The 144,179-nt window shown below is 39.0% G+C and overlaps 1 protein-coding gene across 1 annotated transcript; it reads right to left on the bottom strand.

The window, feature by feature from the left end:
- Positions 1-58,419: 58,419 nt before the first annotated feature.
- Positions 58,420-95,777, bottom strand: sema3d (sema domain, immunoglobulin domain (Ig), short basic domain, secreted, (semaphorin) 3D). Its single transcript, XM_063004279.1, has 17 exons — positions 95,583-95,777; positions 91,312-91,472; positions 87,151-87,213; positions 86,859-86,978; positions 86,013-86,112; positions 83,932-84,060; positions 78,254-78,396; positions 75,754-75,868; positions 74,731-74,800; positions 74,211-74,355; positions 71,633-71,855; positions 70,015-70,103; positions 69,861-69,902; positions 68,570-68,727; positions 66,646-66,710; positions 66,268-66,404; positions 58,420-60,668 (listed from the first exon to the last, which is right to left on the bottom strand). The coding sequence occupies exons 1-17, from the start codon at positions 95,695-95,697 to the stop codon at positions 60,267-60,269; spliced, it is 2,277 nt and encodes a 758-aa protein (XP_062860349.1). The 5' UTR covers positions 95,698-95,777; the 3' UTR covers positions 58,420-60,266.
- Positions 95,778-144,179: the final 48,402 nt, after the last annotated feature.

Below are 144,179 nucleotides of genomic sequence, written 5' to 3'. Positions count from 1 at the left end.
TCAAAACCTTAAACATACACTTTATTCTCCTTCGAATTAAAGTATAAAGAACAGTCGTGGGCAGCAGGGTGGCTCGGTGGGAAGCACTGTCACCTCACAGCAAGAAGGTCCTGGGTTTGATCCCCAGGCAGGGCAGTCCGGGCCCTTTCTGTGTGGTTTGCATGTTCTCCCCATGTCTGTGTGGGTTTACTCCGGGAGCTTCGTTTTCCTCCCACAGCCCAAAAACATGCAGTAATATTAATTGTAAACACTGAATTGTCCTATTGCCTCATGTGTATGTGTCTGCCCTGTGATGGACTGGTGCCCCATCCAGGGTGTTACTGTGTGCCTTGCACCCATTGAAAAGCTAAGATAGGCTCCAGCACCCCAATTATTAATAAGCAACATGTACATGAAACAGTTCCATGGCCAGAAAGAAGGAAAGCACAAACTGTCACCTTATACTAAAAGGTCAGATGTAATTTTAGAACCACTAAAACCAGGTCTCTCATGGATTTGAAGCGGGTGAAACACAGGTGACACCTTTCACAGTCACGAGAGCTTTACCTTACCACGGAAATGGGCTGCCATAAAAAACACCTGCACCAAAATCCACCCCTAGTAGCTTAAAGTCTGATACCGATCAAATAAACAAACAAAAAAGTCATTCAGGTTAAAAAAGTTTAGTGGCAACAATGACCAGAACTCAGTTTGGAGGAGAAATGTGTGTGTGTGTCCTATGATGGAATTTCAACCTGTCCGGGGTGTTTCCTGCCACAATAAATCAGCCCCACCACGATCCTGACCACAATAAAAAGGTTCTAAAACAGACTGAATGAATGAAAGTGTAACCCTTGATAGTATGTGCATATTAATCTAAGTTGAATGTTATCTTTTTTAGTAAATATTTTTTATTATATGGAGTTATCAGAGGTCCACTCAACTATTCTGTTGGATATGGAAATATATACGATTGTGGCGATGTACATTTAAAAAAGAAGAAATTAATGCTGGAAAAGCAATCCAAATCCTATTTTCTTCTTATAGAGTAGCCCAGTCGATTTCTTAACATCTAAAATATCTTGTCATTATTAAACCTTTAGGTTCTGGTCAGGTTCAGGTTTTGTAGGATTAATATCAAATCTGATGTTTAATGCCATATAAAAAGGTAATTGGTTTGAAACTAAATCGTATTAATATGCAGCCATGTACAAATTATAGACTACTACAAGTGGACTAAAATCATTTAAATTAAGAAATAAGTCTTTCTCTTTTCTCCTCTGCTGACCTGCTGTCCTATCCACAGAACCATGATATTTTATTTCACTTTTACAGCTCTGTAAAACTGAATATTGCCTTTAAAACCCACATGATTTAAATTCTCAATAGGCACATAAAGCTAGATAATGAAATTCTGATTTCTCATTGGGTATCTACTAATAAATATGCATCTCACGTTCTCTCTTTCATATCAATTAGATATACTTAGACAAATATGCTATTTAAAATATGCATATAAGGTGTGAAATGTGAATGAACTAGTATCTCTAAAGACCACTGAGGGCAAAAGGAACCCACTCAGCATTTAGTTAGCCAATTTTATAGAATGCCAACCATCTAATCCAACCCACACAAATACACCCTCTGTACATAAACCTCTGAACAAAAAAAAAACTCTCATAATGAGCCATATGCCCATTCCTGCTCATTTCCTTTCCACTGGTCTTGCTGCCCCTACTCCTTTATTTCACTAAACAGTCAGATTTAAGTCATTCATTCATTCTGCTAAATGATTATAAAAAGTGGATTGTAAAAGTTCTGAAGCCCTCCAATATCATGAGGAAAATAAGAACGTAAATGAGCATAGTGAGGTCATGCATTCAATTAAAGCTGGCTCGTATATCATACCAAATGCAAGCAAAGGTGGGTCATGGCTTATTACTTTGTGCCAAAATTTGCAACACAATCTCAACACAATTCTCAAGACAGGATTGTAAATATTTCAGGTCTCGTACCATTCACCATACATAATGTTGTAAAAGAAAAGATTTAAGGAAGGGCGGAAACCACTACGAAAGGTGCATGACCTTTAAGCTCTCAAATGGCACCACATGAGAGTAATTTGAAAAACGGTTGTCACTTGACACAGTCAACCGCTGCAATAAGAACAGAAATGCAATCTAAAACCCTATTATACATTCATTCTGTACAGAAATAATTCATAGTTCTCTAAGCTCATATAAGATAAACCAAAAGACAGTGGAAATGTGCTGTGCTCGAAATGAGTCCTCATTTCAGCCCAATTAAAAAAGTTCAAATAATAAGAAATGTTGTGTAATAGTGGTCATTTCTAGCAATTTCTACACATTTCAGAACTTTTTTTCCTATCTCTACCAGCTGTCACTGCTTTACTAAAACTGGCACATCAGATTCCTCATGCCCATGGATATTGAATTTCTTTGTGATGTAAACATGTAATTTTCTTGACATGAATCTAACATTTATTTCTCACCCTGATAGATCCCAGCTGTAAAAGCTTCAGCTAGCAATAATTCCGAAAAGGAAAATGGTGTGGACTTAACAGAGATAAGATTAGTACCTTTCCTGTGTTGGACAGTAACCTTTACCACATCCTTTAGAGCTTGCCAAGAAAACCAAAGCAACTACTGAAACAGGATTTATCTGTTCTTACTGTAGGGCCTCATTTAAATAATAAGTTCAAATTTACATCAGATATAAGCAGACACTACAAGCAAAGACAGTGTTCAACCACTTTAATAATAAAATATGGCCAAAAGTATGTGGACACCTCTTCTACTTATTTAATTCAGTTCAGTTTCAGTGGTTCACATTGTTAGCAAGTTTATAAAGAATATAATCTTTGTAGTGACAGATTGAGGAAGGCCATTTCCTGACCAGCATGACTGTGTTTGAGTGTGGATGAATTTTGACCCTAACCCCAGTAAACGCCTTCAGGATGAGTTGGACTGTAGATTGTAAGCCAGGCCTTTTCTTCCAACATGCCTGACCTCACAAATGTTTTTGACCTCATGGGCAGACACCAAAAAACTTTGTTGAACTAAAAACCAATATGCAGCATTAACAAACATACATTGTTTACTGTGACTTATTTTCTTTTGTGTAATAAAAACAGATGATAAAATGAAGTGAAATTAAATTAAATATGAATAAATTACTTATGAGCTCCTCAACAAAAATAATGCAGGTTCCACTCATCCCACAGTTCAAGTGGCAACTGGATTCATAGTGCAAGTTAAATATTTAAGTCATTTATTCAGGAACCCACCATTTGACCTCCACCACATGTGCAGTATAAACAGCTTCTTGAAATTTAGTAAGAAATCTTGCTGCAATTATTTTCAGGCAATTTTATTTTAGTTACATAAATATTGAGACCACATGCCTAATATGCTCAACCTGCTTAGACATCTGAAGGATTTCTGTGGTATCTGGTACCAGCAGGTTCTTTAAATTCTGTACATTGTGTGATGGAATGTCCTTCAGACCTGACTATGTCCTACAGTTAGGGTTACAAAATAAGTATTACCATGAACATTATAGAAGGTGGTCCTAATGTTTTGGCTCATCTGTGTACATACATATGTATCAGCTGGAAGTAATTTTTCCAAATTGCTTTGGTATTTTATGACAGCTTATCGGGTGCTTCCATCCATCACAGTAATAGGTGTTACCCAAATCACATACACACATTTACATTTTTATAGTATCTAACTAAATAATAATAATACATTACTCTATCTGCAGTTATACTGAGTTACTCTACTTGTAAAAAGGAAATAAAATAAATAAGCTTTTTGATTCTTAATTAACCATTTTAGCAAATGTACTTAATTTCCCCTGGTCACTGGTGCTGGAGCCTATCCCAGCTTTTCAATGGGCACAAAGCATACAGTAACACTCTGGATGGGGCTCCAGTCCATTGCAGGGCAGACACACACCCATTCACACACACCCATTCACCTATAGGGCAATTCAGTGTCTCCAATTAACCTGACTGCATGTTTTTGAACTGTGGGAGGAAATCGGAGCTCCCGGAGGAAACCCACGCAGACATGGGGAGAACATGCAAACTCCGCACAGAAAGGACCCGGACCGCCCCGCCTGGGGATCGAACCCAGGACCTGCTTGCTGTGAGGCGACAGTGTTTTTATTTTATCATAACACATTTAAGTCTTATAAATATGCAATATAGAGAGAAAAACAATAAGGGGACTTTCCAACCTTTCAAAGCTATTTATCTGAACATTTACTGCAATATACAGACACATGAAAATAATTAGCCATCAGGATATTTGAGAAGAAAATTGGGCATAATCATGCAGTATAAATTGCTAATGACCATGAGAGAAGCTATTTAATTATCATATAAATGAAGAAGTTATGGTTGAACTGCTTTAGCTCTGAATCATGTAGAAATTGTCTGATTATACTATTATGTCACAAGTGCATTCGGTCTATACATAATACATAATTGTTTTCTGACCTACAAAAAGTCATATAAAGTCTAACTTTACACCAGAAAATGCATTTAAACTTTGCAAGCTAAATTAAGTAATAAAATGTAATGAATATTTTAGGCTTTCTATACTAAAGAAATGTATGTCGATGGTATAAAGGAGAAAGTTCCAGATCTTTTTTGTTCCAGTAAATGACAAGTATTAAACCACTTCTTTTTTCTTTAATATACTGGCAGAGCATAAATACACTATTAATTTAGACACACATAATCACCTTTAACTTTGTGTTTTAAACATAATAATATGTTTAAAAAGCCAAAATGTTTGGAAAGGATTCACATATTTTGAAAATGTTAAAATGTATAAAGGTTACACACAAAATAAACTGTCATTGGCTGAGAAGATTTAATGCATGAAGTAGCAAACATAATGGTTTCCTTAAGTTTTCAGGAACAAAATTTGAACAATAATGAAGGGAGAAGTTACCCTGCTATGAAAGTTAAAGAAAAGCTGGCAGTCATCCCACAACAGTACACTCCTACACAGCACACAAGACTACCTTTAAAAAAATAAGTAAACTGTGCTGTGAAACCTGTGGGTATAAAATGTACAGTCAACATTATAATAAAGGCTAACACTACATGTCCTTGAAGCTGTATTTAAAGATAAACAATAACTGACCTATGTTAGACCCCTGTGGGACACCGTACCGCACTATGTTCTAACAGAGTCTAAGTTTAAGAATCTGCAAAAGTTAGACACAAGTACATTTACCATTTACACAAGTAAAACGTTGGCTAAAATGACTGTATTTTCTGTCTGTTATGCAGTTACACCACTGACCTCTGAAATCCATCAAACATTCTTTATTTATCCAGGACTACCTTACGTCAAAACAAACAGTAATATGTCTGCTCTGCCTGTCAGAAAAGTCTCTCTCAGACTTTATGAAGGTTCTCAGAACTGATGCTGAGAGCCAAGTAAAAAACAAAGAGTGGATTCAGTGGGCTTTAAAAGTATTAAAATCTGTGACTTTTTACACACGTAATTATATTGTGGATTTTATTTTTTATAGATTAGCCTTTTTACCCAATAATCTACAACTGTCACTCCATGTCAAAGGGAAAACATGTTTTTCAAATAATAAATAAAAATTACTTAAATTAAATGACGTTGCCTAAAGCATTAAAGCAAAGTAGAAATGAAAGAGTAAAACCTATTTGTTTTTAATAATAACATGTTTTTATATACTGTGTTAATTTGTGAGTTTGTTAGGCATAATGGTAAGAACCACACTGGTAGTAACACCAGTGCCTTAGTTCCTGGATTTATATTTCAGGCTGGGCTATACAGATGGCATATAGTAAATCATGAACCCAGCCATTGGGGGAACATACTGTATATCAGTGCACTCTTAGTACTGGTCCCAGTCTGGAAATATGTAAGGGTTGCATCAATAAGGGCATCTGGGATAAAAACTGTGCCAAATATGCGGTTGAATGACCCGCTGTTGTAACCCCTACTGGGACCAGCCTAAATAAATCATCATCATCGAACTGTAAGTAAAGGTAAGCACAATATTTATTGTTAAATCCAGTGCTTACATGGTCCGTTATGGCTTTATTCATACTGTGTCTACACACAATGAAAGATTTCATCCCACTTTTGCCCTTGCAGTCCTGCATATCACATATCACAAATTTATTTACATCTGTACATCTATATAATTGGTGACTCTAACATTCTGTATTCATGTTTACATTAACGGCATTTATCAGACCCCTTTATCTAAAGCGACTTACAATACAGTTACAGTATACAGTCTGAGCGACTGAGGGTTAAGGGCCTTGCTCAAGGGCCCAACAGCAGCAACCTGGCAGTGGTGGGGCTTGGGGCCTTCCGGTTACTAGTCCGGTACCTTAACCACTAGGCTACGGCATGCCCTGTCATGTTATAGTGATTTATTCCTGAGAACTATGGTAAAGCCAAGTATAACTTCCTCTAGCACAAATGTAATAATGATTTGATATGATTATGGGATTAAAACACATTTAAATAGCATAAAGCATTTGTCAGCACATCTTTCCAGTCCACAAGCTCCGACTGGCTGGCGGTTCCATGGGCCAAACACTATTAGAGAGGGTGGAAAATGTTTTACGAGTTATATTTAATTATTAGTGTTGGCCAGTTTTGTAGGAGTCTGTTTTGCTCAAAACTTTCCAAATCCTGTTTTGTCAGGACCCATAAAAGTCCTTAAAGATAAATACTAATTAAAAAAAACAGATTACATATATAATTTTTTAAACCAAAAAACCAAGACCTTGAGGGTAAAAGTAAAAAAGTAAGAAAGCGTCAAGGACTGACTGGAATGACTGAACGTTACCCACTGGCCAGCATGTAAGGTTACACCTCCAAAAGTAGACATAAAAATAAACTTTACCAAAGCTAAAAAAAAAAAAAAGCCAGCTCCTCTACCACCCCACTTTTTACTTAACTAGGAAGAAATCTGTGTATTTCAAACACCCTTCTCATAAAGTTTTGTTCAACATTTAGAAGCTGACATTGCTCAGTGCTGAATCAGTGAATCTGTACTTTGAATCTGTATTCTACCTGAAATTGCTGAACTCTTTTGGAAGTCAGTTTAAATGAGTAATTTGTGAGGGGGTTCTTCTTTAATAAATCCCACAAGTGACTCTTTGTCCACTTTGCTGAATAGAAACACATTGGTAAATCATGCTGACGCAAAAAAACAAAACAAAATTCAAAGTAGGAATGCTGACTAAAGGCAAATGAGACATGATTACCATTTGGCAAAAACTAAGGGTGAGATGGGCATCACATTAAAATCTTATTAAGCTGCATGAAGTATGATTGTGTGGAAGTCTTTGATCAGTGTAATATGGATGACTACGGGAATGTGCCAATTTGGATGTGAATACAAACATATGACCCCCAGCTGAAGAGTGGAATTATTTCAAAAAATTTCTGAAAAATCATCTTAGTTCAGTGCTTGTTTCACATCCCATTAGAAAACCGTTATATAGACAGTATAGCCTGGAAATATGTAAGGGTTGCATCAGGAAGGGCATCTGGCTTAAAAACTGTACCAAATATGCGCTGAATGATCCGCTGTTGTGACCCTGTATAGGCATTAAATATTTACAGTTCAAACTGACTTTTAGAAGCATTTAAAAAATATATTAGGAATTGAGATTGTCATAATCATATGTTGATTAGAAAGGTGCATTGCATCAATCAAACATAATAAGAGGCAAAAGTGTCAACTATGCAGCCTATTGTTTCAATCAAAGGCTGAATAAAAACCTGAAGCATGTGTATTTTTTGGGCTGGAATCAATAAAACACAATAGTCTTGCTCAATGCTCCCATAGGTGTAACATCCTGAAGATGAATAACAGTTCAAACAGCAGACAATGAGTCCCGTATCAGAGACGGAACAGGAGGAAAGTGTTAATGGTGGAGGCAGTGTCACCCAAGCTGTCCTAGTCTATTAAAATCCTACAGGTTAGATGATCAATGTGTCTCTGATATAGTTTTATTATCTTTAAATAGAGTGAGTCTGTATGGGTCAGTGACACGACATTTCCACTTACCACTTTATCCTGGCCAGGGCACCATGGGTTTGAAGCCACAAGGCAGAAACACAAGGCAGGATCATAGCCAGTCCATCACAGGTTGACATACTCATACATTCACTCACACATTCACTCACACACACATTTACTAAGTAAAACTTACTGACATTTTTGGGAAGTATAAAGAAAGACAATTTTCTGAAGTAAAACACACTTATACACCAAAAGAGCAAATCTCTCCAGAGATAATAACTCTAAATTAAATTCAGGCCCTCAGAACCTAGGCTGTGGAGTGCCCACTTTTACAGCTGCACCATCATGCCACCCAATTTATATGACAAACCATAGTTTCATTCTACAATACCTTGAACATAATAGACCTGCTTGTACAATTAATATATGCGGACATATTCATCAGTCCTGTGTCATTAGCACTAACACTTAAGAAGTCAGTATGAATGAATGTAGGGCAAAACCAGAATATAATAATCCTTCTAGGCTTATGTAATGAAAACGCTTGGATACTGTAATAAAAGTAATTGAAAGAAGGATCATGGTGTGTTCGGTGAGCCAGTAGTGAGTTACAGATATGTACAGCTGGGTACTCAGCACATTTCTCAAAACAAAACCTTTCAGCAACAGATCCAACCACTGTTACTTTACCATCAACCACTGACAACACAAGTCACAGGGTATTTTAAAAGAGAGAGAGAGAGAGATGTTTGGGGTGGAGGTGCACCACTGGCCTCTCCATTTCAATTTGAAAATTTTCTTGGTTCCTTTCAGAGAGCGAAAACAGTCAAAGAATGTCTTACAGCTGCTTTTCATTCCCTGACCAGTCCAAATCATATGCTATATTACACACATATACACGCCGTCTGTACTGCTGAATGTTAACGATTGCTAAAATGTACTAATCTGTTGGTGTCTGTTTTCAAGTGTAATTTGGTTGCATTCTGCACAAAAAGCCTCGTGTGTTATTTATGAAACTGAAGTACAGGCTTAAAGGCTTGTGACGTGGGCAGAGAAAATTGTACAGAAAATGGAAAAGTCCATAAAAATGAAGCTTTGCAGTGGCTGGTTCTGCACTTAGTTTTTACTTATTTTTTCATCTCCAAAAATGTATAGATTAGCTATTTAGAAAAAAAGAAATATTTAATATTTGACTTAATGAACTTTATACACTGACCAGCCATAACATTACAACCACCTCCTTGTTTCTACACTTACTGTCCATTTTATCAGCTCCACTTACCATATAGAAGCACTTTGTACTTCTACAATTACTGACTGTAGTCCATCTGTTTCTCTGCATGCTTTGTTAGCCCCCTTTCATGTTGTTCTTCAATGGTCAGGACCCCCACAGGACCACTACAGAGCAGGTATTATTTAGGTGGTGGATGATTCTCAGCACTGCAGTGACACTGACATGGTGGTGGTGTGTTAGTGTGTGTTGTGCTGGTATGAGTGGATAAGACACAGCAGCTCTGCTGGAGTTTTTAAACACCTCACTGCCACTGCTGGACTGAGAATAGTCCACCAACCAAAAATATATCCAGCCAACAGCGCCCTGTGACCACTGATGAAGGTCTACAAGATGACCAACTCAAACAGCAGCAATAGATGAGCGATCGTCTCTGACTTTACATCTACAAGGTGGACCAACTAGGTAGGAGTGTCTAATAGAGTGGACAGTGAGTGGACACGGTATTTAAAAACTCCAGCAGCACTGCTGTGTCTGATCCACTCATACCAGCACAACACAGACTAACACACCACCACCATGTCAGTGTCACTGCAGTGCTGAGAATGATCCACCACCTAAATAATACCTGCTCTGTAGTGGTCCTGTGGGGGTCCTGACCATTGAAGAACAGCATGAAAGGGGGCTAACAAAGTATGTAAAGAAACAGTGCTTCTATATGGTAAGTGGAGCTGATAAAATGGACAGTGAGTGTAGAAACAAGGAGGTGGCTTTAATTTTATGGCTGATCAGCATATATATACTTTATATATGAAATACAATCCCTGTCTTAGTTCTCCTAATATAGACATCCTGTTGCTTTCAACACTTCAGTACCTCCTTTACCTCAAGGCAGACAGGCCAAACAGACAACACCAATTTACTACTAATTAGACCAGAGGAAATTGCACCTTGTTTTAATTTACTGCTTGACAGCAGCAGATATTCGACTCTACATGCCTTTGTGCCCTGCCTGTCCAGGTGTTGGCTCATGAACAGACAGATAGAAAGAGGCACTTTTTTTAAATCATTGTAAATACATTCAGGTAAAAATAGCAGCATCTGATCTCAAATAAAATAGGTAATGAAAATAGGTTCAGCTTTGCCAATAGACTTTGTGATCATGTGATGATTTCAGCTATAACAGCCACTCTTCCAATATGTATGTAGGAATTTGTGTCCTTTCAGTCAAAAGTGCATTTGTATAGCTGGGCAGTGATGTGGTGTTCAATAAAGTTTCAATTGATGTTCCAGTTCCTTCCAAAGCTGTTCAGGGTTCAGTGCAGATTACTTTAAACCGAGCTTTCCATCATGTCTTTACAGACCTTGTATTGTGCACAGGCATAGTCATGCTGGAAAGTTACAAAGAACCTCTTGGAAGAGTTTAAAAGTGATTAATAATTAAGCATTAATTTTATTGTATATTAAAATTTTAATTGTAGTTATGGGTGCCCGGGTGATGCAGCAGTAAAACTCCAGATATCTGCTGTACTGGGCTTGCTTACATTACCACTGCACCTTGGAACTGTAACCACTGTAAGCAACCCTTACCAGAATATAGGATATTATGCTTTAACTTAAACTGACACACATTTTTAGTATTTGCCCCCTTGACCTTGCTAATCTCACAGTCATGATCCCACTTGTCTTATTGTTTCCGCCTGAAAACCTCTTTCCATGTAACACCAACCAAATATTAGGAAAGATTTACCGACTCCACTGTTGTAAAGGCTCTGGAATTTGGCCTAAACAAAACAATAACATTGAGAGAATGGAGGTGTGATCAGTTCTGACACATGGCTCCAGAGCGCATAACTATCCTGGCTCATGCCTGACTGCCGAAAGCCCTCTTACCCACAGACGAGAGGGTGCAAACCGACACACACTCACACATCTCTCTGATTACAGACTTGATAAGTAGAAACACTTTCTCCATGGATAGAGGCGCAGTGAAAAGGAATGCAGTGAGAGAATGCGACAGCTTCCGCTGGCCTGTCCCATCAGGGCTGGGCGACCCACTCTCCCACACTGAGCTGTCTCTCCGATGCCCAACTAGACTCTCATGCCACATTACGTAGATAAAGGTTTGTGTTGCCAGCTTGAACCTCAGTGCCAGGTCGAGAAAAGACTTATTCACTGCGTGAGAGAAAACCTCTTCAACCAAAATGTCAATCGTCTATGTTCATGGGCTCAGTGCAGGCTTTGCTTAATTATAATGTATCACACATTTTCTCTGGGACAGCTCTAGGACCAGACTGACACAGTATGTATTAATGAACATATACTCAATTATCATCAATATACTCTTAACAGTAAAGGTGAAAGACTGATACCCTCAAAAGCCATGTTGGTTCCCTATTTTGATGCCATAATGAACTTAAATAAATGTTTATGATGGAAAGTTTAATTTTAAGGAACTTTGGTTCTTTTTATGGTGTATATTTTATTGCCAACTTCATTACAGTAGAGAACAGTATCGTATGCAAGATAAATTGATACAAGATAAATTGTACGATGGTCTTTTACTTTGGTTGGGTGTACTTATTATGGTATTTTATGTTTGTGCTATTTCAACATTTATTTATTTTTTAATCTTCTAGATAACCTTGATTGCTTTGTTTTTATGTTACGTGAAGCATCAAAAAGCATTTGGGTTTTTTCCTCTTTTATTTTATTATTGTTTTATTTAATTTTATCTTATTTTTTATTTATTATTTTGGTGGAGGATGATGAGTGTGCTTAGGTACAACATTTTACATATTTGTACTTGACAAACTTTCGCTAAAATTAAAAGATTGCAGAGGGGGTTGCCATTGTCATTTTATCTCAAATTTAGATAGACAGATAGACAGACAGGCGGACGGACGGACGGACGGACGGACGGACGGACGGACGGACAGACAGACAGACAGACAGACAGACAGACAGACAGACAGACAGACAGACAGACAGACAGACAGATATATACAGTAGATAGATAGATAGATAGATAGATAGATAGATAGATAGATAGATAGATAGATAGATAGATAGATAGATAGATAGATAGATAGATAGATAGATAGATAGATAGATAGATAGATAGATAGATCCAGAAGGAGCTACTGGAGAGGCTGCCACTCGAGATGGCACCTAGACTATGTCTTTGGGCTTTGTGTGGACCACTCCAGTGGTCTGAACAGATTTCTGACCTCAATACCAGTGAACACCTTTAGGATAAATTGGACTGTCCATCAGTGCCTGATGGATTCACTGTAACCCAGACCTAGATAATGTGGTCACTAAATAAACATATGTATTGAATGAATGTCTAACACATTTACCAGTTCGTATCATGCATATGCACATGAGAGTACTTCAGTTTCAAGAAAAAAAAAAGTTTGAGGCCCCTTGGGGTGGGAGTCCCATGGGCACTAGCTCAATCAGGCTAGTTCAAGAGCCATGCTTGCCCCTCCGCTTAAAAAAAAAGGTCTGTTGGCGCATCATGTGAATGCTGGCAGCAGACTAACTAAGTGTTTGTGTGTGTATAGATGGACTGAAGAGGGACTCTCTTCTCAGTGAGGCACTACAGACTGGCAGATATCCCAAAATACAAAGCATTCTCAACACCCAAAAGCTTTAACCTTAACTGGCTTGAGTATATAGAGGGGCACACACTTGCTATAGAGATATGGTGGCTATTGTATTCTAGTTCATTTAAAGTGACCCCTTCCAGTAATCTTATGTATAAAATGAATGGGCAGTTTGTTCTATAAATCCTATAGCACTGCCACATTATCTACTCACATTAGGATATCCTAAAAGTACAACATGCATGTATACTTACACTATGTATATGTCCACGTACCTGAACCTCTAATTTCAGAAATCTAGCCTAACTAATGTCACTGTTTCTTACACCACAAGATACTAGACAATAGGATTAAACATGAAGGAAACGCTAATCAAGAGAATATCAATTCTAGATTTATAAAGGCAGATTGGTGAGTCCAAATCTTTTGGAATAATGTTCTTTGGACAGAAACATTTAAAACATTTTTAACAACATGGGTTCACTGTGTCTCTAAAAAGCAGATACAGCATTTCATAGTAACAGCATGATAGTGGTAGTTGTAACTGTTACTTCAGAACGCAGATGCCTTGCTTTTATTAAAGGAACTATACACCGATCAGCCATAACATTAAAACCACCTCATTGTTTCAACACTCACTGTCCATTTTATCAGCTCCACTTACCATGCAGGAGCACTTTGTAGTTCTACAGTTACTGAGTGTAGTCCATCTGTTTCTCTGCATGCTTTGTTAGCCCCATTTCATGCTGTTCTGCAATAGTCAGGACTCTCCCAGGACCACCACAGGTGGTGGATGATTCTCAGCACTGCAGTGACACTGACATGGTGGTGGTGTGTTAGTGTGTGTTGTGCTGGTATGAGTGGATCAGACACAGTAGCACTGTGTTTTTAAACACCTCACTGTCACTGCTGGACTGAGAATAGTCCACCAACCAAAAATATCCATCCAACAGTGCCCCGTGGGCAGCGACCTTGATCCACCACCTAAATAATACCTACTCTGTGGTGGTCCTGTGGTGAGTCCTGACCATTGAAGAACAGGGTAAAAGGGGGCTAACAAAGCATGTAGAGAAACAGATGGACTACAGTCAGTAATTGTAGAACTACAAAGTGCTTCTATATGGTAAGTGGAGCTGATTAAATGGACAGTGAGTGTGGAAAAAAGGAGGTGGTTTTAATGTTATGGTGTATTTTAGAAGCTCTTTCAATATTGTTTAGGGGAAATGTAAGTTTATCTGTCCAGAACCTAAAACTGACAAACATTCATCAGAAAAACATGTAAATGGATAAAAATAAACAAATATAAAAAGCTTATGTGACAAGAAAAGAAATAAGCAGTTATTGGTAAAATAAAACTAGCACTGTGTTATGATTTCTTTAAACTAGAGTGGGCTAAAATCCTCTTACAGCCACATGATAAACTAATATTAAATGACAGAAAGCATTTAGTTGCTGCTGAAGTTGCTGCAAACAGTTAATAATTTAAATGAGGGTTTGGATGTTGAACAACTTTCTCCTAAATTAAATAATGTTACTCAGAATGTTTTCTGCAGTTTGTGTGTAATGTGTGTGATGTTGCAATATTGCATTTCACTACAGTATAATGAAAAAGTTAAGGTAAGCGGTCCTTTTTGTCTGATTACCAAAAGGAAAATGTGCTCGGCTGTGGTGCTAAATAATGGATTAGTGAGATTGAGTTCCATTTGTAACCCAGTTTGTGTTTTGTACTATTCCTGTTTGCTCCAGGCTGACAAATTTCACAGAAAGCAAAGTGTCTTTGCCTGGGGAGAAATGGGTCACACTGTTCCTACATTGCCCTAAAATCTCAGGCTGTAGAGAGTATGAATAAAATAAAGTGAACATGAACATTACTGAGGATTTAATTAATGCAGAGGGACCAAATCGTTGTTTCAAAGGAAATAAACGTTCTTGAATGACTCAGTCGAAAACTTTTTACTCATAAACGTTTTATAGCTGTGTTCTGTGTTTAATAATGCAGAGTTTTGTGCTTGTGCTAATAAAAAAGTCTTCTATTTATTCTTTATTTTTCATCACCACATACATCAATATATGAAATGTGGGGGAACTTTCCTATTTAAAAAATATGATGACTTGTTCATTTGGATAATGTATTTTATATATCTGCGCAGAATCAAAATGATTTACAGTAATTTAATTTCTTATACATCAAAGAAACAGATAAGTCGTGTTCCTGCTGCTCAAGTTTCCATCCCTGGTGGGTCTGACAAGACAAAAGAAAATAGTGACAGAATTGTTCTTGACGACGCTTTTCTAACAGGGATGTTGCACAAGTGGATAGTTCTTATCTTAATTAAACCTTACATTCATTACAGTTATCTTAATTAGTCGCTTCAACATTCAGCACATTTACATAATGAAGTGTTCTGAATGAGGCTGCTTAATTAAGACGTCCGTCTATTGTTTCTACGTTTCAGATGTAAAAACAGCTGCAGTGTGATTATGCAAGCTGTCAGAAATAATTGGGCTTCATAAGTACCTTTATAAATTAAAAATATATTATTTTTATAACAATATATGAGGAAATAAAATCTATCCGTCCATCCTTCTATCTATCTATCTATCTATCTATCTATCTATCTATCTATCTATCTATCTATCTATCTATCTATCTATCTATCTAACTATCTATCTATCTATCTATCTATCTATCTATCTATCTATCCATCCATCCATCCATCCATCCATCCATCCATCCATCCATCCATCCATCCATCCATCCATCCATCCATCTATCTGTGTATAATGCAGCATAAAACGTCTTAAGAAACAGCACAATCACAAACCCCTCTTACACAAATAAAGTCGACATGACCTCAAAAACAAGCATTTATACGGGTTAACTCCTCGTGGTTGGCTGATTCTAATTATATAGATTAACATTTGGGTCAAATTTGTTAGCAAAGAGCAAAAGTCGCATGTGTGTATTTAGAACAGAAAAATCTAAGAATAACAAAAGCAAAATGAAAAAGTAATGGAGAGTGACATACAGGCTTATTTAGAAATGTCACCCTTAGGCTTTGAAGCTTTCATGTCTAAAATTAAAATCATTTGCCTCTATTGAAAGCATTCTTTTGTTTTCTTCTGTTTTGTTTTCTTTAAAAAAAAGCTTTGCGTGCTTGCGCACTTATGCGTTTCCTCTATAATTACAGTTGGATGTTAGGTGCTTCTTTCTTTTTGACGCTGAGGCAGCAGACGTTGTTCACCTTGTTACGTCCAATATTTTATTTAGTATGTTTGGAAGTGTAACATCACAATATTTTTATACTTCAAGGCTTGATCTAGGTAACTGCTGAGATAGACATGTGTTTTACCTCACAAAAGAACCAGTACAACAAACTGTTACAAGCCAGTCACAATGGGAATCGGTAGCTGCAATAACATGTCTAGGTCAGCTGGAAAGTGCAGTGAAGGAAAGCTGGGTCATTCAGGGTGAGAGCAAACACATCTTTCCAGCCCTTCTCCAGAGTCTCAGCCCCTGACCCTGCTTTAGAAGCCACTCAACCCAGTCTGACCCCGTCTAGCACTGCTTGAATCAGTGGGGAGATGAGTTTCTCAGTGCCGGAACCAGCCCTTTTTATGCATTGAGTCAAAGGATCATCTGATACTAACGCTCAGTTTGCAAACAAAGCAGCAATAGCAATGATAGAACAGATGTGCTTCAGCCGTCTCAATCTGCATACAAAACTGATGGGGTACACTAAGAGAATAGTGGAGTTTGGGTAAAAAGGAAGCTTAGTAACTGAAGAGTTTGGTTTCAAAATGTATGTTTTATTTTATGTATTTTCTTCTTTTAAACAGATGTGCAATATTATATTTAATAACTATAAATGCACTATATGCATTTAAAAACTGCATATTATTCTTTAAAGCACTTTATAACCGTATTCATTTTTTGAATCGTAAATAGTGAATTAGTCAATATATTATTCATTTAAAACACTAAGTCTTTGTCCCATCTGACTACAAAACTATTCATAATAAAGTTTGCCCATGTGATAAATAATAAAAAAATCTGCCTGGGTGCCATCTAGTGGTCACAATTGGCAGTGCCTGCAGGGAGGGTTAACCGGAATATGTGGGCAGGGTCTTCAAACGCTGTGTAAGGACTCTGATTGGCGGATAGAGGCACCTGTGCAGAGTGCATGGGTGGAAAAGGGTTCCGGTAAGGGTTGTGCACAGGTCGAAGGAGGCGTGAGCAGCAATATACCCACATCAACTGCGAATATCAGGTAATTGAACCCGGGACCTTCTTGCTGTGAGGTGCCACCCACTTGATTTGTTCTATTCTGACAAACTTTGGGTTTTCTTTTCATGCTTTGCAAATAGATTTTAGTTTTATTGTAATTTATGCACATATTTAGATTAATTTACAAATATCTCAGGGCTTAAAAATTTAAGTGTCCTATAAAAATATTTTTCTTAAATGTTTACTGACCCCCTAATTACCTGGCACTGACACTTCTGTCACAAGGCACTCATCACCCCATTACAATGAATGTGTTTTACATATAATAAGCATAACTCTGGCTGTCATTAGAGGTCAGTGTCTGTTACCAATGATTAATTGCAGATTAATTGCAAGCAGCAAAAAAATGTGATCAAGTTTAAATGATCTGTTAATAAGACATGGACATGGACATCACATTTATCAAACAGGGCAGTTTACATGCTAAAATGTTCACTCTTGCTTAAAACTATTGAGTCACTTACACCTATTTATTCTAATAGTGAGGATTACATGTGGAGAGAATCTGTGCTATCAGGTTGCGGAGCATTCCAGCAGTGAGGTCAGTGAGGTGATTAAGTGCAGTAAGCTGTAGCAGCAGTGAAGTTTGCAGCGTTTGAAACGGAAGTCATTTGTTCGGCCGGATTGGTATATAGGTAGAAGTGAAACCTAAGACAGGACTTTCTCTTAAGATGACCTTGCTGATAAAAGTAGATTTAAGGGTTTTCTCAAAGAAACTCAAAGAAATGTGCTTAAAATGACATACATCAGAGCATATAAGTAGAGGAAACATGTGCCATGAGGTGACCGGTTACAGAAACTCTGGGGTTCAGAGCTGCAGTGTTATTGTTAGAAAGAAAACTCTAATTTCTCAAAGACCTTTAAAAACACTGAACAACTGTCTTAGCCACAGAAGTGGGTAGTTTTAAACATACATTTACTTTGTTAGATTAAATTAAGTAACTTGGATTAGGTTTAACTGAGGACTCTGTTCTAATATTTTGGTTGAATTTAGAACTATGTTTCTTTTACCTCCTTACATTCCCATGTGTTCTTCTCATATGTTTCAGGGGTATTTTATATCTGAAACCATGTTCTATGGGGCACATTGTGTCCACAAAGGCATTATGCTGTAAGGGCCATATGAAGAACTGCCAACATAAGTTATACAGGTATGCATGTACTCCAAACCTCTAAGGGGTCCAGGGTTTTGCTAAGTAGAGCCTCTAGGGCACAAAAACCTCAATATTTTAAGTTTAAGTTTATATATATGGGTCACTTATCCTGCTCCTTATAGCTTATAATATGCAAAAATGTATTTAAGAAGATCATTGACTGACTGACTGACTGACTGACTGACTGGGGTTTTTGGCCAGTGATCACATATTTGTGACCCCATCAGAACCTCTTCACTATATTATTTAGGGTATAACTATGAATCTGTGCATTTTTACAGAAAAAGTGAGTTGTTAGAACCACTACTACTCAAATCATATATATTTATGCACTGATCAGCCATAACATTAAGACCACCTCCTTGTTTCTACACTCACTGTTCATTTTATCAGCTCCACTTACCATATAGAAGCACTTTGTAGTTCTACGATTACTGACTGTAGTCCATCTGTTTCTCTGCATGCTTTTTAAGACCCCTTTCATGCTGTTTTTCAATGGTCAGAACCCCCACAAGGCCCCAAAACAGAGCGGGTATTATTTAGGTGGTGGATCATTCTCAGCACTGCAGTGACACTGACATGGTGGTGGTGTGTTAGTGTGTGTTGTGCTTGTATGAGTGGATCAGACACAGCAATGCTGATGGAGTTTTTAAATACCATGTCCACTCACTGTCCACTCTATTAGACACTCTTACCTAGTTGATCCACCTTGTAGATGTAAAGTCAGAGATGATCGCTCATCTATTGCTGCTGTTGGAGTTGATCATCTTCTAGACCATCAGTGGTCGCAGGACGCTGCCCATGGGGCTGGATATTTTCGGTTGGTAGTCCACTTATACCAGCACAACACACACTAACACACCACCACCATGTCAGTATCACTGCAGTGCTGAGAATGATCCACCACCTAAATAATACCTGCTCTGTAGTGGTCCTGTGGGGGTCCTGACCATCGAAAAACAGCATGAAAGGGGGCTAACAAAGCATGTAGACAAACAGATGGACTACAGTCAGTAATTGTAGAACTACAAAGTGCTTCTATATTGTAAGTGAAGCTGATAAAATGGACAGTGAGTGTAGAAACAAGGAGGTGGTTTTAATGTTATGGCTGGTCAGTGTATATATAACAGTGCTTTTACTTATAATAAATGTTTTCTATTCTTTCCAGTTTTGCTTGTCTTTAATGGTAAGAAATTAAGTTGTTTAAAGAACAAAATAAAATAACATTGTTATCTTTAAAATGATACAATTATTTTAGGAGTTTTAGCTTAGTGGTTCTAGTCTGGTGCTGTTAGAAAGTTTTGGTGCATTAGCCTCACTGAATATACCTTTGTAATCAAAAATAAGGCATGACGGTACGGCAGAGACCACAGCAGCTGCCTGTAAAATGTCTGCCCACTTACAAAAACAAATGATTGAAATATCTGGCTGTCAGCAAGCATTTCAAAGCAATTTTCCTTCCTGACAGAACCCACATTAGCCATTAACGTCTTGCTGAAGTCACAGAATACAGAGGCAAGGGGGGAACTGGTAGCACATTTCTGCTATAATCCAGTGCACTTTTCCTGTCAAGCTTTAATTACCCATGTGCCCAACTACCATGTGCCATTTAAAAAAAGTGGAAACAGTTACCTGAAATCGTTTAAGTGAGTCCATGCGTGCAAAACCCATAAATAATATTAATAAACCTTCCTCCACTTTTATATAGCGTTCTTATCATACTGGATGTGGTGGTGCAAATTGAATTTTAATAAATCTGGAATGAAATCAGTTATGCATAAAAACTAAATTTGTGTCTGAGGAAAGTTTACAGCAGCGTTTTGATTTCTGGATACTATACAACAGCTTTTATGATCAGCTTTTACTGGTTATTTTACATTTCTGTATTATGAGCATTGTAAGTTACTGTTCTGGTTTCTGGTTTTAGGTTAGAAGAAAGGGCTGCTCTGTGTTGAAACAGTCGTTTGTCAGGCCATCCGAGTTCTCTGTTTACGTTAAGATAAAGGAGACACCCAAAGAACTGAGTGAAAGTGTTGATAGAGATCTGTCAGTCAGTCTGAGTCATGACTTTTATACTAGGTAGGACCATATCTAACAAATTCAAGTCACAGACAAAAACGGTGGCCAAAAATCTTTGCTACCCATTGACTTAAGTTACTTAATACAAGCCTTAATTTACTACTGATTTATAGAACTTACAGTATAAATCAATTATAATAGCAGATCCCACCTGAGATTAACTGACAGATTAAATTAATTACAAATCATATATTTATTTTTATTTAACCTTGCTTAACCATATAATCACAACACCATTATAATACCAAATAACACACATAACTGTCAGTGAAGTATCCTGTTTACTTCAACTTTAACCAGCCCAGAGAATGATGGAGTGTTTGCCAGCCGTGGGCTCATGCCAGTGTGCTGGAGTGGGAAAAGTCTCTTGAGAGTAGCTCAGATAGATTTGCCTAACAAATGCCTACTTAAACACTGGAATCCTTTCCAAGCTTAAGTGGAAACTAAAAGTGGCATGTGAGTCTATCTGACTCTTTACACTGAAACAAATGACCAATTCATGATTTATTGCCTTCAGAAAGGAAGTAAACTGCACCGTTTATGAGACACCTCCTTAAAGGATTTACTAAATATAGACGATGTGAATTTTGTTATTAATTTGCCTTAAAACAACATTATTTATATAACGTGACACTAATCCAACCACAGCACCCTGCCTTATTTAATGTTATACCAAGTTTTTAAAGCATTAGTGTTGATCCAAAATTTACAACATATTACATTCTTTCACTGTTGCCACGTTATTCTCAAGTATCCAAATTTAAAGAAGCCAAACTTATCCAGTTTAGCCAAAAATATTGCTCTTGTTTTATTGTTCAAGGAAAAGAAAAGCTATAAATACTGTATACTTAACCAAGCTCAACTTGGTAACTTGTAAATTAGTTTTATTCCAACAGTTTTTTTTTTTATTAAAAAGTTTATTTTATTTATTATGTTAGTGTGGTTTTGTAAGTTTGCATTAAAAACATTTAATTTCTTGACATGCATTTATGAGCCTTGTTTAGTTTTTTATAAGTCTACATTAAAAGCCACACTACATAAACAAAATTTTAACATAAACACACAATGAAGTGTGTTTAATGTTGCAGAAATGCTCTTGTCCGTCTTATTTTCTGTTCATTTCAGTTAGGCTGTAAGGCTGTATGCTGAATTTATTTATTGACTTTTATTTAAGATCAGTGTGACCAGGCGCTCAGGTGGCGCAGTGATAAATTGCACTAGCACACCAGCGCTGGAATCCGGGGTTTGAATACCCAGCAGTGCTGAGGCGGCACAATAGACTGGTGTTCTGTCTGGGGTGTGAAAACCAGACCCACGGCAACCCAGACCAAAATAAAAGAGTACTAAAACATGACAATGAAATGAAATTAAAACATTTTCAAGAAGTTTTACTTTAATAACTTGGAATCCCCAGCAAACATTCCCAACATTTATCATCATGTGACTTGTTATTTACTAGAATGTTGTATGGTAAAGCGTTTCTGTAGTAAATTCTCTTAAAATGTATCTATGTTAATCAAAATTAACATCACATTTTAATTACATTACTTATTAATGTAAATAATTTTAATGGTATGTATTTGTTATACTCTTATATATACAGTACCATCACGTTTAAAAAATAGGTACCAAAGTCTTTGTGATGTCTTTGAAGCTGGACCAGTGAACTCCCCTGGTAGCAGTCAGACAGCACTGCAATGGGAGCTAGAAAGCTGCGGAAAGGACATTTGTCAACATTAAGCCGTCAGAAAGCAAGGTCGCCTTTGCTTCTGCCCATGAATGAGCCCCTGTCTTTCACTGTTAATCAGACAGAAATGCACCGAGGGGCTGGTGAGGAAGATTGAAACCATACTGTATCTCATGCACCCATGCACACACATCAGCGTCTGAACAGCTGGGACATATCCATTTCTGCCTAATGAGCCAGATTTTACCCAGCATCAGCCCAACAGACATTGGCAGACGTGAGTGAGTGTGTTCCCTCCTAAATAGTCCCACCGGAATAAGATGATCAGATAGAAAGATCTTACTGCTGTCAGCAGAGACAGATTTATTTTATGTAATTACTGTTGCGTTACATCATTAGGTAAAAATGTATGCTGAGGACACTGGGTGCATTTATATCATTAGTATATGATGTCAAATAAAAAAAGAAAAACAGTCAGTTACTCAGAGTTGCTCATTTATTAATATGTACCCTACAGGATGTACTGTAGAAAGCATATTCCATCTCATCATTCAACATCATTTCAAGAGACATAGTTGGTTTCCTAGATTATAAGAGATTTCCAGATGGAAGATTTGGAGTTCAAAAAGGATTCAGTAAGTTCTGTTTTAGTTCTGTTTGCATACTGATGGTTGTTAATGAGGAGGTATAAGCATTTTTAGTTTATGGGCCATGCTCAGCTCAAACTGGTTATGATGGTAATTCTGCTAGAATACCAGATTGTCAGCCAGCATATATACTTTTTTTTAGAATTGTTTAGCTGCTCTGTCATTGATGGGCAACTGAGCTTTTTTGCTGGCCATTAATTTAATAGTTTTGCTAGGTAGTTGAGCTTACACTGGACAACCTAGCTGATGGTTTAGCTGGTCTATATGGTGGTTATTCTAGCAATTATTTGCTGGATAATATATGACTTCACCTGGTCTACCTGGTTTACCTGGTCTTTGGTTTAGCTTGTGGCTTCGGTGTTTTAGCTAATCAAATACTTTTTGTTAAAAGTACATAGATCAAAATGTTGTTGTTGCTTTAAAGACTTTAATGTAGGTCTATGGTAAAAGAGGACTGTTATCATCATTATGGATTTGACACTGTTTCACCCATAATGCTATCTGCCTGGCAAGAAACTGGCCAACCCACAACCATGAGATATAATGGAAAAAAAAAAACACAATCCAGCTTAAATACAAGAACAGAAGTACCAAAGTATCCAGGACAATAAATAATGCAATAAAAAAATAAAAATAATAATGCAGAAAAACACAGCCATTATTTTTCATTGTGTGTACTTACAGCTGGCGTTCACATGTGGACAGGCTCGTCCTGGTGAGTAAAAAGATGCAGCAGTTTGTATTCCAATGAAAACAATTCAAATGTGCAGGTTTATGTTGCAGCCATATTTACTGTTTTACTAATGAAATTACAGGAGTCTATTTATTACAGCTAGGCTCAGAAACAAAGACAGACACACCCACCAGCACCACAAAGCAAGAGGGATCCTCCTGGTAACCACACTAATTTGAGCACAGACTGTAGGTCTCAGGGGCCGGTGGTGCTCCTGCTCCACCTGGGTACAGACTGACGTCACTGATATTCTTCCAACTGAGATTAATACTGTGTCATTAACGTGTGTCTGTAGGAGACTGCAAAGTGTCATGGGGTGTTTAGTATTTTTAGATTTGCTAATAAATTCAGCTTGTGTCCAGAAAATAAATGGGAAGAATTCTGGTGTTTGGTGACTAAAAGATGACTAAAAGAATGTAAACATATGACCATGAGCTTGTCGGACATCTAGTTCCAAAACTATGGTCATTATTATGAAGTTGCTCCTATAACTCATCTTGGAAGTCTTCTAACCAGATTTTGGAGTGTGTCTGTTAGATGTTGTGCCAGCTCAAGCAAAAAAGAACATCTGTACTGTCAGGTAAAGGTGTTGGATGAGAAGGTCTGGATTGCAATTGGCTCGCTGTGTGTATGGTTGAAGCTTAACTCAGTAGAACCAAAGGCTCAGGATCATGGTTTGGTTCTCACCTGAGGCCACTTTCTGTGTGGATAATAGTTTGCATGTTCTCTTTATGTTGGTAAAACATACTGATGGTTGGCTATGAGTAAATAGGACCATGCAAATGCTGGCCAAAAATAACTTACTTGCCTACTGCTTACTTAGATTTGTACTTATTTAGGTTACTGCTTTCTAACTGAGTCATTTATTTTACCTAATCAGAACAGAATTACCTTTATATCATTCAAACATGAATTCTATGTTTTCTCTTTATATTGTAACGTTAGCAAGATAACTGTGTGTCTGTATGTGTGTGTGTGTGCGTGTTGGGGGGGGGGGGGGGGGTATGGTGTTAGACCACATGTGTTTCTTGTAACGTCGCTTCAGGTTGAGAGAGAAAGTTAGCAGGCGTGTGATGAGAGCCAGACTTTGTCACACGGACAAATTTTTGAGTTCCTGAAATGCTGAGAAACAATCGCAATTTGCATGAAAGCCAGACTATTGGGAGCAGATGGTTTACACTTTAAACCCTAAAAATGTTCATTTATGTATATTTATATATAGTAATTGCATGTACCTCACATGATAATTAGCTTATAATAGCATTGTGGCATTATGAAAACACCCAGATCTCATTTATCTTTAAGAAAAACAAAAGTAAGAAAAATATCCACTTATCTTCATATCTTAAAAATAAAGGCAAACAGAAAATCTGTGCACACCTCACTAGTTACACAACGTGATGGATTGGGTTTGCTTAGGTAGACAAACATTATAATTCATGAAGTTGGAAGAGCTTGGGGTAACATATTAGCTGATGAATTTGGCTTTAATTATATATAAAATATTATAAAACATATTACCACTATAAAGGTGTACACATGATTTTACAGTCATAGTTTTTCCACTAGCAGAAATATCTATCTATCTATCTATCTATCTATCTATCTATCTATCTATCTATCTATCTATCTATCTATCTATCTATCTATCTATCTATCTATCATCTGTCTGTCTGTCTGTCTGTCTGTCTGTCTGTCTATCTACTACGATACACCATATGGCCACATATGGAGGTCACCCCTTGTCAGCTCTCTATAGCACAATTCTTTTTTATTCCCAAAAATACTTTCAGCACCAGCACAGGCTCCGAAACGTCTGTTTATATTCAAGTAAAAGAAATTAAATACAGTTTTAACAAAACCATTTTCTGTGTAGAAGCAATGAAGCAGCATCATTAAATCTTCATAAAGTACATTAACCCTGGGAATGATACTGGCAAGCAGATTTAGTGCAGTTAACAAGACTGACATTCATTGCTGCAGTTAAAACTTTTAAATGAGCTTTTCACTCTTCACTTGTAAAATATGTAGTTAGAATACACACATGAACGCACATGACCTTGTTATACAAGATACCTAATTACAGAAGTAAAAGAAAAACCTGTAGGAAAAGAATCTGATGATTAAAAATATATATATTTTCACCCAACCATCTTTCACCGTAATTTCATTATTATAAATTAGCTTTGCAATGTGACTCTGAATCATCTTTATCTTCAGTTTAGCAATCTCTGTGGTACACTTTAACCTTGATAAACAAGTAAATAATGTGGTATAATGCGAGCTTGTTTGGTAGTGCAGTAGTTGGTGCACAGTAACATGAATCCTTGGAAACTAAGTTCAAATCTGCTTCATATCAGTGATGGGAAGGTTTGAGTGTTTTATCTGTGTCAAGATTGATTGTCTACTGCTAATGGTTCTTCAGTGTAAGGAAGTGATTAGGTGATTAGGTGAATGTGTGTGGCATCAGACCCACAGTGACCCTGAGCAAGATAAAGCTGTTAGGGAAAATGACTAAATAAAATACTTTGAATGTGAGCAATTGTACTTTCAATAGTGGAACAGAACTGCTAATGCTTAAGAGCATCAGAGAGATCAGTAACAAAGAGGGAAAAAAGTCAGATAATGATAATAAGGGAATTTATTTATTGGTTTATTAATTAATTAATTTTTGTATAATTAATTATTTTATTACCTATAATACCTTCAGCTGCATCATAATAGAGATTTAGAACCTAATTGGAAAGACTAGGTATAAGGCAGGACATCTTCAACAAAGCCAAATCCATTAGTTCATCATTTGCACATTTGCTTTTTGTAACAAGCCCACCTGCCATGGAGATTGGTGAGGTGGCTCCGATACAGAATCATGTCCTTTTGCCTTGCCAAATATAGCCAGCAGAGGAAACATGGGTGTGCAGATGTGTAACCCCTCAATAAGCATTAATTTGCTCCAGGTGGAAGTGGTTCTTCCTCACAGATGAGCTGGCAACCTGCTTTCTCTGAAACTGCGATGCTGGGCTCGATCCAGTCCAGTTTTCTGCTGGGATGCAGGGCTAGCACACTTACACATGACTGCCCAAGAGGCGACATGATGGCACTTTTTTGGAGCAAGCCTCACGTTTGGACCCATACTGGATGTGGGCTGCACTATTGTGGGGGGTGCTGCATTGCTGCATTACTCTTTTTCCAAGAACTTGGTTGTCGCTGGAGTTTTGAGCAGCTTGCCTCATGACATCCAGTTCTCAGTTCTTCACTGTTCATTTTCTATCTAGCTGCAGATCTGTTTGTGTCTGTCATTGGTTACCTTGTTTCTATTTTTAGCCACTTTATTGTTCTACCTTGATTAAGCATCCTGAAAATTGGGTTCATTAGTGACGAGGCACGACCCGTCCTGTTACCCTCACCAATGACCTGTGTGGACAGTCCTAGTTTTTGAAGATTAAACAAAAGTACCCAAATAAAATGTATATGGATACAGGGAGAACATACAAAACTACACAGGCTGTGATAAGATGGTTTTAAAAATCATTGGTTTAAAAGTTCACTGACCTTATAACATCATAATATGAGTAAGTGGCTCCATTTTTCAACCACGTTGGCTTTTTCTCCTAAATTTTTGTTTTTATAGAAACAATCATCGTCATCAAACGTAGTGCAACAGCTCTGGCTTCCTTATTCCTTCCCTGTCCATGTGTGAGTCATTACTGCAGAAACGTATAAAAGAAATAAACATGTCCTAACGCAGCCCATCCAGACCAGTCACTACGTTTATTATTTCAGGAAGTTGGCCAATCACTGATGAGAAATCAGAGCTTTTCAGAGCACCACTGTCCCCTAAAACAGGTATAATGGGAAGCTTTGTCACGTGTGCATGTGCTAGTTTTACTATACAGATAAATTCTTCATAACCTGTTTATGAGCAGATGATTAAACAAAACTGCCATTCATATCCTTCCACCTACATGCCCACAGTGGCTCTTAAAAATGCTTGAATGTATCAACAGTGCTGTTCCTACAGCTGGAAGCGCAATTAAGCATGCTCACTTAAAGTGATGCTAGTCAATCCTGTAAATCTGATAGTCAGAAAATACCATTAGTGATCTCCTCTAAAAGCATTTAGCTGGCTAGTGACATTACCAGCCATTTCTAAATACCTAAGAGATAGTATGTTCTAGAGCCTTATTGTTCTCAGTTTATATACAGCTTTTAGAACAGTCAAAAATACACACAAATACTGTTAATAGTTAATATTACTGCTGTAATTTTCAGTTTAGCTATATCTAGCAGCATAGTGGTAGACATTTTAGAATCTGCTAAAAACAGAAGTACAATGCTTGCCCAAAATTTACATTTACAGCACTTATCAGACACGTATCCAAAGCGACTTACAGTACTGTGACAGTATACTGTCTAAGCAACTAAGGGTTAAAGACCTTGCTCAAGGGCCCAACAGTGGCAACCTGGAAGTGGTGGGGCTTGTACCAGTGACCTTCTGATTACTAGTCTTGTACTCTAACCACTAGGCTACAACTGCCCACAAAATAAGCATGCTAATTTCACACAGAGCTCAAAGTTTTGTTGAACCAAAAGCTATAGTTAAGGACCAACCATTGCCGAATTTAACATGTAGATGCTGCTTTTATTATTTGATTTGCATGTATGTAACACATCTATAACTGCATATGAGCCGGAGCTCTGGTAGGTTTTGTTAAGTTGAATATATTCCCGGTTTGGGTTTCCTCTAGGCAGGTGTGCAGTAAAGAGGAAGGCGATGCCCTGAGTGGAAATGGGAACCTCAAAAGTAAAATAATCTAGAGAAATGGTAGGAATGGAAGGTCAGTTACTTATTTTTAGAAGGCCTGACTTTCCAGAGGCTTTGGTTTTCTCACAAATCCCTAAAACTGTAAGTGGCATTCAATCCAGGGTTTATTCCTGCCTAGTGTCCCTGGATGTGCTTCAGATTCTAGGTATAATCGAGTATGAAGGAATGACTGTGTGATGCGATGAACTGGCACCCTCTCCAGTATGTCGTCCCACCCTGTTCCCCTATACAGGATTCAGATTACAAGTGTGAGTAAATGTGATCAACTAGGGGCTTTGAAGGGTGTGTTTCTGCTCTATGAAAAATAATCATCACAGGATATCCTACAAGCACAAAGGACTAAATGACACAGAGAACGTAGCTTGAGTCACTCACACTTCACTACTTCACCTTTATCCAAAACAGTCCCCACACAAGGACATTACGCTGTTCCTCCCGCTGAGCCACATGCCAGCTACATCAGCATTTCAGATAACCCAACACACACTGAGCAGAAACTAACTGCACTGCACATTTACTTGGAAAAAAGCTTTACAATGACACCACCATGCTGATAAGAACAGTTTCAGTCTCATGAGGAGGTCTTTCAGCAGGAAATGGTGTCATAGGATAAGGGGAAGGGCAGGAAATATTGGGTTGGAAGTTCTGTGGAAAGTCAGAAGAACTGTGGTGCTTTGTCAACAGTAAAACAGACGGATGTAAATGGTTAGGTGTGGTGGGTCATTGATGCATCCTTATCATCGTGCGTATGTGTAAATGTGATGTCAGATTGCACGACACACCGTGTTAAGCCAGTAAAAAGCTTAGCCAGCAAAATGGAAGGAAATCTAGTGTCAGTGTAAATTTATCTGCCCCATTAGTACAAACCTGCCTAATAAAGAGAAAGTTTAATAAGGCCAATTTGCAAATCTCCAAGACTTAAAAAGTAGGACAAAGTTTAATTTAAAAGGGCAGGCTGAACACCAAAACAAGGTGTTTGGGCATTATACACCGATCAGGCATAGCATTATGACCACCTCCTTGTTTCTACACTTACTGTTCATTTTATCAGCTCCACTTACCATATAGAAGCACTTTGTAGTTCTACAATTACTGACTGTAGACCATCTGTTTCTCTGCATGTTTTGTTAACCCCCTTTCATGCTGTTCTTCAATGGTCAGGACCCCCACAAGACCACTACTGGCTGGGTATTATTTGGGTGGTGGATCATTCTCAGCACTGCAGTGACACTGACATGGTGGTGGTGTGTTAGTGTGTGTTGTGCTGGTATGAGTGGATCAGACACCTCACTGTTACTGCTGGACTGAGAATAGTCCACCAACCAAAAATATCCAGCCAACAGCGCCCAGTGGGAAGTGTCCTGTGACCACTGATGAAGGTCTAGAAGATGACCGACTCAAACAGCAGCAATAGATGAGCGATCGTCTCTGACTTTACATCTACAAGGTGGACCAACTAGGTAGGAGTGTCTAATAGAGTGGACAATGAGTGGACACAGTATTTAAAAACTACAGCAGCGCTGCTGTGGATTTAGCTGATTTGATGACATTTCTCTGGATTCTAATCATGTATGTTGTGTGTTAGATGATTTTGCAGAAATGGACCTGACTGACCATTCTCTCACACAGTTTGGCAAAATGTGTTGAGTCATGAAAGACTGAACCACCGGTGGATCCTCCTTTTATACCCAGTGAATATCTCATCTGTTACTAATTCACCTGCTTTTTGTGGAATGTTTAAAAACAGTATAACCTGAACAGCCTTTAAACTTTTCACTATTATTTTGTTTTTGTCCCAGCTTTATGTGTGTGTGTGTGTGTGTGTGTGTGTGTGTGTGTGTGTGCTGCATACATCAATTCAATACTGTTTATATTTACACAATACAATCAAGTTGGTCATCAAGATTTAAAAAGTCTGTAATATTTTACAAAATGTCCTAACTTTACCGTAAATGGATGTCTGTTTTTTATTTGCTTTACTTCAAATATCTATAATAAAACCCATATTAGTTACATGAAAAGGTTATCACACAATATTTTAACAGTTGTGTACATTTAGTGGTACTATATACAATTATGTATTTTTGTATGATTTCTAATTAAATCTTTATAAACTAGTAAATGAACTAATATTATGTGTAAATATGTGTAAATTGAAGTGTGAAAGTGTGGATCTGTAAAGGTATTTGAAAATTGAGAAACCACATGGAGGGAGGTGAAGATGAATGAAGAGGGCTGGGGTGGTGGCAAGTGGTCGAGTAAAAGGTTAATGCAGTGTCCAGATGAAGTTGGCTCTCTGGGAAACACACATGCACACATTTTGAACAATAGAAATAACTCCATCATACCATTAAAAAGGTTTTATTCAACTGCATCTTATTTACTTAAAATGTTTGAAGATTTGATTAACGGACTGTTCTGAATTAGATTTGGTGGTGGGGGGGTAATTAGTATTGGTTATTTTTATGGATATTCCATCTGATACTGTTATATAATGAACTGTGGAAATAAATGTGAATGAATATGTAGTAAGGATAGACTTAGTATAGATAAACTTTTGAACAGACTGTAGACAGAATTGTAGCTCTCAGGATTGGTCCACTTAACTCTATAACAAGTCATTGGTTAATAAATTAACACACATTTATTCTAGTTCATGTTCGGATTATAAAAATACATGTATTCTCTTATTTTCTTGTGGCTGATACATCCAGACTTCATCAGGTCCTTGTAGTCCTTTGTAGTAAAACACTTTTTTTTTTTTACTTTTTTTTAAGATTACTGAAGCTTTTGGATAATATTTGGGGTTTTCTCTTATGGTCAGATGGTCTGCTTGCTGCTTTTTTAGCTTGGCAAAAAAAAGTAGGAGACATAAATCCATATTTTCTTTGGGGAGTTAAATATTTCCAATTGTGACTGTAAATTATTTTCTACAACTGAGATCTTCTTTTTTAACTGTGACAATTTTCTTACAAGGTTTGGCACAAAGTTGTGAGCCACAAGCCTTTTTTGCTTGTAAAGAAGAATATATACTTTATTTGTCATATATACATATACCGGAACATGCAGTACAGTTAAATTCTTTCTTCACATATCCCAGCTTGTTTGGAAGCTGGGGTCAGAGCACAGGATCAGCCATCGTACGGCGTCCCTGGAGCAGACAGGGTTAAGGGCCTTGCTTAAGGACCCAACAGTGGCTGCATAGCAGAGCCTGGATTTGAACCGTGAATCTTCCGGTTGATAGCCCAAAGCTTTACCCACTAGGCTACCACTGTTATCGTGATCCCCTCAATTAATCTGCTTATGGTTGAATATTTCAAAACAGCGTAACTTGGTTTTTATTTTGCCCCTTCCCAATCTAGTTGGTCAGCCAAAACATTAGAAGTCATTACTTTGTACTTTTGTCAGTTAATTATAAGTTCACAATAATTAAGAAACCACAGATTGTTGTTTTTTATACATTTTACAAAATTGTCCAGACATGGAGTTTAAATATAGGCCTCACACACATGATTTAAAGTGTACAAGGTTACAGTGATATTGGGAAAACTCGGGAAAGAAAATGTAGGAGCGGAGAAGGAGGTTAAAAGTGCACTGAACAAATTTACACTTTTTTTGAAGTCAGCGAGCTTTGGGACCTGCTCCCTGGATATAGATTTCACAGCTAGTGTTTTCAGATAAAGAGCTGCCTAAATAAGGAAGGGGTTGAATTCCCATCGTTGGTTTTCAACCCCCAGTTGCATTGTGTACAGGTGGCAGCAGTTAACAAGAGTGACTTTTTACACTCTCTGTCTAAATCAGAGCACATGTGTTCTCATTACCAACCCTAACGTGACTCATTATCCGTTCACTGCTAGTGTCGAACAGAAGCTCCGCCACACTCCACTGCACACATTTAACACACTCATACACGGCACAATATGATCTTTTTTGCAGATTAAGAGCTCCGCAGAGCTCTAACAACACATCCACTGCAGACTCTGTGAGAACAAATCTCATTCATTACATGTAAATTGCAAGCAAGCAATTAAACACTCAGGCAGAAAGGTTCTCCCTCACCCCCTCAGTCCCCAGTACGATGAAATACTTCACCTGTTCCCTGAAAACAGAGCGGGGAGGAAAACGCAACTGACTCATACAAGTGTTTAGGTGAACAGCTCTGAAGCATTTGGTGTGCTGATGATTTATGCAGATGGCGGAACACTGCTCGCTCTGTCAGCCAGGAGAAACAGAGACGGCACAAGTGGTAAAACCATTAAAAGAGCGGGAGAAAGTGAGAGAAAGGGGGAGGACAAGGCATACCGTTATTGTAAGGGTTCTCAGGTCATTAGCACACCAAGAAGGAACTAGCAGGGTAAAATCAACAGTGGAGTGCAGGACCAACCACATTATAGCCTCCTTCACATGTTCACTTTCACCAGGGAATTTACTGGTCAGCGGTTAAATGAAAACACAGAATGATCTACTGATCTTGTATTGTAAAAATATCCATCTTTAAATAGTATATTATTATATACAACGACAGATGTTTCTGTTTTTACATTTAATTGTAATCTATATTGGTTGTTTCTAATGGGTCACTTTCAACATTCACAATAAAGCTAACACAGTGCTAGCCTTTTGGGATTCCTTTGCTTCTATTTTCACTATTTCTTATCACAAAGAAATACTCTGTCTTGTCCTTTATTCATCAAGTAAAATTGACATTGCTCTGCATTCAGTTAGAAGCTAACATACTAAAGAAAATATCTGTGCAAATAAATATATCAAAATATAGAACATTCGTTTTTAAGTTTACATAAATCAGAATAAAAGTTTTACATATATAATCATGACCAAAATATTGGCACCCATGTACTTCCTTTATAAACTGCACCACTGCTTTGGTACTCCTTACATTCCATTTTTGTAATAAAAACAGTTAAGGCATCTAGTGGCAGAAGCAGCAAAGCAACCCCAAAACATAATTGAACCTCCACCATGTCTGACCATAGGAACCATGTCCTTTCTTTGAGCTTATTTTATTTTCTGTAAATAGTACAATGATTTACTTTACCAAAAAGCTTTAATTTGGGTTCCACAGGTAAGTTTGTGCAAACTCCACTCCAACTGTTGGGTACCTGGTGTTTTTTCCTGATAAAACTGTTTCAGATTAATAAACAAGAAATATCATTTTGAAAAAGGGAGCTTAACATAAAAACATTTTGCCAAAGGACAAAGTTATCCAACGTGCATATCACCCAAGTGATTTATGTCTGGTACAAAGCAGATTACATAGAATTATTATAAATAAAAATGTCAAGTTGTACAATTTTCATTTGTAAGTACAAATACAAACGGTAACAGTACATTAATAACGTAGCAAATGCAGGGCTCAGGTAAAAATATACATCTAATTAATTACATTATTTAAAACAATTAAAAAACTTAATAACTACCACTAAGAATGAAGTTAGTTACTCAGATCAGGAAGAGATTTCTGAAGCCCCTGCTAGAACCCGTTGCTCATGTTTTAGGTTTAGGATCGTATTTCACTTCCACAGGTGGAGAAGTTTCATAGTGAGGGACATCAAAATATTGCATCATCTTAACATGATGATGGTTTCCAGCTAAACAGAAATGAAGATCATTTTCAGAAACCACATATGTAAAGAATAAACCTTAACTACATGATGTGTGTCAAATATATCAAGATTTTCTCATGACTTCATCTTTATAAAATCCAATAAATATCGTCTCAATTGAGATCAGGTTGAATTAATCCTTTGGTATTCATACTCTGGGACGGGTTCTCCCCAGGGAGGCTGGGAAAGTGTTGGGAGGGAACAAGCAATGATATGTATATAGGAAAAGCATAGCCGAGCATTTTCTGTAAAATAAATTTTTACTTTTATAACAAGATAAAAGTAAAAAGCACTGATGATGTCTTTTATTGTGTAGGTGGATTTTCAAATAACAGTAGGCTTGAAGGGGGTTCTAATATTTATATCTGATATATGTAAGGCTTTGTTGAAATGTTTCAATACAATTGGGTCACAGTGACCAGAAAGATGTCCACAAGGCATTCATAAAAACGGGTTTGTCTGACCAGGGCTAGATTTGGGAGTGCATTTACATCAATGTTTAAAACATATACCCCTCCTCTTCCTTTCTTCAAAGGAGGGGTCTTAACACAGATGTTGAAAGGGGTTAAGAGTCTAACTGGGTAGTGAAAGGACATCAATTTTCTTTATTTTAACTCACATGCTTCAAGTCCGTGTCTTACTCAGAGACAAACTTTCCAATTCAGGCTTAAAGGCAGACTGGATCTCTCACAAGACATAATAAAAAAGTGAGAAAAAGCATCCAATGAAAGATGTTCAGAGTAAATCTATAAATAAATTGCCCTAATACTTCTATAATGCAGTATTATTTAATGAAGTTTCACTTTATATGGGTTCATAGACTCGGCTGTCCCATTAAACCCAACTTCCACCTTTTACGTACAAAATGTATGTCCAGTTATGGTTGCATTTTCTTTCCCCCCAGTATGTCTTAAGTCAAGTTCAGACAAATTCACAAGTAGAAAAGCTTCAACTGATCAAAAAATCTGATTTTTAGATCTAAAAACGGTGGTCTATGATCTTTTCCATCCAAACACCGTTGAAGATTGTTTTCAAATCCGCATTTGTTAATACTACAGGAAGTGTTTCTAATACACAGTGCAGTGTGAGGGGACATGCTAAGCTGCCTGAGGCTCAGAGCTGTTGGAAAACAAATGAGGACATGGTGAAACCTGAATGAGATCATTTGCTTTTACAACTGGCAAAATGAAAGAAAAATGAATGTTTTCTTTTTTCTTCATTTTTTTTTTTACAGTAAATCCATTAAGCAAAGGTTGATTCACGTAGAGAGAGAAAACAAAAACACAGTAAAAGTAAAGTAAATTTTAATGTCTATTTGTAATCTACAGCTCTTCAGGTGCTGTATTAATAAATATGATTCATTTTGCAGGTGGGTTAGTGAGCTAATGAAATGACTGTTCTAAAATCCTTATAAAACAAACAAACAAACATGCATGATCAGAGTCTGAATCACCTTTTATCACACACAACCTTCAAGCAGATTTATACATACATATTGTACAGAGTGTTTAAAATGAAATGCTTAAAATAAAATGTCCTTTTGTATCATTTATGAGAATATATTGTTTTATGAGATAAGAATTACATGAGCTCGAGAAACTCTTCAGTTTGCATACACTTGTAAATCATCTCGACCAAATCATAAAGAAATAGAATAAATAGAACATACATACACTGGAAATACAAAGACTGTAAATACATATACAAAATACATAAATGCACAATAATGCATACTGTAAAAGGTAAATTAACAAACGGAATTTGGAGAGCGTTAGAGCTGGGGAGTGTTAGAGCTCAATCTCATTTATTCTATTTATTCCATTTTATAATAGAAGTAGTATTAATATGCAGTCGGTACTTCTACATTGTCCACGTGCACCTGGACTGGACCATCCGCACAGGCGCAGTGAAGTGAATCAGAGGAAAAGCAGCACAATGACCTTGTTCTCCTCGTCCTGGGCTGAATGCGTTGGAGCATTCATACCAGTGTGTGTTCCTGTGACATTGACCATTCTCCTCATATCCTGTGCTTATGTGCGTTTTCATCAGAAATGCACGACTAGCACCATTCACCAACATCTGCGGCTCAAGAGAACCCACAAATATAACAAAAAGCTTTAATGAAACTCTGGTCCTTCGGGAGCCACCGCACCTTTGTCAGTCAGAGGCGGTTTCCTGTAGAGAGATCCTAAACACAGCCACTGAAATTCAATCTGAGAGAGTGCAGATGAAGTCCAGAGATCTTCCTCCCTCCGGGTTTCTCAAATTTTACTGGTGTACTGCTGGGGTTTCCACACAATATGCCAGAATTAAAAACTATTTTTCACCTCCTGGGAATGAGAGAGGAAACTTCTAAGGCATTAGTAGAAATATGATAAACAACAACAAACTTTATGCAAAAACAGTGGCGCAAGAACATCTAATTTAACTTTTAAATGATTACAGAATATCAGATTATTAAAGTGCTCATGTAAACAGTACACTTCTAAACTATAAAGTAGAACTGTTACCACATTTTAGGAAAATCCCATTTAACCCATTTTAGCTTAGTAATAGGGTTTACTTTTAATTTAATTCCCTTTGTTAACTATATCTGAATAATTTACACTAAATAATTGCAAATAATTAAATACATGTAGACAGCGTAGCCATTGTGAGCAATAAAACAAGCAGACACAAAGACATTACGTAGACAGTAATCAGAACTAAAAATAAAAGACTAATTCAAGCTATGTGGCACCAACACTATTTAAAAATACTGATGGGAATGTATACAATCTCTCTACAGTACTTTTATCAAAGTTTATCAGTGCTAGTCTAATTAGAAAATTGCTGATTTAGCCGCTCAGGTGACGCAGCTGTAAAATACGCTAGGACACCAGAGCTGGGATTTCAAATACATAGTATCGAATCTCAGCTCTGCCATCCGACTGGGCTGGGCAGCCACATGAACAACGTTTGGCTGTTGTTCATACAGGGTGGGGAGTCGGATAGGTACCTCATAACTGATGCAATTATGACCTCTGCTGGCCGGTTGATGGCGTCTGCACAGAGTAAAGGAATAATGCTGATCAGGGTGTGTCTCTCCATGCACAGGACTGATTCGCATTTGAACTCGCCTTGTGCAGGTGAAAAAATGCAGTCCGCTACCGCTCACGTATCGGAGGGGACGTATCGGTGTCAGTTCGCTCTCCTCAATCAGGGGCGGGGGTCAGCACCAGTAGAGAGGAAGCATAATGTAATTGGGTAAAAATTGGACGTGCTAGCCGCTCAGGTGGCGCAGCGGTAAAAAGAAACGCGCTGCAACCAGGGCTGGATTCTGAGAAGCTTCGTATCGAATCCAGCCTTGCTTTACCGGTTCGAAGCTGAGTGGCTATATGAGCAACGATTGGCCGGTTGCTCATGCGGGGGGTGGGACAAAGAACCGGATGTGGGTCTCTCTCTGTCAGAATGCGATTGCGTTCTCTGCCGGCTGATTGGAGGCGCTTACACAGAGATGGGAGAGGGTGCCCTTAGGGTGTGTCTCTCCGCATGCAACGCTAGGTGGTGCCAAACTCGTCAATGTGTGGGTGGCAAAGATGCATCTGGCTGCTGCTCGTGTTTCGGGTTAGCTTCAATCACCTCCGTCAGGGCAGGGTTCGGCATAGACAGAGAGGAAGCACGATGCTAATGGAAGAATTGGATGCGCTAAAAGGGGAGAAAAAGGGGTAAAAATTTAAAAATTAAAATAAAAAATAAAAAAAACAATTGGACGTGCTAAGGATCGGGAGAAAAAGGGGAGAAAATGCTAAATAAAAATAAAGAAAATAGCTAATTTAAAATAAATGAAAATTAAATGAAAGTTATAATGAATTAATGTCACTTCATACTAAACAAGCTTTACTATTTGTAGCCAAGAGAGAGAAATTTTAACACTGAACTATGTAGAAATTTTGTTGTATTATTATTAGATCACCAAAGCACGTGTAAACATGTTGATCAGGGTATTACATACCATCATGCCTTAAAAACACAATATTACTGTATAACATCACTTATTACAAATGATTAAAATAATGCATTCTTTTAGTATCTTAGTTATACCACAGTTAAAATAGTTACAAAAAAATAAATGACACACATTTATAACCAACCTGGTTATTTTCCATTTCCATTACAGTCAAAGCCCATCATTATTAAAGCCACAGAGAGCAAGAAGCACGTCGGCAATAACGGAAAAAAAGAAGAGCTCTTTCCATGAAGAGCTTACCTTAGAGAAAACTCATCATAACATAAACATGCTGTATAACCCGCTGTACAGTCTATAGAAAATCCCAACCATATGAACACCTTGAAGTTCACAAACTATAGCAGGGTACAGGAAAACTCTGAGTACTGTAGCCTCCAAAAGCATACATTTATACAGTAATATACAAAACTATATATCATAAATATAAATCTATGTATAGTGTTTATAGTAGTCCATGAGAACAATCTGTGATTTGTTAATTCTCTTAAACTCTATTTAACTGACAAATGATTACTCACTCACTCACCTTTTTAATCGGGGGGACTGGAGCCTATCCCAGCTTTTCAATGGGCGCAAGGCACACAGTAACAACGCCAGTCCATCGCAGGGCAGACACACATACACACACACACACACATACACCTATAGGACAATTCAGTGTGTCCTATTAACCTGACTGCATGTTTTTGGACTGTGGGAGGAAACTGGAGCTCAAGAAGGGAAACTCACGCAGACATGGGGAGAACATGCAAACTCCACACAGAAAGGACCTGGACCGCCCCATCTGGGGATCAAACCCTGGACCTTCTTGCTGTGAGGCAACAGTGCTACCCACTTAGCCACTGTGCCGCCCCTGACAAATGATCATAGAACATATTTCTAGTGTTTTTACTGATCAACCCTGATTGTATTTTGTAAATGTAGGCAAATTAAAAATTTTAAAAAGATAATTAAGACAATTAAGTCTTTATTTAAACCCAGTGGAAATGCTGTGGCGGGACGTTAAAAATAAATATACTAAATGTTTGAACTCTTCAATAACTGAAATGATCACTTAAAAAGTGAAAAGATTTTTGTGTTTTCTCATGTTCACAAGTTTTGTATGAGGAACTTAGATAATTTTTTTGACACTGTATGTGACCGCGACCTTAACTTTAAGTTAATGTTGTAGGTTGTGTTAGATCTGCCAGCTCATGTTCCCACACTGTGGCCTCAGTAACAGTGTGATGGGAATAACTGTCACATTAGCCATACAGCTGAGCTAAAGTTACCCGCACTGAGCCAAGTGGGCTCAACATTAATAATTACCCTGCTCCCAAAGCCTGGTTACACCACCGTAATGCCCGTTTCATTATTAAAGAACCTTTACATTTCATTCATTCATTCATGTGTGTTTTACCACCGCTTTATCCTGGTCAGAGTCACGGTGATTCTGACTCATTGGCGAAAGGCAGGAAACACATAGGTTGCCAGTCCATCACCTGGCAAACACACACACACACACACATTTACACTTTTTGCTGTGAGGTGACAACACTACCCACTGTGCACCTCTTTACCTTTCAACTGTTTTTCTTTTTTCTTAGTGTCCAGTGCAAGTCATGTTAGCACACTATTTTTTATGCTGCAACAACAGTCATTGTACAGGGAGATTCACTCGAAAGTGGCCCCAGATATTCTGCTGTAACTCCCATTAGGATGAAGCAATTTGAACCAAAAACACATGCTACATACATTGATGTATGTGAAATCAATTGCTTTACATGCAATTGGTGGAGGTGATCTTCTGCCAGACACATTTTGGCGCGGCGCTCCAAATTAAGCATATCGGGGGTTGCCAACAGAGGTTAAACGTCGTGACGGCTGTCCAGCGCCTACCTCATCGCTCTGACGCTGGGGCATTCTGGCTTGTTCAAAGCCCCATATACTGAGGTGCACATTGCATGTTGTTTCGTTCAGATTGCTTTGTTCTAGCGAGAGTTATTACAGAATTTTTGGGGCCTCTTTCGAGTGAATCTCCCTGTACTGTATTTTAATATAAGTGTAGTTATGTATTCATAAAGATTTAGAAAAAAAAGCTACATTTTACATTACTAAAGCAGTTATAAACAGCAGGTTTATAGTTAGCAAGTTAAGTTTCTATAAACTTAACAGAGACATGTTCGAGCAGAAAATAATAAACAAGACACAAAAGTATACATATGAATGCTGAGAAGAATTGCATTTGCATTTCTTTACACTGGTCAGCAGCAGATTCATTGTAAAAGCCCTAACATGTAAGGTTTATGTAAGATTAGGCTATGCTCTCTGCATTCTTCTGCCGTTCGTCTTGTTACCCTCAACAGACAGTAGAAGTTGCTGATGATGCTGATGATGCTGATGATGCTGCAAGGAGGGTAATTCCTATCTGACCTTCTCTCTCTCAAACTAACTGTGTATGTTGAGTGCTTGGCCAGGACTGTGGCACAGGTCAGACTCGAATCTGGTCTCTGCATACCTACACGCCTTTGGCACTATATTGTATTGAATTAGTATTTAGCTTTCAGTGTGGTCAGGTGTACTCAGCTATAGTTCTGCTCATTACTCAAAAACTGATAGCAAAGATGCTCCCATCACTGAGTAGTTTGTTTAACTAATAATTAAGAACCAACACTCGATCCCACCAATCATTAACTACCAGCAAACTAAGTCAAATAATCTGCAGCTACAGCCAGCCCCAAAATTATTTGCACTTTTTCATTTTCCTGTTTTCTTTAGTCATGGTTGAAGGAGAAGCAGTGGGCTGTGGTCGTAAATGCCTGGTTATTTTGTTTGCTTGACTGCCAGCTAGATCATGCTTTTGAGCTCTAGGTGGAACCGCGACTGAGGCCAAAAACACTACCATTGTATTTTTAACCCAAAATCCACCTCTAGGCAGGCTCAGTACATCTCTGGTTGATTTTAAACAAGTAGATTTTAGTTAATCCCAACAAATGGGACATCTAGTTTACTTATATATTAGTTTACTAGTTTACTTTATACATTATATAAAAAGCTTTTATACAGTATATTTCCATTTTAAGATTAAGCAACCATAAAGACATCGTTATGACTTTTTACTTATCTTTACTTAGGGTCTAATAGTTCTAAGTCTGACTGTAAATAATTGCTATTTAATATGTTCAAGAGTAAGATCACAGCAGGTTTGAGCTACCAGAACAGCACCCAGTAACACAGGAGTCAGACAGCAAAACAGCCCTGAACAAACAGAAATCTCATCTAAAACTTTATACTGGGATAAAAATGTGTTACATAACAGAGGTTTGTTTTTGCCCTCCACTAAAAGAAAGAAAACCGTTCACATCTGCCAGGTTGAGGATGAGATCAGAAAAAGAAAATAACTATGCATATGGACCAGCATGGTTTTATCAATGTTAGATTCCATTATTACAGGTTTCCAACTGTGGTTCTTTTTGTCAGATTTTTTGTTCCCTCACAGGAAATAACATTTTACTAATACTTCCTTATCAGGGCAACACCACATGTCTCCACATGCGAAACAGCAGAAGACTTACTAAGAGGTCTGAGATGGCATGTTTGGTTGTGTGCAGAGGAAATGGGACAGCAGCTGTTGAACCGAAGTGGAGTTGAGATGTGTCCGGGTGCTTTGTGTTCTCTGAGAGGAGCACGTCTCAGAGAGGCTCAGATAGCCTGGCGTGTTTGGTTTGATCTGCTCTCCATGGAAAGGTCTGCAGGCTCGGGGTGTTTACCTAAACCAGCATGTGTTTGCTTTGGACTGATCCTCATGATTCTCATTTCACTGCTAACATCCAGACAACTGGAGGGCTCACTCATCAGTCTTCTGTACTGTGGTGGTACAGATTGCAAGATTTGCTTGTTATGTATTGCTTAAACCAATATAATTATATATACAGTATATATATATATATATAGCCAAGGCATTAAGACCACCCACCTGATATGCTGTCAAAACAGCTCTGACCCACAGGGACATGGACTCCGCAAAACATCTGAGAGGATTCTGTGCTATCTGGTACCAGAACATTACTAGTGAATCTCACAGCAAGAAGGTCCTGGGTTCGATCCCCAGGTGGGGCGGTCCAGGTCCTTTCTGCGTGGAGTTTGCATGTTCTCCCCGTGTCTGCGTGGGTTTCCTCCGGGAGCTCCGGTTTCCTCCCACAGTCCAAAAACATGCAGTCAGGTTAATTGGAGACACTGAATTGCCCTATAAGTGAATGGGTGTGTGTGTGTCTACCCTGTGATGGACTGGTGCATCGTCCAGGGTGTTACTGTGTGCCTTGCACCCACTAAAAAGCTGGGATAGGCTCCAGGACACCCCCGAGACCCTAATTGGATAAGCGGTTAAGAAAGTGAGTGAGTGAGTAAAACGACTCTAAAACGGTTACGTATGATAGAGATTTAACTCTTTTTAAGGTCAAATAAAATGTGGAGCAGGCAGAAATTGCATTTCATACCAGTGTTGGGAAAAACAGTTTAAAGTCCTTGTCATTTCTGATGGGGTCCTAGAGGTAAGGCAGCGTACATGCCCAAAGGAAATGCCTAAAAATAGACCTGTTCAAAAAATAGACGTGTTTTTATGATTTTACAGTACACGCACAATCACAAAATTCATTCATCAACCTGACAGCAACTTACACACGGCCAGTAAAAAGTCAAATGAAAGTGAGACGGGATGTATCACGTGCCTGTGGCCCAGTTTTCCAGGGAGATTGAGGGTGTAACTCACACACTTGTTGCATTAGAGAGGTGCCCGCTGTCCGTGTGGTCTGTAAGTCTATACCCGACTGCTGCAGATATACGTGCTTCTCTGCCATTCACACCATGGTGGCTGAGGTCCAGACGGTCGGACTGTGAGCTGTAAGCACAGTATGCGAGTGCTTAAGTGGCTATAAAAGAACAATTTGTCAAATCTACAACCTGTCACAGCTTATAGCAAGTTCCTAAAACCTTCTTTCTGTTTCTGTCATAGTAAAATGTAATTTAGTTTTAAAGGCATCTGAAAGTTCACTTTAAGTTCACAACAATATCATATATACTACAAACCCTATTTCCAAGAAAAGTTGAAACATTTTGAAAATACAGAAACATCTGTAATTTGTAACTTGTTAATTCTTTTCATTTTAATCTAACTGGCTTTTATTTAACTGGTTTTGGCTGACCAACTTGATTGTATTGTGTAAAAATAAACAAATTCTGAATTTCATGCCTGCAACAGGCTAAGAACATTGGGACAGGGCAAAATAAGGGTGAAAAGTTTACAAAACATTCCACAATAAGCAGGTGAATTAGTGAACAGGTGAGGTTATCATGATCACTTTGTGTGAGGAGTTTCATTCATGTTTCATCTTCTATTTTACATAATTTATGTAATGTTAACATATGGTCCCTGACGTGACATGCAGCACAATTGTTAAAACACATCTGCTACTACACAACTACACAACTGTTAAGGACGTTTTTGGCAGTGGTTCTAATATTTTGGCTAATCTAGGCTCTATATTTATATATTTATGCTCTTATTGGTCAGCAGTGGTGTGTGCCCTGCAACTTTTCTATGGATGTCATTTTTGCCCAGTGTCTTTTGTATTGTCGAATTGTGTACACTGACCTTAACTGAGGCTAGTGAGTCCTGCAGTTCTTCTAGGACCTTCTGAAGTGTTCTTGGTGAAATTTTGGTAGGCTGGTCACTTTTAATTTATGTAATCAGAGAAACGTCAGTCTGTGTAGGTCAAGACCGGAAATCTTTGCAGAATGTGCATGGCCCTCAAGCCCTCAGATGGCACTGTATGAGACATTGTCATGCTGCTCCTATAAATATAGCCACATGGGCTTGGGAGTACTTTGGAAAACTGTTGTTACTTAACACAGTCCACCGCTGCGTCAATAAATGCAAACTGGAACTTTTTCACTTCTGCAAGAAAAAAACAGTAATGTTATTCTAATAATACGATACAAATAAACAATTATATAATTATTTGTAACATTTAAAAAGCTAAGTAAAAATAAATAGCATTTATAAAATGTATATACAAACCCTATGTTCATTTTAGGTACATAAATAGTCTTTATGACCACAAACAAAAATGTAAAATCTGCCTCCATCATATCTAACTCATTGTGTTTTAAAGAATTGGTTCCACCATTAGTATGTAAACGAACACTCGGTTTTACCCATCCACAAACTATTTTTTAATAACTCTCTACCCTAAAAGACGGGCAGCACGGTGGCTAAGTGGGTAGCACTGTCGCCTCACAGCAAGCAGGTCCTGGGTTCGATCCCCAGGTGGGGCGGTCTGGGTCCTTTCTGTGTGGAGTTTGCATGTTCTCCCCATGTCTGTGTGGGTTTCCTCCGGGTGCTCCAGTTTCCTCCCACAGTCAAAAGACATGCAAGTGAGGTGAATTGTGCATGATATAACCTTGTGAACTGATGAATATTGTGTAACTACCGTTTCTGTCATGAATGTAACCAAAAAGTGTAAAACATGACGTTAAAATCCTAATAAATAAATGTTTACATTTACGGCATTTAGCAGACGCTTTTATCCAAAGCGACTTACACAATGAGCTGAACACGATGAGCAATTAAGGGTTAAGGGTCTCGCTCAGGGACCCAACAGTGGCAACTTGGTGGTGGTGGGGCTTGAACCGGCAACCTTCTGTTTACTATTTCAGTACCTTAACCACTGAGCTATCACTGCCCTTAGTTTACACTAAAAGGTATTTTTTAAAAGATGTGCTGTATTTTATTGTTGATATTTTTTGTCACAACAGCATCATGCAGATGTAAATAGTTTAAATGATGCAGAGTTAATAAAGATGTGTTAGGAAGTAATAAATCTGCTGAAATGCATCCTTGTAAAAAAAATTCCAGCTCGTCTCAGTGTGAAGACAGCGGCGACACTATTTTCCAGGCGTCTGACTGGATGTCTTCATCACACCAGCTCTGTCTCACACTCTGTCTCCCATGTCTCCATTTCAGTGCCATGCTGGAGGTCGGCATGTTTATGGGGATCTCTTATTTTTAGGGTGAGTAAACAGTGTGTTTACTGGCAATGGGGCTTTAGTGAGGCAGAGACAGGATAATTAGTCTGGGTCAAACCTTTCTGCACCACACCCATCTGAAACCCATACCACACAGGGTTAAAGACCCTGGTCACATTTCTGCTCATATTGTTGAAAGAGGGTTTATCACTGATGTTGGAAGATAATTACTGGCTTGCATTTATAAACCCTATTTTCTCCTAAAGTTGGGACACAGGCATCTGAACCCCTGTGTTACATCACCACCATTACATCGCCAGTCCATCACAGGGCAGATACACACACCTAGAGCAATTTTATTAGCTCCAAATGGCCTGACTGCATGTCTTTGGACTTTTGGGAGGAAACCAGAGCACCCGGAGGTGTGCTCAGGTCCTTCTTGCTTTTAAGGCGATCGTGTTGTTTGTCAAACTGTTGACGTTGTTTTGGATTATTAATTGCTTTGTGTGTGGGGGTAGGTGGGTGGTTAGGTGTGGGTGTGTGCGTGTCTGTGTGTGTGAAAGCAAGAGAGACCAAGCTCGATAGCAGGATGCATTAGTGCAAAGTGTGTGGAAGTGTTGTGTATTGAAGTGGACGATGTGATGATGTGCCACTTCTGCTACCAGAGGAAGACGATACTGTTATCAGTGCATTTGCGTGTGAGTGAGACTCATTCATCCCATTTAATCTGTCAGTCTGAAGTGGCTGATGCTGAAGCCAATGACCCGACCCTGCATACTGAAAGAAACTACTTGTGTGTGTGTGTGTGTGTGTGTGTGTGTATGTGTTGATTAGAAGCTTAGAATAGCTTTACTATCACTTAAGATGAAAGTCTGAATGATAAGATGAAAACATGTCGCATCCAACTCTGTGCTTGGAGGCGTGATAATGGTGCAAATGCGTTTGGTAATGAATTAATGCATGTTATAACAATAGCATCATCTCATTTTATCAGACAACCCTGTTCACAACATTTTAAGGCTTGTGATGGCTGCAATTCAGTAGGCACTGAACACACCAGTATGTACCAGTACATCAGAAGGCCCTTACAGTCAGAGCGTTGGTTTTACGAGGGATCTTCAAAAAGTTTTCGCACTTTTATATTTTGGTTGGAAGCGGTGAGGGTGGAGGAGTAGTAATTGGTCGTGTCTGAGAGACTGAAAGACGCTTATAGTCCGGATTTAGCTCCATCTAATTTCCATCTTTTTTGACGCTCAAAGAAGCTTTAAGAAGAAGAAGATTTTCATGTGATGATGATGTGAAAGCAGCACGGCATCAGTGGCTACATGCTCAACAAAAAACTTTTTTTGCTGATGGCATTTAAAAGTTGGTACCACGCTGGAAAAATGCATCAGAAGGTGATGATGTAGAAAAGTAATGTCATTTGTTTTTAAAATTCTTAATAAATAGAGTTAAAAAAGGAGCAGAAACTTTTTGAAGAACCCCCGCACCCTTTCAGAATCTGGATGAAGTTGCAGTTTGAGGCATTCTTCTACTGAGTTTAATATAGACTAGCTTATGAGTTATGTTCATGCAGCATCACTAAAGCTGTCAATGTGCTCTTGGAGGAATTTGTTTAGTATAATAGAAAGCAATGTGTGAGTCTCCATATGTGATACTGCTCTCTGTGTGAACCCATCTAGGAGTGAGTAAAAGGGTTGGCAACCTCAGACGTGTTGGAAGGTTAATTACATGTTCGGTATAGAGTTTGGTAGAGTTTCTCTAGTAAATCCAGTTATTTATTAAGTTAGAGTCAAGCGTGTGATTATCCACAAAGTTGAGTCAGTTCATCTGGACACCAAGTTTGGTGTGGAGATATGTTTCATCAATCATCCAAGTGACTTCTTCAGTCTGAGCTGGTGGTAAACACCCTGACCTTATATGCAGCCGATGATGGTCATTGTAATTTGCATAAGGACCTGATCATCGGGTCCATTGGTATGCAATGGGCAGGTTTTGGTTTGTTAGGCAAATCGGCTGCATATAAGGTTGGGGTATTCACCACCAACTCAGACACTATCTCTTGTGTCCAGATGAACTGACTCAACTTTATGGATTTGTGTACCTGGGCGTGATTACTTTTTATAAAGAGCCAGTTGGTGTTGGATACGTTTTTATTTTCAGTGGAATGAAATGAAACTGTGACAGTGCAACATTTTAGCTGTTACAAAAGCAAATACTGAAGAAATAATATTATTGCCCTAAAAATGATGCATGTCTTAAAAGGTCCATTTGTCCATAAGCATTGAGGGGACTTTTACATCCTGGTATTAGTTGCCACCTGTGTAAATACTTCAGATTTATTGTAAAACAACAGGTGTAAGGCACTTAAAAACATGTGGGGTTTGACATTAATGGTGCTCTAAGTTACTTGGCTTACAGTTGCACTACCAATGCGGAGACTTTTTGGCTGCCACCGCCGTCCTCCTCCCTCTCAGTTTCTCTCTCCGTTCCCTCTTTAACCATAAAGAACATGTAACACTGCTGATCAAGTCCCACAAATCAAATAAAACAGCCATTTCCTCTGAAATATGTCTTTCTGTCAGCGGTACCCAATGGAACATGAAATCGGGTCTAATTTCCACATCCAGTTCACACCCAACATGGGAGGAAAGGCACAATGAGCAATGATTATTATATCCTCCAAATGTTTTCAGCACCAGTAACCATACAACTTATATTTTATGAGCTCATCACTCATCTGAAAGAGTTTTTGGAGAGAGTATTGAGTGGAAAACACATCACCTTTCAACAGCTGTATCCTTCATGCTTTCTGGAGTGTGAAATGACTTGTCATATTGGTGTTGGATCATGTCAGTGAAAAACAAAAGCAGAGGACAAGAGCCTGCAGGCGCCACCAACCAGAGGATCAATGCCAACTTTTTTGGCCGTAGTAAAGGATGGATAGGGATGGTAATCTCAGATGAAGGATAATGTCTTTATACTTTATTAGCCAGCATCTGCTGCATCACTGGAGTCCAAATCTCCTCTGGATCATCTACCTTCTGCTAGCACAGCTCACTCTGGCATTCCACAGCTTACCAAAGGGCAGGATGGGGATATGTTCTCTATAAACTGTCCATAATTCAAATTTGGTTGCCAGTTTATTAAGTACATTGACAGTTTTACAAAGTATACCTTTCACCACTGTAAATTATATAGATTATACAATTAATACAGTTCTAAAATAAGAGACACACCTAAAACTCTTTCTTTTACACATACAGTACCTTGTTTATCTAACACTTTGCGTATCCTTATTTTTGAAGGTGTGGTCTGTTGCTTATCAGTTGAGGTATATAAAAACAGCTCTTACTGAGAGTAAAGCATTATTAGAATTGAATTAATTAATTATACTGCATATACTGCATGCCTTGAGTTAAATACATATTAAATATCCCTTTCTAGCAGGATAAGATGACTTTCATATTGTTCTGTGTCTTTCAGGATTTGACTTGGCTCATTTTATTTCAACTTTTGTTGGCTCTCCATACTTGGCTGCCTTGTAGATCAGGGAGGTAGTGGCGCCAGAACTTGCCTTCTCTCCTTTAAGTAATCCAGCCTTTAGAGAATCTCAATGTCACAGTCATTTATTAGTAAGTGTACAATCAGTATTAGTGTTTGAAATTAGAGTTTAGAATCAAGTTTATATTATTAGTCATGCACTCTTACTAGCATAGCGAGTACTACTGCTGAAAATCATCCGCCATCCAAGTAATATCTGGTCAGTGTGTGTCCTGTAGAGACTTGTTTTAATAATAGCAACAGATAATCAATGGTCCTCTATGTACAATGGAAAGCCTATAAAATGTTCTGCCATGGTCGGAATACCCGACCAAACTGCCACAAATAGTTGTACCCAACAAACTAAATTATCATTTATTAAGGTAATTCCAAGCTAGCATGGGTCACATTGCAGTGATGATTGTTCTATGTCAGGTTACACAGTGTTTCTTTCTGTTTCTGATAGGTGATGGGTGGTAAAGGTCTCTGTGTGATGTCTGGATCCTGTGCAGTTCAGGTAGGTGAGGGAGAACAAACTGAGTGCTGCATATCAACACTTCAAAAGAACTGCCATCTGCTTCAGATTATTGAGTCCAAAAGTGTCTGTGCACACCAGTAAACCTAAAGGGAGATAGAGCGCGCACACACACACACACACACACACACACACAAATACCACCATCGATCACTCACTACAGCCACTTCATATAGAAAATGTATGTTTGCAAATGTGTTTTACTGTCCAAAATGTTTATTCCATCGTACTATAAGTATTTCATAGTAAAATAAATAAGAATTGTTCTCGTGTATTTGCAAAAATTTATTTAAATATATATGCTGCACCGTCACAATATCCTGCAAAGTTTACAGTTAGTAAAATGAGTTTAAACATAATGATAGTATTTTCTTACATATAAAGGTTCTTTAACACCCTGAATGGCTCCTGTCATTGTAAATCAAACTAGTCTAGCTTTCATTTTCATCATATTTTCATTACCCACCTTATCCTGGTCAGGGATGAGCAGCTATAGTTTCACCAGGAAACACTGTGCACAAGGTAGGAATACCTTGGAGATAGTGCCAATCCATTGCACAGGTTTGCCCAAGCCAACCCCTCTAGACATAGACACTCATGTCTGTGTATGTTCAAACCCGATCTCAGCATTGGTGGACCCATTGCACCACTCAAGCTCTACTAGTCCAACCTTAATTCAGTTACGGCAATTAGTAATATGTGTGCGAGAGCTGACCATGACACTGTTGCTGTTACAATGCCAACCTCTAACCAATGATTTCCTTGTGATGCAATACCCTGACCCGTCCTGTGGTATCTGGTACTAGAACAACCAGCAGATCCTTCAATTTCTGTGTATTGGAGGATGGATTGTCCTACAGTGCATCCTGGTTTTATCTCTTCTGTGGCTAAATGATGCACTAGACATACGATGCATGTAACTCATACCTAAGGGTGATTTCAAGTATCCTTTCTACCTTCTGCATGTTTTATGAAGTGGAAGAAAACCCAGGCTGACTCAGAGAGAACTTAAAACAGTGAGCACAAACCCAAGTTCCAGAAACCTTTGTACTGTGAATATTCTACTGTTGTATAATATTTTATCAATGTGTTCTGGTGCCATCTGTCATAGTAAATTATAAATGCTGCATTTTGAAAAATGGAAGCATCTGCTTGCATTCAGATTCTCATTAGTGATGACAAATGATCAGCTCCCATTGGTTCTGTGTGTGTCAAAAAACAACAAAACGAGATCATTAGTGATTTTACCAGTGATGGTACAGCAGTTCCTCACTTGTTAAAGAACTTACTGTATAGAGTAAGCAGTTGTGAGCAGTAGTGATTCGTTGCTTAAAGCATGTAAGTATCTTCCAAACCTCAAACACTGTCCACATAAAGAGATAAAATATTATGCCGAAATAAAAAATGTGTGATGTGCAAATGACTGAGCCAAGAATATGAGAGCCTGTCAATGTATTGGCATTGAAAGACAAGCCTGAAATACGAACAACAGGCTCCACTGGTTTGGCAGAATATTCTTTTAATGGACTTCACTTGTCATGATGACATGTTCATTTACATTACAAAAGACACACAGAACCGTTTTCTGTCTAAGTGTTCTGAAATGGCCCGATGTTGGCATGTGATAAATAGAACAGCAAAAACAAAGTCATTTCAGACTTCAGAGGGAAGCTGGAGAATTGAAACATGGCCCAGAAATTTTTGTTTCATGCTAGTTAAAAGTTTATTTAGGTGGATCAGTACTGGTCTTTTGATGTATATGTATTATATATACAGTAAACTGATAGGAAGCATCAGAGTTTACATAAGCAGGCCAGAATTCAGATTTTCCATTATTAGGACTTGCAGTAAAGCGGTGTATCTTCAGTACTGTCAGCTGTAAAGTTATATTTAGTTAAACGGTTTTAATGATAATAGTGGAATCGAGATAATAAACACCACGTTTCATCACAGGTGTCTACAGTGACGTCCAGTCAAAAACATCCAGTGATGGAAACACTTTGTTCACTGCTGCTGCAGCCAAGTTGTTTTGTGTGCAGCTGTTAACAAATGTTTCTTCTAGCCAGGCAGTTCTGCTCCAAGGGTTATGTTCCGTCATCCTTTAAATATATGTTTGGATTAGAACAATTAGCGAGTCAGACTTTGTGATTCCGAGTGATGTGTGTAGAGTGAGCGGTTGCCAGATTGAGGTAATAAGGCTGATGCTTCCTGCCAAAACTTCTTTCTCTCAAACCTGGACAGAAAGGGTCAAAGATCAAACTAATTGTTGGAGATTAGAGCTGGCTGACAGGTCATACTTACATTTGAAAATTGATGTCAAACATCCAGAAGGAAAGATCCCACTGATTAAGGAGTCTACTTGTGTACATGTGAGACATCTATCACAGTGTATTTAACTTGACTCACTGTAATCGTTTGATTGGATCCTTGATTGGAACTTAAGTCAGTACTATACATGTTCTTCTCATTAGCAGGAATCTTCTCTGACATCAACTTCTGCAAATTGAAGCCAAAAGATGTTCTATTAAGGCTTTGATGTCCATGGCCTAACAATTTAGATAAGCAACCGTTTACCGTTCATGCGTGATCAAACCCCACACACAACTCAACACAGATGAGTCAGGATGTAAAGATGTAATTCTGTACTCAACCACAGAACTTCAGAGATTACAGACAGCTTTTCAGCCTAAAATGTTTTACTTAATCAGGATCTTACAATGCTGCGTATTCCTAATCATTACTGCTAATACGTTATGTAGTCTGGTCTGTTCTGTTGATTATGCTTTGATGTGTAGGCTTGCCTGTATGCACATAAACAATGGTAAATGGTAAACACATTATGTCAATATCAAGCAGCAAATACGCTAATTTTTCTCTTCAAAGATGTTTAATCTTAAAATGCTGCGATACATTAGCAGTTGAAGCCTTTTTGAGGAAAAAATTTTTAATTTTTCGGGGGTCAAAAAGACCCTCAACAGACTTAACTCTTAACAGTCTCCACTTCTTAACTTCTCATAAAATTCAATTAGTTATTTTTCCATTGATGAGAACATGAAGGACACTTGACTTCATTCTGGTGTTCATGGAAGAATGTCATGAAAGATAAAATAGTGCTTGCACCATAGGGGGCACCTTGTGCTGCAAACATTATATTTGTTGACTGTTATATAAACATACAAAACAATCACTGGCCCTAATGTGACTCTAATGTGACCGCCCATATTTTTTGGCTCTCTCACAGTTTGCAGCAAACATTGTGGATTGATTCCATTATTTCAGCTTCCTTCAAATGCAAATCTGTCCAGATGTTGGAAATACGATTCAAACAATATTTCTTATTATTTGCCATATGACTAGTTATGCAGGTTTGAGCAACTTCCTTGGCTTGTTATATGTACTCAGTCAAGATTGCAAAATTAAATTTAGTGGTTATTTTTGTTGCTGTAAGCTTTTGCTTGTGACAACTGTTCCTGTCAGCTGATTCTGTTTGCACATATTGGACATTTGCTGCCATGAATGATGCCTTTCAAACATTAGGCACTTTTTTTAAGGCACCTGCAGTTCTGGAATAACCTATTGGCCATCTTATTCATGGAGTTTGCATGTTCTCCCTGTGTCTGTGTGGGTTTCCTCCTGGAGCTCTGGTTTCCACCCACAGTCCGATGATGTGAAAGTGAGGTGAACTGGAGATACAAAATTGTCCATGACTGTGTTTGACATTAAACCTGAACTGATGAATCTTGTGTAATCAGTGACTATTTAAGCAAAGTGTAAAACATGATGTTAAAATCCTAATAAAATAAATAAATAAAGTAATACTTTCTGGCAATCAGTTTAAGACGATGTAGCTGTAAAGCTGTGTTTTGGTTGGTTAAGTTAGGCTCTTTTTTTCATGTGGTGTTTTTGTTGTCTTGTCTGCCTCTCTGTATTTTGCCGCCAGTCTGTAAACACTACTTAAAACTAGTGGATGTGGCTATTTTCATTACTCATACAGTCAAACATCCAAAATCCTCTTTTTTGGTTGAATAAATAAACAAGAAAGACAGAAGACTGTGGTTTTACTCAATAGCTTGTGTTCAGTACGTTCTTGTATTAAAATGTAAGTGTGGTTTGTAATGACAGTGTGCAGACAGAATTATAAGATACCCCCACAAGTTTCCTGTGAATCAAATCATCTCTTTGTGTGTGTGTGTGTGTGTGTGTGTGTGTGTGTGTGTGTTTGTGTTTGTGTTTAAAGCAGTCTCATGGAAGTGAGGCGGACAGACAAAGGATATAAATCAGATGTGAGCTTGGTAGGTAGTCATTACCCTCTCACAGTGAACAACTGTTTCTCCCTCTGTCACACATTCCTGCCGCTCACTGCCCTCAGGATACTATCAATATTCTCTCTGTCACTAACCGAATACCTCCTCCTCTCAATCGCTCAACATCTCTCTGAGTCTGTCTTCTTCATCATTACAGATGTGTTCACATCTGGAGACGTACACATGCCCTGTAATATTGTGCTAAAGGAAATGAAGACATCATTGATATTTCAATTCTATTCTTTTCATCCTGACACCTAACTCAGTTCTTCCTCTTCTGTAAATCAACTAATGTACTGTAATAATAGTAATAATGTGTATACACCAATTAGAATGTCATTAGACTTTATTTGTGGAAATTATAAGGGTTACACACTTTTTATAACTCTATTTATTAGGAATTTTAAAAACAAATAACATCACTTTTCACCTTCCGATGCATCTCTCAGCGTCGTACCAACTTTTTATTGCCGTCAGCTAGAAATGTATTTGGCGTAGCCACTGATGCACCGCTGCTTTCACATCATCATCACATGAAAATCTTCTTTCCCTTAAAGCTTTTTTGAGCATCCAAAAAGGCGGAAATCAGATGGTGCTAAATCCAGACCATAAGCGTCTCTCAGTCTCTCAGACACGACCGATTACTCCTCCTGCTGAAACTTTTTGAGGATCCCCTGTAATCAATTTATTTACATTTATGTCACTACTTCTTTCGAGCCTGATTGGTACTACTACCCCCAACATTTGTCTAACAGTGATTACATTTGACTGTTTAGAGATTGTATTGATTTTATGGGTGAGTTTGTATCAATTTTTTATTATTATTATTATTTTATTGTATTGATTTTATTGTATTTACCTTATTGATTTCTATTAGATTTTAATGGTTTATTAATGTCTGTAACTTTCTTGCTTTTGTAAGGTGTCCTTGAGTGTTTTGAAAGGCTCCATAAATAAAATGTATTATTATTATTATAACTTGTCAGACACATTTATCCAAAAGGATTTACATTTACATTTTCGGCATTTAGGAAACGCTTTTATCCAAAGCGACTTACAATACTGTGACAGTATACTGTGTAAGCATTTGAGGGTTAAGGGCCTTGCTCAAGGGCCCAACAGTGGCAATCTGGCAGTGGTGGGGCTTGACCCAGCAACCTTTTGATTACTAGTCCAGCACCTTAACCGCTAGGCTACAATCTACACAATTGAAGGTTAAGGGCCCAATAGTGGTGACCTGGCAGCAAAGGGGCATGAACCAGAGACCTTCCGATTACAAGTCTAGTATTCTAAGAGACAAATCTTCATGAAATTTCCAAATCCTTTTAATCTCTATTAATTTAAAAAGTCCGTTCTTGACATTTATAAATTCTTTCTCATTTCATGCCATGGTGTAGAATAAGCGTTATATTAATAGCTGCTCTTCAGGTTTATTATTCATATGAATCTTTAGTTTAATAATGACTTTAATGTTGTTCATCACACTGCATATGCTCAATGACTTTGTGTTAACTACAATAACAGACCCGGTTCTCCCCTGTGGCAAGAACATGGACTCTATTTATGTTTACACTGCACACCCACTCAGCCACCGCCCCTTTACTCTGAATCCTCATTTAGTCTATCACACCCAGCTGTTCCACATTTCTCCCCTAATTAGTTTGTGTATGTAGTACCCACTCTGTACCGCTCCTTGTCTCTTGTGTTATTTTGTAGTGTGTTGTTAGGTTTAGTTGAGGAAATAGGGTGTTGTATTTAATATTTTCTAATTACTTTTGTGATTAGCATAAGAATTATTTTCTTCTTTTCAGTGTTTAGCTTTGCATATATAAACATTTATATCATTTATATTTATAATTTTTTAAACCTTGCATTTCTGTTTGCTTCACTGAATGTACACACACGCTCCCATGGAATGAAATGAAACTGGCATTGTTTGAATTCCAACCAATGCTTTGTGATTATTAGGGTGATCATTAGCATGTGCTTGTACTTTACAGCATTAGCGTGTGTATAATAAGAAATCAGTGTTATTGTAAACACAGATAAATAAGAGACATGTGTACACAGCCGCACCAACATTTACATGTCAGCAAGATACATTATATGACCAAAAGTATGTGGTCACCTGACAATCTGCTGATTGAACATTCCATTCATTTGTAATTGACTTGACCTCACTCTGCAGCTATAAGCCTCCACAATATTTTAAAGTGTGTCTTTGATAAATTGGTGCCTATTTTGGACTCTGTGCAGGCCACTGGAATTCCATCACACCAAACTTATCAAAATGTTGTTCTGCTTTGTGCATAAGTGCACAGTCATTCTGGAACAGAAATGTGATGCTGTTGCCACAAAGTTGGAATCATTATATAAATGATTTTATACATGTTTTTTCTCTGTTTACTGAGACATTTTTTATTGTTTTTATTTAATTTTATACATAAAGGTAAATTCACAAATCACAGATTCTTATTTTTATTCAACACAAAATAAGAAAAACCGTCCCAATTTTTTTTTGAATGTGTTGCATGCATGAAATTCAGGAATGGAGGTATATTAACAAATCAAGTTGACCAGACAAAACATGAAATATCTTGGGTTCATACTGTCTGCAGTAAAAAAGTCAAAGTAAATGTAAGACTTTTATATTATAAAGTGAACAAAAATAATATCAAAAGAGAAACAAACATTTTTAGATTTACATGTACAGTATTTTTTCAATGTTCTAATTCAAAAGATTAGAGGCTAAAAGCACAGGTCTCTTAAAACCCATTTAAGAAGAGAACAGAATAAGAAGAACATTTGGATGGATGGGAGGAAGGAAGGAAGGAAGGGTGGCACGGTGGCTTGGTAGCACTGTTGCCTCACAGCAAGAAGGTTCTAGGTCCTTTCTGTTTGTAGTTTGCATGTTCTTCCTGTGTCTGTGTGGGTTGCCTCCAAGAGCTCCGGTTTCCTCCCACAGTCCAATCACCAGTCATGTGAGGTGAATTGGAGATACAAAATTGTCCATGACTGTGTTTGACATTAAACTTGTAAACTGATTAATCTTGTGTAACGAGTAACTACCTGTCCTGTCATGAAGTCTCTTGAGTTGTTTGAAGACAGTAAGAGAATTTTTTTCCAACACCTGGGTGCTGGTACATAGAAAAGTTTTAATGTCTGTTTCCCTGAGTCCTGAGAGGTAGATATTTAAAATCTAGTTTCTTCTTTAATTATTCGTTTCTATTACATTTCTAATTAAACAAACTTGAGTGGCTTTTTCCATTATTCATTCACTGTGTTGTGTGTTTATTTCTTGTTGGTCTTTGTTCTGTTTCTATTTTTATTTTCTTGTATTTTTCATTTTATTTCTTTTTTTTATCTTTCCAGTAAAGTAAAAAAAAGTAGCTCATGTAGAACATTGTTTTGATTTATGTTGATGCTGAGAGTAAAACGTCTTCCTCGTGAACGAAATATGAAATGAAGGCCACAAGTATTGGATTAGGAATTCGTTCCATCACATCGTTTTTAGTTTTATGGCCTATTTGTCTGCAAATTCCTGGCTCGGCCTTCAGCCCTTGGCGGTCCCGGTTACAAATTACATTACAGCGTCGTGTCACCTCGATCTGCCACCCCTCATTCCTCTGACAGTTAGTGGTTTGTCCCGAACAATAAATAAGCAATGGGCCTTCATAAAGCCGAAAGCATTGCTTAAAATATTCATTTGTTTTGCGCGCAAGACGGAATGGAAAAATTAATCATCCAGATATGAATGAATATTTCATAGGTCATTTCTAACCTTGTAAAAATATTTAATTGAGTCGAGTTCTGCCCAGCTATTTATTAAGACATCAATTACAAAAGGCAGACAGGCAAATAATTATTCCTCTGAGGTTGACTAATGGTTCAATGCCAACCGAGAATACAGCACAGATCTACAGCCATGAATTACAAACCTCACTGACCGTTCACCCAGAAATGGATTCCTCACTCAGAGCAAAAGAACTGACCTTTTAATGCACTTCAATCCATGTTTGTGTGCCACTGCTTTAAAACAGTCTTGTCTGGGTAAATGAAAGATTATTAACACACGAGCGTGGTACCCACAAGCCTGGCACACACAGTTGTAATTAAAATGATTCAACCCTCATTGCAATTAGGTTTATTAGCAAAATGTACAAACAGTTTCAGCTGTTTGCAATAAACCGATAAAGCTCATCACAGCTAATATAACACGTGGTTTCTCCAAATTCCAAACAGTCGCCTGACTAGAACCCCACAGAAGATCTTTGGTGGGATTTGAAGAAGGCGGTTGCAGCACACAGACCCAAGAATAGTAGTGAACTGGAGGCCATTGCCAATGAGGAATGGGCTGAGATTCCTCAGGGACGCTGCCAGAAGCTGGTGTTTGGTGTATGAATCACATTTGCAGCAGATCTGAACAGCAACACGGCGCTCTACTAAGTATTACACATGCCTAATGTTCAGTGACTTAAAGGTATTAATTTTACAGGGCTGATTGGGTTATACACAGTGTAAAGGCAAATCCTGCTCTTCTGTGTATGCACGTGGGTTAACAGGAGTATTTGGCAGAAGCTTTAACGTCCCGGAGTACAGGTCAGTTAAAAGATTAGGGAGAGAGATTTGGACGACGTCTGCAGGACTTAAACTCGACCCCTTAAGCACCAGAAGCACCACTGGCTGAGAGATTATGGAAGTCCTGATGTGTCCTGACCGTGAACACGTACACACACACAAACGCTCAGTCATGCAGTAGTCACCGCTGAAGGTTAAGGCTAACATGAGGTCAGGCTGTGTGTGGAGTGATGGATGACAGTAAGAAGTTCATCCTCTCTCTCTGTTTAATCTCATCTCTATGTGGTTAAGCACTCTTCCAACTGGTCAGACTGGCTGCCCATGTTGTCTTGCCTAATCGGAAGGGCTGGATGGTTTGGCTTTCTCATGAACCTGATCTCATGTAGACTTTGAAGGAATTTGAAAGAAGACTTTTGGTGTTTTTGTAAGTTTTACTACTAATTTATAGAATTGTGTTAGGTGAAGACCTACAGATAAGCGCTTGTAAGACAAGGTTTGCTTTTATGACTCCAGCCTAACCATGTACAAGAGAAAAGTTTATTTATTTCAATTTATTTGATTTCATTTTCATGATTTAACATCACTTTATCCTGGTCAGGGTCCTGGTGGGTCTAAGTAATATTTCTTTTGCATAAGAAACTACCTAACTACATACAGTAAAATACAGAAAATTTACTACACAAAGATGTATTAAGCGCTTAATCCTGCCCAGGTTCACAAAAGGACTGAAATCCATCTCCGAAACACAGGATCAAGGATTTCATTCATCTACACACACCTACATTTTTTGTTCAAGATAGGGTAGGAAAGAGTACCAATATGGACAAAGCAAGAACCAACAAACATCACACAGATAGTAAGTGGATATGAGAATGGATTTAGTAGAAACTTCTGGACCATCAGACATTTAGAAGAGTTTATTTCAACTCTGTTGTAATTATAAATAACTTTATATCAAATAAACAAACTAGCTACAAAATGCAACATACAGAAAGATATTTTTCCTACCTAACTTATGATGTTTAATTATAATTTTAACAGAACTATTGCATGCACATCTGTACAAAATATATATTTACAATCATTCAACATGAATGTATTTCTGTAACTGGTTTACAATTGAAATACTGTGAACAGAGAAGCAGTGGATTTTTTTCTAATGACATTTTTCCCCGTTACTGTTTATTTACCAAAAATACGTGAATCACAGGACCTGGTCTTTCTCTTGTCAAAAACTAATGTTGGTAAAAGGTGTAGTGATAACAATATATGAGTAAAATAAACTGGTTAACCGATAACTGAGAGAAAAAGTCATTGTTTGGAGTGTGTATCCAGATTTGCCGTTTTACTATGAACTTTTTTTAAGGCATTTATATAATCTAATATTATAAACAGTGAAACTGAAGCTGTTTTGTGTCACTATGGATTCTGACGGCATGTTAAACTGTACACATGTGGATCTGTGTGTAAAATTTGTATTTAAATGAAGTGGATAATTTGCATCGTGCTCCAGTATAAAGCTAAAACTCTGCTTATCATCTTATAGTAACACATGCTATCAGAAAAGCTTTAATTTATGGACTGTATTTTTATTCATTTTGATTAGCATGTTTAGTTAGGGGCGGCACGGTGGCTCGGTGGGTAGCATAATGTCGCCTCACAGCAAGAAGGTACTGGGTTCGATCCCCAGGCGGGGCGGTCCGGGTCCTTTCTGTGTGGAGTTCGCATGTTCCCCCCGTGTCTCCGATTTCATCCCACAGTCCAAAACATGCAGTCAGGTTAATTGGAGACACTGAATTGCCCTGTAGGAGAATGTGACCCTACTTGGAGTGAGAGTGAGTGAGTGTTTAGTTAGCACTTGCATCAAACTGTTCAGTCATCGGTTAACCATCAAGTAATGATGGTTGGTTAAGGGTTAAAAGAAACCAGCAAAATTTGCATCCCTAATAAAACTGCAAAAAGCATCGTATAATAATCAAACACCAATTTACCATGTTGTGGGAATATTAAGTTTGTTCAAATAAATCACAGACACAAATACAGAACATTTAAAGCAGATTAAACTAGTTACAGAGTTAACAGTGGTATATATAAGTGGTATATATTACTTGATCATTGTCTTAACTAACCAGTCCCTGAAGGTGGGCATCAAATGAGGCCTTATAGCAGGCTTTAGTCTCCATGTGGTCCCAGTGCCACTCATTTACAGCTGGTTTTGTGTTTATTTGTGTCTTTCTGAAAGGTCCAAGTTTCTGCACTCTAAAATCTAGAGTGGTGGTTTTAGAAAAATGTTTTAACACTTTATATAGCTGAAACAGCTTTAATTTGGGGCATAAGCATCTCTGCACTCTTTCCCGGAGTGCCGTCGACTCAGATGGCCGCCCCTTGGTGGTGCCGTCGGTTCCTGTTCTTCCGCAGCTCCTGCATGTGTTTCCACTTGGCTTTCTGCTTCTGCTTCTTCTCTTTGTGCCACAATGCCTCGCAGTACTCCTCCAGAGAGGGCACACTCAGTGCACGCATGTAATCCTTATAGCTGTGCCGAGACTCGGACATCACGTCCGTCAGGTCCGTGGGGTGATCTGGGGGTCCTCTAGCGACTGGGTGGTGCCCAGGAATGTGCCCACGCTCTAGGACTCTGAGAGAGACGTGGAGGAGTGCATGGGTGAAGCTGTGCTCCTGTGCTGTGCACACATAAAGGCCTGCATCGCCGCGCTGCAGCCAGCGGATCAGCAAGCCCCGCTCTGTTACCAACACCCGCTCGTCTGGTTTGATCTGAAACACACACATCAACTGTTGGGGAAAAATCCAATCCCAATCTCCAAATAAAATAACTGTGATCTAGTTCACTACGAAACAGTCCATAATAGTGCAGCTATCAAATATATCATGAATTTAAGCAGGGTTTGCATTTTCTGAGGTTTATTGAGGTCATGTTTTACACACTTTGGTAACATTCATGAGAGAAACGTTACTCGGTACACAAGATTAACCAGTTAAAGTTTAATCTTAAAACACATTAATGGACAATTCTGTATCTCCAATTCACCTCACTTGCACGTCTTTGGACAGGGAGAACATGCAAACTCCACACAGAAAAGACCTGGACTGCTCTATCTGGGGATCGAACCCAGGACCTTGCTGTGAGGCGACAGTGCTACCCACTGAGCCACCGTGCCGCCCCTTTTCTAAATGAAGTCTGATTTTGCAAACTGGGGGCTCCCAAACTTTGAATGTAAACCATGTTATTAATTGTTTTATGGATACATCATAATATATCATTGGGTTATAAAGAGTTACAGGAATTTCAAGCTGATATAATGCCAAAGGGGTGTTGGGTGCCACGCAGTGGTTTAAAAAACAATGCCACAGGTGGCGCACATTTGAAATACACCTATGTTAAAAATCAACACAGCAAAACAGCTTTACTTTGTCAATAAAATAAATTAATAGGATCACATTTAGAAAAATCTACTAACGATGGCTTAAGAATGAAATTTAGGTTAGTACCAATTTATTACAATTGCATATTACTATTTATAACACTGGTTTACCGAACAATATCATTTAAGGTATACATAAACAACAGCACATTTTAGCTTTTCAGTTCAATATTAAAGTGTTCACTTTATCATTCGTTGCAATCCACAGTAATTAGGTGTCACCTCTAACTGCAGATGGAGAAATCACATGTCACCTGTAGAGCTGCCGCTCATAAATCACTCTGACCCCTTGTACACGGCCAGGATAAGTGAAGTAGTGCACAGCATGACTCCCACCCTCTTTCGGACAAGAGGTGAGAGGCCACTATTTCACCTTTTGGCTCAGCTTCCTGTTGACCTCTCATTATGTGATTGGCCATTAAAGTCAGGTTAGACAAATCAGAAAACAATGAGCCTGTATTAAAGCTGCTAGAGGAAGAGTGGAGACTTAGGGTCTGCACAGTGTGTGTCGAAAAGTGTGTGTGTGTGTGTGTGTGTGTGTGTGATAAGCCAGTCTAATATATTCAATGTGCATTTTCACTTCTTTGGTGGCCTCTGACAGAGGAAGCCCAGTCCTTGTGCAGGTAGGGGTCAAGCCTGAGAAAGCTATGAGAGGATGCGGTGCGTTACAGTCATAAAGAGGCGATGACATGGTCAAAGAGAAGTCAGCCTGTCAGCATACCGAAGGCCGTCTCCTTTTTGTCACACTGCCTATCAATCACCGTCTCGATCTCGGCCTTTCTCACAAAACCGAGATTCCTTTATCTAAAAAGCAGCTTTCTCTCGTGTGTTTCACTGCCTGCCAAATCTGCTTTCACGTCATGCTGTTGTCAAGAGCTAAAACAATGCAGCTGTGCTTTACAGAAATGAGGGGGCTTCAAAGCATACCAGCTCCTTTAAACAAGTGCACACTTACTCATGCACACATCCACATAAAAAATCACACTTTACTGGCTTTTACTCTACTTTGTGCATATATTAGTGTCTGTTTAGGACTATAAAACAATAAACTATGCATAGCAGACTACTACGATTTTACAGACTTAGTAATATGACAGGATTAAAGGAATACTCCAGCTTTTGACCCTTGATTTCTAGCATCTGTAGCATATGTACAATTGACAATAATTACCAGGTTTCCCTCTGTTAAAAAGGAAAGAAAAGCCCTTTAATTTAAAACATTCCCTTAAAGGAAGTCTAAGCACAGTATATCAAGTATATAAAACAAGAGGACAGAACGTCAAGCCAATGCTCTTTTTATATAATTCAGACCTGGATTTTGAAGTGGGATTTCAACAATGTACCAAACTACATACAGATTTGCTCATGTACATGTGTTCGGTTGTCTTTCTGTATGTACTTTACAGCTGCTGTGTTCTAATCCACATTCTATTGGACTAACTAGTGATTAACAGACAGCTATCTTGTCTAGTAAGAGTTTTCTTTACAGCAAATGTTACAGGTATTAAAAGCTTTTCTTAACATTATTTCCACGTAAATGATATAATATACTGAATATATACTGTATATTATACCGTGAGCTGGACAAGACAGAGCCTACCAAATGTAATATGTTATACTGTCTATAAAACCAAGCTTAATATGGTTAAAAGATCAAAACTTTAAACGCTAGCTTGCAACCAGCTTACTTGCCACTAGCACATTTCCATAAGGACATACGATGGACATGGTGCCTGTCCATTACAGTACATTATGCATGCATTAATTAACAGCAATAATATAAGACTAACATTGATATAGACAACACAGTGGTGCAAAAGGTGCTGCACTATTCCAAGCTCTGTGTTTGAAACCTGCTTCGAGTCGGTAAACTAGCTATGCATGAGCAATAAAGAGATAGATTAGTTTATTATGCCCTAATTTACTAAAGTGAATATTATACTGCCTTGTACAGTGTGTTTTAGGTAGATCTGGACTCATCAAAGCCCTGTTCAGGAGGATAAAGCTGTGGATAAATACATTTTGAACTCTACACGGTCTCATGCCAGTTTCTCAAAACGTACATTCTAAAATGGCTTTAAACATTCCTTGTTGCAGGACTTTGGTGCCTTTAACCTTGATAAACATTCCTATCAAGATTTTATGAGACAAATATGGTAATTAAAGGTACTTGAATACTCGAGAGACATTCCACTTCTCCTGTCTCATAATAAAGCCCTGAGAGCTGCAGGTTTTTAGCGGGAGTGTGGGAGGAAATCACGCTGTTTTAGGGATGGCATGCTGTAATCTGTATCTGTTTAGTTTGGATAAATATTTGTGCCAGCGCTCAAAGACATACGCACCATGTTCGCACAAACACAAAGCAAGCATTTTGTTCCCATCACTCATTGTTGTTCTTTAAAGGGCAAAGTGTTGGGTCATCTTTTAAAATTGTGCTGCAGGTGTTTTGTGAATAATTGTGTGTGTGTGTGTGTGTGTGTGTGTGTGTGTGTGTATTGCAGGTGCTCTGAGCAGCTGTGTCATAACGCATCTGTTTTTGCAAAATGAGGGAAGAGGAGGAGGATCAGGGGGAAAAAAACTGTGAAATAAAACCAAAATCAAGCGGGGGAGCCTGTTTACACACAGCAAGACTTTAAATATTTTCCTGCAAGCGATATATAGCACATTCTGTAGGATTTCACAAAGGTCAGCCAAATCCTGACACACACACACACACATACATACTGTAAGTGTACATAAGTGCTCAGGCTATTCAGGAGTGATTAACTACAGTAGTGATGGATCAATACAGAAATGTTGCTGATATAACACACAGAGGAGTTAGCCCAGGACATATACATTCATCATAACACATACAGACACAGACAGACACACACACATAAACACACAGCAAAACACCCACATGGTGCACAAGGTCAAATTTGCCTTGATTTCTGCAGTGTGAACACTTCAGAGAGCCAGAGGAGGTGAGGATATGTGGGTGATGAGGGTTTAAATCTGTAACTAGAGTATATCTGTGTACGTGTGGATATTTATATATGAGGAATAATGAGGGCTGCTGGGTATTCTGAAGACCCAGAGCTGGAATAGCGAGACATGATGAATAAAAAAAGACAGAAGTCTATGTATTGGTGAACTAAGGTCAGGTTTGGAAAGTGATGCTGAAAATGGAAGCATATTAAAGAATGTTGGGAATGATGGAGCCTCTTGCTTATCTATCCACCGTCCTGCCTTTCACTCTTACTATCAACACATTTATCTTGATTAAAAAGGACATAATTCATCCTTACACTGCATATTAAGAAGTTTTTAAAAGAAGCTTTAAAAGTGCAATTGTGTGCACATTACATTTTCAGCTTTTAGCAGATGCCTTTATCCAAAGTGACTTACAGTACAGTGATAGTATACAGCCTGAGCAATTGAGGGTTAAGGGCCTTGCTCAAGGGCCCACCAGCAGCAACCTGGCAGTGGTGGGGCTTGAACCAGCAACCTTTTGATTACTAGTCCAGTACCTTAACTGCTAAGCTACAACGGTGCACAACGGTGATCGTTATTCATATTTCAAAGAAATATTTTAATTAAACATCACCATTAAACACCAGTTTCAATGCCGATCCCCGCTCTGATTGAGGAGAACGAAGCTAACCCACGCCCCCTCCGACACGTGGGCAGCATGCCGTACGCATCTTATCACCTACACTTGACGAGTGCAGTGCAGCTCAGCGTTGTGTACGGAGAGACACACCCTGAGAGCACTCTTTTCTCATCTCTGTGCAGGCGCCATCAATCAGCCAGCAGTCACGAGAGAGAGACCCCATCCGGCTTAGTCCCACCCGTATCTGAACAACAGGCCGATCGTTGTTCATGTGGCCGCTCAGCCTTAGCCGGTAGGCAGAGCTGAGATTCGATGCGATGTATTCGAGATCCCAGCTCTGGTTCCAGCGTGTGTTTTTACCGGCCACAACACTGTTTTTAATTTCAACTTCACCTCTTCTTATTTTCACAATTAATAAATCACTAATAAATGACTGGTATCTAAACAAAAAAGTGCAAAAAGGTACTGATACATCTGTTTTTTACAGCTACATCTGTTTTTATTCAAGCTAATATAAATTCCCTGTAATTAATCTTTATTAGGTATTAGAGTAGATCTCTGTTTATTTGGTGTTCTTTCTCTTGTTGTTAGATAACATGTTCAAAATTATGTAACTTGAGAGACAAAGAAACTATTTTACCCCAAAACACATGTGCTTTCAATAGTTTAACTGCGGGTATGCTTATAAATTAGACTTTGTATAATTAGACTTGGAATAGTAATAGCATTTGTTTGCTCTTCTGCTTTTGTCACAAAGCTCCCACAGATCATAGAGCAGCTTTAAAGGGTGGACGGACTGATCTGGATATAAAAGAAGATGTGATTAAGCTGTAAGCTGAAAGATATATTATCAACACATGCTCTAACACTTGTGCTAAAGCACTGTGACATTTACATTTTAAGCAGACGCTTTTTATCCAAAGCGACTTACAGTACTGTGACAGTATACAGTCTAAGCAATTGAGGGTTAAGGGCCTTGCTCAAGGGCCCAACAGTGGCAACCTGGCAGTGGTGAGGTTTGAACCAGCGACCTTCTGCTCACTAGTCCAGTATCTTAACCACTAGACTACAAATGCCATGTTCTCCCTATGGTCACATGGGTTTTCTACTGAGTGCTGTGAGTAAATGGGTGAGTGTGTGGTGCCATGAGTAGGGTGTATTCCTGCTTATGGAAATATTTGACTATATTTAGAATGAGAGAATGGTGGCTCATTACACTATTACAGATTAAAATAGCATAGATATGGATGAGCAGATCAGATTCACAAGTCAATTAAGTCTGTGCTTTAATGGTTTTGATTACACACAAAATGTGTTCATCCGAACAGTTGGTTACCTCCTGGCGATGGTCTGCTCCTGGTCTTTGTATAAACCAGCGGATCTCGGTCTGCTGGGATTTGGGGATGCACTCCAGGAAAGTCGAGTTACTCTCCACACCATAGAGCACCTTCTCCTCGACGTCCTTACCCGAAACTGCATACGAAGGAAGACGAAAGAGAGATTGCATTTAGATGACGGTGAGCGTGAGTGCATGTTTGTGCGTTTACCCTGACGCAGTCTGTGAATAAAGGAGATGTTCAGATGTGGTTGTGAATTCCATTAGGTGACCCCCTCTGGACGATGCTGCGTTCCCTCTTAAGCGCAATGCAAAGCTCTTAGCTAAGCTTTTATACTTCACACAAACACACACACACACACACACACACACACTTACCATCATCTGTGTCCCAGCAATGGCTAGATGGGTCTCCATGTCTGACATCTTGTCTCCTCGCCCTCCTGTGGGCACAGACATGCAAATGCATAAAAAGATGAAAACAATATGGTCATGGTCATGGCGGGCGCGGGCCTGGTTTTTCCAGTCACCGGACACAATGCAGTAACACACCCCAGACAGGACGCCAATCCATCTCTGTGCGTATGTAGCTGCAAAGCCGGCCGATAGCGCTGCTGACCTTGCCTCTGGTCAAAGCCCTGTGATGGATTGGTGACTGTCGAGGGTTTTCCAATTTACATGCAGTGTTTCTTGTTGAAACCAGACCTGCTTTGACCCTGACCAGAATACAGCAGTTGTTAAAAAAGGAAATTACATTTTAGATCTGCAAATGCAAACCAATAAAAACTGTGTAGGATTGTGGGCATTTCATTCTAATTGTAATAAATATAAAGTTAAGTAAAGTTAAAGTAAAGTTTTGTTAAAACAATGAGCATAAAAATACACTATTTGCAATAATAAGTCAGCAGGTGCAGAAATAATCTCTCTCTCTCTCTCTCTCTCTCTCTCTCTCTCTCTCTGACTCTGCATTTGCAGGGACTGACCTGACCTGCTTGTGTCAGCAGCAAACCTGAACGCTGGAGCAAGAGAGAAAAGGGCAAGAAAACTTTTTTGGCAGCTCACATACATCATCTCAACAACAAAGCTGCTCTAATCAATTTGCTTGTCCAGTTCACTCCCAAAACGCTCTATATCAGAGAAGCTGTAGAAGAAAATCAAATATTTATATTTTTTTTCCTCTGTCGAAGTCTAAAAAATAACTCACCATGAATAAGTGGGTCAGAGTGAGGGCATAGCGGAGCACACACGCTTTACCATTCACTAACTTTTCCCCCAATGTCACGTACAATACACTACATATTACCCTTTTCATTATTAACTTAAACGTACTCTCAGTACTACTTATTTATATTAATACTACCTTCTTATATTAATAATGTAAACATAATTCTGCTACTCTCATCTGATATTTACTCTCCTATTTAGTACTCTAAGCTTTCACATGCATACATGTTTACCGCCCAGCCCTGCGGTGAATGAAGCGCAAATGTCCTCGTACCTTGGCGTTGATGCCTGTCACATGATACATGGCAACTCGATGGACTATAATATAATATAATATAATATTAACTGACAGTATTGACTGCATTTATATGCAGTTTTGTATGAAATGTATTTTAGTTTAAGACATGATAGCTCTGTAGTTGTCATCATTCAGAGATGTGAAAAGATAAGAAAAGGAAGAACCTGGTTCATGAAACTTTATAGCTTCAATAAATCTTATTAGGAAACGTGGGACTGCTATCTATAATGCAAATCTGGTCTATTTGTTTCACAGCTCACTAGTTACCCTGCTGTATTTTTTACACAGTGCAGTGGTTATATTTCATTTGGAATCCGACAGTTTAGGGTTTTGTAAAACAGTGAGAATTAGTTTCTCTCTGCCGTGTCTGTGCTATGTTTCTGTCTATGTCATATAAACAATTTGATCCAGTTTGCTGCTGATCTTTTTAGAGCACTGTTAATGTGACAAAGTTCAATCAGATTTGCTAAGCATTGAAGCAGAAAATCAGCATTCTGTGATATGCTTAAGGTAGTGCAGCGACAATGTAAGTGGCACTGCTTCACTCCATAGGATACAATGGTACATGCATACTAATCTACTGAAAAAAAATGATAAATAATAACTAAAAAAGTTGATAAAAAATTATACTTGAGTATATAAAATGATATATAAAACAAATTAATAACATACAGTACATACAGTGGGTAATGTCATAACAGCTGCAGTCTGGATCCGCACATGTGAGTCAATAATTTAAGCACCAGAACCCATTACCTAATTGCTCGTGTGCATATTTACCTCTTGGATGTAGGTACATATCTGGAACAGTGAGAGCCATCCCAGGCACAGTAAGGGTCTCGGGCCAAGCAGCACTCCGCACAGCCCTGCCCATAAATGTGACACCTGTGCAGGGCCACAAGCACCAGTCCGTCTCGGCCTCCGACAAACAGCTGCTGCTGCAGACACACAGTAAAACCGGCCTCACACTCAGAACAGATACAGTCACATGACCCAGAAAAGTACCTACAGGCATTATAACAGAGGCCCATTATTAAAAAAAGTCTCTCTGATTGATATGCTCTGTTTATTTGCTCTTAATTAAAATAATTACAAATATGTTTTCATCTTTAGAATTTTCCCCATTCTATACTTGAACTTTCACCTTCATGCTACACTGATAAACCAAACCATTAGGACACAAAAACAGCTTTGACCTGCCAAGACATGGACTGCACAAGACATTTGATGGAGTCCAGTTGTATCTGGTACCAGGGCTGCAAAATGGATCAACCTACAATGCATCCTGGTGCCATTTGTTCTGTAAAGTAAACAAACGTGCCCAGTTGTAAGCAGTCGTGCCCAGTCCTTCATATAATCTAGTAGAAGCCAGGATTCATCTGTCCTGTCGACATTTTTCCACTCCTTCAGTTCCAGTTCTGCTGGAACCATACACAGACAGATTTAATGCACTGTATGTTGGGAGAGATTCACCTCATCACCAGTATTCTTCTGGTGGTCTGTACAATATTTCAAAGCCCTGAGTCTTGGCTACTTAATTATCTGCTGTTGGTTTGTGGCTTGTCCTTCCTCAGAACACTACCCATCATAACTGCACCCCTTGCTGTTTTTGCGATATTTCAACATAGTCATCAGGTCATAATGATTTGGCTCTCATCAATCAATGAGGCCTTTTTGTCTAATCATATCTGTTGGATTCAACATGTGTACTACACGATTTTGGTTGATTGTAAATAGAAAGAGAGAGAGAGAAAATGAGAAGAGAAGAGAAGAGAAGAGAAGAGAAGAAGGGTGGGGAGAATAGTCTTCCATCCCTGACCCAGCCATGAACTTGAGTAGATAATAAGACAAGCAGGAGAAGAGTGTGTGTGTGTGTGTGTGTGTGTGTGTGTGTGTGTGTGTTATACATGACGGAAGGATTGCGTGATAAAGAGAGTGACTGAGATTTGAGAAAGAGACAGGTCATAATTAAAAGAATTAAATAGGATCTGAGCAGATAGTAGATGTGTTTATGTTAATCATTATAATGTGTTAATAATTATATAGTAAACTGCACGTTCTGATTGCATACTTGTTTAGAGGAGATTTCCATACTCAGGATGGGCGAGGGAATCTGAAATGAGACATACAGCAATAAGTAATTAATTAAAAACACACACCAGAGAGTTCTTACATATTTACTCACTGATTTATAGCTTTAATAATTGTTTGATTCATCGTGTTACCTTAAAAACTTGTAATTCCTCTAGGATCACCTCTTCTGCAACCCAGTTTTCCTGGGTGATACTGACCACTTTTAAAATTGACCCAACATCTGTGAAACACACGTGAAACGTTTCAGTGTCTTTCCTAATCTTGGAACACAATGCCCCCTGTTGGTGGACAGTATTATATACACAGTGCATTAGTGCACCGTTTTAGGTATACAGTATTTATCTTGTGTCTGTAGCTATTGACAATTCCATCAGGTTCACATAAATAATATATACATCCCTGGGAAAAATTAGCAAGAATGAAACATAAATTAAACATAATAATGAATAAAGTTACTTGGTATGAGCTTTTACTCTTGAGTTTCTTACATATTTAAGTCTTGTTGGTATCCTTGCGAGCAGCTCTTTAGAGAAAGAGTCAATGTTGTTCCACTCAATGTTAATGACAATTGATAAGTAGTAAAAAAGTCTTTAATGTGAGACCAAATATACTCTAAAGAGTTCATATGTTTTGGACTAGACCAAATATGAGCCTGATGAACTTGTCAGTTCTCAGGCCACTTCTTAGTGGTCTTTACAGTGTAAGCCAGGGGTTTTCAACCTGTGGGGCTGGGGGGGCGCGAGTGCCTGACGAGATTTTTTTACTTATAAAACTAAAGCAATTAATTTTTCACCCAAGGGGGACATATTTGATTAGTCTCACTGACCACGCACACAAGCACGTTTAATGTTATTCAGTTTAGTTTAAACCTTCAAAATAGAGCTCACAGTGAAGATAACCGGTGACCAAAACAACGACCGCTGTTATAGGACGTGTTTGTGTCTCTCTGTTCACTGTATCGATATACAAGTGATTCATGAGTCGATTCATTTTAAGCGCAGCGTAAGTTTCTTTTCTCAGCCATCTCTCCGTTTTTACTGTTATTAATGAATGTAGCAGTTTTAAATAAACACCAACTACTACTGAACTGTGACTCGCTTACCTTAAAAAGCTCAGGCTTAATTAAACTGGTTATTACCACAGATCGGTAACCGACTCAGAGTCGTTCTGTCTGTGGAGCTAAACGTTTTCTCTCAGTCAGAGCAGATGATCCTGAACTAACCAACTTAGTAATTGATGAACTTTTGTGTGTGCCTGACATGAAAAAGCAAGAACTGCTTATGATTGACCAAAGTGAACCACGAATTTATATAATGTGCCGATAGAATTTCTCTATGATTTCTGAGCGGTGGTTCACCAAGGGGAGGGGGGGCGTGGCGCAAGGGATGGGGAGCGCAAGTCGCGTTTGGCACACGAAGGGGGGCGCATGTCCAAAAAGGTTGAAAACCCCCGGTGTAAGCAGGAGCATTGTCATGTTAAAAAATAAGTATTAATTCTGTACACCAAAGCATTAATATAATTTTTAATAGATTACCAATACCAGCAGCTAAAACAGGCTCCTCACTTCTGGACACCTCTATCTCCATCACTGTTTAACTTAAATCACGAGCGCCCACACAACTCTGCTGATTCACTCTGAAATAAACTTTCCATATTCTGCCGAAACCAATCCTTATCATACAGAAAATTAACTCATAACCAGCCTCTTCTCTGCACTAGCATACATAAGGCCCAGGGTTTTTACCTTACCTGTGCCCAGAAACATGACAGCGTAGTGACCATCCTCAGCAGAAACACGATCTACGGCAATCTGTGTGAGCCGGTACTCGGTGTTAACCCTGGTGAAGATGGGCCGACCCGTGATCGGGTACACGGAGTGGTACATGAGCGGGTGATAACGGATGAACCTAATGACATCATCAGGGAAGTCTTTCGTGGTCCTTATGTGAGGGTCATACGTTTGACTCGGGCACTGTTGGAGAAACACAGACATAAAATTTTACACACATGTATACTTTAAGTGCTTTTCTTCAGAGTAAGGTTTATTTAGTTTGTTGCCAGAGACCTGCTGTCCTGCAGATTTTAAAGCTTGTAAGTTAGTTATTAAACTCTCCATTAGCTGGATTAAATGTGTCTGGAGCAGTAAAAAGTTAAAACTTGGCAGAACTGTGGGTCTTAACAACTGACATTAGGAACGCCCGATTTGTAAAGCACCACTTTTATTAGGGTATATCTCCCTCTCGTGGTGAAGCTCTTAACTACAATACAGATCAGCAGGGTAACATGAGCTTAGCTTAAGACTTGTGTTAGACTTGTAAACAAAATAACAAAAACGTTTGCATACAAAGGAATTTTAAATGTTCATCAGTGAACATCAGTACAAAGGGAAAAATCAGCACTGTAACAAAATTAAATCAATTACATATTTCATTTGATCTAGTTTGTGCAGAAACAAGGATCACAGAACATTTCTAAGTACACATTTAACAACCAACTTCCTCTTTGCTTGTTAAGAAATTGGCACGAGGGAAGAACACCTTAAACAGGGCACCTGTCCGTTAAGGAGTTTCGGCCAAACCCCTCGGACATAGCCAATCATGTTTGTGTAGATGCTCAGCCGGCTTTATTTATTTATGTTCTGTTTATTTCCAGTGGAGGACCTACACAGGTCACGTTGCCTTCAGAGAGCTCACAAAATTGTCAGGCAGACGGTATAGGACTATCAGGACAAGGACAAACCGGCTCAGAAATAGCTTTTACCCCACTGCAGTACGAACCTTGAATACATTTACATTTTACATTTTCAGCATTTAGCAGACGCTCTTATCCAGAGCGACTTACAGAAGTGCTTCTATAGTGAACATTTCATTTCTCAAGTTTAGGAAAACAACAGTCGAAGAACCCAAATCTGCTAAAACCTGTTAGAACCAAAAGAATGGAACAAAATGTTAGTAAATAAGTACAAGTCAGCCTAAGTGTTCAGTAAAAAGGTGATGAAGGTTTTTAATCGTTTTTTAAAGACAGCAAGAGACTCAGATGTTCGGACAGACAGAGGAAGTTCGTTCCACCACTTCGGCGCTAGAACAGAGAACAGCCTTGATGCTCGTCTTCCTTTAGTCCTGGATGGGGGTTCAAGTCGAGCGAGACTAGAGGCTCGGAGGTTGCGTGGTACAGAGCGGGGTTTGATTAGACCCCGAAGGTAGCTTGGGGCTGGTCCATTTTTGGCTTTGTAGGCGAGCGTCAGTGTTTTAAACTGAATGCGTGCAGCTACAGGAAGCCGGTGAAGAGAACGTAGCAGTGGGGTGATGTGGCAGCGTTTGGGTTGGTTAAAAACCAGACGGGTTAGAGAATACCTCTGTTTAAGGTGTTTTCAAACACAAGGGACTGTGCAATTTCAGGTTACATCGTTTTACAAATAGGGCAATGTGCAATGTCCATCAAATGACAGAAGTGCTATTTGTGTGTTATTGTTATTGTTGTTATTATAAATGACAACAGGTTTGTGTTCTATTGTATTGCTGTCTTTGTAAATTCTGTAAATTTTGGTAATTTTTTGTAAATATTAGTTTTTTAAATGTATTGTTTATTGTTCATAATGCTAGAGAGTATTGCACCTTAATTTCGTTATACCTGGTATAATGACAATAAAGATATTCTGATATTCTGATTCTGTATATATATAAATAAATAAATACATAAATAAACAAAGGTGTTATAATTACATTTTAGACAAAGTTCACTGATGTCAGAACACCCAATGAACGCTAATTATTTTGATTGACAAGGTTCTCAGGGTGGTCCATTGCTGTATCTGACAAAAACAACATTTGCCTGTTTGACACCAGCAATTAATGTTGCATTTACAAGGCGTAGTTTTCACTTCAATGTTTGCACCAATAAACAAATTGTTTACCTTCCTGAATTACTTTTGCTTAATTTTTATGGTTCAAGGAGAACATCCTGTTCCTGTTATTTTTACTCTCTCTCATTGTCAGGACAGCTCGTTTGTTATCTCTAAAAGCAAAAGTGTGTCCTGCGTCAGAGAGCTTTTATGTACAGCTGACCTTTGTTGTAAAGCCCACAGCTGCATCACATCGTTCAGAGGCTAGTGTGTTCGAAAAATAAGTGCAGACCGCTGGTTTTTATATGCCTATCATTTACAAAGCTACATGTTTAATCCAGCATTATGCAAAAATTATGCGAAAACTGCTGGAATCCGATGACGATCAGATTACTATTGTTTACGTACGCAAAGCCTTTGTTCAGCAGTTTCTCTTCTATTTACATAAAAAGGGATGGGACATAAAAAAAGTTGGGTGGTCCTGACCGTTCCTGGTCTCGGGTAGGGGATCTTTCCCTCGTATTCCACCCAGCGATGATCCGGTCCTTCCTTATGAGCAAAAGGTCCATTGAATACAGCGCGAATGTCCTCCAAATTATACACACACACTGCTGAGCCTTTAAAGATAGAGCTGACGACACACACAATAACACAAGGCAAATGTTTACAGAAAGCAACAGTGTAAACCAAAGCATAAACGTTTTACACATAAACACTTCCTGCAGTATTATCTTTTACTTAGATCTTGGCAATCGTTTTATAACAATAAGAAACCTATTATAAACAGCTGATAGACTGTTGTATGCGTGGTGTTTTGACATACATATTATCTGATCATAAACTGAGCATGTGGTGCTGTGTTTTTCAAAACCCAGAGAGATTTGGTGGGTTTATAAACAGGTCCACACGTCATCAGTCATCAGTTAAATCAGAATCACTTAACATTATATAATATAATCACTCCTGCATTCTTACTCTGACTGTAAAAGTAAAGATAACAATGTACCTAGTAGTGGTGAAGACTCCATACACCTTGGGATTTCTCTCATCTCTGGTGGGAACCATGAAGATGTCCTCTATAACATGCACAAACACACACACACATTCACATTCAGTGATCCTGAATTGCACCTATAACAACTACATTCATAAATCAAATTGACTGGCATGAGAGTGTTCACACCGTTATTGATTTGAACTAGCTGGCTGATGTCATATTATGTATAGGAAGGCGATTTAGTAGTGAAATACAGTACAGGCCAAAAGTTTGGACACACCTTCTCATTCCTGTGGTTTTTGTTAATTTTTTTTAAATTTTCTACATTGTAGATTAATACTAAAGACATCCAGACTATGAAGGAACACATATGGAATTATGTAGTAAACAAAAAAGTGTTAAACAAACCAGAATATGTTTTATATTTCAGATTCTTTAAAGTAGCCATCTTTTGCTTTAATGACAGATTTGCACACTCTTTGAAATTTTCTCAACCAGCTTTATTAGGTTTCCACCTGGAACGGTTTTCAATGAATGTTTGCGCCTTGTCTAGAGTGAATTTCTGGAATTTGTTGCTTTTTTAATGTGTTTGAGACCATCAGTTGGGTTGTGCAGAGGTAGAGTTGGTAAAATATAAAACATATTCTGGTTTGTTTAACACTTTTTGGTTCACTACATAATTCTTCATAGTTTGGACGTCTTCAGTATTAATCTACAATGTAGAAAATAAAAATAATCAAGAAAAAACATTGAAGAGAAGGTGTGTCCAAACTTTTGGCTGGTGTGTCCAAACTTTTGGCCTGTACTGTATATTTAGGAGAACGTATGTATTTACACTCAAGACCTTGATTTTCAAAATATTGTTACACCTGCATTTTATGTTGATAATCCTTATTCCAATAAATCCTAATCCTGACACCCAAGATGCATGAGATAATCAAGTTTTTAACAGAATAATGATAGTGCGGTGTGTGAGAAAACAGCAGGAATTCACATCAGCAAGTGTTTGATTATAAAAATCCCCCTACGTACGAAGCTCATTAAAGTGCGTATCCACTCCATCTGTTCCTGGAATGGAGCACACTAGCCGGGCCTTGAGGAATGTCGTCCACTTGTTGGTCAGACTTCTCAAACCTCCTACATCATTCTGAAACGGAGCGACACATACAAAAACACACAGGCAGTAAGTGGAGCATCTTTAATCGGGCTCTTCGTTCGAAACCCACAGGTGTGTCTTTTTAACAAACCATTACTTTTTATTGTATGGACTCCATAAATAAACTTTCATCAGACAAGCTGAAGTCCACCATCTGTCCCTGATTAAACCAGCTTATTTAACTGAGAGTGTGGGGACGAGAGCTAAATTCATTAATTACACACAGATCCCTGCACTGAGACAGAGACCAAAAGCGAGAATGATAGACTCGTTATTTGAATCTGATATAGACCTTTCATTAATTAATGTGTGTGTGTGTGTGTGTGTGTGTGTGTGTGTCTGGGTGTCTGGGTGGCTTCTTCAGGCTTCTATATGGGAAATTTGCCTAAACCTTTGTTATTCCATAAAAGAGTGATCAAATACCTGCTACTGAAGTTATTAAACACAGCATATTTCATTTTCTGCTACAATTCTTGCTGACTCGTGCTTTCATTTGAAGAGGGAGGAAAGAATATTCATTGGGGTTAGTAGTAGTGTTATTTAACTACCTTAGTCTTTAGAGTAGTGTGGTCTGATCTAGAAGGAGACAGGAATCTGGCTGTGCAAAGATTTAGAGCTTAACTTTCAAAGCTATAAATGATGACATGCTTTACAGCAGTAATTTAGCAAAAGTTTAATAACGACGACACTATTATTCCTGAGATGGTTTGCATAACGTTTACTGGCAACAGTCTCTGTTATTCAAAAGCAGCCAGGATCAGACTGGTATCTTTAATGTCTCGATCATATTTTGGTCAAAATAAGCTAATGAGTGCTTACAAAACTGCTTGTAAAAACAATAGCAAATGAGTATATTATGTGCCCATGAAACACAGACCCTCCAATTAATCAGTATATAATTTTTAATGCACTATTATGGTAGGTTTTCTGAAAGCAGGACGAGATGAAAGAATTTTACCAACCATCATTTGCTATTATCATTAACAGTAACTTCTTTAATGTATTTAATTCATGTTTCACTTCATGAGAAAAGAATGTAAAGCCTGTTTGATCTAAACTCACGTTAAATGTAAGTCCTGGCAGCCACAGGGTCAGCCAATAAGCATTTACAAAAAGCTTTGTGTTTCTGTAGAATGAAGATCTAAATCTGTATAGTTGTTTTCTTTAGAGAGGTCTTAAGTTTAGAAAGGTTTAAAATTACCGACAAAGCTCATTTTAGCCTGATTGCACAATGGTACCAGAAAGCCTTAAATGGACTCACCGGAAGCCGCTCAGGTGGCGCAGCGGTAAAAAGAGACGCGCTGCAACCAGGGCTGGATTCTGAGAAGCGTGGTATCGAATCCAGCCTTGCTTTACCGGTTCGAAGCCGAGTGGCTATGTGAGCAACGATTGGCCGGTCGCTCATGTGGGGGGTGGGACAAAGAACCGGATGTGGGTCTCTCTCTGTCAGAATGCGATTGCGTTCTCTGCCGGCTGATTGGAGGCGCTTACACAGAGATGGGAGGGGGTGCCCTTAGGGTGTGTCTCTCCGCATGCAACGCTAGGTGGCGCCAAACTCGTCGATGTGTGGGTGGCAAAGATGCATCCGGCTGCTGCTCGTGTTTCGGAGGGGATACGGGTTAGCTTCGATCACCTCCGTCGGGGCAGGGTTCGGCATAGACAGAGAGGAAGCACGATGCTAATTGAACAATTGGATGCGCTAAAAAAAGGACTCACTGGAGCAATACAGTGGAAATAATTGCTATTGGCATAATTGCTCTAGTGTTAGAAAATTAAATAAGATTGTTTAATGTTTATTTTATCTAAAAACCTTTTTTATTTTTTGTGTTAATAATCACACATTTTTTACCGCTTGCTGCTGCGCTCAAAGTTCAATCTAATTGAACTCTGTTTGCCACTGACCGTTTCAAAGTGCCGTCAATAACACAAAAGTTAAAGAGAAGCAAAAAGCACAAAGGCAAAGCACAGAGACTGAATAAGAACCACAGTAATGTGAGAAACATATAGCATGGTGATATATGGCCTGCCTAGTTCCTGCAGTGGACCGGTTAATTTAACACTTTTCTACCAGAAGCAAGAGACCAGTTAGTACAACTGCAGCCAAACCACACAAAGAGTTCCACTGTCATCATTAACAACTGCTTAGACTTCGACTACATACCCAGACCTTTACTCTGATTTACAAGCCTGGAAACTGTACATCAGTACACTTTCAACAGATCACCTCAAGTGGAGCGTACCAGGAAGCCAGGTTACCCAGGGGGAACATCAAACCCATTCATTTACTATAAAATGACTCGATCAGAGAACACAGGGCACAAATTCAATCAGGAGGAGTGAGGTTGGCTGCACGGCCATTCCCACATGGATGCTTACCTTGCAGACACGAGCTACACGTGACAACACGCCTTTGTCCATGGTGCTTCCGTCCCGGGATGCCTCACGGAAGAAAAAGTAAATCTTGTCATCATCAGGGTTGTACGTGTCAGCAACGGAATGAGCAGCTATAAACTTGGCCTCTGTGAAGACAAGGGTCGAATGGCAGTATGTTTTAATTTACTGTCGCAAGTACTATTTAATTATACCTACAGACATGGGGGAACAGCAGACAAAACTTATTATTTATTGTCATGTTTGTATATGGACAGTAGTAGTCTAGTCGGTAGAGCTTTGGACTATTAAACTGGAAGGTTGTGGGTTCAAATCCTGCCTCTGTTATGCAGTCACTGCTAGGTCCTTGAGAAAGGCTCCAGTAGTTCCATGCAATAGCATTTTTTTTTTTCATTTTACATTTACATTTTAAGCAGATGCATTAATAAAGAGACAATTGTGACCACATACAATCAGTAAAGGCACTTTCTTAAGAGGCCAAAAACTGTGGAAACTTAGAGGTTGTGGGGTTTGAACCAGTGACCTATAGAATGCCAAAAATGTCAATGTCAATAGATAGATAGATACACTATATTGCCAAAAGTATTCACTCAAGACATGGATGAGCGAGTTTGGTGTGGAAAAACTTGACTGGCCTGCACAGAGTCCTGACCTCAACCCGATAGAACACCTTTGGGCCTTTTTGTCCAACATCAGTGTCTGACCTCACAAATGCGCTTCTGGAAGAATGGTCAAACAATCCCATAAACACACTCCTAAACCTTGTGGAAAGCCTTCCCAGAAGAGTTTAAGCTGTTATAGCTGCAAAGGGTGGGTCGACATCATATTAAACCCTATGGATTAAGAATGGGACGTCACTCAAGGTCATATGTGTGTGTGAAGGCAGACGAGCGAATACTTTTGGCAATAAAGTATGGATGGATGGATGGATGGATGGATGGATGGCTGGCTGGATGGATGGATGGATGGATGGATGGATGGATGGATGGCTGGATGGATGGATGGCTGGATGGATGGATGGCTGGATGGATGGATGGATGGATGGCTGGATGGATGGATGGATGGATGGCTGGATGGATGGATGGATGGATGGATGGATGGCTGGATGGATGGCTGGATGGATGGATGGATGGATGGATGGCTGGATGGATGGCTGGATGGATGGATGGATGGATGGATGGATGGCTGGATGGATGGATGGCTGGATGGATGGATGGATGGATGGCTGGCTGGCTGGATGGATGGCTGGATGGATGGCTGGATGGATGGCTGGATGGATGGATGGATGGCTGGATGGATGGATGGCTGGACGGATGGATGGCTGGATGGCTGGATGGATGGATGGATGGCTGGATGGATGGATGGATGGATGGCTGGATGGCTGGATGGCTGGATGGATGGATGGATGGATGGATGGCTGGATGGATGGATGGCTGGATGGATGGATGGCTGGATGGATGGATGGATGGATGGATGGATGGCTGGCTGGATGGATGGATGGCTGGATGGATGGATGGATGGCTGGATGGATGGATGGATGGCTGGATGGATGGATGGATGGATGGATGGATGGATGGATGGATGGCTGGATGGATGGATGGATGGATGGATGGATGGATGGATGGATGGCTGGATGGATGGATGGATGGATGGATGGCTGGATGGATGGATGGATGGATGGCTGGATGGCTGGCTGGATGGATGGCTGGATGGATGGCTGGATGGATGGATGGCTGGATGGATGGATGGATGGCTGGATGGATGGATGGATGGATGGATGGATACTTTATTTATCCCGAGGGACATTATTAAATCAAGTTTTTCAAAAATTCAATAAAAATCCAAAGCTAAAACCTCTTATTACCAAATGTATTTAGACCCGTTGCTGTGGCACTTCATGCAATCTGCTCGTGCTCAGACACACCCTGTTTGCATTAATTATCCTTGGAGTCTACCTGTTACAATTTCAAAAATAGTCTAGATTGGACCTGATTACCCCGTTGTTCAATTTACACCGCCTGTCTATAAAAGTCCACGAAAGGTCTATGTTATTGGGTATAAATAACAAGCAGGGCACTAAGGCTGATAAGTGCTTCGCAGCTAAGCAGAGTGAGAAACGTGAATAGCTTGTAAATGACATGAATTAGGTGAGAGCTGAAGTGTGGTTTATCACACTTGTACTTAACAAGCAACATGTGCAAACACACACATTCTTATTTCTTGGGAAAAAAAAACTCTTGGGTGGCGCTGATACAGATGCATGTCTTTGTATGGCTCTGTGTGGTAATGAATCTGTGGTGTTCGCCATAGACGAAACACACAGGCAATTTATATAGCAAACCGCTGCCTAAATGATTTCTCTCAGGTCATACTCAGGGTTTGAGTTGAAGATAAATGTGTTTTAGTTTAACAGTGTAAAAAGATGACAAAAAGAGCATATTCTGTCTTCACTGGCTGCCTGTTAAAACTCCACAAAAGCCCTGTTTATAACTATTAAAGCCCAAAGGAGTTTCGCTGCTTCTCATCTGTTGATTATTTCCTGAGGCTTTTTGTTTAACCGGTACAGTTATACCTAGAATCACTTAAAGCTCATTAAGTGAAATCTGCACTTCTTACATTATTGCCCCCATAGGTTATGAATGAAATCTCTGAGGCAATAATTTAATTTAGATTCAAATTAGACAACAGGTAGTCATTCATACTTATTGTCATTAAATGTACCATTCATTATCTGGAGGTATTTATTACTGATTTTACTATTACTGTTATACTTAATACTAGAAGTAGTAATATATAATGTATAGTATATTTAAATTTTCAGCATTTAGCAGATGCTTTTATCCAACTTACATTCTACAATCTAAGCAATTGAGGGTTAATGGCCTTGCTCAAGTGGCAACCTGGCAGTGGTGGGGCTTGAACCAGCAAACTTCCGCTTACCAGTCCAGTACAGTAATCACTCGCTATATCACGCTTCGACTTTTGCGGCTTCACTCTATCGCGGATTTTATATGCAAGCATATCTAAACATATATCGCGGATTTTTCGCTGGTTCGCGGATTCTTTTTATTTCTGGTACATGCTTCCTCAGTTGGTTTGCCCAGCTGATTTTATACACGGGACGCTATTGGCGGATGGCTGAGAAGCTACCCAATCAGAGCACGCGGTTAAGTATCCTGGGTGCTGATTGGCTCAGCGAAGGAGAGAAGCATTAGATTCCGCTTTATGCTTTATAACTGTATGGGAAATGTTTATAAGAGTGTGGGAGGGTTTATAAGGGCTTAAAACATATAGAAATAACCAATACAAACACATGGTTTTTACTTTCTGGTTCTGGAACGCAACCCCCGCGATCGAGGAGGGATTACTGTATCTAAATCGCTAGACTACAACTGCCCTGTATATAGTATATAACATATAGCAATAAATGTAAATATAAATATACCTTATATATGTTCAACTTGATTTAGCACAACAAGCTTTAACAATGTTTGTTAATTTATGCTTTTTGTTTTTATGTTTTTTTATGTTAATTGATCAAAATGTACTAAGCACATCATGTTTTATATTATCTATATCTTTAGGAAAGGTTAACAATGGGTCCCATTGACCCAAGCAGGATTAAGAGTAATGTATGTGTAGATGTGCTGTTACACCCTAAAAAAAGCCTCTTTGCACCACAGCTGAGCTCGTCACACTTTCTACACAGAGAGGCTTTTGTACCTCACGGGTAACTGCATGCCAACTCTGCTGACGAGAGAGGAGAGAACCGGACTTAAAGTATTAAAGTCTGCATGTTATTGGCCATAAAGTAGTAAATAACAAGCACGGCACTGGGACTGATGAGTGATATCCAGCGCAGCAGAGTGAAAAATGGGTATTGCTTGAAATGAATTAGGTGAGAGCTGAAGCCTGGTTCATCACACTTTCACATAAAAAGTAACACGTGTGCACATACACACGTTCTTTTTTTTGCTGTGAAGCAGCCTGGAGGGGTAGGGGGGCACTTTTGGGGTAGAGCTGATATGTACGCTGGAGTATGACTAATGACCAGTAAATCTGTGATCTGTGATTGCCACAGAAATATTCATTAGGAATGAGGTTCATGAGGTTTTCTGCAGCTGAAAAATGATGGGAATTCATTCACAAGGGCAAAAATGTCCTGCACTGATAAACTCTGTGTAAGAAAGTACATTTTTAAAAATAATTAATTTATTTAATTATTATTTCTGAAGGGAATGGTGAATCTGGAGCTTGTAAGGGAGATACTGGGCACAAGACAAGGAGGAATACGTTATCAACAGGTCACTAGTCCATTGCAGCTCTTCACAGTCTTACGAATTTAGATCAGCTAACACACTGCCATGTTTTTGACATATGGAAAGTAACAGTAGTATGGGCATGGGAAGAACATACCAAACTCCACACAGGCAATTTCTAGAGGTGAGTAAAACTTGTTTTGGCTGCTTTATTTTTTCTATTATTTTAACCTCACTAATAGACCATAAAAATAACAGGAAATCGCTTTGTCTGTGCAATATGCGGTGCATTTGCAATTCAGCTTGTTTTGTTTTCAATTATTAGGCATGCAGCCTTCCAAATCTGTCTGGTTATAGGCCATTATGAGCCAGGAACTGAGCAAAGCTGACCATTTTTTTTCTGTTTTACATAGCTAACGTACGTATGTGATGTTGAAAGACATCGACACAGATGACTCTTTATTAATTTATCTTCAGTGACATTTTTAAACTGGTCAGATTGGAGGTGGGTAAGAAGCCTCAGAAAACACATAAGTCTAAAGTCAATCTAAATGATAAAATCTGCCTACTGGCAGACTTTGGGGATGTTAAAGCTAAACTAAGGACCTAGAATTACCAGGCAGTAACTAGTGGGAGAGATCAAACCTGGTTAACTGGAGCTTTTTGGAAACCACAGCCAGTAGCATAACTTTAATCTTCTTAAGCTTAATTTAACAACAGAAGCTAGCTTTAATATAGATATGCTGTGTTACTGGCCAGCTGGGCATCCACACAGATATTACTGGCTGTGTCTGAAGGGAAATGGACGAAGCCCTGCGATGGATTGGCACTCTGTCCAGGATACTTTCGCAGTGTCACCAGGCCCGCCACGACCCTGACCAGGATTTAACAGTTGAAGCACAACACTAAGGCTGCTCTGAGTCCCAAAGGGGGTTTATGCAGCATTAATATGTTGTTCCTTAAGTGACCAACGCTTGCACTGTAAACATTTTTATTATGTGGTGGACAGTGGTAGCCTAGCGGGGCACTAGACTATTCATCGGAAGGTTGCTGGTTTAAGCTCTGCCACTGCCAAGGTGCTACTGTTGGACCTTTGAGCAAGGCCCTCAGCCCTTAACTGAGTAGCTTGTGTACTGACTTGTGTCACAACTGTAAATGTGCTGCAAATGTATGTACTGTAGTGTGTAGTGTGTGTTCCAGCGCTCTTTCTTCGGATGCACTTTGTTCTTCAGTACTTCAGGAGTCACACATGGACTATATGTACATTTTGAAAAGCTAAACCTGAAGCAGGTGCTTGAGTCAGTGTGCTCTGTAACACTGTTTTTGGTTTGGTATGCACCGAAGTTGTGTATTTGTCATTAACATCATTGAATTGGTCGTTGTGCTTGTGTAGCTGATGCTGACCGTTGATCCAGTAGTCCTCTGATATGTCCGTACGAATGTAGTGCTGGTCTGGAGGAGGACCCAGGGAGCGGCTAAATGTGCTGTCCTTTCCCAGGAAATCTGACACCGTTCCAGCGTACAAATGCTGATCTGAAAACAGATATCGATCAAAGTGAATCAGATATGCAGAATGGCAGAACGCATTTATTATAACTAACGTAGGACCACTCATAGACCCATAAAGATAACGGTCCAGACTATTTTCTACTCCTTTTCCATGCTCCCTTCTTACTCTTTTGCTCTCTTTGGTGTTTGATGTGTGACACCCTGAAAATTTATTGATATTCGGTACTGAGGCACAAATAATTTACTCGTTACCTCAGCAATCTGTTAACCAGCATGTGTTTAATACTTAATAATACTTAAATCTCTAAAACACTCACTCCTTATTTTAATGAGGAAAATACATGAATGCATAATGGTTATGCATAAGCATGTACAGTACTGCTTAAAAACAAAGAGCTAATTCTAATTTTATCATAACATCAATGCTTTGTTGCTTCAAAACATTAACTAATCTTACATCTAGAAACTATTTTGAGCTCAGGTAGTTCTGTAGAAGCTCTGTGGGTCTGGAAATGTGGTTTTGAAAATAGCACACGTGCAGGTCTTGGAGAACAGTCAAAATAATTCAGACTGCCAGACAGAATAAAAACTCTACTGAGACTGAGGTAAATGATCTAAAACTTGTCCTGAGATCATGTCCTTACAATACAGTAGATCACATCTATTGCATGAATCACCACTCGATTAAAAGATTTAATGCATACATAAAGATAATTACACATACACACTATTACACATGATCACCTGCTTATTTATTTACAGATTTTGTACTTTTTTATGTTTCATTATGCTGATCAGAGTGTATTTTTGCAGTGACCCCTCCCTGTAGAAGGGCAAGTGAACCTAAACCATTTCAGCATGCCCCCTCAAAATATCACAACCACTGGACCCCTTCTTTATGGGGGTCAAGCTTTCAAGCCTGTACCAGTCTTTCGGTGTAAGCCACACACACACACATGCTCTTTTGGCTCCTAGAATACCACTTGCCTATCGTGGTATAAATCTTGAGGAGGGAGTGCTTGTATCTTCATGCCAGTGCAGACTGTCCTGCCCTCCAGTAAAATTTTAATGTCCGTCTCGTTACTTCAAGTCATCCTTTAAAGGCTACAGTGATCATCTAGCTTTCAGTATACTTGTAAATACTGTTCATTTGACAGCGACTCCTAAAAAGCACCGTGCTCTTTGGCTTGAGTTAAAGTTATTGAAACAGTTGTTATAAAAGTCTCTTTCCGACTAACTTGGAAAAGAATGTGATGCTGATTTGTATTGGGATGTAAACTTGTTAACCTTGTAGCAATAAGCTGTGTACAGAACTGTAGAATAATACATTCAGGTTTTTTTTTTACTGTCAACTAAAAGGAAACACTATAACAATTATAATGGGGATTTTGTTTTACTGGTGATGTTTGTGTAGGTATTTTGTTTGTTGTTATGACGTGATCATCCCAAGTGCTGTTATTAATCATGAATATATTATTGTTAAAAAGGCTTCTTTATTACTTGCTTATATTGAAGGGTCACAGTGTGTACAGAGCATATTCTAAAAGCATACCACACCAAGCCATAACAGCCATAATGGCATCACACGCTCATTTACCCACGCTGACACCCAGAATGTCACTTACCAGCATGTTTTTGGGATCCTAAGTACCCAACGAAAACTCACATGGAAGATCATCACTGCCTGTAGTGTCACCATGTCACACAGCTCCTAAAACCCAGTCTAAAATCTTAGCTCTGGGTTTAACTGTATTTTAATTTGAAGGAGTTTAGCATGTGTTCCCCTATGTGTCACTTTCATTCAGATACTTTGGTTTCCAGGTAGGTGTGAATGAGTAAGTGTGTGGCAGACTTGCACTCTGTTCTGATGTTGATGCAGTGCATCCTAACAGTAGAAAAAGTGTGTGTGTGTGTGTGTATGTGTGTGTGTGTGTGTGTGTGTGGCAAAAGAATAAAAATACGAAGCTCAGACTCACCGGTGAGCACTGACGCAAAAGGCTGGTGGGGGTCAAAAGGGCATTTCAGCCTGCCTGACTCAATACTGCTGCTGATCAAGTGAAGCCCGTTGCCCTTTACCTCACGAAGCACACAGAAAGCAAAGTTACTACACATAACAGGCTTTACACACTAACAACTCATCTGTAGGAAATTTCCATGAATTTATGGATGATAGAATGCACTATGCAGTCGGATGACAAATTAAAAGAAAGACTAATATAATATAAAACCTTTCAGTAAGATTTTTAGCCACCACATGTTACCAGAACCGCTAAAGTAAGGCTTGGCATAAGTTATATATAGGTTATTATAACATTTTATAGTTAGTTTTATAGTTTCATAATTAGATAAGTCCATTTTTTTACCATACTCTACATCAGAATTTTCCCTTTGCTTTCTTGTTCCAAAATCAAGGTCAAGTGGACCTGCTCAGCATTCTTATACATGCCACAAAGCTTGGCAGCAACCGGTCCATGGGTCATTTATTACCGGGCCGCACAGCAAGAATAAATAATTAGAGATCGCGATATCAGCAATGAAAACACTGCTTTTATTTCCAACACATGGGTGTTTATTGTCTCATATCACCCCCAGGTGGAAGCAGCATCTAGTCGCAGCAAAAAAAGGCTCATTTGTGAGCAGTATAGTTGTTTATATGAAACCGGTCCGTGGTGCAAAAAAGGTTGGGAAGCGGTGATATAGTACACCTGTCTGGGAGCATTCACACTTTCTTAACCTACAACTTTTTAGGTTTTTTATTTTGCTCTCTTTCTTCAGTTTAACTTCTGTTTGTGGGTGTCAGTATTCCTAACCTGACGTCTTACCTCTTTGTGGCCTCTGACCTCCAGGAACGCACAGGTAGGATGAAAGGCTCCAGTGCCGCATGCGTAGATATGGGTACGGTTATAGTTATGCAGAACTCGAATGAAATTGGCACATTCGGTCTAAGACATAAAGAAAAACAGACAAGGAGCAAAAATCAAGTGAATATTTGAGTAAAAATAAAATGAAACATAATAAGGGTGTGTGTAGAGTGGAAGTGGACTGTCTGCTGCATGCAGGTTAACAAGAAAAAAAGAAAAGAAACATCGTCTAGTTGTTGAAACTTGAACTCACCACAGGGTTTTTTCCAGCTAGGATGCACGTATCCACCCTGTCTTTCGGAGCTGGCCAGCTAAGCTGAATAAAATAACACACACACACACACACACACACACACACACACACACACACACACACAAAGAGAGAGCGACATGTAAAAAATACATTTTTGGTAACTGTATACAACCTGAAACAAATACTAGACCAGTGAGAGCTCTGGTAGTAAAAATGCCATTTCATTTTAGCCAAAGATAAAAAAAATAAAAAAATGTATGTTTTACTACCGCTTTATCCCAAACAAGGTCACAGTGTGTCTGGCTTTCCTGGAATCAGTAGACGAAATGCAGTACCACACCCCGGACAGGACCGCAGTACATCTCAGCCCCCCAACCTTAGACATAGCTATCCATGTCTGTATGTAGATGCACAACAGGCCGATAGCACAGCTGGAGATACAAACCCTGGATCCGAGCGTAATTTACCGCTGCACCATCTGAGCACCCCAAAGAAAATGAGTCATGATTTAGTGTGAACTAACATTTTCAAAATGAGTTACATTTCTGTGCGGCACGGTGGCTCGGTGGGTAGCACTGTCGCCTCACATGCAAGAAGGTCCTGGGTTCGATCCCCAGGCGGGGCAGTCCGGGGCCCTTCTAGTTTGCATGTTCTCCCCGTGTCTGCGTGGGTTTCCTCCGGGAGCTCCGGTTTCCTCCCACAGTCCAAAAACATGCAGTCAGGTTCATTGGAGACTACTAACAGGAGATGTATTTGAAAATAATTGCAGTCACTGAGGCTTTTGTGCCTCTCACTCTGCGTGTGACTGTAAAAGTTCATACTGTGCACAGTATATACTACACTTCAGACAGTGGCGGCTGCTGGTCTTTCAAAGAGGGGAAGCTCATTGTCGGCTTACGTTGTAAAATTTGTCCATTTATTTATGCATAAATTCTGCCCTCCGTTCCTTTTCAAGAAAATGTCCTGAAATGGGTCGCAGTTCGTCTTTCGACTTCACTCGCAAAATCTGCGATGGGACTGAAGCTCCCAGTGATAGCTGTCAATCAAAACGGGATTCAGCCTTTCGACTGATCCTCCAATCATCTTGCAGAAGCTCAGCGTCCAGACCCGCCCACAGCTCCATTCACCCCCAGAGACGCTCAGCGTCCGGGGGCGGGACAAAATCGCGGCATTTATCCAATGACCGGCGAGTTTCGAAGCAATGAAAAAAAAAAAACCCATGCAGCCCCATAGAAGTGAAGAGACGCTCAGCTTCTGCGGGCAAATGCATCGACGCTGAGGGAAAGTATGAGAAGTAGCTGATTCTGAACGAACTCGTCTTCGAGATGAACGTTTGTAGTCAATGAAATGTTAACACAACTGTACATATTTGACCATTTAATTTTTGACATTTTAGGGGAAGCTGAGCTTCCCTTACAGTCTTAGAGAAATCGCCACTGACTTCAGAATCAAAGCAAAGTTGGAGTCAGGTTTATGTCAGCATAAACATCTGCAATTCTTTTTCTTAAATTAGCTTTTCTTTTTTTCAGTTTACATTATGAAGACACAAAGCAAATGTTATTCCCCTGGTTGACGCGTGCGCCTGCATTGCCTTGGTCTGTACTCTATAAACTAGAGTTTGCATTGAGTATGTATGTAAAGAAATTTGCTGTTAATCGTTGAACTAACATAATTTCTGTTTTCTACAGTCTTACAAGCAAATTCATTTTAAAACTGAATCTAAACAGTCAAGACACTTGATCCTATCTGTGCACACACATATTCAGAGCCAACCTCTAACCTTGACCCCCAAAAGCTGTCTCTACATAAAATCGAGAACGCTTGTGAGATGAATTCACACTGCCACGCTTTGAAGCTGCACCTCCTAACACACTCTGACAAGAGCTAGAGAGCCCCCAACAGTTCCTCTTTCTCTCTCTCTCTCTCTCTCTCTCTCTCTCTCTCACACACACACCTAAGCATGTATGTGATGGTATGAGATTAGACACATAAACGGTTTTGTCGATTAAGCCTGGAAACGTAGCACACAAACCTCCATGACTTATACACGGTTTGAAAGGCATGACCGGGCCTTTCAAAGGTAAATAGAGCGCACGACCACAAGTTCCAGAACTCACAGCTACGTGCACCAACCAAACACATACAGCGGAACAAGCTAAAAAACTAGCACAAAGAGTTCAAAGAGGGAATAGACGAGATGGCTGGCTGCCATCTGCTCTCGGTAAATGCAGCTGTGTCTGGTCTTTTTGATAGGTCAGGGTGGAGTACATTTTTCTGTCTCTCACATTTGTGTAGCTGCACAAAGCGGGGGAAGAAAATATAATCGTATGAACGTGGTCCGCTGACTATTCCTTTGCACTCTGTAAACACAAAAATATACACAGTTTTTATGAGTGATTTACTGACATGGGCGTGTGTGGCTGAGCCTAGATGCTAGTGAGAGGTCAAATCCCAGGCTGTGTTTATAAATACGAAAGACACATGAGTATGCTCATGTCCAGTATTCAGCAGGATAGTCTAACAGGAATCCGTCTAATAAATTCTGCATCATAACTACACAATGCGAAGCCTGTGTGTGCCTACTGCTGAGATGTGACTGTCACAGATCTATTATAGCAGTGGCATCCCATGTTGTCATAGTGAAAGTGATTGGCAGGTGTAAGAAGATGGGGTCAGTGGAATCCAGAGAAGCTCAATGGCTCTATAGAATAATGTCGTGGGAATATCTAGATCTGACACAAATGTGTTGTGTTCCTTCTGGTTAACATGAGGAAATTATGCACAAGCACTTCCACACACACACACACACACACACACAATGTGAATAAATTACACCATGCTTACTGGTATTTTTAAGCTAAAAACATATTTGCACTCGACACATTTAACACTCCTGCATTAGTACTAAAAGTCCAGACACTTTTTTTTCTGCATATTCAGGCACTGATTGTTAGATCGCGTGCCAACTTAACACCTTGTAAAATGTACAGGCTTATTTATTAACAGGATCTACAAAGCTTAAGTGAAATTTTGAGCATCTGCTTTAAGGTCTATGTGCTTGGCGCAGTTTCTGCATCAGCAGCACAAAAATACACAGTGATTTATTTACCGAACCCAGAATGATTAACCAAACATAAGTCATTTTGTAGTGCTCAGTCGGTGCATGGGTAAATTGTGATAGCCCACTACTGCTGGAATGCAAGGTCTGAATCCCTAACAGAGCTATTGGTGCAGGCCAGGATGTGTTACAGCATCCCACCATGAGCCCAACCAGGTCAAAGTAGCGGTAAAGCATGAAAATGAAAGAATGACGCCAGCGTAATACATAGATAGGTATTGCTCATCTAGCAATCAGATCGGCCTTTTGTTATTTTGAATGTTTTATATTTGCCATTTAGCATTATATTTCTTGCATCACTGCCTCAACAAACTGGAAACCTGAGTATAAAAGGACTCATACTTTAGTGTATCTTATCGGAACGGTCGGCTATTACGCTAGACTGCCATAATCTGTGGTATCAGCTGGCCAGGCATCTATACAAGGGGTTAATGGTCCTGTAATGGACTGGCGCCCTGTCCAGGGTATTTCTGCTTTGTGCCCATTGCTTCCTTGTGGACCCACAGTGACCCTGACCATGATAAAATGTTTGATGAAAGTGCTTATTCAGAACAGTTAAAATAAAGAGATCTACAGATTCTGACAAAAGACAGAACAGCCACACGGTGCCTGTCAGTGCATGTAAACATTTAGCATTTCTGTAAACTCATCGCAAATCTATTTACTTCTAGACACAAAATCTTCTTTTCAAGCGTGTGCACATCCAGAAAAGGAGATGATGTTATAGCAAGTGAAATAATGACTAATGGCTTAAATATTCCATCCCACCCCTCTAAATAACTACACATGCCTTATGTAAGTCAGTACTCAATCCTTACTGTGTGTCATGCAAAAGAACAAATTCTTATCCAGGCCGAATGTTTAACAGATCGTCTTCTAGTTTGTGCAACTAAGAGATGCTGCGTGTGCTTTTTTTCTGGATGATTTAATGGAAAAAATTCTTCATTTCAGACTCGGAGGACACAGTTAAAATGACAGTTAAAGAAATACCGCTGTTATGCTGATTATGTGTGGAAGTGTGCATGCTTTCTTTGTGAGGGTACCTTTCTGGGGTTCTTATTGATGTTGTCTGGGTCCAGTAGGTAAATGTGATCTTTTGCCCCTAGAAGGAGTCTGCTCTTCTCCTCATCTAACAGGAATGTCTGAAATTGTGTTCCCTCGTTTGAGCCCACAAATGACACCAAACTGCCAGAGCGAACCAGCTCTGCAAAAGAAAACAACAGTTACCAATGTAGACGAAAACAAGTACACAATCCTGCATGAAGATAAAAAAATGGGATTTTTTTAAAATTAAAGTAATAGACAATCAACACAAATAATCTATGCTGATAATCAATAATCAAAGATTTAGTTAGCAAAATCACCAAGTGCATTTTATTTGATAATTCCATGCAGCTGTTAGGTACATTCAAAACTTTCATCTAAATTATTACCACTGTTATTCCAAATGATGTAGTAAACAAAAAGCCTTTTGAAAAATGTGTATCAACATAGTCAAGGGCTAGGCACAAGTAGACCCTAGTGACAACCTGCCCTACCTGTCCAAACCTTTTTCTCTACTGGACATGGCTATAATCAGTACTGGACAATCTTTATCAGGTAAATGTATAGCTTATTTAAAGAAAGCCCAGTGTTATAAGAGCTCTGTCACATCAGAGACATTGCCTTGCTTTGCAAAGTGAAAAAGGTCTAGCCAAAAATGTACAAATTTAGTTGGGAATGGTCCTCCATTGCAATTAAGTCTGGTTTTACACACCTAATAATTGGGGGGGGGCTAAGTGGGTAGCACTGACGCCTCACAGTAAGAAGGTCCTGGGTTCGATCCCCAGGTGGGGCGGTCCGGGTCCTTTGCATGTTCTCCCCGTGTCTGCGTGGGTGACTGATGAATCATGACTGATGAATCTTGTGTAACAAGTCATGAACGTAACCAAAGTGTAAAACATGACGTTAAAATCCTAATAAACAACTATTAGGACATGTGGAGCTGTGACTATGCAGTTATAAAGACATAAATATTTCTTAAGACTCATTAACATGGCCTAAACAATGGCATCACATCAGCAGGTATGTGTGCTGTACTGTCACCAAGGCACCATTTCAACAAATACAGATTTCAACAGGGAGAGGAAGATCAATCATTTACAGGTGTGAATAGGTGTACAGATACGAATGTGTCCTATAATCAATAAGCTGATTAACTTTAGCCATTTAGGAATTCTTCTTCACACTTTACATAGCAAATTTTATTTGAAGACAATATGTTAAACCTTTTTGTTTGTTTTAGACAGAAACCTGGCAGGACGTGGTAGGTGCTCAGACTTTAGCCTTCCAGCATTTCTTCGATTTTTCCAGTTCATTTGGCTCACACGGTGCCTGACTAATACAGTCAAAGCAAATCTATGAAATCAGAGCTTAGCTATTTACTGGATCCTGATCTGTCTGTTGCTCCTCATGCTTTAACACGCTACACATCAACCTGATAGGTCATTTAGAGAACACAGGCCTCGTGTTTCCCCCCTGACACTCCCCGAGGGAAGAAACATGTTGGATTAAACCTGTGTAAGATCTCCAGTTAGCATCAAAGTCAGCTATGACAGAAACAAACTCGGTAAGGACAGGCAAAACAGCACTAAGTGATTACACATGCTCACCTTCACACATGATAGACAACATACATACGAATACTCAGACGCTTTCTATAAGCAAAAGCTTTACCGCAGGTTTAAGCGTGACCACATCTTTCATACAGATGCAGAGCCGTCAAAATTCGGACCTGTCTGGTATGCTCGGTTTAAGTATGAACTCTCTGCAGGCTTGTGATAGCATGAGATCACGCTACCTCTTGAACTTGGTCTAATCTCAAATAAAAACCATTTAAAGACTAAAATGTGTTTCCAAGTGCATTCTTTCAATTCTGTGTCTTCCTGTCGTTTGCTCTCATTTCCAGTTTTCGTGGAACGCCGTACATTCTAGTCTTAATTTATTCCCGTCTATCTTTCTGAAATGAAGTGCTCAGCCTGTAGCAGGGATTCGGTGAGCCCACATCCTGTTTAAGCATGGCCGTGCCTTGTGTGTGAGTGTTCAAAGAAAAGAACTGAATCCTCTGCAAGATTGAAGCAGTCATTATTTTCTTATGGTGTCAGGGTCTCGGATAGGTTACCCACAATCAATATTTGTACAAAAGGGACCCATAATACACCTTCATTCTGCTAGCCCTAACCCAGCCCTCACTAACCCACTCTACAAACAGTGTCGTGTCTGAGCTCTGCTGAAAGATCAGGGCTTAGTGCTGTAGCACAACAGCCTATCTGTGGCTAACCCTCAGGAGACTCAACCTCTTGCTTCCACTCAATGGTCCTCGGTTCGGCCTCGTGCTCTAGTCAATCCCTGTGTTTGTTTAAGGCCGTAAATGCTAACTTTTGTGCAAAGTCTGAATACAGAACATCACATAATATCCAATATGCGTGCTTCCTTAGATGCTACTCTACAATTGCTTGTTTTCTCCGTAACACCTCTGTAGTTTGAATTCTATTTTAAAACGGGAGAATTCAAACTGCTTTGCACAGATATTTAACCATGTGTCACCCACAGCATCAGCAAAGCGACTTACAATTATAAGTAAATACAGTTTGCACAATTGACAGTCAAGGGCTATGCTCAGGGGCCCAAAAGTGGCAACTTGATGGTGGTGGGGCTTGACCCAGCATCCTAATGATTACTAGTCCAGTTTCTTAACCGCTGAGCTACCCCTGCCATTTTTAGATCATGGGCTATGCTATATACTATTATAAGTTGGGCAGTTTTTCATGTTTTAGCACGCTTTATTGTTGACAGAGGTCACGTGGGTCCCTTTTGCCCAAAATCATTTGGTGCAACACAGCAACACATCCCAGACATGACCACACCCCATTGCCAGGGCCCTGGCCACCCCACCACCCTTCTCAAACATAGCCCAGCACAGTTGACGATTTAAACCCTGGATCCAAGTGGTAATGGGCTAGCTTAATTTACTGCTACGCCACCCGAGCGCCTAATTTGGGCAAATAAACTCTAATAAAGATGCAACTAGAAACTAATGTCTGAATGTAATGACTGAAAAAAGGTTGACAAAGTGTGTAAAAGTAACAGTTAGGGACCCTGCATGTTCACTTCTGTCTGTTAAAGCCTCTGCGTTTTTCAACATCAGTGTGATCTTTAGTCAAAAAGAAATAGAGCCACGTTAAAACATGAGTATTTGTTTTTATCTCTTCTTTCAGGATTTGTTTTCCTAGTGCATGCACACACACGTGACTGCTCTTTAGGTGTGATGATTTGTGGGTCTGATGTTTCCAAAGTCTTTAGTGCAAAAACAAAAAATGTCCGAGGACAAAAAAAGTTGCAGATGTTTTGGAAGTGCTTATTTAGTCAGTGATGACGGCTTTTTGGGTATCATAACAGTGTTGGGCTTGGCTTGAACGAGCAAAGATTTAAAGAGTAGACATAAACTCCCTTTTCACAAACACTAACACAACACTCTCTTAAACTCAACTACCCGTAGCCAGGATGTGTCAGTGACCAGTTACTTTTTAATTTGGTTTTTCTTATGCCTCATGAAGATTTATTTAACAGCGTCACACATGTTTATCTGGCCTCTAGCTGCTCCTATAATACATATATTAGAGCGTGTGGTTCATGTGCTGAAGACACATTTAAACAATTTTTACTGCCAATAAAAACTCAAGGCGAGCCGACTGATTCTTAGTGCACAAAAATGCTTGATTTTTTTTAGCTCAAGCCTTGGACTGATCATCAACAACTTGGCAGAAGCCTGTTATGGTATAACATGATGTAAGCAGTTAAGCAGAAATAAATGACTACAGAAATACATAAAACAACTAAACAATATGGGAAAGGCATTTAAAGCTACATGTTATACATGTAATATTTAAAACCCTGTCACACTAAAGAGCAAAAGATAGGCATTACTGCTACAACCATTTAATTATTTAATTAATTTTTTAATACTTGTCCTTTTAATAATTGTACTTAATTATTTAATAATTGTGCTTGGTCATGATTTGTTGTCTTGTTTCAAAATATTTCCACAATTTATGGTTCACTACTTAAAAGTTTTCTAAAGTTTGACTGAATGTATATGCAATTTCTAGGCAACATAAAACTTTATAAGTTTTATAAGTTTGTAAGTTCATAATAAACAACACTATGGCTAGTTCAAATGTCAGTTCGGCTAAAGCCACTCCCTCCATTTATTGTCACGATAAATAATCATAATTTTAGTTACTAGAAACACAAACCAGTAGGTGTCGACGCCTACCTTTATAGCCGAGTTTGACCCTGGGGACACTTTCCTTCATGCAGTCCACGGCAGCCAGACAAAAGAGCAGCAGCATCCCCATCACTTCCATCCAGACTGAACAGAGACCAGCCATTATGACTCCCTCAGCCCAGTGGAAGTGTGTGTTGTGAGGGGTAACACTGGCGTCTGATCTCCAATCACCAGTTCAGGTTCACTGACTCTGCAGCAGTCTGCACAGTGGGAGATGAGAGCTCCTCCACAGCAGCCCTGTGATGTGGAGACCAGAGAGTCATGTTAATATGTTAGAGGTTGAGCATCACCATGGGAGGCGTGTGTCTGTGTGTGTCTGTGTGTGAGCATTTGTGCACGCGTGTTAAAGCCTAACTGAATGCTCAACCATTTTAGGCATCGCTGTCCATTTCAACGCTTCTCTATCAGCTGCTGTCCTATTCAGGTCCTTCCTTTTGTCCTCAAACACAGACTCTTTCGTACCGACTCCTTTTCGCATCTGTTTGTTTCGGAACAAAAGGTCAGATTGTGGAGGACTGCCAGTTTCAGCCTGTTTTAAAAGCATATCCTTCTTTCTCACATTCACCCCTCTTTTGTTTTTTTACCCTCTCTGCCTTTTAAATTGTCTTCTATAGAGTTCACAGCCAGCCAGCAAATATGGCTAAATTCTTGCTTCATTAGTCATTAACATGGTGTGAAATAACGGGGGGGTGAAAAGGCCACAACACTACAGCGCTTCATTACAGAGTGGGGCATTTTCTTTATCAAGCATTCATTAACCATAAATATTTCGCTACCTTCAATGAACTCAGGTGCATTTTTTCAAGGGTTGCAATAAAACGTCAATAAATGTAATGTATTTTATCAATACATTAATTTTAAACAATAAAAGCACTTAAATTCCCAGAATTGCACATTTTGTACAAGTCTGAGCTATTACAAAATATGTTTTGAGCATTTTGTAAACACTCAATATCAAATATACACACTTCCCCCTTTTCATTTTCTCAAAGCTTTTTATTTATTATTATTTTTATTTTTTTTTACCCCTTTTTCTCCCCTTTTAGCGCATCCAATTGTTCAATTAGCATCGTGCTTCCTCTCTGTCTATGCCGAACCCTGCCCCGACGGAGGTGATTGAAGCTAACCCGTATCCCCTCCGAAACACGAGCAGCAGCCAGATGCATCTTTGCCACCCACACATTGACGAGTTTGGCGCCACCCAGCGTTGCATGCGGAGAGACACACCCTAAGGGCACCCTCTCTCATCTCTGTGCAGGCGCCTCCAATCAGCCGGCAGAGAACGTAATCGCATTCTGACAGAGAGAGACCCGTATCCGGTTCTTTGTCCCACCCCCCATATGAGCGACCGGCCAATCGTTGCTCACATAGCCACCCAGCTTCGAACCGGTAAAGCAAGGCTGGATTCGATACCACGTTCTCAGAATCCAGCCCTGGTTGCAGCGCGTCTCTTTTTACCTCTGCGCCACCTGAGCGGCTTTCTCAAAGCTTTTATGTTAATGTTTTACATACACACACTCGTGCCCTCACTAACAGTCACCCAAAAGGCCTTAGCAATCTTTTTGGACAAGAACTTCACATCATACTGTGTATCATAGGTAGGAAAAAAGGTTAGCGAGTGGCATGAAAATGATCACCAGTTCCTTTAGTTATCTCAGCTTTCTGTTAGTGTAACTGCCTAGTTAAGTAAGCTGATATTACTCAAATATACTTGTTGATATTTTATACAGCAACTAGTGTGTAAGTTTTATTATCCTTTCCTGAGAAACAAAAAAGATCATAAAAATTACCTGAAATTCACAGCAAAATATCCAGAGCAATTTAAACAAGCAAATGATTATACCAGTGTTAATATTCAGAAAGTCTTATTCACCAGACATTCTGACTGAATGTTTCCATTCTAGCTGACCATAAAAACCACATATTTGCACTCAGACTATACACATTCTTAGCTGAGATGTCCCATCCAGGCACAAGTCTGTTTACTCGATAAAACTGTGCTGTCCTCTATTAGCCATGAGATACTGGAGATTGTGCTGTAGGTGATGGATCATACAGCAGCAGAAACATGTAGCAGGGCACAGAGGGCACAAGGAGAGGGCAAGAAGATAGCAGAGAGTTAGGAAGGAGTAGCACTTTGGGCAATAAGGTTATCCAATGGAGCAAAGCTGATTTCTGCCTATTGGATGACTAAAACTGGATCACTATAAATAACATGATAGGTAAGTAAGTAAACTTTTGCCCTCTGGTTACTTGGAATGATCTGTATGTTACCCTGTCATAAATTATCTCACTGTAAAGAAAGCACACTCATACATTTGTTTTTTTTCTTTACTTATTTAACTACAAAAGTAAACTAATGCTTGGCTTCTTCATTATTTATTTTTTGCTTAACACAATATTACATATCTTTAATATTATTTATTCATTCATTGTCTGTTTTACCACTGCTTTATCCAATCAGGGCTCCAGTGAGTCCGATTTACTGGATGAAAGGTAGGAAAGACCTTCACACATATTCAGGGCAGTTTTACTAGCTCCAGTTAAGCTGAATGCATGTCTTTAAAGCTGTGAGAGCAAACCTCCGCAGACACAGAGAGAACATAAACTCCACAAAGAAAGGACCCAGACCACTCCGCCTGGGAATCAAACCCAGGACCTTCTTGCTGTGAGACGACAGCGCTACCCAATGACCCACTTTGCCGCCCTAAAGTACTACATTTTATAATGATTTAAAAAGGTTTTGATTGTTCTGGATCTGATGGGTGGACCACAGTCAAGAGGAGCATCTTATTCAGACACATGAAAAGTGCTTTATGATTTTATCAAACACACATTGGATACTGGCAGAGTATTAGGAAAATGTCAACTAAAAATAGTTTTTTGGATTGAGCACTTGATTTAGCAGTTTTGATTCAGCACTTTTTTGAATTCAAGGAATTAAACAAATATTTATGACTGATGCATGTCTAGTATTAGAGCATCTGCCAGACCCCAAAAACAAGGAGGCAATAAATCAACGTCAACGAAACACAAGGGTTGAGATGTTTCAACCCTGTCGTCTTTTCACAATGATTTGGCCCTCAATCAAAATCGCTCAGGTCTTTATCCATGATCATATTTGAGACATTAATGCAGATGACAAATATGCCCACAGTGAACAGAATTAGAATTGTTTAGATATTAACAGAAATATTAAGTTATTTAAACTGTTGTACGGTTACTGTAAGGACACATTTCTCTTTTAAAATCACTAAATGCTGCACAGGTAACATCACATGCTGTGTAAGCATTGAAAATTAATAACACCTATCCTATAACATCTCAAGTTTTAAGTCATTATGATTTTCATTTTTCCCTTTTAGTTCTTCGCTCATCTACAGTGGTGTTTTGAAGAGAGTAGAGGTCACGGATACAGACACTGTGACAACAAGCAGACAAGTGGAGCGAGACAGTACCTAAACATAAAGATTAGTAGCATGTCTGTGTTATAAGCTTTGACCACTCAAACACCTTGGTGCTACTGCACATGCACACACCATACATAGCATTCATCACATCATTCCTAACTGCGCTGTGCTTAGAAACTTGCATTTATTTCTACCAGAGCAAGAAAGAAAAATAAACCTGGCATGGTTTTATGCTTAATGACACTATCTTATAATGCAAGGTAATAATGCAAACCCTGTCCCTAACATTCACCTTAAATGTCAACATCTTCTTTGCAAGCATGAGAATCCTGAGTAAAATATTGTTATTGTCTTGGACCAATATAACCCATATTTGCTTAGCATTTTTTAATCACTTTCAGCTCCCTGTTCTCTTACGTGTGACAACTTTCAGCAAGGAAAGTAAAGCCAAATGTAAACTGTGTAAAACAGGTCTGTCTAATCTAATACAGATAAGCTGCACCGTTTTATACCACAATACCATTTCATAAGCCTATAAATCTTTTATTAATTGAATTGCTCATTTAAGGCTGGGACATTTTTAAGATGCAATAAAAATACAAATGTCATTTGTCAATTCACCTTGAGCCTTTATCTAACTGACAAAAGCACAAAGAAAAGATTTCCACTGTTATCACTGACCAAATAACCTAATGTATAATTTGATGCCTACAACACACTCAAAATAAGTTGGGACAGAGACGTTTACCAATGTATTGCATAACCTCTCCTAGTTACCCTTGTTAGTAGATACTAGTTGTTGCAGTTTTGCAACACAAAGTTACACCTTTTTTTTTAAATGATCAACAATCCATGGGAAGATTGGTAACAGGTGAGGGTATCATAGTTAGGTATAAAAAGTGGATCCACCACAGGCTCAGTCTTTGCCAACAAAAATCATCACTCACTACTTTATGAGAGAATTGTCAGATCTCCCGATGCAAAACGGCAAACAGCTTCGGTCCTTAAGCATATAAGATACATAACAGTGTGCAGTGATTCATGACATGAAGAAATCTCAGTCCATGTAAGGCAAGGCCGGAAACCACTTGTTTCTTGATCCCCTGATCCTTTTGTAATCGGGAATCTTTAAGTCGTTGATGTTTGCACTCTACATCACTGATCGGTGATGGGGGTCACACCTAGGATCTTTCACCAGGAGGATTCTGTCTGGTCTTTACACTACATTTCGTCCCGAAAACACACGTGAGAAATAACAAGGGGGATGACGTGATACCAGGAGTGAGCTAGGGTTTTCCCCATCCAAGAAATGATCCAGGTTGTTTGTGCACTGATATACAGCAAAAAAAAAAAAAAACAAAGGGGGAAAGAGAAGAATATGGGGGAAGGAGTGGGTTGGGATACACAGCCAGCAGGGATTATCTGTTCTGCAGAGAGAGCTGGGGGTAAATAGATATTTTTGCAATGTAAACATGAGTATTATGGTTTGGCGTGGAAGTTACAAATAATGTAAAGCTTGTGTGTAAGCCAATGTATTCTGATAAAACCAAACTGCTTGCTGACATCCAGCTCCTCCCTCACTCCGTATCTTGCTTTCTCATTGACTGTAGCTGGACCACACTCAATGCTAGTCATAACACTTTTCACACTACAGAATTTGGAGTCACCGACAGGTCCAGATATTCAGCATGCTCTCGACCAGGGACTGTTGAGCAGTCTCGTATCAAACGGGAAAGATTCCACTTGTAAAATTGCAACGTATTGATTCACAAACCATTACAAAGTGCAATTAATAGAAAAGGTGATAAGGCAGTGGTAAACATACTGCTGGCATACAATCTCAACTGTATCTTCTGGTCAGGATCACAGCGGGTCCAGTTCCACCAGAAAACACTGGGCGCAAGGCGAGAATATCCTCGTCAGGGCACCGATCCACCCCGTCTCCGAACACAGCCAATTATGTCTGTGTAAACGCCTGGCCTGTAAGTAGTGAACTAGCATAATAGACCAGTGCACCACCCGAGCGCCCCGATATGTTGTTACTGTCATTATCTGACACTAATGACTGATATAAAATTATTTGTGACTTTGTGTGCCGTATGGGTTACAGCCAGGCCGCCGTTACAGGGCTGGGCTCACAAATGCAGAAGCCTAACCATTGGAGGACGGACATCAGTGCACCCTAAGTGCCGAATAACACTGCTATATGTATAAAGTTAAATGGGTATTACAACAGTTTACACCAATATAGATTAGAATGCCAAGTAAACTGCCAGTTAATAAGTGAAGAAAAATAAAACCAATGTCTGAGTAACGTAAGATCACTTAAATTCATACAAAACCCTACAATTTTAAAGCACAACTGTACTGTACATGTACAGTACAGGCCAAAAGTTTGGACACACCTTCTCATTCCTGTGGTTTTTCTTAATTTTTTTAAATGTTCTACATTGTAGATTAATACTAAAGACATCCAGACTATGAAGGAACACATATGGAATTATGTAGTAAACAAAAAAGTGTTAAACAAACCAGAATATGTTTTATATTTTAGATTCTTTAAAGTAGCCATCTTTTGCTTTAATGACAGATTTGCACACTCTTTGAAATTTTCTCAACCAGCTTTATTAGGTTTCCACCTGGAACGGTTTTCAATGAATGTTTGTGCCTTGTCTAGAGTGAATTTTTGGAATTTGTTGCTTTTTTAATGTGTTTGAGACCATCAGTTGGGTTGTGCAGAGGTAGAGTTGGTAAAATATAAAACATATTCTGGTTTGTTTAACACTTTTTGGTTCACTACATAATTCTTCATAGTTTGGATGTCTTCAGTATTAATCTACAATGTAGAAAATAAAAATAATCAAGAAAAAACATTGAAGAGAAGGTGTGTCCAAACTTTTGGCTGGTGTCCAAACTTTTGGCCTGTACTGTATATGTAACAATATGTGACCTTTTTGTTTGTATGTAATGTATGGAGGACGTTGATGTTACTGTGGGTTGTTCAACGAGGATGACAGAAAGTTTCCCATGGAAATGTGAAATCTGACATATATGCCCCTATAGCAATAATGGTTTTTCCATACATATTATTATAACGTACATGTATCCTCTGGATTTAAGTTTATACCATATACGAAATACCCATAATAAAATGTGCATGTACATACATTAAACTGTAGCCTAGTGGTTAAGGTACTGAACCAGCGATCAGAGGGTCGCTGGTTCAAGCCCCACCACTGCCAGGTTGCTGCTGTTGGGCCCTTGAGCAAGGCCCTTAACCCACAATTGCTCAGACTGTATATACACCACTAGGCAAGCCGTAGCCTAGTGGTTAAGGCACAGGACTAGTAATCCAAAGGTTCAAGCTTGAACAAGGCCCTTAACCCTCAGTTGCTCAGACTGTAACTGTAATGTAAGTCGCTTTGGATAAAGGCGTCTGCTAAATGCTGAAAATGTAAATGTAAAATGTAACATATATATATACACACACACACACACATATAAAAAAGCTGTATGCCAAACATTCATGTATATTTTTTATATATGTCAAAAAATGTATTACACATACATGAGCATACACATTTCTATGGGCCACATATACATGTTAATATATGAAATTGCTACTATTTCTAATAGGTTTCATATATGGTTTGCACAAATATGGGCATATGTGTTATAGATGGGTTACTTTGACACTTTACCGTGATATTAATGTCATTTTATAACATAGCCCAGTACTATTCTAGTTAAACATAGTGTAATTAAAACAACACACTAGAATTCCTCTCAGAGAAACGCTCACCGTTCGGACAGTAGAATCTCCTCAGCTCCGTCTTCAGCGGTCACTTGACACCTCAAAATATTCCTATTTTCACTTTAAAACAAAGTGTCTCTTTTAGTTTACCAAAAAGTGAAGTTTAAAGCTCTTTTATTTGTAATAATGTAATAAATTCCACTCCTGGACGTATTTCTGTCAGACTCTTCGTCACACTCCTAACGGCTGCGCTCGCGCACTAGACATCCTCGCGCTCTGCTCTGCTCTGAGACACTGCGCGAGCGCCTAATTACAGTAGGGCGGGAAGCTCGAGCTCTGACATTTGAGCCTGACACGCGCACGCAGCACTGAATACGTTTAACGGCGGTGTAACAGAGAACTGATCATCAGGACCGAACAGTAAACAGAAACCAACAACAAACTGCGGATTTTGTGGTCTCATTTTTCATTATTTATTCTCTTAAGTAGCCACTTCGACCTGCCCATGTCACTGAACAAAAGAATAATTAGAATTAGATGTTTTTGTGTGTTAAATTTCCATTATTTTACTTTTAAATCATGAACTTAATACACAGATCAGCCATAACATTAAAACCACCTCCTTGTTTCTACACTCGCTGTCCATTTTATCAGCTCCACTTACCATATAGAAGCACTTTGTAGTTCTACAATTACTGACTGTAGTCCTGTTTCTGTGACACTGACATGGTGGTGGTGTGTTATTGTGTGTTGTGCTGGTATCTGCTGGAGTTTATAAACACCTCACTGTCACTGCTGGACTGAAAATAGTCCACCAACCAAAAATATATCCAGCCAACAGCACCCCGTGAGCAGCGTCCTCTGACCACTGATGAAGGTCTAGAAGATGACCGACTCAAACAGCAGCAACAGATGAGCGATCGTCTCTGAGGCCAGTGGGGCCAGCGCCCAGGCCCAAAACATTTTGCGATGCCTATCAACATTTATGATACAATATATTTTTATTTCCGAGGGCCCTCTATTTTAAGGATCCTCTGACTATTAGGGACTTTGACCCCAGGGCCTCTGGGGGGCCCTAGCCATGCTTTTGGGGCCCCTAGCCATGCTTTTGGGCCCTAGCCATGCTTTTGGGCCCTAGCCATGCTTTTGGGCCCCTTATGAAAATGGATGAGGCGTTGTGGCACTGCTCTGACTTCGACTTCTGGCTATTAGGGGTCCTAGGAAAGAGGGGGGCATATTTTTAGAGGGCCCTGGTTATAAGAGCCCCTACCAGGGGGCCCTAGAGAAGAGCAGGGCATACCATTAGAGGGCCCTTGATCACGAGGGCCCCTGCTATGGGGCCCTTGACTTCCATAGAAGTCGTTTACCATGGCTCCTTGACTTTCTAGGGACCTACAAATTGCCAGGCAAGCTACCATATTTCATATTTCATTCAGGATTAGGATGCGCCAAAACCGTCACTTCTGGCCATTGAATCAGATTTGGTCAGACAGCTTAATTTTGATGAATTAGTGGATGACTTTGCAAGAAGGAAGAGTAGAAAGAAACTTATATAAAATAGATTCTTGTGTTAGGGTTAGTTATTGACAGGTTGTTTAATGTATTAATTTATTTATGTTTTTGGAGGGGGGGGGCGCGCGGGGTGGGGTGGGGGGTGCTGGTGGGGCCCCGGGCAACTCTTTGCCCAGGGGCCCAGACTATCCTTAATCCGTCCTTGCTCACAGCAAGAAGGTCCTGGGTTTGATCCCCAGGTAGAGCAGTCCGGGTCCTTTCTGTGTGGAGTTTGCATGTTCTTCCCGTGTCTGTGAGGGTTTCCTCTGGGAGCTCTGGTTTCCTCCCACAGTCCAAAGACATGCAAGTGAGGTGACTTGGAGATACAAAATTGTCCATGTCCACTGTGTTTGACATTAAACTTGTGAACTGATGAATCTCTTGTGTAACCAGTAACTACCGTTTCTGTCATGAATGTAACCAAAGGATTAAATCCATTAGGATTTTGACATGACATTAAAATCCTAATAAATAAATAAATAAATAAATATATACCCCATATTTAGGACAAGTTGTTATTTGGGTGGTGGGCCGTTCTCAGCACTGCAATGACACTAAGGTGGTAATAACATGGTATTTTTGTGTAGTACATATGTAAGCGTAGCTGGTGCAGCAGTGTTGTTGGTTTTTAAACACTGTAATATTAATGCTGGGGGAAAAAACAGTGTTTCAGACAAAAATATAAATCCATATAGTATTCTGTGATCAGAAAGTGTCCACTCATAAAAGAGAGGAGGATTAACAACACGAAAAATAGAATTGCTCTAATCTCTAACTGTACAATTGGTGCTAATAAAGAGGCATGTAAGTTTGAACAGTATCCCAACACACTATCATGTCATTACCATGTTAGCGTCATTGCATTTTTGGAGGGCTGCAAATGATCCACCACCAAAGCATCATCTAGTCAGCAGGAGTCCTAGGTGAAAAATCTTACAATTTCAGCAGTGTGGTTAAAAAGCTGAATCGACCGGCTAGTTGAGGTCTCTACATACATTTGGCCAAGTCAGTAAAACTACTTCAGAGATTTACAAATAAAAATGCTTTTGGAGAGATGTGCTTTGAGTCAAGTTAACCCCTGTACTTTAACCCACAAGATGTCATTTCCTTAGAAATATGAAATCCTGGCATGATGACAGTGTGCATGGTGTAATATCATAGTAGCGGCTTTTTTTTACACTGCTGATATAAAATAAATGAAACAGCATGACTTTAAATAACACAGATACACAGAACAGAGTCTTTATGTTACATTTAGTCTGGTATTGAAATTAAATTTGTTATATTTATAATCTTTCTCTTGTTAAAACAAATTTAATTTGACTTATTCGGAACTTGAGTGGGTTTGTATTCACTTGTCAGTAGCTTGTCTAAACACATAGGTCTGATCATGACGTGGACGTTATGGTTATTTCAGACTGCTCATAAAGATGTGGTTTTTTGTTACTGAGAGAAAAAAAGCAGCGCAAAGGGTGTAGCACAGCCAAGAGCACAGTTACTGGGCCAGCAGGGTGTGCACTGAAAGCACACACACACACACACACACACACACACACACACACAAGCATGCAAGAGATACCCTGGCCTGGCCTGGCCTGGCCTGGCCTGGGTGTTGGTAGTGTGAAGTGATTTAACTATCTCATAATTCTCAAATGGTTAGGTGTGGACTTTACTTTGGACTCAGAACTGTGCAGTATGCTGTCTGCTTCAGGTAATAAAATATAAAACTCACAAACTTTAATTTAATCTGGAATGTAATAGAGCGTTTATATACTGTACATACAAGTCATTCCACTATTAAAAATCAGGTCAAGGCTGGCATCATGGTCTCCTAGGCTGCCAACAAAGAAGCCTGGCAAAATCTGTGATGTCAGCCAGACATGCAGACAGGCATGATTCTGTATCTGTGCCCACCTGCATATTTTCAAAAATTAGTTATTTTAGTAAATATGATCTCATGAGAGCCTGGCAACTACGTGTTTTGGGGTTTACTGTGCCTTTGTAGTTTTTTTGTTCGAATAGTTTAATAATTTTTACCTGATAACATTAAGAAGTTCACAAATGTGTTAATGCTCTTAAAATTGTGTTGGCCCCTTTTTTTCTGCCCCATACGTAACAAACTGTGATACACTGTGTATTCTGACACCTTTCTATCAGAACTTCTTCAGCAATTTGAGCTGCAGTAGCTCGTCTGTTGGATCGGACCCCACGTGCATCAATGAGCCTTGGCTGCCCATGACCCTGTCGCCAGTTTACCACTGTTCCTTCCTTGGACCACTTCTGATAGATACTGACCACTGCAGACCGGGAACACCCCACAAGAGCTGCAGTTTTGGAGATGCTCTCAACCAGTCGTCTAGCCATCACAATTTGGCCCTTGTCAAACTCGCTCAAATCCTCACGCTCGCCCAGTTTTCCTGCTTCTAACATCACTTGCTGCCTAATATATCCCACCCACTAACAGGTGCCGTGATGAAGAGATAATCAGTGTTATTCACTTCACCTGTCAGTGCTCATAATGTTATGCCTGGTCAGGGTATACTGTACATATAAGTACAATGTCAATACACATAGTAGTGCATCCTGTAAACCATCACTTCACAGTAATATTTTTAAGGTGTTATGAATAAGGTAAATTCTAAAGGGTGGCAGTTGGTAGTTGAGATTCTGAGCACTGCCAACGTGCCACTGTGTAGCCTTTTAAAATGAATCCCCATTCTCTTGGCTTATATCCTGCCTCGGTGGTAAGTGGTTATGGATAAAAGAGTGGTGGTTTGCTCAGCAAGTAATTTTGCTGTCACGCAGCTCCAGTGACCCGGTTCAACCCTTGCTTTTGGTTGCTGTCTGTGTTTAGTTTAGTATTTTTTCTGAATGATAGTGCAGGCTTTTATTGGGTACTTTAATCAGTTTTTACCCAGAAAACATACCTGTAGGTAGATTGGCTTTACTACATTTCTTTGAATGTTTCAGCTGTTTGCGGTTATTGAATACAGTCATTCATTCAGTCCTTGACTGTTTCACCACCGCTTCATCCTGGTCAGGGTTTTGGTGGGTCTAATCCTTTAGGGAAAGGCAAGAAATAACCCGGAAAGTTTGCCATTCCATCACAGGGCACACACACACACACTTCGGCTTATTTTTAGTAGCTCCAGTTGTCCTGACTTTATCTCTTTGGACTTGAGGAAGGAAATTGGAGCACACAGAGGAATCCGACGTGGACACACGGAGAACATGCAAACTCCACACAGAAAGGAATCAAACCCAGGCCCCTCTTGCTGTAAGGCAACAGCGCTACCCACTGAGCCACCGTGCCATCTGTTATTAAATACGTTACACTGCAAAGCTATGTATTTCTTTCCTTTCTATGTGATCTTTGTAGTCCTCCTAGGGAACATTCTGATCTATAAATTGTGTCCTTAAATTATGTCCGGCCAGTTATGATACCACACAACTGTGTTTGTGAAGACATTATTTAAATACTAGCTTATGCATAATAAATAAATTTATTGATGAATTTATTGAGTTTCAAGTCCAAATTCTGTCTGAACTCATGTACAGTAATGTAAAATGTAACTGGTCTCTTTTTATTGTGTCTGTAAATATTTGTCTTATATTTTACATTCAAATTAATAAATAACTTCTATAGTTTATTATTATTTTATATTAATGTTGGAGAAATCTAACCAGCTCTTATTTTTAAATCCTGGCATAGCGTTCTTCTTAAGTACCTTAAGCTGGCTGCTTAAATTTGGTTATTTGCTTGATTAAGTAATGGCAACAACAGTTAAAAAGGGGGCAATTACTTTTTCACAACACTACATTTGCAAGTCTGAGGACAAAGGCATTTTGTCACTGTACAGTATATTAGATTCAATTACAGCTACAGGTATCACATCTTAGCTCCATCATTTAACATTTTGACAATAAATGTCTGATTAATTTTGTAACTGACACTCCTCAGCATCAATTGTATCTGTTTTCATAGAAAATTATTATTACTACTATTATTATTACTATATTTTTAGTCAGACCAAGCAGCTTGCTCTGCTTTTGTCTGCAGCCGTGTTACTCTTAGAGAAAGGTAAAGCCAAAGCAGAAAGAAATCTGTGAGTAATTTGAACAGTATCAGTAATGGGGATCTGGTTCACTGATAGCCTTGAGCCAACACACAACACCAGTGGACTACTTACACCCCTACTTCTTTTATAGAAAAACATGTTAGCACTAAGAGAGGAAGACTGATTAAGCAATCATATTATTAGTGGGCTGTAATAGCCGAAGCTTTCTCTCAGCACTCCCACATTGCTACATGCTGCGTTATCTCTGATCAATGATTAGAATAAATTTAATATGGAGGATAAAATCAGTGATACGGTTGCACCCACAGAGCTAGCTTTTCGTGTTTAGGACTATATTGGTCCAGATGGTTACAGAGGGGTTTGGGTATGTATGAGGAAATATGCCACCCAGAAATTCACCCATACACAATCTGCATGGAAATATTTGCTTCACTGGTATAACCGAGTGTATAATGCATAGTTCAAATCATCAGATCAAAGTGTTCGTGTTAGAGTCAGACCTTCATGTCCAACATCAATGCCAATGTATTGTGAAAAGTCCTCTGACAAGAGTAGAGACTGTTAGTACTACAAGATGAATTTCTCATGATTATGTAGGGGTTTGGAATAAGATGTACAACAAACTCATTGTCAGATGTTCACATGCTGTATTCCTGAGAACTGATCGGTTGGATTTTTTTTTCCTAAACATTTTTGAGACATATCCTAGTACCACTGAATGTATTTAGGTTAAAAAATAACTGACCGCCTTTACTTAAACAATACATCACTGGGATAAACACAGAGATGTGTACATTTTCCTAAACACAAAAGCTTAAGGGTGCTAGGCCTAATGACTTAAACAAATATTACCCCAGCAGTAAGTTAATTTTGGCCATATTTATAAATGCATTGTAGAGGTGCTGTCAGAGATTCTAATTAAATCACATTAATAGCTGAGGAGAGTGAGGACAGGCAGATTCCAGCTCCTGGATGATACAGTGACACTGACGATAAGCTGCTCGGCCAGAAATATAAGAGACTGTATTAAAAGCATATGTGTTTAACAATGTGTTATGATTCTTGGAATGTGTGTGTGTGTGTGTGTGGTGTGTGTGTGTGTGTGTGTGTGTGTGTGTGTGTGTGTGTGTGTGTGTGTGTGTTTCTTATAGAATTGGAGCTGAAACAAACTGCCTTAATGTCAGTGATGATGTAGTATCTGTGATATAACTCCACTATCTTTCTCCCCCTTTGTCTTCAGGTTATGGATTTATGTGAACACATTTGTTATGACTCCAAATATGCTTGGATATGGATTTTTGTCCATTAGTCATTTCACAAAGTTTCCACAGACAGGATAAGTAAATATGTCAAGTTATTTTAAATTTAGAATGTTTTTAATACTGGAAAATGATATGGCCAAAAGTTAGGGTTCTAAGTCTGTGGTTTGAATGTTTAATAAATGTATTGGTAGGTTTTCCATAGCAATTTTGTTCTGGCCTACATAGACACCGCACTTTGTTATAACTTTAGAATTACTGGACTTTTCATGAGTAAAAAATAGGATTGTGACATGAATGAAGGGAACAGATGACAGAAAAAATAATGCAGCACTAATGGATCAGACTCACCTGTTACATTCATTTACATGGTACATAGCACCTATGTAGTTGTATGCAGATGTGAATTTTGACCACAGACAGCACTGCCTGTGCAAGCATCAAAAATCTGGCAAGAGTTTGAGATTTACAAGTACAAGTCAATGCTTGACAGAGTTGTCGCTCTTACTGACAACCTTACAGACAAGTCCTCACTGCTTATACAGACCTACAGTGTATATATACATGTATGTGACCCTGCTTATAGGAATGACCTGAATGTGACTTATAGAGTACTGCTTTAAATTGGTGCTCTTTTCCGAGTGTATTTTTAACTTTCACTGCAATCCCAAACCTCACCAGCCTTTGTATTCAAAATCATTAATCTTCTTAAATTCAAGAGCTCTTTAAAATAAACCATTTAAAAAACATGTTTTTAGTCCACATAGCCTGTTCCACCACATTTCAATAGTTTTGTAATGTTACCCACATTCAATAAGTAAACTGTTTATATATAAAACTAATCAAAGAATTAAAATCTCCACCTCTTTCTTCACTTTGCTTTTTCAAGTTCATGCTGTGCTCTGGTTTCCCACTTGGCTCTATTACTAAATCCAAAACAAAGCATGTTTAAATAAAAGGCATAAAAACAAAGCCTAATTCCCATAAAAATGTAGCTTGTTTGAATTTCTAGAACACTTACAGGTCATTTATGTGTGTACAATCTAAGACCACGAGTGAATTAGCAGTAAATAAACAGTCTACATAGTCTCGTTCTACCGTAGATAAACACACTCCAGAAAAGAACCATTAAGCCACAATTGCATTGAAAACACAATCTGGGGAGTAAAGATTTGCAATGTTATTCTGGCTTTGTTTACCCCAACAGGTTTCTACCACTGGCAAGCATCTGTGCATAGAATTATTTATTTGTTTCTGCCAAGTCTCCACAGCAAGACTCTTTAACCATGTTAAAGTGCTCACGACCATGCCTTTGTACACACCGTTAGAGAAACAAAATGTGAAAGTGAAATATGTGGATTTATCTGGACTCTGGGCTGTGCTAGATAAATAACTCCAACCAGTGTCAGAGGTGAGCATGAGTTAACGTTTACTAGTACAGGAGTACATAAGATCTGAAAAGCTTAAATAATCCTGCTTGTATACACATCATTTTAACTTAAATACACAGCATATTGTTTTATGCACTGTTATACAAAGACAACAGCAAATAAAACAAGCATTTGACCACTTTTATTTCTTGTAATACTGTTATACTTGTGTACATAATATGTATTTTCGTATTGTTTGACATTATAACTTCTTAGTATTTGGCAAATAATAAAATCAATTTGGCAAGACACTCAAGCAAACACATGAGTTTTCTTAAGTACTATTTTAAAGGAGTCTATGATAATGGCCTCATTGTATACAGACAGTGTTGTGGATTTGATTTTGTATTGATATAATTGGCATTTTTACTTATCAATCTACCCTTAAACACTCCTATTACCAAAGTTAAAATGTAAATGTAAAAGTCTTTTTTAATAAATTACAAATTCCAAGTTGAAATATCTTATTCAAATAGTTTTTAGTTTTATGTAACTTTATGCTCTGCCACTCTTAATGGTGGTCAAATGCATCCTGTCTGCTTTAATTATTCTACAATATGATTGGTGCCCACCTGTCGCAGTTTGTATTGAAGGTTTGTAAGGGCCCACATCTGGGTTTTTAAAGGGCCCATCATTTACACATTGACAAGCCATGAGGTCCAAGGAATTGTGTGTGGGTATCCACAATCAAATTATGGCAAGGCAGGGCAAGGATAAAAGCAATATCTTAGGCTTTGAGTGTTCCCATGACCACAGTGGCCTCAATCATTTTGAAATGAAAGAAGCTCGGCTGACCTTGAACCCTCCTAAATTTGTCAAAAAAGGCCCTTGGTCAGGGAGGTAAGATAAAACCTAACTCACTCTAAAAGAGCTCCAAATGTCCTGTGCAGAGATGGAAAAACCTGTTGGATGAGCAAACATCTCTTCAGCGCTTCATAAATCAGGTTTTTATAGCAGAGTGGCAGGATTAAAGCCACTGTTGAGTAAAAGCCATATGACAGCTCACTTGGAGTTTGCTAAATGGCATGTAAAGGACTCATGAAAAAACTCTTTCATCCTATGAGATTGCTTTGCAAGTTATCTTTAATTTTACATCATACCTGCAGAAACGAACAAATGAATAAACAGGCTGATGTATATGTGTCTAAACATACCTTCTTGTTGTCCCCACTATAAAGGTCAATCCTCATATTTTAAGAAAATTCTGTCTAATACATTTAAATACAAATTCTATCAGATTAAACTTATAGGCTATGATTTTAATCTATGTACATCTGCATTTGATCGAAGAGTTGAATGCAAGAGAACTGATTACATGGTTTTATTTAACCTGACCTTAATATAATTTAAAGAATTTAAAGAAACCCAAAACATGAGCAAACAACATCCATAGAGAGAGAAAGGGAGAAAGAGAAAAGCAAATTGTCAACCTAAAAGAAAATAGCAAACAGGCTGTTCTCTCACTCAAAATGAAAACATGTATTTTGTGGGGATTTCCAGTTAGTTAAGTAAACTGAATTACTGAAGGGGGCCTTTTTATTTAATCCTTATGTTTTTTATTTATTTCGTCAGATTCTTGCATCCAGAATAATTTACAACAATGTGAAATCATGTTAGGGCCTTGCTCAGCGGGCCAGCACGGCCAGGAAATTGTATTTAAACCTACGACTTTCCAATCAATTTTTTACACAAAAAATTGTAAAGCAATTTCTTTGTTCCAGTAAGCAACCAGTAGAGAGTAAATGGGCCGAATGCAGACCTACCACAATTACTCACATAATCAGACATGTCTCTAGTGACTGAGAGTCTACACAGATACACAGCTTTCAGAATCTGTTGCCAGTATCAATAGGATAATTCAAACTCAGCCCCATTCTCCTCGACTGTGCGGATCCGGGTGTATGGAGATCAAAATGAAAAGAAAAGAGCGGGACAAGAGACAGAGGTCTATGGAGCAGGAGATGAAGAAAGCTGGTATGAATAAAAGGTGATTCTGCAGACTTGAGTGGCAGGCAATGTTTGAAACATAGTCCTGGAGAAAATGTGCTCAAAGACTAATGCCAGCCAGCTGCACGACTGATTGTGTCTCTGCAATGATAAATGGACAGTGTATGGGATGGGTAAGGGGAGACAAGGGGGACAAAAGTGGTAAAAGTGTAGGAATGTTGTGGAACAGGCTGTAAGGAAGTAAGTACCTCACTTTAAAACCAGTTCTAATTGTCTTTCTTCCTAACTGATTAGTGACAATACATTTAAGGCTACAATCACATTTAAAATCATGGTTAGATACCTTGTTTACAGTACTAAAATATCTTTCTCTTTATATGTCTCTTGTGCCATCATATATACACCAATCAGCCATAACATTAAAACCACCTCCTGGTTTCTACACTCACTGTCCATTTTATCAGCTCCACTTACCATATAGAAGCACTTTGTAGTTCTACAATTACTGACTGTAATCTATTTATTTATCTACATACTTTTTTAACCTGCTTTCATCCTGTTCTTCAATGGTCAGGACCCCCACAGAGCAGGTATTATTGACACTGACATGGTGGTGGTGTGTTAGTGTGTGTTGTGTTGGTATGAGTGAATCAGACAGTTTTTTAATACCGTGTCCACTCACTGTCCACTCTATTAGACACTCCTAGCTAGTTGGTCCACCTTGTAGATGTAAAGTCAGAGATGATCGCTCATCTTTTGCTGCTGTTCGAGTTGGTCATTTTCTAGACCTTCATCAGTGGTCACAGGACGCTGCCCACGGGGCGCTGTTGGCTGGACATTTTTGGTTGGTGGACTATTCTCTGTGACAGTGAGGTGTTTAAAAACTCCATCAGCATTGCTGTGTCTTATCCACTCATACCAGCACAACACACACTAACACACCACCACCATGTCAGTGTCACTGCAGTGCTGAGAATGATCCATCACCTAAATACCTGCTCTGTAGTGGTCCTGTGGGGGTCCTGACCATTGAAGAACAAGGTGAAAGCAGGCTAAAAAAGCATGTAGAGAAACAGATGGACTACAGTCAGTAATTGTAGAACTGCAAAGTGCTTCTATATGGTAAGTGGAGCTGAGTGTAGAAACCAGGAGGTGGTTTTAATGTTATGGTTAATCGGTGTATATACTATATATATATATATATACAGTATGTATGGGTGATGATGGCACCATTGAGGTTTCGAACTCTGGATCCACCACCTGTGCTTTCAGCCTGTCAGGCATCTACATACAGACATGTTTGGCTATGTAAGGGGTGGAAAGGATGAGGACTCGCCATGGATTGGCGGTGGCCTGTCAATCCTTTGGGTGTGTTAATGCATTATGCCTTGTTATTCTGGGGAAACCAGACTCACCGCGATTCTGACAAGGAAATAGCAGCTGTAAAACATTAAAATGTAAAATAATGTAAAACGGTGGCAACTGGGTCCCAGCTGTAGTGTAATTTAACACTGTGCCACCCGAGTGTTATTCCTTAAAAATATAAGTAAGTAATTACAAGTAACTGCAGTCTAAAGAATCTTTTTTATGAATCATAGACTCCTTTATATATTCATTAATTTTTAAAAATGTATTCTGAATTTTTTCTATTCTGTTAATGCTTAAACTTTTTGTGAGTATAGAAGCCCAAAGGCTTAGTTTTTTTTTAGAAGAGCATCACAAGAGCCATTTGTAGTGATTCCAAAAATAATTACTTCAAAGGGCTCTTCAACAGTCATTATCAAAGGGACCAACTGATGGGCACTATGCTCAGAGTCCTTGTGCTGTTGTTACAGACTCACACAAACCACTTTTATGTGACAACACTGCTGGCACTTGCATGAATTACATAAATAGATTTTCCATAAACAGATTTCACATAAACAGGTGGACCCAGCTAGGAATATGCTCGGTGTTTTCATATGAAATCCTTATCAAATGAACATTAAGAGCTATGAGAAGCAATTTTGTCCGATATCTCTGTCCTCTGCAACAATCACATTTCTCTCATTGCTGACCATAAAACAGTACCAGATCAAATATCCTCACAATCTGGTGCATGTAAGCTTGCTTGGACTCCTGACCATTAGTTTGTTCAACATCCTATTCCAAACCATGACCATTAATATTAGGCTGAACCCTTCTTTACAATTATAACATTCTTCACTCTTCAGGAAAATCATTTGACAAGACTTTGCATTCCAGTTTGGTCCAAAGGTGTTCAATGGGGTTGAGGTCAGAGCTCTCTGCAAGCCACTTGAGTCACGCCACATCAAACTAGTCAAAGCATGTCTTTATTGGTTTAGCTTTGTGCAAAGTCATGTTGGAACAGGAAAATAGCCTCATAAAAACTCATTATATCTGCGTGGGTTTCCTCCTGGAGCTCCGGTTTCCTCCCACAGTCCAAAGACATACAAGTGAGGTGAATTGGAGACACAAAAGTGTCCATGACTGTGTTTGATATTGAACTTGTGAACTGATGAATCTTGTGTAATAAGTAACTACTGTTTCTGTCATGAATGTAACCAGAGTGTAAAACATGACGTTAAAATCCTAATAAATAAATAAATAAATAGTTCCCTCCTCAAGGTACTGTCAGTAAATATTCCATGGCTACCTATGTTGCATGAGACTGGGGCATGAATACTTTTTAATACTATTTATTTATTACTTTTTTACATTTGGTCAATTGATAAAAGTCTGTGGCATTTTAATATTTAATATAGTAGATTTATTTTATAAAGGATTATTTAAGAGTATTTTAAATGTGTATTTGAAATGTGCACTTTGAGACAAAGACATATTTTGGGTGGCTTGCCATCAGACTTAAAAGTAATGTGACGACATGCGGAAAATTAAGATGAAAGGGGGCATGTCCATTTTTTTATCCAATTAGTGTATATACAGTATGGTCTTTGTAGTCTTGGTGTTTTTTATGAAATCTTACATGTGTTTTGTGTTACTAAGCCCTACATCCAATTTTCCGAAGTCTTTTTTTTTTTTTATGGTCTGACAGAGTTTCCATTTTGACCTCAGTCTGACTATACACTATAATTATAGTTCCCCCTGTAAACCTTGTCTAGGTTTGTAACCATTCTAACCATTATTTAAATTTTGACAAGAATAAAGTAATTGGAACAGCTTAAAAACAAAACACATCCTTTAAAGTGTTACATTCACACACTACCTTTTCATTCATTGGTTCACCACATACTCCAAGTTCTTCATTCTTAAGTGCTGTATTAAACCTGGGTTTGTAAACCCTTTTGTGTCCTACTACGTGTGGTCCTTTCTGAGTGACAAAGCCTACACAGTGAACTTCAAACAGTGAATGCTTATGGCGTCCATCTGTAGGGACATTCCAAACTGAAGTGCTGAAAAGCCAGTACAAAAGCGACGGTCTGATGGACACTTTGCTTTCGAAAGTATTTGCATTTTTGTTATTCTGAATAGAAAATATCAGCAACAACTAGCAAGTTCAAGGACAACACACCAACCAGGCATAACATTATGACCACTGACAGGCGAAGTGAATAACACTGATTATCTCTTCATCATGACACCTGTTAGTGGTTGGGGTATATTAGGCAGCAAGTGAAAATTTTATCCTCAGTGTTCATGTGTTGGCGAGCGTGAGGATTTGAGCAAGTTTAACGAGGGCCAAATTGTGATGGCTAGAAGACTGGGTCGGAGCATCTCCAAAACTGCAGCTCTTGTGGGGTGTTCCCGGTCTGCAGTGGTCAGTATCTATCAAAAGTGGTCCAAGGAAGGAACAGTGGTAAACCGGCGACAGGATCATGGGCGGCCAAGGCTTATTGATGCACGTGGGGAGCAAAGGCTGGCCCGTGTGGTCCGATCCAACAGACGAGCTACTGTAGCTCAGATTGCTGAAGAAGTTAATGCTGGTTCTGATAGAAAGGTGTCAGAATACACAGAGCATCACAGTTTGTTGTGTATGGGGCAGCAAAAAGGGGACCAACACAATGTTAGGAAGGTGGTCATAATGTTATTCCTGATCGGCGTATAAAGGCCAAGATCAAGTCAATAATTTCTTTAGTAGTTTCTTTGGTAACCCTGGTCCATCATACAACCACCCATTTCATTACAGAAATATTCATTCATTCATTGTTTGTTTCACCACCGATTTTTCCTGGTCAGGGTCATGGTGAGTCTGATTTATTGGGTAAAAGACACAAACACCCGGGACAGGTTGACTGACATATAAGCTGTCACCTTAGTCACTGGTTTTGCTAAGTAGAGCTAAGTGAGATTGGTGGGTCTATCTGTATTTGGGTATATATATATATATATACTGTATATATATATATATATATATATATATATATATATATACAGTGTATCACAAAAGTGAGTACACCCCTCACATTTCTGCAAATATTTTATTATATCTTTTCATGGGACGACACTATAGACATGAAACTTGGATATAATTTAGAGTAGTCAGTGTACAACTTGTATAGCAGTGTAGATTTACTGTCTTCTGAAAATAACTCAACACACAGCCATTAATGTCTAAATAGCTGGCAACATAAGTGAGTACACCCCACAGTGAACATGTCCAAATTGTGCCCAAAGTGTCAATATTTTGTGTGACCACCATTATTATCACTGCCTTAACCCTCCTGGGCATGGAATTCACCAGAGCTGCACAGGTTGCTACTGGAATCCTCTTCCACTCCTCCATGATGACATCACGGAGCTGGTGGATGTTAAACACCTTGAACTCCTCCACCTTCCACTTGAGGATGCGCCACAGGTGCTCAATTGGGTTTAGTCCATCACCTTTACCTTCAGCTTCCTCAGCAAGGCAGTTGTCATCTTGGAGGTTGTGTTTGGGGTCGTTATCCTGTTGGAAAACTGCCATGAGGCCCAGTTTTCGAAGGGAGGGGATCATGCTCTGTTTCAGAATGTCACAGTACATGTTGGAATTCATGTTTCCCTCAATGAACCGCAGCTCCCCAGGGCCAGCAACACTCATGCAGCCCAAGACCATGATGCTACCACCACCATGCTTGACTGTAGGCAAGATACAGTTGTCTTGGTACTTCTCACCAGGGCGCCGCCACACATGCTGGACACCATCTGAGCCAAACAAGTTTATCTTGGTCTCGTCAGACCACAGGGCATTCCAGTAATCCATGTTCTTGGACTGCTTGTCTTCAGCAAACTGTTTGCTGGCTTTCTTGTGCGTCAGCTTCCTTCTGGGATGACGACCATGCAGACCAAGTTGATGCAGTGTGCGGCGTATGGTCTGAGCACTGACAGGCTGACCTCCCACGTCTTCAACCTCTGCAGCAATGCTGGCAGCACTCATGTGTCTATTTTTTAAAGCCAACCTCTGGATATGACGCCAAACACGTGGACTCAACTTCTTTGGTCGACCCTGGCGAAGCCTGTTCCGAGTGGAACCTGTCCTGGAAAACTGCTGTATGACCTTGGCCACCATGCTGTAGCTCAGTTTCACGGTGTTAGCAATCTTCTTAAAGCCCAGGCCATCTTTGTGGAGAGCAACAATTCTATTTCTCACATCCTCAGAGAGTTCTTAGCCATGAGGTGCCATGTTGAATATCCAGTGGCCAGTATGAGAGAATTGTACCCAAAACACCAAATTTAACAGCCCTGCTCCCCATTTACACCTGGGATTTTGACACATGACACCAGGGAGGGACAACGACACATTTGGGCACAATTTGGACATGTTCACTGTGGGGTGTACTCACTTATGTTGCCAGCCATTTAGACATTAATGGCTGTGTGTTGAGTTATTTTCAGAAGACAGTAAATCTACACTGCTATACAAGCTGTACACTGACTACTCTAAGTTATATCCAAGTTTCATGTCTATAGTGTTGTCCCATGAAAAGATATAATGAAATATTTGCAGAAATGTGAGGGGTGTACTCACTTTTGTGATACACTGTATATATATATATATATATACTAAAAAACATATCATACGTGGTATTCACACTGTTGGTCTTAGTCTATAACAAATCTGCTCAGCAGATGAGATGTGATCCCTGGGTGGAGGAGATGAACAGTGAACAGGAAGCAGGGCTAACTGTGAAAGCAATAGCAGATTTTTCACGAGTTGTGTCTGGCATCAGAACAAAGTGCCAGTGTCTTCTGGATAACTGACTTGAATTTCTTTATTATTGTCTGGGTGTTCTCTCCTCCTCCCATCCTTCCCTTTTTTGGATCTTCATCTCTGTTTCCATCTCTGTTTCCTCCCACATTTTACTAATCACACAATAAATGAGTCTAGACCTAACTGTCTGTTTGTGCATCAGTTCAGGAAGATCATTTTTCCATATTAATCATATAAAACACAGTTGTGACTTTAGTTATCCAGGATTAATCATAGTATTTATTTGTCTTTAGAATGGCAACTGAGCTCTGGATAAAAGTGTGTGCCAATTAAATGGCATAAATGTACATAAAACTGTACAAAGTGTTTTACATTTGTGACTAAATACAATTCAATTAGCTCTTTCTCAAAGGTCCAACAGTGGCAACTTGATGGTGGTGTGGCTTAAACCTGCAACCTTCTGATAACTTGTTTAGTACCTTGACCACTGAGCTACCACTACCACTACTGGTGGAAGTGTAAGGGACATGTATGTCACAGCAGTTTTATAATGACATTCATTTCTGCAACTAAATCAAACAAACCTTTAATACATTTACTTTTGGTTATATAAAAATATACAGACAGCAAATTGAAATATTAATTTGGTGGTATAGAAAGTTATATAATATCAAATCAGGGCTTCATAATTCCTTTATCCTTTTTATGAGTAACTACAACAGTTGACTTTTATGTGCCCTTATAAACTGGGCTAGTTTGACAACACCTTACAAAATACATAAGTATATAAGCATAAAAAACAGTGGTTTAATGCCAGATTCAGAAGAAAAAACACTGTCACCTCATGCTTAGAGATCATTTGTCCACCAAAAGCAGAAATGCCATTAATTAAAAGCTTGTGAATCTTGAATTCCATCTGACCATCTGGTCACATTTCCTCCTAAGACGTGTCGTGTACGTAAACTTTTGACTTTATCTGGGGTTTTCCACTGGAGACAAAATCCACAAAGTAAAGTTTGTGAAGTATTTTTTTGAGTGTTGTGTAAGAAAATAGAAATAAATGTAAAACTAATAAAACTACATTGGTTTTAAGTGCCTAAACAAATGAAGTTCAAGTTCCCAGACATATTAAAAGGAAACACAAAGCTCTCAAAGAAGGCATAGTTAAATTTTATGTGTGTGTGTGTGCACGCGCGCATTTGCGGGTCAGGTAAAAGTATGTGTTTTTGCTGGCCTGTGAAAGTTTATTAGCATTCTCAGTTCGGCCTTACGAACTCTACAGAGCATCATGGCAAGTGACTTTAAACCCAAGAGTCTTTCAAATATGGCACAAAAAGAGACTGATGCCCAGTGTTGTTTTAGCCGGCCTCCCATTCGTACTTTCAGTCTTCTGTCACTTAATGTAGTCTGACATCTGTTTGATGAACTGATAACCACATCAGCTTGTTACAGAGGGATCAAAGAATGAAGACTGATTGGAAGCAAGTTTTGGCTTTGACTTAATTTTTTTATCATAACTATATTTTAGTTTTAATTAACATTTCTACCTCAACATTCTCCTGTATTTGATTAAGGACATCAATTTAAAATATGATAAAGTTGGTCAGTAAAACATATTAAAAATTTTCTTTATATGTTTGTCAGTTAAATAAAGGTTCATAGAATTAACAAATCATGGACTCTTGCATTTTAGAAAATGTCCCAGCTTTTCCGGAAAAGGCATAGTGAAGTTAGTGAAGTTTAGGAAGCTTCCTAAAGTTCTTAGGAACAAACATAGTTGATAATAGATACGTAATCATATCAAACATCTTCAATATCCCTATCAGAACAATTGGTTCAATAACCTGCAGTATGCAAAGTCCATGGATCAAATTTCACAACAAATTCTCTGATTAATGATAAAAGGCCATGAGAAAATTTAGCAGTCAATAGGCCAATAGCTACTACTTTATTATTATTTCCTATTTTAAACAAAGATGTGTGCAGTTACACAAAAAAATAACATCTAGGCACTCTTACACCTCTTACACTGCAAGCATGGTACACACACATTGTTTTCTTCATCCTCCCGTACTTCAGCTGGTAGAATGCCCTCAACAGGATGCTAAAGTATGATCTCAGCATTCAGGCCTCATTAAAAGTCAATTCTGCTAATAAGCCTGGAAGATAAAGTCAGTCTGTACTGAATTTCTTTCTCTAATTTATGCCACTGTAGACAGAGAGAAGGCAGGATGCCCGGGTAACGCGTGTGGGCGCCTGTTTCCGATGCCTGTGGTCCAGCCAGATCTGGCTGCTGCATGCTTACTTATCAACCATCTGCTCTCCGAAGGGAAACTGTAATTCAAGGACCCCATGGCCCATTCATAAAGCAGCCCGCCAGCAAAATGGGTACCTCTAGATTCTTAAATGCCCTCAGACTTCAGCAAGGTCGTGGGATGAGTGCCTACGTAACCAGATCTGAAGGCATGTGCTGATAACCACATTTATGTGTCTTGGGCTCCAATGCTAATTTACAACAGTCAGTCTGTGCATTTATTTATATAAGAATTGAAATCGCAAACCTACTTTCAGACTGAGGAACTTCTCAAGTACCAGGACAACAAGGAGAGTATTAATCGAATAAGTTACTGTAATAAAGAAAAATAATCAAAGTTCTCATCATAACACATCTCTGGGGGACTGATCTACTTGCCATCCATGTATACGTGAGTATGCAGCAGGCGGTGTGTGTGTGTGTGTTCTAAATTCCTCATATGAATCAGTTTTAGCCATGGCTGTATCCTGTGAGAGGCTCTAATGGCCGCTGTTTGTAATTGCGTCCAGTGAAGTGGAAAGAGCAGGCCACGATAAGCGTTTTGTCCCCGGTTAAGTAAACTCAGCCGGTCACCGGGGAATAGGCATGGAGATGGTCCTTTAAATTCTGTCTAACCATTAATTGTCTCAACCAAAATGCTTTTTCTGGCATTTACTGTTGTAGCTGGGGCTTTAGTGGCTGCAGTATTTTTACCTCGATACTTTAAAGTCAAAAATGTTTCCTTACAGAATTTCAACGAAATGTTATGGTGAAAAAATTAATAATATTAATTAAAATATAAAAACCTAAAATATTTGCTGTCTGATGTATCCTTTTTAAAAATCAGCCCATCAGACACTCATATTTGACCCTGTGCACCATATAGCTGACATTCTACTGTAAAATTAAAGCCATGTCAGTGTTCTGCTTGGACATGAAGCACAAACTATCAACAAGTGTTTGTCCATAATCGATCAACAACTTCAACCAAAGCACCAAAATAGCAGAGAAACCCCTACTGCTGCCACAACACCTTTAAACAATCTATATTAAATGCTACATGAGGCTTTCAATGGACGGTCACCAAGCTATTGGCATAGAATTACAAGGCATTGCCTTTTGACAGACTGGCATCCTGTCCAGGATATTCCTGCCCTGTGCCCAGTGTTTCCCTGTGAAATCGGACCTGCCTCGACCCTGCCGTGGATAAAGCGGATGATGAAAATGAAATGTCCTGTAGACAATGTACTGTATTTTGAGCAATAAATGGTCATGCGCCAAGCCACAGTCTGCATATTACAACAGCAATGCTTTTTAGAATATTAAAATGTAGTTTTGTTTCCTTCTTGACCTGAACCACCTTTGTTTTGACCGCAAAGCTACAATACTTTGGATTTTGGTAACCTAGCTTGCAGTTTAATATTGTGCATTTAAAACAAATGTTTTGTTGTGCCTGATTTCAGACAATTATGTCAAATAAAGTGATAGACTAGATAAGCAATTGGTGCCTTCTAATATATTTGTATTTCTTAGAAAGGCTCGTGATCTTCTGTGACCCTAACCACAACGAAGTGGTTACTGGAGAAAAATGAACATACTGTATAGACGCTTTAGTAAATACAATAGGTCAGTCACAGTAGGCCAGGTTATTGATGTCACTTAAAACTACTGTCATGAACAAAGAGTATATAAAGCTTATTATCCTACTCCAAGCTCCTGTCAAAGTAAATAAAAATGGTCAAATCATATTTCACATCAGCAGCTGGGAGGCAAAGAAAAGAATAATATAATAAGAAGCCGAGATCAAGCCAGTCTGATGAGCGGCCGTCATGGCTTTCATTGAGTAAATGTTTAACATGAGAAAATAAGTGCATACTGCACATAAGCTTATAAAGGGTTCTTATATAAGCTCAGCATGCTAACATGTGGTTAAGCTTAGCTTAGTGTACATGATCAGATTACTGGTAATATCATGACAGAGTCAATTCTGCTACTGCCAGTGATCAGCACTCTACTGGTCATACATCTAAGTGACTGATGCAGTTACTAAAGCAGAGCAGATTTAGCAAATATTGAAGAGACTTCAAAAGACTAGAAAGATGGTAGGACAGTCTTACTCCTAAAACAATACAATGCAATACAATACAGTATTAGACTTTAGTCTTTAGTTTTAAGGTGTATAGTATTTCAGATGTTAACGCATTGACCTGTAGGTTTAGAGAATAAAGCCACAACTTAGGTATTTGTAAGTATTTTTACCTAACCTCTATCTAAAGGTCATATATATTATATAATAATTGTAACATTTCCTTACAAATATTACCCTGAACACAAAAGGAAATACATTTTTACTTGAAGAGTATAAGCAGTTAATAAAACAATCAGTAAACCTGTATGTATAATTTATGATTTCTTCAGTAAAATATATCTATAAATTAAGCCCTGAAAATCTGTTATTCATTACATACAATGACTCATGGGAACACTTGAACACATAATAGTCCATATAATTATGACTGTTGGTATTCACTTTCATCTAGACACGAGTACATTTCTGCCGCTGAGGTCTGTTGTAACAGTAAGATTTTTTACCTTTATTTAAAACAGGGGAATTAAAAAACAGCTCCAGCAATTATCACTCCTTTAGCTAATTTTACAAATTGCAAATGGTCCATATGGTTCTCCTGGCCTCTACCAGATTCATCTTTATTTATAATTGAATGCACTAACATTACTATATTAAAGTAGTTTAATCACATGCTATCTGGGTATTAATTAGCTTTTTGACCTTCTAAAAGTGCTATGCATTATAAATTAAGTGAACATGGCCTTTTAGCAGTGCGATCTGTTGTAATATATAATTTAAATTAATACAATTGTAAACCCTCCAGGGGAGGCAGTAATTTGAAATAATAATAAAAAAAAACTACACCACGTTGACGTAACTTCTGCAGCAGTAGCAGTTTGTGTAAAGTAGCAGTGTGGCGGTGTTTTAGTGAGGCTACAACCAATGGTGCCATAAAAAGTATTTCCCTACAATTAAGAAATAATGCCATCACTGTTGTATGAGCCAAGCAGTGTCAAATAAAATAAAACATGTGCTGCCACAATGGCATTCTCTGTTAGGGCAAAATTAACTGGAATGGCTTGATAGACTGTGACGAATTCTAAGGCTTGCTGGTTCTCGTTAACAAAAAACTGAAGGTATTCACTTACAAATAGAGCATTGTGATCAGGTTCATTAGACCTGGATTTTGCCACTCTGACAGATTCCTCTCTATACACAAGACACAACTTGTACCTTTATCCAGGTGTTTTGGTAGATGTTCTTGCTGAGTACAGGGTGCTATGGGAGGTTAAATGACCTGGTGCCTTGATGTTTAATGCAAGTAAACCAGCATATCTTTAATTATTTTAAGTAAGGGTATCAAAATCTTACTCAATAATAAAATAACAGCACACTTACAAGTAAAATACTTATCTAAATGCAAATGCCATGTCTGAAAAAGCTGGCACGTTTTGTACTTCTGACAAATAGTAATAATTTTGTATTTTCTTCACAAATAGTGGTTTTCAGCCTTGCACTACACAGACTGATATTTCTCTCTCTTTTTACAATATTATGTGCAGTAGATGGTGAAGGACTTAAATTAATTCAGTTCTTGCATTGAGGAATGTTCTTTTTACACTTAAGTAATGTATTTAACAAAAAGAATATAGTTTGTTACTACACACTGCTGTTAATGGAAATAAAATAGTTTATACCTCAGGAGAGCAAATCAATCACATCACGAACAGTAAATTAGCTCTAGATGGCATGTGCAACTCTGTGCACGGAGTAAAGTTTTGGCTTTAGGCTATAAAAGAAATTAAATAAGGCAGGATTGATAAAATCATTTTATACCATTTTGATTTATGAGGCAGTGCTTCCTATAAGCAGCTCCCAAGCTGTAAATGTGTCTAACTAAAGCACATAGAGGCCAAAATGGCCAATTAAGATAAGCAAATAGCATGGTACTGTTTTAGCACACAGCCGCACAGTGTTATTGTCATTCATTAGAGGAAACCAATCCTGTTATTTTGTTCCCCTATAATATTTTCATTTCCTGCTTTGCCCTCACCCTTGCCCTTCCTGACCTGTCATTACTGACAGCTGAACACTAGAAAACGTGTGCGCTCTATGTGCTTTTTGTGTAAATGAGAGAAAAATGAAAAGTGTGTATAAAAGCTTAAAAGCACTGGTGTATCTGGTGGCCTCATTAGGGGGTACGCGGCACACGGCACCCTGGGAGGAAGGCCATTTGCCATTTGACTCATTGACACCAATAACCTGGTTCTGAGCAGACAGACGATAATGCTTAACAAACACAGACGCGGTTTCTGAATGAAATGTGCTTTTGATAAAATGAGTGACTTCATTAGGTTTAATAAAAGTTTAATAAATTCCTGCCCAGGATAAAGTGATTATGAAAATAAATTTAGTAATGTGCTGAACATTCTTTAATTAATTATGTTGAGCCTTATCTAAAAGAGCAATTTACTAATTATAGGAGCTCTGCTGGTAAAATGTGGCTGTGATGATGCTCCTATTGCAAGATTAAAGCATGTATATTCAGATAATAGAGTTTGATGACCAGTCGGTGACCTATTCATTTAGAAGATTTATTAGATGGCATAAAACCATGTAGACAAGATCAAGTTTAAGCAATTCATCTTTTATAAAGAAACATTGCCAATAGAATAGGTTGTGCTGAAGGACATTCTTCTAACAAGTCAGTTCTTAACTGCCTAGTGGGTAGCACTTTTGCCTCACAGCAAGAAGGTCCTGGGTTTGATCTCCAGGTGGGGCAGTCTGGGTCCTTTCTGTGTGGTGTTTGCATGTTCTCCCCGTGTCTGTGTGGGTTTCCTCCAGTAGCTTCGGTTTCCTCCCACAGTCCAAAGACATGCAAGAAAGGTGAACTGGAGATACTGAATTGTCCATGACTGTGTTTGATATTAAATCTTGTGTAACCAGTAACTACCTGTCCTGTCATTAATGTAACCAAAGTGTGTAAAACATGACGTTAAAATCCTAATAAATGAATAAATAAATAACTTGAACTGCCTCAGACAACCACAAATTGTTATGAGCTGCAACAATAAACAGGTCAGTCTTTCAAGTAGTAGGCTATACTTAAGCAATAGAACAAGAGAGGGAGTGTGTTATCGCGAATAACATCACGGCTGTGATTTGGTCGCAGGCACGAGCCGAAGGCTCATTCATAAAGCATATTCATATTGAATATGCTTTAATATTTAATATTGACAATACCTTCCACCAAAAAGTATTCCCTACCCTGCCTTAACACAGTAGGCTAAAAAAGGCATATAGTTTAACACTACAAAGTAACGCTAGTTTGGAATAAAAATAATAAACGAATATGAATAAGCGAAGATGAAAGGAAAAGGAGAAAAAGCTAAAAAATAAAATTGATTAAGAATTAAAAGATAGAATTTTGTTATTTATTAGAGTTATTGCATTATTTGTATATGTTAATCTGCACACTTCCGTATCAATTTCTGCATGTGTATGAGCACAAATAGGCCTACAAAACAACCGGCGGCTTGTGTGCATGAAGCTTGTCATTACTGGCAATGCGTCAGCGGAGTAATACAGTTGTGGTGTGAAAAGGCCGTGCTGTTATTACAAATATCAGCACGGTTAGAACGCTTCTCAACCAATCAGATTGTAAGGTCGGAACTAACTGTTGTATAAAAGTCTACAGTATTTACACTGCTAGTGCTGAAGCATGTAACATCTAAAACAATTAATTACAATTAAAGATGCTAAGAAATAGCAACCTGTTCAAATGCCTATAAGCAATGTGTGGTTAAGTAAGTATAATAGTTTGTTTTTAGCTTGCATAATGATAGATGACTTATGTGCTTCCAAGTTTGTTGAAAGATTTTGCGTAACACCCTCATGTACACAGCAATTTCCATAAAGCAATGAAAGAATGTATCATGAAGGCCAGGCTCTGTTGCCTGGTATCAAGTTTTCTAGTGGGGACTCACTTCTGGAGGGTAGTGTTTCATAAGCTCAAGGTGTCAAAACACTTTTGGCTTTATATTCTACCTGATAAGTATACTGCTACTGTAGCAAGGGAGCCATGTCATAACAAGCGGCTCAAATATTGCATGAAGAGAGGAAGAAGCAATAACCGCTGTAGTTTTTAATTTCAGACACTCCAGTTTAAGAGAATTTAGGTAAATGTAGGAAGGACCACTATTAAGTTAACAATGCAAATGAAAAGAGTAAAGAGTATGTATGGTATTTTATGTGAAAAAGAATTCTCTCATTTCTTTTGTGTAATTGTGTAATTGAAACGCACCCCAGAAATGTGGGTCTCTTAAGCATGATGAAGTACTTCCTGTTGTGTCGAGCTCGAGCTATTGTATCCTGGAGGCTCATTGTGTTCATGACCAGTATATGTGTATGTATGGATACGAGGTTAAAGTGAAAGGGTAAAGGTCAGAGGAAGCCCTACAGCACTTCAGAGGCTCAGTGTGAGTTGGGCTGGGTGCACCTGCATGGTAGTACGTGCCCGGCATTTAGCTATGCCTCTGCCTGTGGGCGTCTCTTTAAAGATGCCATTCATACTACACACATTCCCATGTGTTCTATTCTTCCTCAATAAACATGATGCTTCTAATTTCATTATGATGTTTCTGGAGTATCTAGTAACATCACTCTCCCATTCTTATCCTATTACCTTACGTGGTATCCAGACTATACAGTGTCAGTACAAAATCTTCAGACTTTTGGTTTGTGTGTATTTCACTCCATTGATTTTATATGTTAAAACTGGCTCTCAAAAATCTATGACATCCAAAAGACCAAATAACTCTTTAGTCTATATAAATAAATTGGAAAATAAGCTGTTTTACTGGGCCAAATTGCTGTAAATAGTGTACATTATTACAGTAAATACTGCTAATAAATACTGCTAAATAAAGCTTTTCTACTAAAGAATCAAATTCAGCAGTATATGATAACTTGCATTTCAAATATTAAGATGCATAAGTGCATAAAATAAAAGCAAAATGACTTTGATAGGGTAAAAAAATAGAAGAGCTTTAAAAACTGTTTGTATTTGTGACCAATAGTTGTTCAAGTAGCTTTTATATGTAAATATGATAATTTTGCAGGTCCACGTGGGTCAAAACATTTTCACCATTAAGAGGAAACTGACACAGAAGTATTATTTAAGCCGCTCAGGTGGCGCAGCGGTAAAACACATGCTGAACACCAGAGCTGGGATCTCGAATACATCGCATCATATCTCATCTCTGCCTGCCGGCTGGACTGAGCAGCCACTTGAACAACGATTGGCCTGTTGTTCAGATAGGGGTGGGATATTAAAAGCCGGATAGGGACTCTCTCATAACTGATGCAATTACGACCTCTGCTGGCTAATTGATGGCGCCTGCACAGAGACGGGAAAAGAGTGCTGTCAGGGTGTGTCTCTCCGTACACAGTGCTGATCCGCATTGCACTCGTCAAAGTGTAGGTGACAAAATGCATACGGCTGCTGCCCACATGTCAGAGGGAGTGTGGGTTAGCTTCGTTCTCCTCAATCAGAGTGGGGATCGGCATTGGTGAAGAGGAAGCATGGTGCAATTGGGCAATTTGGCGCGCTAAAAGGGAGAGAAAGGGGAGAAAATGCATAAACAAAATACAGAAAAAAAGAAGTATTATTTAAAATAAGGTTACTGAATTACTTTATCCATTATTATGCTGCTCACTGTCAGGAAAATGTGTTGAACATATTATTGCTTTAATCAGAGTTCAGGATTGTTAGCAATATAAGATCGTAGTGACTTGATAAAAGTTCTTAGATCACCCTCTGAAATATCGGATTTTATTTATGAATTAATAATTAATAAATAATAGAAATGGCATGACAGTAAAGAGCATCTGTGTGCCCTTTGGCATCAGTGCAGCTTTTTTGTGGACTCTTTATAGTCTGACCTCGTGTTGCCATTCTGTCACTGAGACATTCACTAATCAACCAATAACCTTCCAGGCAATGTCTGACAGGTCGGCATTCTAATTGCTCAATAACTCTTCCACGCTTAGTTTAAGTCAGCTCTTAAACACAAGAGGTTCAGAAAGCTCGCACTGTTCCTCAGGCGCTCTGAGATAAGACACACATGTAAATGACATTCTTAGAGGCCTTCTGTCAGTCACTGAGGGTACGAGTGAGACGTTAACTATTTTAATATATAGATGGACAAGATACTTTTAAAGAAGAAAAGAAGCATTAGTCTATAACTGTAAGATTATAATAGCCTACAGTCTATATTGATTTTAAACTATATGGTAACATTGTTATAGACCCCAGACACTCATACATCACAGCCAAAATCATGGACAATTAATATGCAGTCAAGTTTAATGTCCTGTACAAGCCTTTACATGATCTATAAATCTTGGAATATGACTGTAGGGATTTTTTTCTGTTTCCTTTTTTCCACAAAAGCACTAGAGAGGTGAGACACTGATGTTAGATAGTTTTTGATAGACACTGATGTTAGACTAATGTTTGTTTGTTTGTTTTCTGTGTTTGTTGATCTAACAGAGGGAAGCAGGAAGTATTTGTGCCAGATCATCATGATCATCTTGTAGTGTCTGTTTGTTGTGCTGTTCTTCCCATGCCCAAGTGCATTTTCTCTAGGTACTTCCATTGTCTCCTAAAACATCCCTATAGACAGACTAATCTACATTGACCCAAGATGTGAGTGAGTGATACACAGATCAGCCATAACATTAAAACCACCTCCTTGTTTCTACACTCACTGTCCATTTCATCAGCTCCACTTACCACATAGAAGCACTTTGTAGTTCTACAATTACTGACTGTAGTCCATCTGTTTCTCTGCATGCTTTTTAAGCCTGCTTTCACCCTGTTCTTCAATGGTCAGGACCCCCACAGGACCACTACAGAGCAGGTATTATTTAGGTGGTGGATCATTCTCAGCACTGCAGTGACACTGACATGGTGGTGGTGTGTTAGTGTGTGTTGTGCTGGTATGAGTGGATCAGACACAGCAGCGCTGCTGGAGTTTTTAAATACCGTGTCCACTCACTGTCCACTCTATTAGACACTCCTACCTAGTTGGTCCACCTTGTAGATGTAAAGTCAGAGACGATCGCTCATCTATTGCTGCTGTTTGAGTCGGTCATCTTCTAGACCTTCATCAGTGGTCACAGGACGCTGCCCACGGGGCGCTGTTGGCTGGATATTTTTGGTTGGTGGACTATTCTCAGTCCAGCAGGGACAGTGAGGTGTTTAAAAACTCTTATCCACTCGTACCAGCACAACACACACTAAGACACCACCACCATGTCAGTGTCACTGCAGTGCTGAGAATGATCCACCACCTAAATAATACCTGCTCTGTGATGGTCCTGGGAGAGTTCTGACCATCGAAGACCAGGCTAACAAAGCATGCAGAGAAACAGATGGACTACAGTCAGTAATTGTAGAACTACAAAGTGCTTCTATATGGTAAGTGGAGCTGATAAAATGGACAGTGAGTGTAGAAACATGGAGGTTTTAATGTTATGGCTGATTAGTGTAGAGCTCAAACTAGTAAGATTCCCAGACAATTATTTAATCTCTACCAAACCTTACCGTTGGCACTACGGTGTGTTCTTGGCATTCACTATGAAGTTTCCACCAAACAGTTCTTTTGCTGATGTTGATTCTAGAGATAAACTGGACCTCTTCTCTGTACAATAAGCCAGTGTTAATGGTTTTCTGCTCTGTATGCTTTAGCCTCCTAAACATTTGACAAGCTGACTTTTCTAGAACGCTGTCATGTTAAAAGTCTTTCAGAGTTTATAGTGGAGATTGCATAATGGTAGGCTTAACTTAATGCATCTGCTGGCTAAAATAATTACATGAATAAAAAGAATTGTTTACAAACATTTCTGAAAAAAGAGTGTAATGTCATAGCTTGAAGACATTAAAGTTTAGCTTAGTTCGTCTTTTCCAAAGCAAATTATCACTCTGTGTATTACTGCAAGACTTATAAATCATTTGAGAACATTTTATAATATACCAAACCACTCCCAGACCTCCCCAGATGTTTGTATCACCCCACCCTGCACTGTAAGCAATAAATATGACTAACAATGAATAACAGCGGGGGTACAAATAATAATAATAATAATAATAATAATAATAATAATAATAATAATAATGGTTATAATAATACTATATTTTGTCCTGCTGTAAATCTCAGTTTTTATTAGTAATTAAAATTAGCATTAAAGTTGACAACAGAATACATTTATGAAGAAACAGTAATTCAGCTCAGGCACGGCATCCGTGACCACATACTGAAACTTATTTTCCTTTGAGATGAGTTTACATAGAGGTCACTAAATTTTAGTACCATTTGTTTTTGAAATAGAATGTCCAACAAGCTCATGGTCAGGTGCCCAAATACTATCAGCCATATAGTGTATTATACTGTATAATGTACGTTATATTTATTTTTATTTATTTATTTATTTTTATTTTTCCCACTTTTTTCCCCCAATTTTCTCCCCTAATCTAGTCGTGTCCAACTACCCTGAATGCGTCCTCTATACTGATTCGACCCTTCACCGCTGACTGAGGACGCCTCTCAATTGACACACGCCCCCTCCGGCATGTACAGTCAGTACAGACTGCATTTTTCACCTGCACGAGTCGAGTTCATACACAGATGGGCACTGTGTATGGAGGGCCACACCCCCATCAGCATTATTCCTCAGCCCTGCGCAGAAGCCATCATTCAGCCAGCAGGGACCGCAGTCGCACCAGTTATGAGGACCTATGATTTTAGGACCTATGACCAGTCGGAAGGCAGAGCTGAGATTCGATACGATGTATTCGAAACCCCAACTCTGGTGTGCTAGCGTACTTTACCGTTGCGCCACCTGAGCGGCTCCGTTACATTTATATTACAAAAGCGACTCACCAATCTGCTGTGACTGCTACGTTTAGACCATCTGACTATAATGTGTTCAGTTGCAGCAGACTTATAGGCTAACTTACGTATAGGCTTAAATGTTGTTGCCTGTGCTGTTCACACATCCTTCACTTGGTAATGTACAGGGCTACACACACTACAAATTTGTGCTTGTTCAGTCAGAAGAGCATTGTAAGGTCAGACACTAATGTTTGACTTGTGACTAGCATTCCAACTATATCCCCAAGGTGTTCAGTGGGTATAATAATAATATACTGTAATGTAATCCTACACAGACACCAAAAGAAAAAGAAAAATAGTAATGTCTTAACAAATACAAATAAATTACTATTACTGACATGACCATTATTGTAGCTGCTTCCTAAAGTATTAAGTAATATTATTGATCTAATAGAAGTACTTAGTTTGCTTTTACATCCATATGCAAAAGAAAAAACAAAATACAACTTCCTGGTGTGTCTGCATACTTACCATTAAAACTTCTCCTGAGGGATATGATGGAATATCTGCTTACATGTCAATAGTCATGTGATATTTCACCTAAGGTTATTTTGTAATAGGTGAAAGGTGCAACCTGGAAACACTGGGCACAGGACAGGAAAACACCCTGGACTGGGCAGCAATTAATCATAGGCAACACATTTGTACTCACGTCAAGAGGCAACTTAGATTAGCCAGTTTAGCTTCTGCGTGTGTTTGATGAGGAAACCGGAGTACCACAAGAAAGGCCATCGGACTTACACTGATCAGCCATAACATTAAAACCACCTCCTTGTTTCTACACTCACTGTCCATTTTATCAGCTCCACTTACCACATAGAAGCACTTTGTAGTTCTACAATTACTGACTGTAGTCCATCTGTTTCTCTGCATGCTTTTTTAGCCTGCTTTCACCTTGTTCTTCAATGGTCAGGACCCCCACAGGACCACCACAGAGCAGGTATTTTTTGGGTGGTGGATCATTCTCAGCACTGCAGTGACACTGACATGGTGGTGGTGTGTTGTGCTGGTATGAGTGGATCAGACACAGCAGCGCTGCTCAAGTTTTTAAATACCGTGTCCACTCACTGTCCACTCTATTAGACACTCCTACCTAGTTGGTCCACCTTGTAGATGTAAAGTCAGAGAGGATCACTCATCTCTGGCTGCTGTTTGAGTTGGTCATCTTCTAGACCTTCATCAGTGGTCACAGGACGCTGCCCATGGGGCGCCGTTGGCTGGATATTTGTGGTTGGTGGATTATTCTCAGTCCAGCAGTGACAGTGAGGTGTTTAAAAACTCCATCAGTGCTGCTGTGTTTTACTCACTCATACTAGCACAACACACACTAACACACCACCACTATGCCAGTGTCACTGCAGTGCTGAGAATGATCCACCACCCAAATAATACCTGCTCTGTAGTGGTCCTGTGGGGGTTTTGACCATTGAAGATCAGCATGAAAGGGGGCTAACAAAGCATGCAGAGAAACAGATGGACTAATTGTAATTGTAAAACTACAAAGTGCTTCTATATGGTAAGTGAAGCTGATAAAATGGACAGTGTGTGAAGAAACAATGAGATGGTTATAATGATATGGCTGATCGGTGTATGTATTGCGCTTAAATAACAGTTTAGCAACCGAATGAGCCTAATTAGAGACGTAGGGTATTTTGATCTAAGGTGAAAACACAGCCTGGACAAACCTTAGCAGGGCATCACAGACTTAATCACTCGTTTACATTTACTCCTACATGGATGCAGTGTGTGTGTATCTATTAAACTTGGATTGTAATAATGGATTTTTATAGGACTAAAATTCTATTGTGTTAATGATTACATTTTCCCAATCTATACCACAAGCAATAGGGTTTTAGAAGCAGTTTAGATTTAATCCTATTTTTAATAACTTTACAAAACTTCTTCTGGTTGTTCTCATTATGGGTCCCCACAGCGGGTCATTCATCTCCATCTTGCCCTGTCCTGAACATCCTCTCTGTCACCCCAACCACCTGCATGTCCGTCCTCACCGCATCCATAAACCTCCTCTCTGTCCTTCCTCTTCTCCTCTGTAATGCTGTAAACGAACACACCACTACCCCCAAACCTTAGAGCTGATTTTTTGGTAGACTGATCACCATGTGCTAAATCTTTGTTAGCATATCTCACTCTGTGGGAACATCTCACTCTGTGGGAACCCTCGCTCCTCTAGCAGTCTGTCACTGCAGGGTTCAGGCAGAGACGGGCATGTTTCATGACCTAACGTCTGTGACTCTGCTTGCAGCGGCAGGATCACATATTTCACTCTGAACCAGAGACATCCAATACCCCCATCCATCTTCTTCCAGGAACAGCCCTTGGTCTAAAATTCCCAGCAAATTTAAAAGGAAACAGAGTATCCACCGGTCCACTGTCCACCAGCTTCATCCTTCAAACAACCAATGATCTCCCTGCTCCCTGACTTAGTGACTCGCACTTAAAAGTGGCCCTAAAGCCCCTATAATCAATCATATTCATTAGATATGTACAATTATAATTTAATTAGTTTCTTGAGAGCATGGTGGAGCTGGAGAAGTCTGGAAGCGATTATAGTGATTGGGAATGTGTATAGGTCTATATGGTGTGATGTGGCACACCTGTCCCAAATGTCTTTGATGTAGTTTGTTCTAAAGCCAGTGTGTGTGTGTGTGTGTGTGTCTGTACTCTCAAATTTTAGATTAAAATACATCAAAGACTTTCTGCTTTCCTAACTAGGGAAATGATTGGGTGTGAATTACCACACATCCGCCGGTCTTTCGGTCATCTTTGTTGTAATTATCATGAATGTATAATGTAACTAAAACAACAACTCATCAGTGAACCATCACAAAACGAAACCTGTAACGTGTTTAGAATTGTTTTGTTAGCTGTTTAGGGATTTTAATGTCTTATCTTTATCTTTAAATTCAAATCTAGACTTCTTGTTTCAGTACAATGTTAATAACATGCAAATCAGTAATAAGTTAAACGTAAAAGAAATGCTGTTTGGCTCACAAGAATAATTTAACTTTCTGCTCCTTTGTCCAGCCATTGGAATGAAAATACCAAGACTCCGACATGCACCAACACCACCTGGTACTATGTGTGCACATTTTTAGTGTGCTTTGGATAGGTGAATCCAAAGTACAATTATTTAGGACAGTAACAGAAGACCAACACAGTCTCATGCATACCAACACACTGGTATTCAAACACAAGATCCTCATACCAGCTGTGAAGCATGAAGGTGGACGTCCCAGTTGGTGGCTGATTTTCTGCAGCAGGGTCTGTCAAGTTCATATCATAGAAACCACAATAAATTATTTATTGTATCTGTAACATGCCCACCCGCCGAGGAGATCAGCAGGGAGGTACGATTCACAGAATCATGTCCATATGGCATGCTGTTTATGGCTGGCAGAGAGGGCATGGAGGCGCAGATGACTGACGTGTCGGCGGCTTGTTGAACATTAATTCATTCAAGTAGGAAGTTTTTCCTGTTGGCAACCTGCGTTTCTCTTAAACAGTGGTGTCAGGCTCAATCCGGTCCGGTTTTCAGCCCATGCAGATGCCAGTACTCATGGGTGTCACGGCTCTTTTCATCCTTTCAAGAGTGGGCCACACATTTGACCCATGCTGAGTTGGTGGGGTAGGGAAGTGTGACCTGCTTCATTACAGTATCAGAGAGTGATTGAGGGAAACCATCTGTCCAAAAACAGGAAGATGGACCATGTGACATGACATACATGATGTGACATAAAACATGTTAAATGAATAATAACATCTGTAAAGGTTTATCTATGTTTATCTTTATCCATAGCTGTTATCTGAGGGAGCTCAAATATTTATTTATCCATATTTATTTATAAATGAATATTTAATAAGGTGTTTAATATTATACACATATGCGAACCTGGCTCACACCGAATGTAACAGCCTTGTGATTGTTGACTTATTGATTTACAGCTCTATATTTCTTTCTGTATTGATAAACTATGAAGGTTACAGGCTTCAGGAATGTTGTTTTGGATGACTGTCGTAAACATAAATCAGGCTTCATGGTCCCCCTTAGACTTCCATTGTATTTAGTTTCTTTAGATTTTTCTTTAAGACACTAATGAGACACTAGACAAACCTTAAGTCATTTTTGCAACACACATCTGATTTTGTGTAAATATTGCGGGTACTACACAGGACCTGGGGTCAAACTCTGATTACTTTATCAAGAAATACACCGATCAGGCATAACATTATGACCACTTTCCTAATATTGTGTTGGTCCCCCTTTTGCAGCCCCATACGCAACAAACTGTGATGCTCTGTGTATTCTGACACCTTTCTATCAGAACCAGCATTAACTTATTCAGCAGTTTGAGCTACAGTAGCTCGTCTGTTGGATCAGACCACACAGCCTTCGCTCCCCACGTGCATCAATGAGCCTTGGTTGCCCATGACCCTGTCGCCGGTTTACCACTGTTCCTTCCTTGGACCACTTTTGATAGATACTGACCACTGCAGACCGGGAACACCCCACAAGAGCTGCAGTTTTGGAGATGCTTTTTGGAGATGATCACTTGCTGCCTAATATATCCCACCCACTAACAGGTGCCGTGATGAAGAGATAATCAGTGTTATTCACTTCACCTTTCAGTGGTCATAATGTTATGCCTGGTCAGTGTATATCTGTGTGGGTTTTATCTGGGTACTCTGGTTTTCCTTTTATCTTCCAGACATATGAAAAAATATAACCTTTTGGGCTCAAGCACATCAGAGATAGACTGATTAAAAGTGAAAGGTTTTGCTGTGGTCTGATGAGTCCTCTTTTATTTTAATAATGGACACCATGTTCTCTAGGCCTAAGAGACAAAAGATCAACCCAAATTTTATCCCTGAAAACTTCATTTATGCCGAGGTGAACAAACATTTTAAAGCATTTAGACAGTATCTTATTAATAGACATTTCTGCTTGTATCAGCAAGAAGAGGTCAAATTCCGCACTTGTTCAAAAAGCATGGCTTCAAAGTAATCACCTGCAGGTGCTAGAGTGGCCTGCCTGCAGTCTAGACCTGACTCTCTTTCAAAATGAAAGCATTGCATTCAAATTCTTAGAGGTGTCTGTGTTTCCAAATACCAGAGAATATACCTTTAGCAAACAGACTTGATGCATAACTTGAATCTCTCGCTCTCTCTCTCTCACACACACACACACACACACACAAACCTAATTATACACTATATTGCCAAAGGTATGTGGATATCCGTCCTAATTACTGAGTTTAGAAAATAAATTATAGTCTTCTAGCTTTGTGGCCACAGTTTGGTGAATGTCCTTTCCTGTTTCAGCATGACTATGCTTTCGTGCAGAAAGCACGATCCATACAGACATGGTTTAACAAGTGTGTTCCAGTTGCCTGCACTGAATTGGAACCCTGAATGCGAGTCAGATTTTGTTGTGCAACATCAGTGTTCTTTTTTTTTTGACATACTGAGCACAAACCACCCCAGATACAAACCAAAATCTTGTTAAAAGGCTTTTCAAAACAGCAGAGGCTTTATATAGCCGAGACAGAGGGGGGTAATATAGTGTTTAATATTTAACCTTACAGAAGAATGTATTTGCTGCTAAAGAGAGTTGGGCGATAGCATTTTCTCATGAGTCATGGGATGAGGAGAAGAGTTTGCACTTGTCTGTGTTTGTGAGTGCTCTCCAAATTAGACCTTGATGAAAAAGTCTGATCTGAGCACTGTGTTTAAAACTTTGTCCATGGATGAGACAGTAGTGTGTCCTGCTGACAGAGAGCGGAGTTGGCCATTTTTATGGGGTTGGATCTGTCGCCAGCCCAAACAGGGAAGTCTCTGGGTTCTTGTATGCACATGTTTGTGACTGATGCTTTGTTGTATTGTTTCTCTTTCTTAGATACACACTTTCTGTGAGGTTTGTCAGGAATAAATCACATCAGTTCATAATGCAATAAGGTAAAATGACTCTTACAGATTCAGTTCTTTCTTTTTTTGACACATTGAGCATAAACCACCCCAGAGACAAACCATCCTAAAAGCCTTTTTTTTTAAAGTAGATGCTGTATATAGCCGAGACGGAGGAAGGTAATACAATGTTTAATATTTAACTTTACAGAAGAATATATTTGCTATTTAAGAGAGTCAGGCGATAGCATTTTCTCATGAGTCATGGGATGAGAAGAAGAGTTTGCACTTGTCTGTGTTTGTGAGTGCTCTCTAAATTGGACCTCGATAACAAAGTCTGATCTGAGCACTGTGTTTAAAACTTTATCCATGGATGAGACATTAGTGTGTCCTGCAGACAGTGGCATTGGCCATTTATATGGGGTTGGATCTGTCGCCAGCCCAAACAGGGACGTCTCTGGGTTCTTGTATGCACACTTTTGTGACTGATGCTTTGTGTTTTTAAAAAGGTAGAGGCTTTCTATAGCCGAGTATGAAGGAAGAATATATAATGTTTAATATTTAACTTTATGGAAGAATGTTTTTCTGTATTTGTATGATGAGGAGAAGAGTTTGCACTTGTCTGTGTTTGCGAGTGCTCTCCAAATTGGACCTTGAAAAAAAACACTTTGATCTGAGCACTGTGTTTAAAACTTTATCCATGGATGAGACAGTAGTGTGTACTGGCAGACTGAGAGCGACGCTGGCCTTTGAAGTGCTGGTGTAGATGCCTCGGCTCTGGTGGACCTAGAAAGGCTGAGTGGATCATTTGACAGATAAACACACCTGCAGGCCTTACTTACTCACTGCTGGACTTTTATGGGAAACCTTGGGCATCTTTTTCCTAATTTACACGCCAATTAAAACATCTATATTGTTAGAAACTGCCAAATAAACATCTGTAATAGTGAAGTTTATAATTAGATTACATGTATTTCTCTTTTGCAGTGGATATACATTGCACAAATGTTGTTACATTTATAAAACATCTGTTTCGGTTGTATTCATCATTAAAATATCTACACTTACACCGAGCAGGCATAACATTAAAACCACCTCCTTGTTTCTACACACATTGTCCATTTTATCAGCTCTGCTTACCTGATAATAATACCTACTCTGTAGTGGTCCTGTGGTGGTCCTGACTATTAAAGAACAGGGTGAAAGCAGGCTAAAAGGTATGTAGAGAAACAGATGGACTACAGTCAGTAATTAATAAGAACTACAAAGTGCTTCTATATGGTAAGTGGAGGTGGTTTTAATGTTATGCCTGATCGGTGTATGTGTACAGAAAGTATTTAGACTTTAGAAGTATCTTTAAACTGCTTAGTGGATTTTGCAGATAACAAGACTGAACAAAAACACAGGTGTGTTTCATTTGCTTATGATTCATTCTGACTGTTGTTTAGTAAGAAGTGGCCCAGAGACAGTCCTTCATAATGTGTGCTTACCAACATATTTCCCCATTCAAAATCAATTTTAGTGCATATAAAATTCAATCAAGTTGGTCAGCCAAAACATTAAAAGTCATTTCCTATCACCTTAGTCAGTTAAGTAAATGTTCAAGAGCATTAACAAATAACAGACTCTAGTCTTTATTGCATTTCACAAAACGTCCCAACTATTTCAGAAATAGGGTTTGTCAGTCAACACAATCATCCATAGTGACAAAACAAAAACACACAGGAACGTCCTGTTTGCTTTAATCATTCTTTTTTTAATTTTATTTTTATGCATTTTCTTTCCTTTTTTCTCCCGACTTTAGCACATCCAATTGCCCAATTGCGTCATGGTTCCTCTCCACTAATGCCAACCCCGGCTCCGATCGAGGAGAACGAAGCTAACCCACGCCCCCTCCTGTCTGTGGAATTCTGGGATGAATTTGTGGCAAGGCATTGATCAGGGCAAGGATGATAAAAAATGTCACCAAATGCTTTGAAATTTCCCAGTCTCATTAATTTTGAAACTGAAGATGCTTCACACAACCTTGATTTTTTTTTATAGTTGACCATCCGCCAAGATTGACAGGGAGGTTTAAAAAGAGCCCAATGTTCACCCAAAAGATCTCCAAAAGACCAGTACAGTTAGTAGGACCTGTTGCATAGACAAATACAGTATCTTTGACATAAAGGCTTGATATTTTGTGATGCAAAGTCCAAAACCACAGCCACTCCACTTTAATCTATTTAACTTTAAAATCAAAATTGTTTTTTCATTTAACCAGTGATAATCCACAATAATACAACATTAATACCAAACCCCAGCCTGAGTCTATTAGTTGTCTGCAACATGTATATTCAATCTACTGTGCACTCTTTAATTATAATGAATTGTTTGGCTCTACATTAGTAGGAGTAACAATGTTGATGACAATTTTAAAGGTTTGCAGACTTACAATTGATCTTTTTTTAGAGGATGATAAAATTTTGAAGGAATCTAACATGGCAGATACAGCCTGCTTGTGTGCAACTTCATTACAAAAGCTGTGTGTCATGGCTGTCCCCTCACTGACACCGGGATGGGTGTGTTGCTCACAGAGGTTAGAGTTCGAAGGGCCACGGGTTCATTTTCAGTCTGTTTCCTGTCTGTTGGGTGCTGTTCATTTTACCATTCAGTCTCCAGTGTGCACACACACACACACACACACACACAGTGGGTATTCTCATGTTTCTCTGCTCTTGTGGTGTAGTGGTGAACATGGCATGGTTAATTTGCGTGACACATTGAGGCCATTTTTATGCGGTTGGATCTGTCGCCAGCCCAAACAGGGAAGTGTTTGGGTTCTTGTATGCACACGTTTGTGACTGATGCTTTGTTGTGTTTTCTCTCTTTGTTAGATACACACTTTCTGTGAGGTTTGTCAGGAAGAAATCACATCAGTGCATAATGCAGTGAGGTAAAATGTCTCTTAGAGATTCAATAATGTTTTTACTACAAAGCGCTGACACAATGATAAAATATGCGAGTAGGAAATCAAACATGAACACGCTCAAAAACACAAAAGTTTAGACCAAAGATAATATCAGTTACAGGTCACAAAGCAGATTTGTTTTTCTCTCTAATTACGATCTAGCAAAACCTTGAAACCTGTCCTAGTGCTCAGCTGGATTCACATTAGACTGATGTAAGGCTGACACAGTATTCCTGTCCTGTTCTGACTGGTTATTCTGGATTTAATTGTAGATGAGAGCTAATAAATGGATTGGCTCCTCTAAAATAAACTTAGGTGTTTTGCCCTATTATGAATTGGACCCCTTTTTATGATGATCACTTGTACCTAGTGTTTCTGGGTGGCATAAGAAACCTTTACTTTGTTCAGATTTTACAAACCTAAACCACTAAAAAGTATCTTTAAATAGCAAATATACTGTACAACCAGCTACAAACCACTGCAACACGAAGTTATATGTTGTCATCTCACCCCAATGTTCTTCACTCTGAAAGTGTTTATTTTACTCTGGCACTTGAGGACTGGCATTACTGAAGTGAAGTTAATGGCCTCTCCCTGTTAAAAGCTCTCACGTGTGGAATTTATTAACTTAACAGTTTATATACTGTCATTCAACTGTGGTTAGGGTTATAAAACATGGTTTGCCAGACACTGGTTTGGACATGGACTAGGTCTGGTTTTTAATTAAATGGTCTTATAAATCAGGAATAATTAACATTAAACTTGTTATTTTTGCTAGATGTAATACGATACTAACTAGAATGCATATATGTATCTATATTCTTTTAGAAATAACCTGACATTTTCTTTTTCATTTCTCTAATTTGGACAGATCAAATTCCCTAATGCACTTCTGACCTCCACCACATGCAGGTCCTCCACGCTGGCTGAGAAAAGCCACAAGTACAAACACACCACGTCTGACACTTAAAAATGTTCTGGCCACATTTTATCAACAGAAAGCTTTATTACATTCAGACAAGCACACTACGCTCTCTGTACTTCTCTGCCATTCATGCCTGTGCTTTGACCACACATTTGACCACAGAAGGTATTGCTGCTGCCGCTGGAAGAATCGGACTTCTTTCAATTCCAGTTCTGTGTTGTGTTGTTTACTTATGGCCAAAATATTGTTTCAATTAATATATTTAATTTCATGGCTGTCACATATATGGTAAGTTTTTTTTATATAAACAGCAAACAAAGTCGACTTCATAAAATAAAGAAGTACAACTGTGTAGCAAAAGTGACATGAGCGTATATTGTACTCAGTTTGAATTTGAATGGGCTTATTGCATCTCATACAGCAAACTAGGAACGATTCTTTTATATTGTGTACTATGTATTAAAGTGTGTGATATAGCTATTATAGCAGCATGTCAAATCAACCACTAGAATACTTTTTTCATGGATGCAGTGGGTCTTAACCACCCTAAAACCCTGGGCATAAAGCTGGACCACCCCCTGGACAGGGAGCTAAAATTCTGCACGTTTTATAGAGACGTAGAAAACTTTTTCATTCACTTTGCAGAACTAAGTCTTCATCTCAGAATATGTGTCAAGTCTCTATAATGCTACAACTGCATTATTAAATAACAAAGCAGTGTTTTTCTGCTTAATTAAACGTATTAATTTTACCACTTAACAAGCACTTTTCAGTACAAACCTGTGACAACTTGTCAGCTTCTCAACTCATTAGGTAATTAACCAGTGGTTCCATTCATGGGTAGTTATCAAGTAAATGAGTACCAGAGCTGGGGTCACTTTGAACGTATTGCTTAAGACCTCTAGCATTTGAGAGCACTTACCCACTAAGCTAATAAGCACTTCATTAGTCTCCACACTCAGAGACCCTTGACCAATCCCATTCACACTTCATTAAATGACTTTTCAGTCGATGGCAGGGGTTTACTGAGTCCACAACTTCCACAGCATACTCCATCTGGACTTGTAAAGCTTTACTGCCCTGCTCTATTCATTATGATAAAAGACAAAGCCTGGAGTTAAGAGCCTGATAAAAATAATGCTGACGGGAGATGGAGAGAAAGGAACAGCGCACAGACTGACTTTGGCTTTAAGCCTATTAAAAAGAAAGGCTTTCTGACAGTAAAGCAGCAGGGATTCCACCAGTAACACAGCAGCCCCAATTACCCCCTCACACATGGAACTGCTCCAAAGCACCCAAACCAGCCAAAATCGAGCATGCAGGCTGTTCAGGTCACCACACAGGGCATGAACTGAGACACAGTCAAGTCCTTATTATAAACTAGCACCAGAACTGAGCGGGTCTGCAGTTGAATGGATATCAAATGTCAAATAGAGCAATGATTAAAACTGTCTGTGGTTTAGGTGAAATGATAAATGTTTTATTTTGTGGATATATATTGTCAAGTCAAGTCAAATGTATTTATATAGCACTTTTTACAATGGACGTTGTCTTAAAGCAACTTTACAGAATCCAGGACCAACAGACAAAAAAACCCTATTGAGCAAGCCGAGGGCAACAGTGGCGAGGAAAAAGTCCCTTAAAATTACCAGAAGAAACCTTGAGAGGAAGCAGACTCAGCAGGGACCTCCATCCTCTTTGGGTGAGTCTGAGTTATTTTGGAGTATTAATCAAATACTCCAATGTTTTATCATGTTCTCTTACAGTAAATCAACATTTACAATGGAGGCCCATGGGAAGTTTAGGGATAGTTAGTGAAATTATATTTTGTTGGGATTTTTAAAATCGTATAAATTATATATGTATTTTTAACCTTATATACATACTTTATA

The sequence above is a fragment of the Trichomycterus rosablanca genome, chromosome 11 (genome assembly GCF_030014385.1).
Source record: "Trichomycterus rosablanca isolate fTriRos1 chromosome 11, fTriRos1.hap1, whole genome shotgun sequence".
In the NCBI taxonomy this organism is placed as follows: Eukaryota; Metazoa; Chordata; class Actinopteri; order Siluriformes; family Trichomycteridae; genus Trichomycterus; species Trichomycterus rosablanca.
Note: the sequence above shows the minus strand (reverse complement) of the source record. Positions and strands in the feature narration are given on the sequence as shown.

Bases quoted from the DNA above. Each gene is read 5' to 3' on its own strand.
- sema3d (XM_063004279.1), bottom strand. From the start codon at position 95,697: ATGGCTGGTCTCTGTTCAGTCTGGATGGAAGTGATGGGGATGCTGCTG. The intron at 86,113-86,858 runs GTAAGACGTCAG...GTGCTTCGTGAG, and splicing joins AGGTCAGAGGCCACAAAGAG to GTAAAGGGCAACGGGCTTCA. The intron at 69,903-70,014 runs GTAACACGATGA...GTCTCATTTCAG, and splicing joins AGGAATTACAAGTTTTTAAG to ATTCCCTCGCCCATCCTGAG.